General features: G+C 43.0%; 4 protein-coding genes and 1 pseudogene across 5 annotated transcripts; 2 read left to right on the top strand and 3 right to left on the bottom strand.

Annotated features, from left to right (window-relative positions):
* Positions 1 to 14,277: 14,277 nt before the first annotated feature.
* On the top strand, positions 14,278 to 36,164 carry ifngr1 (interferon gamma receptor 1). Its single transcript, XM_056280794.1, has 7 exons — positions 14,278 to 14,429; positions 23,930 to 24,047; positions 25,018 to 25,199; positions 27,594 to 27,742; positions 29,625 to 29,799; positions 32,798 to 32,919; positions 33,950 to 36,164. Exons 1-7 carry the CDS (start codon positions 14,369 to 14,371, stop codon positions 34,313 to 34,315), a joined length of 1,173 nt encoding a protein of 390 aa, XP_056136769.1. The 5' UTR covers positions 14,278 to 14,368; the 3' UTR covers positions 34,316 to 36,164.
* A 2,005-nt stretch (positions 36,165 to 38,169) lies between these two features.
* Positions 38,170 to 60,755, bottom strand: ltv1 (LTV1 ribosome biogenesis factor). The gene is made up of 11 exons (XM_056280343.1): positions 60,606 to 60,755; positions 56,006 to 56,137; positions 55,224 to 55,424; positions 54,217 to 54,304; positions 52,622 to 52,754; positions 49,519 to 49,732; positions 49,026 to 49,153; positions 44,695 to 44,834; positions 42,066 to 42,118; positions 39,440 to 39,640; positions 38,170 to 39,004 (listed from the first exon to the last, which is right to left on the bottom strand). The coding sequence occupies exons 1-11, from the start codon at positions 60,606 to 60,608 to the stop codon at positions 38,891 to 38,893; spliced, it is 1,407 nt and encodes a 468-aa protein (XP_056136318.1). The 5' UTR covers positions 60,609 to 60,755; the 3' UTR covers positions 38,170 to 38,890.
* A 4,240-nt stretch (positions 60,756 to 64,995) lies between these two features.
* LOC130113126 (UTP--glucose-1-phosphate uridylyltransferase-like) lies at positions 64,996 to 93,883 on the bottom strand. 2 transcript variants are annotated; one of them, XM_056280648.1, is made up of 10 exons: positions 93,682 to 93,883; positions 90,470 to 90,585; positions 89,545 to 89,652; positions 74,225 to 74,410; positions 72,917 to 73,050; positions 72,541 to 72,838; positions 71,429 to 71,626; positions 68,425 to 68,667; positions 66,485 to 66,589; positions 64,996 to 65,511 (listed from the first exon to the last, which is right to left on the bottom strand). In XM_056280648.1, exons 2-10 carry the CDS (start codon positions 90,566 to 90,568, stop codon positions 65,404 to 65,406), a joined length of 1,479 nt encoding a protein of 492 aa, XP_056136623.1. In that variant the 5' UTR covers positions 90,569 to 90,585; positions 93,682 to 93,883; the 3' UTR covers positions 64,996 to 65,403. The 2 variants fall into 2 exon arrangements, with proteins under 2 accessions (XP_056136623.1, XP_056136622.1); XM_056280647.1 differs by lacking the exon at positions 93,682 to 93,883 and adding an exon at positions 92,623 to 92,961.
* Positions 93,884 to 95,293: 1,410 nt separating this feature from the next.
* Positions 95,294 to 108,833, bottom strand: LOC130112538 (malate dehydrogenase, cytoplasmic-like). Its single transcript, XM_056279953.1, has 9 exons — positions 108,754 to 108,833; positions 107,063 to 107,161; positions 106,199 to 106,295; positions 102,021 to 102,196; positions 100,686 to 100,808; positions 99,263 to 99,439; positions 97,962 to 98,075; positions 96,343 to 96,432; positions 95,294 to 95,592 (listed from the first exon to the last, which is right to left on the bottom strand). The coding sequence occupies exons 1-9, from the start codon at positions 108,754 to 108,756 to the stop codon at positions 95,470 to 95,472; spliced, it is 1,002 nt and encodes a 333-aa protein (XP_056135928.1). The 5' UTR covers positions 108,757 to 108,833; the 3' UTR covers positions 95,294 to 95,469.
* A 5,198-nt stretch (positions 108,834 to 114,031) lies between these two features.
* Positions 114,032 to 116,504, top strand: LOC130112892 (piwi-like protein 1; annotated as a pseudogene).
* The last annotated feature ends 10,832 nt before the right edge of the window (positions 116,505 to 127,336 follow it).

Genomic DNA, 127,336 nt, shown 5'->3' with positions numbered 1-127,336 from the left:
AGTCTACACTTGCAGACTTACCTTTTGTTTCCATTCTGTTTGGGGATCACTCACATCAGGACATTTAACTGGCTCCACTCCAGGGACACGAATGTGTTATTAAGATCCAGAGACCACTCTTCAATTCTGACACATTTGTTTTTAACCTCTTTACCTCTCCATATTTGAAAAGAACTTTCCCAGGGATCCATGTGGACCACAAAAAAATTAGTAAAAGCTGTATTACCATTGTTTCTGTTAAAATTGTGATTTCTTTGTCCCCCTTTTCAAACTGATTGCAAAATAGTGAATGTGAGTGGCAGTGTATGGTCAGGATAAGAAAAAGTAGGTGAACGTTTGGAATTACCTGGTTTTCTGCATTTGTTAATCATAAACTGTGATCTGATCATCTAAGTCACAAGTATAGACAAACATAAGAAGAAGAAAGCCACTTTATTTTGTCATCGTACAGGTTACAATGAAATTTGTTCTCTGTATTTAACACATCCTATTGTATAGGAGCAGTGGGCAGCTGCAGCAACCAGGGACCAAATCCAGTTCTTCTTTTCATTGCCTTGCTCAGGGGCACAGACAGGAGTATTAACCCTAACATGCATGTCTTTTTGATGGTGGGGGAAACCGGAGCACCTGGAGGAAACCCACGTAGACACGGGGAGAACATGCAAACTCCACATAGAAAGGACTTGGGATGACCTGGGGTTTGAACCCAGGACCTTCTTGCTGTGAATCAACAGTGCTAACCACTGGGCCACCGTGTTTAAGCTAGTAACATACAATTATAATATTCCATGTCTTTATTAAACACACCCATTCAGCATTCACTGGTGGTGAAGAAATTAAGTGAACTCGTGGATTTAATAACTAGTCGAACCTTCTTTGTAGCAATAACCTCAAACAAACACTTAGCTGCAGCTCATACCCGCACAGTGTTCGGGAGGAATTTTGGACTATTCTTCCTTACAGAACTGCTTCAGCTCAGTCATATTCTTAGGATGTTTGGTGTGAACAGCGCTCTTAAAGTCATTCCACAGGATCTCTATTGGGTTAAGGTCTGGGCTCTGGGCCACTCCAATAGGCAGATTCCCCCCCCCCTTTTTTTCTCCCCAATTGTACCTGGTAAATTACCCCGCTCTTCCGAGCCATCCCGGTAGCTGCTCCACCCCCTCTGCTAATCCAGGGAGGGCTGCAGACTACCACATGCCTCCTCCGATTAATGTGGAGTCGCCAGCTGCTTCTTTTCATTTGACAGTGAGGGATTTTGCCAGGGGGGACGTAGCGCATGGGAGGATCACGCTATTCCCCCCAGTTCCCCCTCCCCCCTGAACAGGCGCCCCGACCGACCAGAGGAGGTGCTAGTACAGCGACCAGGACACACACCCACATCCGGCTTCCCACCCACAGACACGGCCAATCGTGTCTGTAGGGATGCCCGACCAAGCCGGAGGTAACACAGGGATTCGAACCGCCGATCCCCATGTAGGTAGGGGATTTTCTTTTTTAAGCCATCCTGTAGCAGATTTACTTTGTCATTCTCCTGCTGCATCAGCCAACTTCTGAGCTTCAGCTAGCACACAGCTACCCTGGCATTATCCTGTAGGATACCTTGATAAACTTGAAAATTCATTTTCCCCTCCATGATGGCAAGCTGTCCTGCCCCAAAGCAGCAAAGCAGCCCCAGATCATGATGCTCCCTCCATTGCACTTCACTGTTTTCATGCTGGTATGCCGTTCTCGTTTTATGCCATACGAGGCCGTGTGTGTTCTTCCTGAACAGTTCAATCTTAGTCAGCAGTTCTTTATCGTAGGTCTTCTGAGATCTCTTTTCTTCGTGACGCATGGTTCATATTAGCAGATTATTGTGAATAGCAAACTCAAAATGTTTGAGTGTTTTTTGTATAAATCAAAGTAGCTATAACCCACACCTCCAGTCTCATTTCATTGATTGGACTCCAGGTTTGCTAACTCCTGACTCCAGTTAGCTTTTGTTGAAGTCATCAGCCTGGGGCTTCACATGCTTTTTCCAACTTGCACTGTCAATGTTTGAATGATGTATTAAGTATGGACAATAACAATACAATAACATTGTTTTTTCATTATTGTAAATTAGATACAACTCATACCTTTTTTATTTTGCCCCTTTTTCTCCCCAGTTGTACCCGGCCAATTACCCCACTCTTCCGAGCCATCCCGGTCACTTTTCCACCCCCTCTGCCAATCCAGGGAGGGCTGCAGACTACCACAAGCGTCCTCCGATACATGTGGAGTCGCCAGCTGCTTCTTTTCACCTGACAGTGGGGAGTTTCACCAAGGGGGACGTAGCGCATGGGAGGATCATTCTATTCCCCCCAGTTCCCCCTCCCCTCTGAACAGGTGCCCTGACGACCAGAGGAGGCGCTAGTGCAGTGACCAGGACACATACCCACATCCGGTTCCCCACCCGCAGACACAGCCAATTGTCTGTAGGGATGCCCGACCAAGCCAGAGGTAACTCGGGGATTCGAACCGGCGATCCCGGTGTTGGTAGGCAACGGAGTAGACCGCCATGCCACCCGGCTGCCCCAGCTCAGGCCATATTTAAGACAAATTGATTCATAAAAGCTGGTAATTCCAAAGGGTTCACTTACCTTTACTTACTACTGTAGGTGGTGGGTGGCTATTCATGAACATGGGATAATTTTTTTGTGTGAAAAAAAAAAAAGTGGTCTTCCAAAATCTTTTTTTTTTTGCCTGATGTCCCCAGAATGACGGGGAGTAATTCTTACCATTAATAACCACCATGTCTGGAACATTTTTTTCATCTGCTTAGTCCACCTCCCTTCTTATAGTACTTCCTAAAAGCCATGAACCATACTCAAAAATGTTGTGGTTAATCTTGGACAATATTACCACCATCTATCTGACCAATAGTATTTTTTTTGTGTGTCTGTCATTGTCCACACTGACATGTCCCTGTTGACAATTAAAATTAATTAATTTGGACTTCCATTCAATTAGATTTCTAATTCTTAGAATGTCACTTTTGTCCACCTAAGTTGTATTAGAGAATTGCTCATGTATAATGATCAGAAGTAATGGCAAGACACATTTTTGATGGCAGGAATGAGTTGGACAAGAAGTTAAAGGAACCACTTAGAGGATTTTGGACATCAGCCTGGCACCACTTTATTGGTTTGTACTACATTATTCTACGCAAGTGAACTTATTTTGACAAGATTTTGCTTTAAATCCAGTGATTTCAAATATATGTGCCAAATCATAGTGAAAACCCAATGCTGTATTTTCCTCTAATAGGCCCTCTCATAGCAGCCCTGTCTTTTAAAAAAAAAAAAAATCAGCCTTAAATGACAAATCTTGACTCTTCTTTTGCGAAAGAAATCTTATATTTGTGGTCTATCGTAGTATTGGGTCGCCACAGTGGATCATCCGTTTCCATCTCTTCCTGTCCTCTGCATCTTCCTCTGTCACACCAGCCACCTGCATGTCCCATAACCCTCCTCAGAGGAAGGCCAACGAGGAGGTTTACGGATGATCCGCTGTGGCGACCCCCACCTGGAGCGGCCGAAAATACTAGTAGTAGTAGTAGTAGTAGTAGTTGTTGTGTGGTCTATCATAGTATTGACATCAATAAAGACATTCCCATGTGCACCTTTCCATGACAGTTATTTTTAGCTCATCAGATGCACAGAATGTTTTTTCCCCCCACCGGCACTTGAAACATTTGCTACATTTAAAACAAAACCTTTTTCTGAATTATCTTGCTACACAATAATGGCAAAAAACACAATTGTTCCAGATAAGCTGGGCCTAGTGTGATGTTCTTGTTCAAGAAAAGTTGAAGTATGCAGTGGCTGGGTGCAAAAAAACAAAAAAAAGTAAAAAACAAAAATGTTGGCAGCGTGGAACTAAAGCAAAGGAGCTAAATAACATTGACCATGTGTTCAGTCTGCATAATCACTGGTGTGAGAAGACGATCACTAGCTGGTCATGTCAACATCTGGGTCTCGCAATAACCCTTGGAGCCAAGTGCAAGACCCCCCCCCCCCCCCAAAAAAAGTTCACTCAACACTTTACACGTTGAAACCTGAAGAGTAAGAGGTCCCTTGTTTAAATCCTTTGGTCTCAAGGATTGTAAAAATTGTAAAAGTGTAAAAATAAATAAAAGGGTGTATGTGTAGCTGTAATGCTGGAAGAAATTGGCATTAGTGGTAGGGTTCACAGCAGAAACATTGCCTTTTAGTATTTGTTGAATGCATATTGTTAAAATGTCTGGTTATCATTAAAACATGAAACATTTGCATTTCATGTCACTCTTTGTGGGTATCTCATCTGTTGCATGATCTCTCATAGGAAGGAGGAACTGACGTAAATGTTCTGGGTCACAATTTGGGGAAAAACACACACAGACACAATTGGCCGTGTCTGCGAGTGGGAAGCCGGATGTGGGTATGTGTCCTGGTCACTGCACTAGCGTCTCCTCTGGTCGATCGGGTCGCCTGTTCAGGGGGGAGGGGAAACTGGGGGGAATAGCGTGATCCTCCCACACGCTACGTCCCCCTGGCAAAACTTCTCACTGTCAGGTGAAAAGAAGTGGCTGGCGACTCCACATGTATCGGAGGTGGCATGTGGTAGTTTGCAGCCTTCCCCGGATCGGGGGGGGGGGGGTGGAGCAGCGACCGGGACGGCTCGGAAGAGTGGGAACAGTTGGCCAAGTACAACTGGGGAGAAAAAGGAGAGAAAACAGACACACACACACACACACACACACATACACACACACACACACACACACACACACACACACACACACACACACACACACACACACACACACACACACACACACACACACAGTGATAAATATGTCTGGCCTGTGGATGTTCTGTTGCAAACAGCTTTTAAGACACTCGGGTTTTACAGAGAAAGGCACCATTTGACAAGAGTGTATACACGCTGGTCCTGAATTGTGTGCTCATCTTGTCGTCAGATTATTGACATTCCATTTTTATTTGCCACTTTTCAAGGGCAATATTTTGTCATAAAAGTAACCATGCTATGTAAGTGTATTGTACACGTGACCCCCCCATTAGAGTTGGTCTTGGGTAAACCAGAGGGACCTTTTTATCTGTAAGGCTACACTTCAGTACAAGGCTTAGCTTATTTACAGTTAGGATTATTACACCTTGTTAACAGAAATCTTTTTCTCTTTTTCAGTTTCAGTTATTTGTCAATATGTTATTTCCAAGAAGTCCATATTTTAACTTCTTTTACCAGTTTTTACCTTCAGTAAGTGTGTAAATTAAACCAGAAATAAAAAAAAGACATTTTTGGGTTTTTTTTTTCATGATTTGTCCATTGCAGGCATCAAACCGTTTTGTCTCAGTTCAGCATTTCTACTATCTCTAATTCAGATGATAAGATGATGGTGTATGAAAGGCAAGACAAGTTTATTTGTATAGCACCTTATCATCGCACAGGTCATTCAAAGTGCTTTACAAGCAAAAGATAAGGGGGAAAAAGCATTATAAAAGCATAAAATAAGATAAAAGTACTGACATTTTTTATAAAAGTACAGACAAGTTTAAAACTGAGTTAGTAAAATAAATAAAACTTCCATAAAAACTGCTTAATTAAAAGTAACAATTGGAGCAGAATAAAAAGAGCAAAATATACAAAACACACACACACCAAGAACTTAGCCGTAGGCTGTTTCGAAAAGTAAAGTTTTTAACGTGTCCAGTGTGGGGGGTCTCTCTCAGGTCCTCAGGTATGGCGTTCCATCTACTTGGGGCATAAATACAAAATGCAGCATCCCCTGCTCTAGAGCTAGCATGACGGATGGTTACAAGACCACTGCCATTAGACCTGAGAGTTCTTGCTGGTTTGTAAGTAATTAGCACTTCTTTTATATAGTGTGGTGCAAGGCCGTTTAGTGCTTTGTATACACTTTGTGGAATTTTAAAATCTAGTTTTGATAGGGAGCCAATGCAGAGATCTAAGAACAGGTGTAATGTGTTCATACTTTGGATTGATTTCTCAGTCTGGTTTTGATAGAAAGCCCCTTAGTTTTGAAATGTTTTTAAGATGGTAGAAGGCTGATCTTGTGAGATGATTGATGTGGCTCTCAAAATTCAGATCAGTGTCTATGATTACACCGAGATTTCTAGCTTCACTTCTGCACTCCAGAGACAGAGCTGAGATGAGCTGCATTCTGTGTCTCTGAGTCTTGCACCAAAAATAAGTATTTCTGTCTGGTCTTTGTTCAATTGTAAAAAGTTCTCCGACATTGTTAGAAGTGATAGGGGTTATAGCTGCCTTTTCCTTCTTCTTTTCTTACTTACTTGGACTGGTTTTCATTGAGAAATGATTGGAGGTGTGGTTAAGCAGGGTTTATAAGAGGACGTCACTGCGACGTGCGTCTGCGTCTCCTGGGGTTTGTTAATGGCGGGAGGTTGCATAAACGCCTCAGGATACGCCACTTTGAAAACGCGGTACAGGTTCACACCATTCCAGCTTTGAAGGACTTTGAAGAAAACCAAGTTTCTTTTATTTTTGAGGATCCATCCTCTATCAACCTAAACTGAACTACCAAGACAGTGTCCGCCGCTTACGGAAGCCGAGACCCACACAGTCAAGGCCTTGTCGGAGGGCCCTCTTAACTGTTAGCCTGCTACCTCGGTAAGCTAGCCCACCTCAGCTATTTCTCTCGTCTTGGAAATCGGTCCCTCTTGTTTTTGCCCTCGTTTCCATCTTTTCTACACACTCCAGGTTAGGACTAGTATTGCGTGTTTAACCCTTAACCCCTAGACCCAACTAGTCCGTAACAGACATCCATAGATTAATATCATCAATACACTGAGTTAGGGAATGTATGAGATCAAGGTCATCAGGAGATAGGGATATGTACAGTTGTGAATCATTTGCATAATTATGGTAATTCACTTTGTGTTTCTCAGCCTATGCCAGAGAACCCATGGCAGACTGTAACCACAGACACATTTTCCTGGAATTCTAAAAACTACATTGTCATATGTGAGTACCTCAGCAGGTACTTTGAAATTGACCACCTGCACAACAACGGACCATGTTACAGCTCACGCGAATTCCAACAGTTTGCACAGTCATGGGGCTTTCAGTGTGTTACTTCGAGCCCTCATTACCCCCAGAGCAACGGTCTAGCTGAAAAGACTATCCAGACAGACCGCAAAGCAGATCCTCACAAAGGCCAAAGAGGACAAGAAAGACCCATACCTTAGCCTGCTGGAGTATAGGAATACACCAGTCGACGGCCTCATCTCCAGCACAGATCCTGATGAGCCGCAGGCTGCGCTCTATCTTACCCACAACAGCAGTGCAGCTACAACCTCAAGTAACCTCTCAGACCACAGTGCAAGCAAGGAGTGAGAAATGCCAGCGGCGCCAGCAACAGCACTACAACAGGTCTGCTAGACCTCTGTTGACACTGCACACCGGAACGCCCGTCCGCTTCCAGCAGGAGGATGGTAGGTGGAAACCAGCAGCAGTCATCCAAGCTGCAGAAACTCCACGGTGCTACCACATCAAAACCAGCGAGTACACACCCAACACAGCAGCCTGAGATCAACGAAGACGATCAGGTCACTGGACAAGAGGATCAGGAACCTCACCATTGTTCCATGTGCGAAACAAATTACTCTGAGCCTCGTCTCCACACGAGGTATGGCCATGTCATTAAGCCAAGGCAAGTCCTTCACTTATAATTGACTGAATAGGGTGTAGGCGGATCGCTGCCCTATAAGAAAAAAGTGTCGTGTGAAAAAAAAAGTGTAAAACTACCTGTTATGTGAGGTTTACTCAGCTTATTACTGTATCCTGACATGAAAAAAGTTTATTTGTTATATCGGCTACTGTTCACTTAAGTTCAGGACGCAGGTGATGTTACAAGACTGTTGGGTTATGTGCCTTTTATATAGTTGTCTCTTTATATATTTGTGCCTTTTGTGTATTTGTGCCTTATATATTTGTGCCGTTTGTGTATTTGCACACTCGTTTTTTTTTTTTGAAGGGAGATGTAACGTTTTGTACTGCCAGATGAAGGGGCGACTACTATATTACCCATAACGCACTAACTGGATGTAGCGGAAGTCGTTAATCTAACGGGACCTTGCGGTCTACCACGAGTGTATAACTAGCAAGACGACATAAACGAGCAGAAGAATCAAACTCCCTGACAACTGAGTGTACCTGGCATTATTTTTTATTAGACAGACAGTCACAACACTGTGTATTCAGGAGGCTATACATCACCAGGTGGAAACACTCTGCTACAGCACCATAATATTGTTAGGCCTATACCTGGGGATTTTATGAGTTTGGGAAACTGGCCTAGTTTGGGGATTGGTGGTAGTTTTGGAATTGATGATGGATGGAACTGCATGCTGTTCACCACTTTGCTTAAAAAAAAAAGGTGAGTCTAATGTAGTGTATGCTACTACTACTTTCAGCTGCTCCCGTTTGGGGTCACCATAGAGCAGCGTTTCTCAAACCTCTCCTGGAGGACCACTTGTCCTGCATGTTTTAGATCTCTCCCTGCTCCAACACAGCTGATTCAAATGATCAACTCGTTATGAGCTCCCGAAGCTGCCTAATAACAAAACTGATCATTTAAATCAGCTGTGTTGGAGCACGGGGAGATCTAAAACATGCAGGACAAGCGGTCCTCCAGGAGAGGTTTGAGAAACGCTGCCATAGAGGATCATCTGTTTCCATTTTTTCCCTTCTTCTGCATCTTCCTCTGTCACACCAGCCACCTGCATGTCTTCCCTCACCACATCCATAAACCTCCTCTTTGGCCTTCCTCTTTTCCTCTCCCCTGGCAGCTCCATATTCAGCATCCTTCTCCCAATATACCCAGCATCTCTCCTCCACACATGTCCAAACCATCTCAAGCTTGCCTCTTTTGCTTTGTCTCCAAACCGTCCAACTTGAGCTGTCCCTCTAATATAATCATTCCTGATCCTGTCCTTCTTCGTCACTCCCAATTAAAATCTTAGCATCTTCAGCTCTGCCACCTCCAGCTCCGCCTCCTGTCTTTTCATCAGTGCCACTGTCTCCAAACCATATAACATAGCTGTTTTCACAACCATCTTATAAACCTCCCCTTTAACTCTTGCTGGTACCCTTCTGTTGCAAATCACTCCTGACACTCTTCTCCACCCACTCCACCCTGCCTGCACTCGCTTCTTCACCTCTCTTCTGCACTCCCCATTACTTTGACCCCAAGTATTTAAACTCGTACGCCTTCTTCACCTGTACTCCTTGCATCCTCACCATTCCGCTGTCCTCCCTGTCATTCACGCATATGTATTCTGTCTTGCTCCTACTGACTTTCATTCTTCTCTCCAGTGCATACCTCCACCTCTCCAGGCTCTCCTCAACCTGCACCCTACTCTTGCTATCACAGTAAAATCCTGAGTGTTAATTTAACTTCCTGAGTGTTAATTTAACTCAGAGTGTACAAATGGACAACTGGTTCTTGTAGGGGTTGAAGTGATTGCAGATGGGGAACAGCTGAGATGATTGTAGATGGGGCATAGCTGAGGGAATGAGTGACCGGGGAAGTACAGAGTCGTGCTGCCAGTCTGCCAGCAGATGGCATCAGAGGCGCCGTAGGGCGCGCCATGCCCGTTGGGAGGTGCTGGGGACCTCAGGGTCTGAGTCCGGTGAAGGCGAACGTGAACGCGCCCCCGCTCTGGTGGTGAGGAGTGGGTACTCAGGCGAAGCCAAGCGCCGTGGAGGCTCAGAGGGAACGGAAGAGGTAGGTTGCGGGGGTTGTGAGGGTGGAACCGTAACACCTTCCACCCTCTCAAAACACTCTCCTCGCTTGTCAGCACGTTTCCATCTCTATCCTTGGATCACCCTGACTTGCTGCACATCCTTCCAGCTCGGTCCCCATGTCTAGCCAATCGGTACAAGTCCTCTTCTCCTTCCTTAGTGTCTAACCTGTCATACAACTCACCATACGCCTTTTCCTTTGCCTTTGCCACCTCTCTCTTCGCTTTACGCTGCATCTCCTTGTACTTCTGTCTACTTTCTTCATCTCTCTGACTATCCCATTTCTTCTATGCCAACCTCTTCCTTTGTATAATTTACTGTACTTCCTCATTCCACCACCAAGTCTCCTTGTCTTCCTTCCTCTGTCCTGATGACACACCAGGTACCTTCCTAGCTGTCTCCCTCACTGTTTCTGCAGTGCCTGCCCAGCCATACAGCAACTCTTCACAACCACCCAGCACCTGTCTTAACTCCTCCCTGAACTCCACACAACAGTCTTCCTTCTTTACCTTCCACTATTTGATCTTCGGCTGTGCCTTCACTCGCTTCCTCTACTTGGTCTTCAAAGTCATCCTACAGACCACCATCTGATGCTGCCTAGCTACGTTCTCCCCTGTCACCACCTTGCAGTCTCCAATCCTTTTAGATGGCGCCTTCTACATAAGGTATAGTCCACCTGTGTGCACTTTCCTCCACTCTTGTACACCACCCTGTGTTCCTCCCTCTTCTTGAAATATGTATTCACCGCAGCCATTTCCATCCTTTTCACAAAATCCACCACCATCTGCCCTTCCACATTTCTCTCCTTCCTTGACACCATACCTACCCATCACCTCTTCATCACCCCTGTTCCATTCACCAACATGTCCATTGAAGGCCGCTCCAATCACCACTCTCTCCTCCTTGGGTACCCTCTCCACCACGTCATCCAACTCACTCCAGAATTCTTCTTTCTCTTCCATTTCACACCCAACTTGCGGGGCATATGCGCTGATAACATTCAGCAATACACCTTCGATTTCCAGCTTCATACTCATCACTGTCTGACACACTCTTCACCTCCAGCACAGTAATGTATGCTAATATAAACACACTAAATATATCAGACGTTGGGCTACCAGTCCAGAGGAAAATGAGCCAGCCCCGAGTTATATGCCTTCCTGAAAGTTGACAACGGATTCCATCAGCTTTCTTGTGTCATGATATTTAAGGTCATAATTTGACACCAGCCTCGATCTCATAACCGTACAAACAATTCAACTTTCTACTTGAGACATATGACAAAAGTAGAAATAAACAACATCTTTGTTCAACTTATATTTTTCTATATTATTTCTTTTTCTGTCCTTTGTGTACATGTGGCCTAAAAGAACCGGTTAAACGACAAGGTCTTTCCTTTGATTTGATGAAGCAAAACTTGTTTTCCTTCAATAACGGATGGTAAAAGCAGTCTTGGACATGTCCACCAACAAAAAAATCGTAAGCTTCTAAAGACTTGTGCCTTCGTTGGTTATAAATATACTTGGTGTGTCTATGAGGTCTTCAGTCACATCCCTCCAGCCGATGTTTGGCAACTTCGTGATGTCACTTGTCCACTGAGCTTCAGCAAGCTTAAACGGATCGGGAAGTTTTTCTCCAGTGCTTAGCGTAAGTTTCGACTAGTAATGCTTTCTTTCTTCCTTGCTTAGACCTTCAACATATTCTGAGATTTCCATTTTCCCAAATTTCCAACTTTTCTCCATTTAATTTTAAGTTAGCCTCGTGACTTTTGGTTTTGTCAGAGCCCCTTTGGCCCTTGTATTGCTGGCTGGCTCGCCATACTTGCGTCACCCGGTCCGTGCCACGTGGAGGAGGGGTTTAACTTCTACGGACATTATTATTATTAATATTATTAACCATCCATTATCCGAACCGCTTATCCTGCTCTCAGGGTCGCGGGGATGCTGCAGCCTATCCCAGCAGTCATTGGGCGGCAGGCGGGGAGACACCCTGGACAGACCGCCAGGCCTTATTATTATTATTATTATTATCATTATCATTATTATTAGGACCCTGTGATGGACTGGCGGTCTGTCCAGGGTGTCTCCCCGCCTGCCGCCCAGTGATTGCTGGGATAGGCTCCAGCATCCCAGCGACCCCGATTGGGACAAGCGTCTTGGATAATGGATGAATGGATGGATGGATAGGCGCTTTCATCTGTGAGTTTCACGCACGTCGTTTCGCGGCCATGTTTTGCCACACGTTCTGCGCGCACATCTTGTTTACACCGCAGCTTTTACGTCACGCAACAAGGGTATTCAGTCTAGACTGACTGCCGGTGTCCCCACCCTTATAAACAATACAGTCGCATAACGACCGAAAGCAACGATCACTTGAGACTGAAGAGGTCAATTAGATGAGTGATGAAACGTTTTTCTCTCAATAAACGTTGTGCCCAGATGAACTGATTCAACTTTCTGTGACATGGCTATATATATATATATATATATATATATATATATATATATATATATATATATATATATATACACTCACCGGCCACTTTATTAGGCACACCTGTCCAACTGCTCGTTAACGCAAATCTCTAATCAGCCAATCACATGGCAGCAACTCAATGCATTTAGGCATGTAGACATGGTCAAGACGATCGGCTGCAGTTCAAACCGAGCATCAGAATGGGGAAGAAAGGTGATTTAAGTGACTTTGAACGTGGCATGGTTGTTGGTGCCAGACGGGCTGGTCTGAGTATTTCAGAAACTGCTGATCTACTGGGATTTTCACGCACAGCCATCTCTAGGGTTTACAGAGAATGGTCCGAAAAAGAGAAAATATCCAGTGAGCGGCAGTTCTGTGGGCGAAAATGCCTTGTTAATGCCAGAGGTCAGAGGAGAATGGCCAGACTGGTTCGAGCTGACAGAAAGGCAACAGTAACTCAAATAACCACTCATTACAACCGAGGTATGCAGAAGAGCATCTCTGAACGCACAACACGTCGAACCTTGAGGCAGATGGGCTACAGCAGCAGAAGACCACACCGGGTGCCACTCCTGTCAGCTAAGAACAGGAAGCTGAGGCTACAATTCGCACAGGCTCACCAAAATTGGACAATAGAAGATTGGAAAAACGTTGCCTGGTCTGATGAGTCTCGATTTCTGCTGCGACATTCGGATGGTAGGGTCAGAATTTGGCGTCAACACCATGAAAGCATGGATCCATCCTGCCTTGTATCAACGGTTCAGGCTGGTGGTGGTGGTGTAATGGTGTGGGGGATATTTTCTTGGCACACTTTGGGCCCCTTAGTACCAATTGAGCATCGTGTCAACGCCACAGCCTACCTGAGTATTGTTGCTGACCATGTCCATCCCTTTATGACCACAGTGTTCCCATCTTCTGATGGCTACTTCCAGCAGGATAACGCGCCATGTCATAGAGCTCGAATCATCTCAGACTGGTTTCTTGAACATGACAATGAGTTCACCTTACTCAAATGGCCTCCACAGTCACCAGATCTCAATCCAATAGAGCACCTTTGAGATGTGGTGGACCGGGAGATTCGCATCATGGATGTGCAGCCGACAAATCTGCAGCAACTGTGTGATGCTATCATGTCAATATGGACCAAACTCTCTGAGGAATGTTTCCAGTACCTCGTTGAATCTATGCCACGAAGGATTAAGGCAGTTCTGAAGGCAAAAGGGGGTCCAACCCGGTACTAGCAAGGTGTACCTAATAAAGTGGCCAGGGAGTGTATATATATATATACATAAAATTAAGAAATATGGGAAAATAAATAATAAATATGCAAGTTAATCAGTAACTAAAATCCACAAAATACATGAAAATAAATATAGAATTATATACGGAAATTGATAAATAAACAGGTGTGAAAAAAAATCTGAAAACGAATAAAAGGAAATAAAAGACACCTAAACTTAACTGCACGTAGCTCTATAACTGTTAGTTTTCGATGTGTGTTTATTTCGTTCTGCGTTTACGTCGCTTGATAATTTCATTCATCTATTTTTAGATTTCCAAGTGTTTTTATTCTTTGTTTCACTTGTGGGTTCGTTTACCTTTCGTGTATTCATTTGTTTTACCTGGCACACTCTGGACGTTCCACACAAGCGACGTACATCTCATTGAGAATTACTGCTGTATAGAAATAGCATTTTTGATCCTCCAGACTGAAAGTATTTGCTATTCAGAAAGCCAGCTGTGAGGGGCGACTCAGGCCTCTTGTTTTGACAAGGTGTTGTCACCTGAAGTGACGTGACGCCGGCTGAGGGCGGGGATTCAAACGAGCGAGGAATATGATGCTGAGACGCCGTACTCATCACTCATTAGCTGCGTCTCCTCTGACGTGAGGCTACGCGCACCTGTACAAGTGGGCGATGGCTCAGATGTGATACGAAACTTGTTTTCATGTTTGTCACAGAAAATGGCCTGCGCTAGTAGAAACGGGGAGAACCGGTATGCTGGGTGCTAAACCAACAACTTTCACGTGAACGTAAATCTCGGTTCACCTGTCGCCAGCACAGCCTTCGCTTAGGTCTGCGGCATGTCGGCGGGCACGTTCGCTGCGTTCTCGCTCTTACTGCTTACGGCAACCTCCGCAACTGGTGAGTAGAAATGTTTGCGTTTCTTATCAGGCTGACTGAAGTTGGTCATGTCGCTTAGCTGGATATTCTTCTCAACAACCAGTAGACTTGGTGGTACAATTATGAATGTGAGTGTGTAAGAATGTGTCACAAATCAACAGGTCAGTAGCCTGCGTAATCCATTGAGAGAAGAATGGCTTCCATCAGTACTACATGAGGGTTTAAGCCGTGTTTAGTCTTGTAGCCTGTAGGGGTTGAGTTGCCCTCCGAGGAAAAGAAACCTAGATTCTGGTTTGGAAAAAGTTTGACAAGTGTGAACAACTCGGGTGGTAATTAAGCACTGGGTATTTCCTGGTTTGTTGCAACATATGAACATGACCTGTCAGCAGCAGTTCAGGTCCAACCGACATGACTCACGGCCAGCATAACATATCATGTCTTTTACCCTACTTGTCAATACGCCACGTTGAAGATGGGTCCAAGTATTTTCTATCGTTAACAATTTGGTTCATTTGATTTTGGCAGGTGTGTCGAGTTTGTATGAGAGGATCAAATAATGATAACTGCCTTATTCTCCCTGTCGTGTCCTCTTGAACTTCTCTCACATTTACCGACGGAAGTTCCCACTGACTTGGTATCTCATAATTACCTGGGTTTAAACGAAAGGCCATTTACATCAACAGGACTTGAATAACTCAATTTTGATTAAAGTGCCCCATTCCCAGTTTAGGGTTTAGCCAACATTGTTTATCCTAACAAAGGGTCGTATGGAAAATCGTTGGAACTCCTGACCTGTCTATCAGCAACAATTCAGTTTGGACTGTTGCTGATACAGACAGAGGCAGCACCATAATGTATACCGAGGCTTTACCCTACGAGTTGACAGGCCACAATAACACTATTAACCATGCTGATGGATATTTTTGACAAAATATAAATTAAAGGATATTTTAAAATGAGCAATTTAAATCGGCTCTGGTTCTGTTCTGGGGTGGGGGGCTAGGGTGGGTAAGCCCACACAGACGATGAGGTAGCCCACCCCACAAAGTTTCCATGGGGGGATATAGCTCGGTGGAAACACACAAACAGGGATGATACATTTTTTTAGACCAGCTTTAAACATCATTTCACGTTATCTATCCCACAATACCCATTCTTGTTCTCAGAATTTTCTCAGGCATTACCTGTCTGGTCCTCTTGTGAGTTTTCTCTGAGTAATTTTTAATGATCACATTTTTAACTGACAGTAGGAGGACTGGATCATCCAGACTCACTTCCCTTTCTGTTACTGACCATCCGGTCTTCCTTGTGGCAAGTCATCTGGTAATATATAATACACCTATCTGCAGGGAGCTCATATGGGTTTGATGGTAAAGGGGGGCCACCAATCAAAGCTGCCCTATTTTATGGTTGTTATCCTGCCCTTTCCCACCAAGGCTTTCACACAAGTGCTTCCTTTCAACCTACAATGTAGGGCAGATTCATGTTTATTATGGATTTTTGAAGTTATTAATGTATGAGAACTAACATTTTGGAGAGAAATTTGGAAGATGTTAGGGTGCTGTACTAGTCTTTTCTTTGTATGATTTACCATGTTCAGGATCTAGCATCCAGTCTTTAAATTTTTATTGTGAGTCGAGCGCGTTGCTTCTTATTTTATATGAAGGTGTTGCATTAAAATGATCTTCAGCTTCTTCAAATGCATTTTATCTTAGCCCACACCCAGCTCTATATTGGTCGCAACAATGACAATTTAAATCCTAATTTGTTTATTAAGTCCAAAGACTGAAGTACACTACCAAATAAAACCGCTGAAAAGTGCATACTGTGTAATTTGTATGTCAGCAGTGGTGTAATATTCCATCATCATATACAGACTGAAGCATTGATAAGGTTTCATACATAGTGTGATAAAGTCAAATAGGAGACCTTATCTATGATTTTTTTTTAATTTGGATGTTAAATGTGGGAAAAAAAATTTAAAAGGAGAAGGGAATGCTTCTCTGGGTCCGAAAAAAATCTTACAATACTTGTAAAAATGCCAGGTGCTCATCGGATTAGGCCTCTACGGAATATTAATTGTCTTCGCCCGCCGTCACTTACACCTAACAGCACTGCCATACTCATTCACACCCTGGTTACATCCCCTATTGACTACTGCAGTTCTATCCTCTTTGGTCTTCCCTTCAAGTGTCTTCATAAACTTCAATTGGTCCAGAATTCAGCTGCCCGTATCATCACCAGAACTCCTTCCATAGATCATATCACTCCTGTTCTTCAGCAACTCCATTCTGTTAAATACCGTATTGACTTCAAGATACTGCTTCTCTTCTTTAAGGCCTTTAATAACCTAGCTCCTTCATATCTTTCTGAACTCCTTCATATCCACACATCCTCCCGCACTCTCACATCCTCTTCTGGTCTCCAACTCACTACACCATTGGCCCGCTTGACTACCATGGGGACTAGAGCCTTCAGTCATTCTGCCCCCCGCCTATAGAACTCTCTCCTACAAGACATTTGAACATTGACTCTCTTTCAACCTTCAAATCCCATCTCAAAACGTAGCTTTTAAAACTGGCATATTCAGTCTGATCCATGTTGTTGGTGAAGGGAACAGAGGTGATGAGGAGGTGATGGGAAAGTATGGAGTCAAGAAGAGAAATGTGGAAGGACAGATGGTGGTCGATTTTGTGAAAAGGATGGAAATGGCTGTGGTGAATACATATTTCAAGAAGAGGGAGGAACACAGGGTGATGTACAAGAGTGGAGGAAAGTGCACACAGGTGGACTATATCTTATGTAGAAGGCACCATCTAAAAGGGATTGGAGACTGCAAGGTGGTGACAGGGGAGAGCGTAGCCAGGCAGCATCGGATGGTGGTCTGTAGGATGACTTTGGAGACCAAGAAGAGGAAGCGAGTGAAGACACAGCCGAAGATCAAATGGTGGAAGTTGAAGAAGGAAGACTGTTGTGTGGAGTTCAGGCAGGAGTTAAGACAGGCACTGGGTGGTAGTGAAGAGTTGCCAGATGGCTGGAAAACCACTGCAGAAATAGTGAGGGAGACAGCTAGGAAGGTACTTGGTGTGTCATCAGGACAGAGGAAGGAAGACAAGGTGACTTGGTGGTGGAATGAGGAAGTACAGCAAATTATACAGAGGAAAAGGTTGGCAAAGAAGAAGTGGGATAGGCAGAGAGATGAAGAAAGTAGACAGGAGTACAAGGAGATGCAGCGTAAAGCAAAGAGAGAGGTGGCAAAGGCAAAGGAAAAGGCGTATGGTGAGTTGTATGACAGGTTAGACACTAAGGAAGGAGAAAAGGACTTGTACCGATTGGCTAGACAGAGGGACCGAGCTGCAAAGGATGTGCAGCAAGTTAGGGCGATCAAGGATAGAGATGGAAATGTGCTGACAAGCGAGGAGAGTGTGCTAAGAAGGTGGAAGGAATACTTTGAGGGGCTGATGAATGAAGAAAATGAGAGAGAGAGAAGGTTGGATGATGTAGGGATAGTGAATCAGGAAGTTCAGCGGATTAGCAAGGAGGAAGTGAGGGCAGCTATGAAGAGGATGAAGAGTGGAAAGGCAGTTGGTCCTGATGACATACCTGCGGAGGCATAGAGATGTTTAGGAGAGATGGCAGTGGAGTTTTTAACTAGATTGTTTAACACAATCCTGGAAAGTGAGAGGATGCCTGAGGAGTGGAGAAGAAGCATACTGGTACCGATTTTCAAGAACAAGGGCGATGTGCAGAACTGTAACAACTACAGAGGTATAAAGTTGATCAGCCACAGCATGAAGATTTGGGAAAGAGTAATAGAAGCTAGGTTAAGAGGAGAGGTGACGATCAGCGAGCAGCAGTATGGTTTCATGCCACGAAAGAGCACCACAGATGCGATGTTTGCTTTGAGAATGTTGATTGAGAAGTATAGAGAAGGCCAGAAAGAGTTGCATTGTGTCTTTGTAGATTTAGAGAAAGCTTATGACAGAGTGCCGAGAGAGGAGGTGTGGTATTGTATGAGGAAGTCAGGAGTTGCAGAGAAGTATGTAGGAGTGGTGCAGGATACGTATGAGGGAAGTGTGACAATGGTGAGGTGTGCGGTTGGAATGACAGATGGGTTCAAGGTGGAGGTGGGATTACATCAAGGATCGGCTCTTAGCCCTTTCTTGTTTGCAATGGTGATGGACAGGTTGACGGACAAGATCAGGCAGGAGTCTCCATGGACGATGATGTTCGCGGATGACATTGTGATCTGTAGCGAGAGTAGGGTGCAGGTTGAGGAGAGCCTGGAGAGGTGGAGGTATGCACTGGAGAGAAGAGGAATGAAAGTCAGTAGGAGCAAGACGGAATACCTATGCGTGAATGAGAGAGAGGACAGTGGAATGGTCAGGATGCAAGGAGTGGAGGTGACAAAGGCATCTGAGTTTAAATAATTGGGGTCAACTGTCCAAAGTAACGGGGAGTGCAGTAGAGAGGTGAAAAAGAGAGTGCAGGCAGGTTGGAGTGGGTGGAGAAGTGTGTCAGGAGTGATTTGCGACAGAAGGGTACCAGCAAGAGTTAACGGGAAAGTTTACAAGATGGCTGTGAGACCAGCTATGTTATAAGGTTTGGAGACAGTGGCACTGACGAAAAGACAGGAGGTGGAGCTGGAGGTGGCAGAGTTGAAGATGCTAAGATTTTCACTGGGAGTGATGAAGAAGGACAGGATTAGGAACGATTATATTAGAGGGACCGCTCAGGTTGGACAGTTTGGAGACAAAGCAAGAGAGGCAAGATTGAGATGGCTTGGACATGTGTGGAGGAGAGATGCTGAGTATATTGGGAGAAGGATGCTGAATATGGAGCTGCCAGGGAAGAGGAGAAGAGGAAGGCCAAAGAGGAGGTTTATGGATGTGGTGAGGGAAGACATGCAGGTGGCTGGTGTGACAGAGGAAGACGCAGAAGACAGGAAGAAATGGAAACGGATGATCCGCTGTGGCGACCCCTAACGGGAGCAGCCAAAAGTAGTAGTAGATATTCAGTCTGATCCATGCTTCATTGAGTTTTGTGCAGATGATGATTTTATACTTATCTGTTGTGTTAACTTTATTGTCTACCCTGCTTTGTTTGGATTTTATGCTGTCTGATAGTGTTGCTTGTTTTTGTTTTTTTAACTGTGTTCTGTAAGGTGTCCTTGAGTGTGCCGAAAGGTGCCCACAAATAAAACGTATTATTTGAATAAAAAGAAAACCTGGGGCACTTCCTGCAGTAAGTATAAAAAGCTTTTGTTAAACACTGGCTACATGCCTATGTATTTGGATGGCAAAGTCTTCATGAGGGCATGCCAAAAAAGTTTGGCACACCTGTGTCTGCAGGTAGACCGACAGATGAAAGCAGTCTCATGACTTGGTCCCCACCACTCAAGTGCTACAAAATAAGAGTCTGTGCTCAAAAAACCCCAACAATTCACATGACCAATTATACATAGGGTAATAGGAAGGAGTACAATAAAAAAAAGTGAGATTGCTAGGGATATATATATATATATATATATATATATATATTTAACTCTTGGACAGTAAAAAAAATTTTTTTTGGTATGTTGGATATGTGTTTTTGTAGTTTTTGTAATTTTTTTGTAGTTTGGATATAGGTATTCTTGTAGTTTGGATGTGTGTTTTTGCCTTTGTGTTGCACTGCTGTGGGCTGGGAGAAAAAATATTTAATTTTATTTACACAAGTGCATGAAATTAAATGACAAATAAATGTTCTTGATTCCTGATATACAGGAATAGTAATTGCAAAACACTGTACAGTGAACTGGTCAGCTTACATACATGCACACACCAAACACACTCCACTAAACACAGACTTTGTGATAGACTGGCAGAGCACAAAAAATGCCATAAGAACTGAAAACCCTAACTTACCCTATGGCTCAGCATTTTAAAAAGGCAGTCCACACCAAGCCAAACTCCTTGAGAGTGATGGCCATCAAAGTTATCTCAAAAAATAAATATAAGAGGGGGGAGAGGGGTAGGCTCAGGTGTTTTCTTCAAAGGGAGACCTGGTGGATTATTAAAAGCCACCACATTTGTAGGCCTTAATGAGGATGTGGACTCTTCACCTTTTTTTAGATTCAAGGTGTGTCACCGCTGCGTGCTATGACACATGCCTACACAAGTCTTTTGTCTGTGTATGTTCATGAATGCATTTGTCGCTCGTCTCATGCGTAGCTTTATGTAAGCTTACCGGTTCTCTGTATAGTGTTTTTGCAGTTACTATTCTTGTATTTATAATTGGTGTAGCAATATTATTTTTCTTATTGTACTCCTTCCCATTGTTCTGTGTATAATTGGTCATGTGAATTATGTTTTGTTTTGTTTTTTGAGCATGGACTCTTATTTCGTACGACTTGAGTGGTGGGGACTTTAATTCGTTAAACTATTAAAAAAAAAACTTGCCCATCAATGACCATAGATCAGTTGCAGCCGCTATCCCAGCAGCGCCAAGACTATATCTCAAAATGTTCAGTTTCAACTTGGGTTTAAGAGAAAGTTGTCCCAAAACACCTAGAAGATTTTTATGGATCAGAACAAAAGTTGCTGAATTTCAGTGTGGTTTTCCAGCCGTGCATAGCAGGAAGACTCCTTTTGTTGAAGTAATATGTGACCCTTTTAGCAGCAAGTCCAATTGACTGTTAATCCTTTAAATTCCTGGTGTTGCCTTGGACCTGTTAGACCATGCATTAAATTGACAGCCTCGAATTCTGGGCTGATATCAAGGTTACAGTGCTAAGTTGGTTTGGCCCTTGGCTGTCACAGTTGAAAACTCCTTCTCTTCCTCAGGTTCACATGTGGAACTTCTCAAAGTTCGTCTTTGGATTCCAACTTGTATTTTCAAGAACATACTCCTAAATGGCCATTATCTGTTGCTTCACTGACAACACAACAGATATGTCTGTCTGTGAAAGGTAGTGATTTAAATGGCTTATTTACTTGGAGCTAAATGAGAACAGTCATTCTGGGCTGTACCCCAAAAATGTTGGGCCAGCTGGAGCCATAACCTTTGACCTAACAACTTTCTTTTGACAGCATTTTTGTCACGGGACTTTAGAGATGACACCTGCCCACATTTGTGAGTATCAGATCAATGGTCTGGGAGGAGTTTGGAATAAAAATAGGTTTTTTTCATACAATTCAAAATGACAGAAAATACCATCATGGCGGAAAAGGAAGACCCAGCTGAGAAATGGTTGGACCTGACCTAAGGATTTATAGACCAAGCCGTTTTTATGTTGGAGACCGAAACAGAAACGAGCCTGTAACAGTCCCGCCAATCAGGATAGTTTTTATTGCCCGAGTGGTGGGGAAGATTTGAAACTTACCTTGCCGACTTTAGTCACTCTAGGGCCAGCATTGCCCTTGTGTAATGTGTCTTTGGCTGTGACAGTTTCATGTCTGTCTACCACGCCCAAAATCAAAGTGCCCCCTGAGGATTAATAAAGTTGTATTGAATTGCATCTCTTTTTTCCCCTTTCCCTCCCCAATTGAATTTTTAGCTAACTACCCCACTTTTCCAAGCCGTCCCGGTCACTGCTCCACCCCCTCTGCTGATCCGGGGAGGGCTGCAGACTACCACATGCCTCCTCCGATACGTGTGGAGTCGCCAGCCACTTCTTTTCGCCTGACAGTGAGGAGTTTCGCCAGGCGGACGTAGCACGTGGAAGGATCACGCTACCCCCCCCCCCGAAAAGGGTGCCCCGATTAGTTTGGCAGGCTATAGTTTTTCCAGTTGCCAGCCGCTGTCACGATACGCCACTTGGCAGACGAAAATTACACATTCACTGCCAGTCCACCTATACTAAAACGACCAGGAACAGACGCAGGTGTTTTTCATACCCCCCCCCCCCCCCCGAACAGGTGCCCCGATCGACCAGAGGAGGCACTAGTGCAGCGACCAGGACACATACCCACATCCGGCTTCCCACCCGCAGACACGGCCAATTGTGTCTGTAGGGACACCCGACCAAGCCGGAGGTAACACAGGGATTTGAACCAGCGATCCCCATGTTGGCAGGCAATGGAACAGACCGCTACGCTACCCGGATGCCTGAATTTAATCATTAAATAAATTGTTCGAACGTTTTTTATTCTTGTTTTATTTATCTAATGGACTATTTCAGTTTTGTCAGTAAAGCACAACAGAAAATGTTTTCCGAAATAGCTAAACGAATCTAGTTTATCACAAAAGTCTACTACACTGTCCGCATGATACACAGTACTCGAGGTTAATTGTACGGTTTCATCAATATGTAATGTGGTTGCAATGACATAGCAAAGATAACAAAACCTTTATTTGTATAACACGTTCCTAAGAACGATATGTTACACAACGCATCACAAATGACACTAAGAGAAGAGCGGAGATTGTGTCAAAGAAATACTCACAAGGGTGAAATCTGGTGCTATAAACAACACATATGGTCATGATAAGAGTCCAAAAACGTGTTTCTATGAGTGTACGCTGAAGTATGACCCTACAATATGGTAACGTCAAGCCACAGTACCATAATGTGAGTTTGACTGATCTGAGTGTGTAACAGTATGGGATGGGATTCAACATTGTGGCTGTGGATGTCTTTAAATAACAGAAAATATGCAGTGCTCCACAAAACGATTGTCGTGGTTGTGTGGTGTGGGCCATCAAGGCTCACCTGTTCCCCATCCCCTGATTGGTATTTCGGTTCACCTGCGCCCCATTTGCCTGAGTAACTCTGATTGCCCCTGCGGCACTCGCCTCTTACCCTTTCTCTGATTGGCTGTTCTGTGCCTGCATACCTGCGCCCAATCTCCCTGATTGGCTCCCCTACGTGTATATTCCCCCTGGTTGCCCTGGCTCCTTGTCGGATCGTCACACACAGATATACACACACCCATAAGGACTCATGGTTGCTGGATGCGCCACGTCCTGTTTCGAGCCTTCCCTGCTGTCTGTACCTGCTGTCTTTAAGTTTCTTTTTCTTATTAAATCCTTGTTCTAGCCCAGTCTGTCTGAGTCATGCATTTGGGGCCTCCATTCATGCCTCTGGCGTGAAAATGATAAAGAGGAAAATCAGGAAAGAATAGACATTTGGGTAAGAGCTGTTGACAGAGAAAGCAGTTCTATAAAAATGGTTTTTTTAGGCATAAAAACTGAAGCTTACTCTAAGGGTATTCCCCCTGTTGCTGCCTCTTTAGATAAAGCCCTAAAGGTAGAACTGTTAAATGCTTATTTGGGTGCCGCTGATAGATTTGTCTCTAAAACCGGCTGCCTAACATCTGGGGCAGGTAACCAAATCGTTGGAGAGTGCTCCTCCAAAAGTCAGTCAGGTTGATAAAATTGAAGACCGCAGGTCAGCTCTGTAAATGTCGGACCATTGAGGCTCGTTGACAAGTTCACCTCCTGCCCTGACTTTTACAGCTGCAAGCAGGTCCTTTTTTTTGTACATGGGATTTTGGGGTTAAAATTGCTTGTTGTTTTTGTTGTTTTTTCCCCCATTACAGTTCCACCTCCAGAGAATGTTACTGTGGACTGCCAAAATTTTCAGCCGGTTGTCTACTGGAACTACAGTCAACAGCTCCCACAAACTGTCTTCGCTGTAAACATCAGTGGATCTGCAGGGTATGCCTCCCTTTCTGCCACAAAACATAACCGCTAGAGGCGGGAATGTCACCACAGACACATTCGTATTTCTCCATGTTACTGCAAATGCAAAGGGCTTTTATCAGTGACTGATAGGTCTAATCATCATTGTGTCACTTTGTTTGGAGGAAGATGGTAACGTAACAGACATTTATTTGAGCACCAGACCTAGGCTGAACGCAACAGACAATGTGCTCTTTTCTGCACCTTTATCCAGTACAGTATGTTGTTATACCCCACTAACTTATGTTGACAAGTTATTACCTTCAAAGATGTTAGGAAAATCTTAATTTTTGATATTTAGAAGGCTACAGTGTTTACATTGTGAGGCTCCATTGCTTACATGCAGATTTAAGTGCAGCAACATGGACAGGGAGTTCCTGCCCCTTCGTTTTATTGACACTCTGACTTGCAGGCATGGCCAACGTGGTTCCTTTCCCTCTTAAGTAGGGTAAAGGTTGGGTTTCCCCCACTACCCACAATGTTAATAAGCGAACTTTCTGTTAACTTTGATTGTGTCTGTGATAAGTTATTTTGTGTTTCCTCACAGCATATATCACAATACAGCTGTTGCCATTGACCTTTGTTTCTTTTGTCAGATGGGCACACAACTATAAAGTAATTTGATTGAGTTACAAAATGCTAACAGCCCTGGTGCTATCATTTACCTTGGTTAGCCAGATTAAATTTTATTAGCCAGTTACCAACTTCCTCTTTACACCTCCATGCTTGTGGCGTGCATGTAAGTCCTCGTGCACATGCTTAAAAATCATGTGACGTTAGCGTTTTTATTATTGCACAGGAACCACCTTCGCTCAGTAGCACTACTTGTGGTCAAAAACTCCACAGTTCATCTTGAATGCAAATGATTTCTTAAAACAATGTATCTTGCTGTTATTGGTCTCTGATTTGTTTAAGCAAAATTTACTGCAATTTGTTTTTCTTATAGATTTAATGTTAGCACGACTACAGAACATCAGCATGACCTTACCAACTTCCTCTGGAAATCCGAGCAGCATTACCTGGACTTTCACGTTGTGAACGTAACAGCTGTACAAGGAGCCAGTAGGTCCAAATCGGTTGAATCGGAGACGTTCACGTATAATCATTACAAAGAAGCTAAAGTAAAATGTAAGTGCTGTGAATTTTATTTTTATTTATTTTTGCCCCATTTTTCCCCAAATTTGCCTAGCTAGTTCCCTGTTATTTTACCATTGCATGACCCCTACAGCTGTTGAGGAGGGTTTGGACTACCATGTGCATACTTCAATGCACATGGAGTTATGAACTTCTTCTACTTACAAAGGAGGCTGACACGGTGTACAAGGAAGCGTCACTCAAGTAGTGAACATTTGTAAAAGAAAGAAATACTGTAGTTTCCAGAGTTTTTTTTTCTTCAAACATACAATTTCAGTGTGAAATTATATTGATTACCAAATTTCTCATTGCATGTATTATCCACTTACATGGTGCCTCAGGTGTCAGCCTAGTTTGTGTTTACTCCTCACCTGGAGCGAACATGGTGGCAGTTGATCATGCGGAGCAAATTGAAATGTGATGGATTGAAATGAATATTCTTTTAAAAAAATACATTTGTAGATTGGAGTACATGAGCTCACTACTACGTCGCTCAAAAATCTGTAAAAAAAAAAAAAGAGCCAATCCACATCTGATTTGATAAACACAAAAGCAGATTCAAAAATTAAAATACAGTGTAAAGATATTACTTGTAGAGTGGTATAATCTACTACTATTACTTTCGGCTGCTCCCGTTAGGGGTCACCACAGTGGATCATCCATTTCCATCTCTTCCTGTCCTCTGCATCTTCCTTCCTCTGTCACACCAGCCACCTGCATGTCCTCCCTCACCACATCCATAAACCTCCTCTTTGGCCTTCCTCTTTTCCTCTTCCCTGGCAGCTCCATATTCAGCATCCTTCCCCCAATAAACCCAGCATCTCTCCTCCACACATGTCCAAACCATCTCAATCTTGCCTCTCATGCTTTGTCTCCAAACTGTCCAACTTGAGCTGTCTCTCTAATATGCTCATTCTTAATCCTGTCAATGAAAATCTTAGAATCTTCAGCTCTGCCACCTCCAGCTCCGCCTCCTGTCTTTTCATGAGTGCCACTGTCTCCAAACCATATAACATAGCTGGTCTCACAACCGTCTTGTAAACCTTCCCTTTAACTCTTGCTGGTACCCTTCTGTCACAAATCACTCCTGACACTCTTCTCCACCCACTCCACCCTGCCTGCACTCTCTTCTTCACCTCTCTCCTGCACTCCCCGTTACTTTGAACTGCTGACCCCAAGTACTTAAACTCATACACCTTTGTCACCTCCACTCCTTGCATCCTGACCATTCCACTGTCCTCCTTCTCATTCACGCATAGGTATTCCGTCTTGCTCCTACTGACTTTCATTCCTCTTTTCTCCAGTGCATACCTCCACCTCTCCAGGCTCTCCTCAACCTGCACCCTACTCTCACTACAGATCACAATGTCATCCGCAAACATCATAGTCCATGGAGACTCCTGCCTGATCTTGTCCGTCAACCTGTCCATCACCATTGCAAACAAGAAAGGGCTCAGAGCCGATCCTTGATGTAATCCCACCTCCACCTTGAACCCATCTGTCATTCCAACCGCACACCTCACCGCTGTCACACTTCCCTCATACATATCCTGCACCACTCCTACATACTTCTCTGCAACTCCCGACTTCCTCATACAATACCACACCTCCTCCCTCGGCACCCTGTCGTATGCTTTCTCTAAATCCACAAAGACACAATGCAACTCTTTCTGACCTTCTCTATACTTCTCAATCAACATTCTCAAAGCAAACATCACATCTGTGGTGCTCTTTCGTGGCATGAAACCATACTGCTGCTCGCTGATCATCACCTCTCCTCTTAACCTAGCTTCTATTACTCTTTCCCAAATCTTCATGCTGTGGCTGATCAACTTTATACCTCTGTAGTTGTTACAGTTCTGCACATCACCCTTGTTCTTTAAAATCGGTACCGGTATGCTTCTTCTCCACTCCGCGGGCATCCTCTCACTTTCCAAGATTGTTTTAAACAATCTAGTTAAAAAGAGAGTGGTACAATACATTTAGAAATATGCTTGTGGGATTTGTGTCTAAGAAGACATTTGTGATAGACTGTACTTGTTTGTAAGCAAGATGTGAATGTGTGTTAATCACATTCTCTGCATTTATTCATTTTGAGACAAATCTGATTCAACTTGACTACAAAATGGATTTATGCAAGTGTATTTAATGGATTCACATAACAGTGGGCAGGATCAGGCTTACCTGTTCATGTGCAATTAACTAAAATCAGCACCTAAATGAAGACAATGTTAGGTGTCCATGTTGGACAAAAGGAGTGGGTACAAAGTAGGGCTAGTTTAGATGTTTTGTTGATTTAGGAATAGAAACAAAACAATTAGTGTTATTATCTGTTACTTTTAGGTTGTTGTTTTTTTTTCTTTAGTTCTAAAGACTATTCTACTCTAGGTATGTTGGATTTTCCTCAAGTGGAGCTGTCCGTCAAGGATTTGGAGGCCACTGTGAGCTTTCTCAACCCCTGTCACTTGAACAACCCGCTGAAATGCTCAGGCCTGAAGGATGTCTCTGTCTTTTATTTCAGCGTTCTTTGTGAGGATGTGAGTATATCATGGTTCAAACATTACCGTGGTGAGGGATTTCAAGCTCTTGGACATGAGACCATGAATGCCTTGATGTAAAGTACTTTAAAGGGAAACAATCACAATTTTTGACATTCTCTCTCCATATATGTTGTATGGATAATGTTCCATTAGTAGCCATAATACTGGCAGTCTTCTGTGCGTCTCTGAAACACAAAGAAATAAGAGAAAAAAATATTAGCACTACAATGTGCAGCTGTATAATTAAGCGTTGATATTCACATTTTCAGTAATATCTATATATCTATATATATCTATATATATATCTATATATCTATATCTATATCTATCTATCTATCTATCTATCTATCTATATATATATATATATATATATATATATATATATGCATTGTATAATAAATCATTTAATTATACAATGCAGCCGATCTGCGAACCAGAAAGCAATTTTCAACACGCACGGATTGTCCGCCAGTGATGTCACTGGTGGACACAATTTTGGAGGCGTTTCGGGGACACACTACAGAAGACTGCTCGGTAATATTGGCTGCTAATGGAATGTTATCCCTACAACGTGTATGGAGGGATAATGTTGAAAATCCTGATGGTTCCTGGCAGTTTTAGTGCCATGCTTCACCCTTTAAAGTACACAGATCTTGATTCTACCTTTGGAGTTTGGTTCTCAAAGGGAATCAAGTCACTTTCTAATTTATACGTTGATGGAGCATTTGGTCCATTTACACAACTTTCCCAAATGTACGGTCTGCCAAAATCTCACTTTTTTAGATATCTCCAGAGCTGACGCTGCCCAGAAAAACATTACTTCTTTTCCAAATTTGCCAACAAACAATGCAATTGATCACATTTTTTCTTTATCCCCATACTGCAAAGGCTTAGTAACAGTTCTTTATGACAGAAAAAGTAATATTTCTCCTCATTCACTGCAAATTGTTTGGAGACTTTGGGAAGAGGACCTTGGAGGGGAAATGACGGGTGATGTCTGAGAGGCTGCACTCGGCGTAATACATACCTCCTCAGTCCTCACCAAGACGCAGCTTAATACAACTAAAGGTTGTTTTGAGAGCACATTTGACCAATGCTAGACTGGCCAAATTTTTTTTCCTAATGTAGACCCTTTCTGTCCTCGCTGTAAAAGTCAACCAGCAGATCACACACAAATGTTCTGGTCATGCCCTAACCTTAACACATTTTGGACCAGTATTTTTAACGCCTATAGCAAGATGTTTCAGACATTCCTCCTAACCCCATATGTGCTCTATTTGGTTTTGCACCAGAAACTCGTACCCTTAAAGGTAAAGCACATGTAATTATAGCATCTACCTCCTTGCTTGCTGGATGTCTCATTGTTCTGTCATGGAAGCAACAAGCACCTCCTAATTTTTCCAGATGGATTAAAGACGTTATGCAGTTTTTGAAAGTTGAGAAAATTAGATATACCCATCAAGGCTGTATACAAAAATTTATGGAGATTTGGACCCCCTTTTTCGAGTATCACAAAAGCTTACAAATCCCATTCAATAAGGAAGATTAGAGTTGGCTTGAGGTGGCAGAGAACCCCCCCCCCTTTTTTTGTGTCAGTTTTCCTTTTTCTAGTTTCTATGTGTGTATTATGAGTAATATATATGGCAAGGTATATGTGCAATCTGTGTACTAATCTATGTATATGGTTTCGGTATAATGCATTTACGGGATATGTAGTTGCATATATATTCGTGTGTATGTGCATGTAAAAAAATTGGGAAAAAAAAGTTCTGTAAAGTAAAAGTACACAGATGAAGTGCTTTGTTTCTTGTTGTCTTTTGAACAATGAAGAAACAAATAGGATTGTGATTCAACGCTGTCCTTTTTCTCCAACTCTCAGGTGGAGCTCAGTAGTTGGACGTGTACAACGAATCAGAAGTTCTGCAAACGTAATTTCTCACTGCAGAAGAAGTGCTGTGTTCGGCTAAGAGGACGGCTGTATGACAGCAGCAGCATAGAAAGCATTTTGTTTAAAGAGACAAGTCCTATCTGCGCCCGCGAGACAAGTGCTCTAGGTAAGCTTCAACAAGGAGATTTTTTATTTAAAAAAAAACAAAAAGCATATTGTTGTTTCCTCATTGTCAGAGTGGTCATCAGGAGTGGCGGGGGGCTGGTTGTGTTTTCAGACTGCTTATCGTTGCTGTAGGCTAACAATATTAACTTTATAAAACTGTCTGGCCAGCCTGAACAACACACTCGCAGGTGCCGACTTCCTCGTTTATTTTTTCGTGGGCAACACACCAAACTCGCAGCGCAAGTAACTGCTACAATGAGGAGCGGCAGCTACTAGGTGCAGTTTGCATTGTTGTGTTTACTAGACCGAGATAAGTTGTCTGGTTTTGATGGCTTTATCTTATAACTATACAGATAATAGTCCGGGAACAAGTTTGGAAACATTCTCAGAACTGCAGAGAGGCAAAAGAAAACATAAAAAACAGTTGACGTAGAAAAGTCAAGAAATAAAAAGAAGAAAAAACATTGGAGGAGGATGCGGCCAAATACTCAGTAATAACAATAAACTTTTTATATAGCACTTTTCTTAACAACGTTACAAAGTGCTTTACAAAACAAACAAAACCAGACCAGGCAAAAATGAGAATAAGACCAAAGGACATGAGCACACAGGAGGTAAAGACAATAAATGGATAAGACCAAATAAATAGCAATAGAAACAAAACCGGTACAAATAAATAAAAGCAAATATCAAGCAATTTCCAAAAGCGTTCACAAAGAGAAGTTTTAAGAGGAGATTTTTAAGGCCTTAAAAGTTGGCAATAAAAGTAGCCGATCTATTCGGACTATCGAGTAAATAAAGACATTTACGTCAGCAGAGAAAGAGATGCTGATGGGGCGATAAATAAGGTTGCAGTGGCCTACTGCCAAGACTGTTCATGATTTACAAGGGGACGGTCTGTAGTTGTGAAGATACAGACGGTATGATGGAGTGCATTTTAGCTACAAACCTGCTGGTTCATTCTGGCGTAAACACTGAGGAAGAACAGCTAGCGCATGTCCACTCTTTACCTCGCCTGAACTTCAGCCTATCCGCTGCATACACGGCGACTATTTCAAAAATGTCCTCTGCTGACTGAGAAAAACTTGAGAAGTTAAAGCTCATTCAAGGACATTCTTCAGAAAAGATAACTTTTACCAGTGTACTTGGTAATAATTTACCATACTGCTATAAAGTAATGCTTTTAAAGCAGCAAGATGGTCCAATTATATGAGGGCGTGGGGTTGAGGCGAGTTGGCGTGCACGTGTGTGTGTGTGTGTGTGTGTGTGTGTGTGTGCGCACACGCACACGTGTGAGATTGTTTGGGTGGTTCTTTCAAAAGGCCGTAAACAATTAAACAGGCATTATTGTACAGAAGTGTACTAAATCTCTCCAGTTTATTTATTTATTGAAATGATTTTTTTTATTGGTGAAAATACAGGCGGAGCACAGTTGTTCTGTATTTAACCTTTTTCAGCAATACCGATTGAAACAAACTACACATGACGATGAGACAAAATAAAAATAAAAAAAACAAACATACAATGCGCACTCCTTTAAAATAACAATGGCAGCACAAATTCCCAAACCCCAAACAAAATCATAAAAGAATTTAAAACATTGGTTTGAAAGTATGTTAGGTTGGAAAGTAAAATTAGGTCCAGATGGAAGTTAAGTAGCCCTAAAGGCGGTCCGGGTGGCGTGGTGGTCTATTCTGTTGCCTACCAACACAGGGATCGCCGGTTCAAATCTCCGTGTTGCCTTCAGCTTGGTCGGGCATCGCTGCAGACACAATTGGCCGTGTCTGCGTGTGGGAAGCAGGATGTGGGTATGTGGCACTCGTGCCTCCTCTGGTCGGTCGGGGCGCCTGTTCCAGGGGGAAGGGGGAACTGGAGGGAATAGCGTGATCCTCCCACGCGCTGCGTCCCCCAGGTGAAACTCCTCACTGTCAGGTGAAAAGAAGCGGCTGACGACTCCACATGTATCCGAGGAGGCATGTGGTAGTCTGCAGCCCTCTCAATGACCGGGACAGCTCGGAAGAGTGGGGTGATTGGCCAAGCACAATTGGGGAGAAGGGGGGGGGCAGCAATAGAATATCAGTCGAGGTAGGGCATCTATGAAGTGCTCCCCAGATCTTCATGAACAGTGTGGGTCTTATTGCAGAGTACAGTATGACTTTAACTCACTGATCCAGCGTCTTTGTGAGGGAGGGAGGTCGGAGTTCCAGTTTATTTAAATGCAGTTTTTTCCAGCTGTACTGGCAATTAAAATGAAGTGCTTAACAGAATTATTTGTTAATGGGTTCAAGTCTCCTAGGATCCACGCTTTAGGATGCTGTGGAATATTATTTACCATAATTTCTGAAGTAGTTTTAGTAATGTAATTTTCAAAACTCCACAATCTTTGGGCAGTGCCAGAACATATGTAAAAGATCTGCATTTGTAATTTTAAATTTCTGGCAAATGGGTGAGATGTTGTTAAATTTGTGCAGCTTAACAGGTGTATAGTATGTTCTGTGCAAGATATTGAATTAGTCTGTGCTTAGCAGAGATCAGAAACTTTTGAGCTTGTTCCAGAAGTTTCTGCTTGCCGGCATCATCATATGAGCAATTTAGATCCAACTCGGCTGATGATGAATGAATGAATGAACATTAGAAAATGTATTAATTGCATCGCCCAGAACAAAACGTAATGCATTTTCTATGTCCAAGTGGTCATTTTAGAGAAATCCATCTCCACTGTCACATTGCATTAAAAAGTGAGGGTTAGGTTTCTAAAGAGTGACTCTATTACCAATAATCTCATATAAGCAACCTTCCACTCAATTTTGTACACGCAAATTTTCCTACATATAGACCTACAATCAGTTAACAACATGTGTGATATAAAGTGTTTAAAACAATTCAGGAGATATTAGTTTGTACTTTAGGGCAATATATGTCAGTGTAACCCTTAAACGTGAGAAATTTAGAACTACTAATTCCTCAAAAAAATAGTTTTTCTTTTTTTGCTATTACAGACAACCCTATGATGGTCTTGGTTATTGTGGTGTCGGTCCTTGGCTTTGCAATCCCCATGATACTTGTCATCTACAAGGTGTGGGGGTATTTAAAGCCCCGTCTTGATCTACCAAAGAATTTGGTAAGTTGTCATATCAGGTGGTGAGTAGTTGGGTAAGAGACAGTCATCTAATATAAATTAGGAGACTGTCTGTTTACTGTTGGGCAATAATTTGTATTCATTTGTCAAACCCTGTAAGAGTCCCTGAATGAAGGTAAAGTTCTGAAGCACATGATTAATTCTATCAATTTCTTAAAAGGTACAAACAATGAACAAATATTTTGACATGGGTCGTGTTCATCAGCGGTAAAGAAATTATGGCTCTCAAAGTATTTAAATAACTGCCACCAAAAAGGTGAACATAATCTCAGGCTATAAGGTTATGGTGCTTAATTTAGCACAACCAATGTCATGATGCCATAACACATGAACGTACCATGATGACACAAGTAGGCTATGAATAAAATGAAATTTCAGAAGAAACAACTAATTTCTTGATTACGACCAGGAAGACTCCACAGTATTCCAAGTAAAAATCCAGTAAGCTTCCCTGTGTAGGAGCTTACTTACCATGTCTATATGATGGAGAAACAGATACCAATACCGGCATTGGATATCAGGGGGATTCCAGGCTAAAATGAAGGATAGGTATGAACAGATTTTAACCAAGACTCAGGTGTCATACCAAAAGCCATGAGTAATATAAATAAAAGCAAAAAGGCTTGATTTATGGCAGTTTTGGAACTTGGAGGTCTGTTTCTTTGATGGTGGAAAAAACTGTTATTTTCCAGAGATTTTGCTCATTGACCCCAAACTAATGGCCTGCACTATTTGGCAAAATGACGGGTTGGATCAGTTCTTGTATCGGCCGATATTTAAAAGATTCATACTCTGAATTGGCATCAGCAGGGAAAAAGTGACATGGATGCCTTCTTACCCAAACTTGCAGAGAAGCATCAGATCCATGTTTCACTTTGCACAATAACCAAACTGTTTAGTGAGGATAGCGTACTTGTGTTCAGCAATTCTTAAGTTTGTTTTTGTTTTTTTAACCTGTAAGAGTCCCTTTTTAAACTCCAGGCCTATACTGTGTCTTTATTTGCCTCTACAGACCTCATGGTTTTCATGCTCGCAGTTGAATATCCCCGTGCTCGTTGAGGTTGTGCCTCACGCCAGCACGGGGAAACTGGTGGCCAAGGAGCCCTACAGCAGCCTCATGCTCTTCAACAAGGAGGATGATGCCAACGATACTCCAACCGACAGCAGCGCATCAGATTTCTCATCCACCCCCAGCCCCGGTTTTATGTACTGGGAAGGCAGCCTAATAGGAAGGACATTACAGGATGACGACATGGAGGTTCAGCTGGGAAGGGAGATGGAAGAGGGGGAGGAAGCTGCGACATTTGGCTATGAGCGGCGGGTGAGAATTGTGGATATGGGCCACAATAATATGGTAAAGTGCTACGGGTCAAGCTGAGCATCAGCCCCAGACCCCATTCCTTTGCCGGTGGTTTGAAAAAAGAAAAACACTAAGGGTTCATACTCACACATTAAACATTAATACCCTAGAGCTGGGCTACTTGCTTCTATTGAACCCCTATATTCAATTCACACAGGCCTGTTTTCCATCCCCCACACCAGCCTGTGGACTTTTGGGGATAGTGTGGCAGCCCCCACCCTTTGGAACTCTATTCCAGCAGAGCCGTAACGCTGCTTCTTAGGGCAGTTTTAAAAGACTACTGAAAACCCACTTTTTACTCAGGCCTATGGTCTGTAGTCTTTTAATCTTTGTTTTAATTTTCTTTTTGTGGGGGGGGGGGGGTCCTTGAAAGGCGCTATACAAAAGTTTGTATATTGGGCATCCGGGTGGCGTAGCGGTCTATTCCGTTGCCTACTAACCCGGGGATCGCCGGATCAAATCCCCGTGTTACCTCCAGTTCGGTCGGGCATCCCTACAGACACAATTGGCCTCATCTGCGGGTGGGAAACCGGATGTGTGTGTGTCCTGGTCGCTGAACTAGCGCCTCCTCTGGTCAGTGGGGCGCCTGTGGGGGGGGGGGGACTGGGGGAGAATAGCTTGATCCTCCCACGCACTCCGTCCCCCTGGCAAAACTCCTCAGTCGGGTGAAAAGAAGCGGCTGGCGGCTCCACATGTATCAGGGGAGGCATGTGGTAGTCTGCAGCCCTCCCCGGATTGGCAGAGGGGATTGGCACAGCCACCAGGACAGCTCGGAAAAGTGGGATAGTTGGCCAAGTACAATTGGGGGGCAAAATCCCCCCCCCCCAAAAAAACATTGTATGTTATTATATTATTATTGTCAGTTGACACCTATGTCCTATTGGACTTGAACCTAGTTTTTTGGCACTTTCCTGCATTGATGTCTCCTGACTAGATCCTTGCTTGTGTTGTATGTATGTCTCTTTGGATAAAAGCGTCTGCTAAATGAAATTGTAACATTGTTGTTATTGTCATTGTTGTCATCCACTGAGAGGCTCTGCTGGGATAATTAGGGCTGGGTGCCTCAGCATTAGACATCTGGGTACTCCAGTATTTTTTTTTTTTTTTTAAGGCATTCAAACTAGGGCTGGGTGGTCCATCGACTTTTTATGTTTTATCGATATATTTTCAAACAAGCTGTAGGATGAGAGAATACTGTTTATATCGATATAGTTTGATATTGCGTTAAAATACATAACCCGCACTGGAACGACCGGGATTTCACTCCCACCTAAAACGACCAAGGGCGGTCAAATTGACAGCCGGCCAGTTTTTAAACTCTATATTCTGTCAAGATAAATACCCAATTGAGATATTAATGCATTGCATATGTTAGTATGTCTGTTAAGAAACTGACACCAAAATGAACATTTTAACAACTTTTAATACTATTTTTCAAACATTTTAAAATGGCCGCCTGTAAATACTGCAACGCCTCGGTGGTAGTCGTCTGAAATGGCGCCTGTAACCAGACATGTTGGCAATAATCAAAAATCAAATTTAGATTATTTCTCTGCACTGGAGAACGCTAGTGTGTTTCTAGGACAGAGCAATGAACTTCACGAAGGAAATGATGTGACCAAAACACGTCATAATTAGTGACATGACACGCACAATCACACGCAAATTACGAGACGGTCATTTTGACCGTATATGGTCGTTTTAGGTAGATCTTATAACTCTTTTGTGCAATTGATCTAAAACTCAATTTAAATACAAATACATGCAATTTTAGGAGAATTCATGGAGCGGCAGGTCTGTATCTCTTTTTTCTCACGAAGTTATTAAACTTTGAAAATTCTCAGAGATAGGCCTATTTTTATTTAATATAGGCTATTGCATTTTTTTAATTTACATCAGGTGAAGGCCATGTGAATGAACTAATGACGACAGAGTATTTTGGAGCAGATGTAGGACTGTGTTGTGTTTTGAGATGGAGATTGTCTTAGTGCCTTGCTGTGCTGTATAACTGCTATTTATTCAGTGACGTGGACAAGTCCCCAATTTGTAGTTGTTTTTTTTAACAATTTCGCAATCATCAAATGGGCTGGGACCATAAGCGTAATTTGACAAAAAGCCATTTTTTGAACAGAGTAAGAAATTAAAGTGAATTTTCCAACAGTCAATATTTTGACCTGCTACCTGCACTTTCATGTAATCCCAGCAGAGTAACGCTGTATGTTCCTTCCCTGTTGTAGTCAGGACTAATCAACAGGCCTCCTGCCCCCACTGACACTTACTTTTTGCTGCTTTTATTTTGTTTCTAGATTTGTTTTATGTGTACAGGGGAGACTGGTAGCCTGGGAACCAGACGACTTCATGAATGCTAATTATTATCACTATTCAATATTTGATATTATTATTATTATATGCCAGAGTAAATGTAAAACATGAGCTCACAGATTCACATGGTTCCCAGGCTAGGAGCCTGGGGATGGTTGTAACCTATATCACTTTCACCCAGAAGGGATGATCTAAGAGTCATGTGATCAGTTTCATGTATAACCACTTCTTTCCTGACCTTGCATGTGAAATTGCATAGCTGTGTGGAGAAGTATGCAGATTTTACAGCCAAAACACAGATTTTCAGGTAAGAATGGCTTTTTTTTTTGAACAAAGTTTACATTTTGATTAATACTGATACTGTTGAAGTCAGAACTATGTAAATTATATTAAAGAGCTGTCTGAGGCAATTCATCTATGCTAATTTCAAACCACAATGCTGCTACAGCTAACTAAACAATGGCTGGCAGGGGTGGGGATGGTTGTAACACCTTCTTAAAAATTGTTGAGCATGGATTATTGAGCATGCATGAGGACCTTTTTTTCCCCCTAATTGTTACAGCTAAACCCGTAATGACAACCAAACACGTTTTCTCTATCCTACCCCTTTTTTCAGCATGCCAAGACAGTAGGTGAGAAAAACTGGTAGGGGTGTGCCTGTACTTAAATCTGCATCAGATGAGTTGAGGCAGGGGAAGTAAGGCCTATCGCCAAAGCATACTCTATGCCATGTGATGTTAAGCAGATACCGCAAGAAATTACAAAACCTCAAAGAACGAGGATATGTTACTTCACTCCTGGCAGACCTACATACATCTATCACACTGCGAATCTGATTAAATTGAGAACACACTTTTTTGTTCACTGCATAGGTGATTAATAAGAAAGCTCTTCTGAAGTTAAAGGATCAGCACCACTGTCAGAGGCAAATAAACGCAATGACAACTGTTCTTAATTTAGCCTAGTGCATCTGTTCTACCAGAAAGTTCCTTCAAAGTATCAGCAACAGCTCATTACTGTGGATTACAATCATTCTTAAATCGATTTCAAAGCCTTGTTCTTCATTAACCACAGGAAGCTAAAGTGTTAGCACACGTGCAGTAAACTAATTTAGATGCATATTTTGTGGCATGGTCTCAATTTTTAATTCTTAACTCTTGTTGGCAGCACGGTGACCCAGTGGTTAGCACTGTTGCCTCACAACAAGAAGGTCCTAGGTTCGAACCCCAGGCCATCCCAGGTCCTTTGTTTGTGGAGTTTTGCATGTTCTCCCTGTGTCTGCGTGGGTTTCCTCCGGGTGCTCCAGTTTCTTCCCACCATCAAAAAGACATACATGTTAGGGTTAATACTCTTCCTGTCTGCCCCTGAGCAAGGCAATGGAAAGAACTGGAGTTAGTCCCCAGGCACTGCAGCTGCTCACTGCTCCTATACTTATTTTACTTTATTTTCTTATTTTATTCTCCGTACCAAAAAGGCCAAGCTTAATTCCTAGTGCACGTAATGCACATGGCAGTAACAGAATTTCTGATTCTGATGTCACAATAGCGTTTTTTACACAGATTCAACCCGTTATGTTTAATCAGTTCAGTTGCGTTTAATAAAGATTTTCAGGGACATAAATATTGATCCCATTTTTCTTTCATGCTCTTCTGAAGCTAACATTGTTCTACATTGCAATATGTTTAAAATATCACATGAAACGGCATTTAGGGCATCGTGAGCTTTTGCAATGCGACACATTTCCGTTGGGGTGGGATTTAAAAAGGGACAGGCAGTCAATTTGATTGACCTTCTAACATTCTGCAGTTTCTTTCAAAGCCCATCATGATCGGTAAATAGCTGGTAAGTGTGGTTAGTTGGTAATCAGCATTGTCCACACTAAAATGTGGGTTGCACAGGCACGAATTTTCAAAAATGCTTCCCTCCCTGATGTGAATGAACTCAAACACTTTTTGGAGCCACGGCATTTAGGGAAAAGAAAAGAGTACAAAACACAGTGATATGAATGCCATATGGCTTATTTAATAAAGTCACCAATGTGCAATACCCACTTTGTCCTGGAGTACTTGTATTAAGAGGATTTTGGAAAACTCGGCCCTGATCGAGTTGACAAACTGAAATGTCTTAGCACCTGAGTTCTAGTCTTTTCACTTGGGCTGCACGGAGGTGGTGACTTGCAACCAAGTATTGGCTGCTACTGGTGAAGCCATCAACAGGCAAAAAAAAAAAGAAAGACAGTCAGTTTGAGCAGGTAGCTTTTGATTAAGTCCGCTATGACAGCTTCAGACCCTGAACATTAGTTCGCAGGTTCAACATCTGCTTCTCCTGTCGGGTTTTCTCCTGCTTGAATGCCACCTTGTTAGCCTTCTTCTCTGTTCTCCTCTCCTGTTGGTGCAACACAGAATTTACTTATTTGTTCATGAAAATACATGTCCTGTGCACACATACACTCTCTCTCTCTCTCAAGGAGGAGGAAAAGATTTGTACGGCAGTCACTCTGCTCCCAAGTCAATAAGTCAGACACTGAAAAAGGCATGGCTTGACAGACGGTTGCAGCAAAGATTGGATACTTTAAAGGTGGCTCAATAAGAGGCATTGTCATTACATGTTATTTTTCCTTATGTGTGCCATAGTGTGTGCCAAATGTTCTCAAGGATGAAGCTTCTGAAAAATCAGACGAGTGATTAAAATCACTCCCAATGAATTGGAAGTCCGAACCAATCTCACACAAGACCAATATGACTACTTGGTGACTCTGGTGTGGCTCCTGAGGCTACATTGAACATCCCTCCCCTTGCTGTTATGCGGCGTGGGACCAACCTTGCGCTCCTCTTTTATGGTCTGTTTCCTGGCTTTCCTTTCCTCCTTGCTCTCCTCCTTGTTGCGGGGCTGGGTGCAAACACGGGGTAAGTCTGAGTCGTTGATCCTTTCCATGCGCTCAGCTTGCTTGGCGGTTGGACCCCTACTAGGGAGTACGTCCAGCGGTATGCCTGTCTTGTTGGACACTCTGATGGGCTTCAGCTGAGAAGATAAAGGGTTTGTTCAGTTCAGGTCAAAGTTGTATGTAAAAAAGGCAACTGGATACCACCCCCTCATCCCCCGTTGAGATTCTTAATTTTTACAGGACAATTTTTGCTTATGGTTTTCTGCATGTGCAGTCAGTATTGATGGGTAATGTAGTTGACTGATGATCCAAATCCTCACTGCGTAATATATTGACAGAGAAATTGGTGTTCTCCTGCTCACGGAGCCTCTCCGACGGTGCCTACATGTACCAGAATACATTTCACACAAAATCGTCGTTCATAAAATCCTCTGTGCTAACATTGTGGGATGTCATTTCTACCACTGAAAATGTAGCTGAGCTGAGATAAAGAGGCTGTATTAAATAAGAGTGGAGATTTGAAAACTAAGCTAAATTAGGCTATAGTTTTTCCAGTCGCCAGCCGCTGTCACGATACGCCACTTGGCAGACGAAAATTACACATTCACTGCCAGTCCACCTATACTAAAACGACCAGGAACAGACGCAGGTGTTTTTCATACCCTGATCCTGTTGCAGATAAGATACAGATGAGGTTGAAAGCTGACATTTAGATTCAGTAGTCAAATAATAACTGGCTCCAAGCCCATCACATTCTCAAATAATCATGCATGCATACTGGGAACAGCTGTCAATGCAGTTGAAACACTCCCTTAAACCTCAAAATCTGAAGACACTTGGTCCAAGTTTTTGAATGGAATATCTTCTCTGTTTACTGCTGGACCTTAAACTTTATAACTATATTAATGAGTTTGCGTTTGCGTATACTGCCATTACAGTGACACTATCAGGTGGTACCAATACCTTTGGAAATGTGTTTGTCTTGTACATATGAAGATATCCATCCATCCATTATCTGAACCGCTTATCCTGCTCTCAGGGTCGCGGGGATGCTGGAGCCTATTCCAGCAGCCACTGGGCGGGGCAGGCGGGGAGACACCCTGGACAGGCCGCCAGGCCATCACAGCCCCCCCCCACACACACACACACACCTAGTCATACCTAGGGACAATTTTAGTACGGCCAATTCACCTGACCTACATGTCTTTGGACTGTGGGAGGAAACCGGAGCCCCCGGTGGAAACCCACGCAGACATGGGGAGAACATGCAAACTCCACACAGAGGACGACCCGGGATGACCCACCAAGGCTGGACTACCCCGGGGCTCAAACCCAGCATCTTCTTGCTGTGAGGCGACCGCGCTAGCCACTGCACCTTATCAACATAATGCTGATAAAACCACATTTCCCCACACAGACCTTGCAAGTGAAACATTATCAGATCTGAGTCATAGTCAGGTGTCCCAGTGAGGTGCAGCTCCTCGCACACAGAATCAGTGTTAGCTTTAGTGATTAAAAAAAAAAAAGTCAAATAATGTTCACCAACCACTGCTTCATTATGCCAAAAGACTATCAAAATCAAAATTCACTTTGTTAAATGTAATAAAAGGTAATTACATTTGGGTATAAAGGTAAAATTTTAGCTAATTTTTTTTTCTCGTCAAGCGGCTTACCAATATAAATCATTGTAATTTTCGTCAGAATTAGCGAGCTGGGTTACTACGTCGTTCTAAAAGCTAGTTCTCTCAGGCCGGCCTGACAGTCAATTTTCTTAAATCCCAGTTTGAACAAATTAAATTATTGGCTCATTTTTCACCATGGAAAAAAAGACTTGTATTTTTTTATATCATAGCCTTTATTTTTCCACAAACAAAATTCACAGTAATTTTTTTTCTATCCCCCCCCCCTTTTCTCACCAATTGTATTCAGCCAATTATCCCACTCTTCCGAGCCATCCCGGTCGCTGCTCCACTCCCTCCGCCGATCCGGGGATCCCAGTTCCCCCTCCCCCCTGACCAACCAGAGGAAGCGCTAGTGTAGCGACCAGGACACAAACCCACAGACACGGTCAGTTGTGTCTGTAGGGACGCCCGACCAAGCCGGAGGTAACACGGGGATTCGAACCGACAATCCCGTTGGTAGGCAATGGAATAGACTGCTACGCTACCTGGATGCCCTCATTCATAGTGATTTAAAGTTCTCAAGAATTTTAGAATTTGTGCAAAATAGATACACATGGGTACATACAACAGCTTACACTGAGGATGGGTTTCAGAAAAAAGGCAATTATCAGTACCCAGAAATCCTTACATGACTAATACTAAAAAATGGGCCAACAGAGACTGGAGGACAGAGACTTTCATTCCAGCCAACGTGTACATCAGCCTATTTCACAACAGCTCTAAGCAGGATGGGGTAAACCGATGAACAATCAACCAGTGTGGCGTTGGAATGGGATAAAAACCTGTATATTCTTGTCCTTAAAACTAAACACTGGTTGGGAACCACAGCCACACAAAACCGCCATCTTAAAGTCATAAAAAGCATGTATGCTTAACGTACCTTTGGCGGCTCTTCAATGACTTTGGGTCGGTTATATAGGTTTGAGTATGTGCCTAGAGAGAACAACAAACAAGAATAAACAATAAGAAATTATTGCTCAAATGCCTTAATAACATTTGTATCTACAACGTCAGTTCAGCTTTTCTTTTAACACCGCCACTTCACTAGAATTAAATGTAAACTGGACTGAAAGAATCTGAATAATTTATGAATCCAATTTTGATAGAATACTTGTAATTAGGCAATAATATTTGTATAGCAGATTTCATATACAACGGCAATTCAAAGTGGTTTACATCAGGCATAAATCCATTAAATAAGAGATGCAGAATAAAACAAAAGTAAATTACAAATTAAATGAAAAGGAATTTTTAAGAGAAGAAATTTAAGAGTAAAAACATAAAGGAATAAAACAGCCTGAACTGGTAAAAAAAAAAAAAAAGTTAATAGGATGGAGTTAGTCTCCCATTAAAACTCACTGAAATTCAATTCACAGCACTTCTAGAATGAAAGAACACTTTAATTTCTTGCAGATTGTTGGTCTGCATAACTAAGTAGCTAACCAGTTTCACCTGGGATTAGACTATTTTAGATTATTAGGTTATTTTAATGTTATTAGGTTATTTTAATTAGGTTCTTTCTAATGTGAGAGTCATTCAGGAACGTATTATCTCTGCTAGGCGGTAGCCTGGAGAGGATTATGGGTTTGATCGTGTGTGTACTTTGTGTTCACAGCTAATCTCGCAAACTACTGGACCTGTCAGTCTACATTTTTTGTGTAAAGTTGTGAATGTATGATGAAGAAACTCTCGTGGTTGCGGTGATTCAAAACCTTCGAAAAACATTTGTTCTCGCTCTCGCCGCTCCCTCTCCTCATTCATTCTAGCTCGCTCGACCAACGGTGCTCTCCGTCGCCGCCCGCTCTGAGCCAACAATGCACATGCGTGACTCACATCTACGGTTGAGTCGGATCAGTCAGCGACAGTGTCAAAACCAAAACATTATCTATTTGGGTATGAGTCTAGAGAGTAAACAAGAAGTTGATCATATTTGCAAGCCAGCAAATCAGCTGATCTCAGCACAGGAGATCTGAAGGAACACTGGATGAACCGATTTAGTTTTTCCATATGGATGCTGCGCAAAAGTCTTATACTGTCAGGATAAACTTGGTTTTCTGTGCGTGTATTTCCCTTTACCCAATAGATGAAAAAAGGGGTGGTTTGTCGCCAAGTTCGAACACCGGAGAAGGGCAGATACGTACGACTGGAGGAGATGCACTCCCCTAGTTGAAGAGAGAGAAGAGATTTTCTTTTTTTTTTGGTGGGGATCCCCCCCAATTGTATCCGGCCAATTACCTCACTCTTCCGAGCCGTCCCGGCTGCTGCTCCACCCCCTCTGCCAATCCGTGGAGTCGTCAGCCACTTCTTTTCACCTGACAGTGAGGAGTTTCGCCAGGGGGACGTAGTGCGTGGGAGGCTCATGCTATTCCCCCCAGTCGTCGCCCCCCCCCAGGGAGGCGCTAGTGCAGTGACCAGGACACATACCCACATCCGGCTTCTCACCCGCAGACATGGCCAATTGTGTCTGTAGGGACACCCGACCAAGCCGGAGGTAACACGGGAATTCAAACCGGCGATCCCCATGTTGATAGGTAACGGAATAGGCCACCCGGATGCCCCAGAGAAGAGATTTTCTTGTGATATATATAACAAACAAATGTTATATTCCAAACCTTTAAAAAAAAAATTAAAACCCTTTTAAAAATATATTTTTGTATTCCACTGAATATTTTTCTAATAGGGATCACAGTGTATCTGTTAAATCTAGTGCTAAAACGATCCATCATTTAGTCGATGGATAGGAAATTAATTGAATATAATTTTGATAATCAATTACGTCATTATTTTAGTCATTTATCAATTAAAATACCAAACGTGGGGGGGGGGTCGCAGGAGCAGCAACAAACGTTGGCAAATGTCTAAAGTTTGGGAGTATTTTTGAGCTGTAACTAAATAATGTGCTGTAGGACTCATTATTTAAATGCATTTTGGCCATGCATGTTTTATGCGATACGGCAATCTGAAAGTAGGCTACAGAATATTTTTCAACATATACACCACCAGTTAAATTCAATATTGGCTCCATTATCCAGTCTGGAAATGACTTAAATTGTTTTTGGGTGGACCTGCCCTACCTTAGGTAACGGTACAGAGTGCCGACAGAAGGGAACATATTTTAGTAGGCCTGGAGTAAATTCCCATTCTATTTAGTCATTTCAATAATTCATCTACAAGTCTATGCCTATTTTTTTCTCCTGTAATATACTTAATTAAACATCAGAATATTTGTCAGAATACTCAGTTATCAAAATAATCAATAGTTGTAGCCCTAATTAACAATTAAACATGTTACACAACAATTAACAACAAAAACGATTAAACACAAAGCACACAACAGTCAGTTCTATACACTGTCTCACTGTGCTGACTTCTAGTAAATGAAAATGCAGTTCTATGATGTATTTTGCTGGGGAGCTCCTCGACTAAATCTCAGACACCTTGGTGTCCTCATGCTACAGTTCTGGAACCATTAGCCTAATTTATTAAGGGTTTGAAGCAATCTAACTTACTGATAATGGTTTCACAGTCCCACTTCTCCTCTGGGGCCTTGATGATCATAGTCTCCATGGCCTGCTCTTCCTCTTCATCTTCCTCCTCTTCTTTTAAAGCAGGTAGTTCTTTAGGACCAAGGTCATCAGGCTTCAGGCATCTAAACCAACATCATCACTGGGATTTTTTTTATGTCTTTCTCAATGAAACAATTCTCCAAATAATGAATAATAAATCTATTTCTTCTCATTAAGGAAACTCTTGTCTGTCATTTACGCAGTATACAAACTAGAAGGATAATCCATATGTGGTGTTCAATGCATACAGAATATATGATTTTTAAATTAAACCTCATTTAATGGTCCCATTCATCCCAAGGCTTAAAAATATTTCTTTAGACCATCTTCTGTCCTTCCACTGACATTTTCCCTTCATTCCTGAAGTCTTTTGCTGTATCAAGAAATTTGGCTTGATTGTAAACTTATTTAATTTACAGTCACTAATTTGCAACAGTTTAGGTTCCAGTCTTTGTCTCCTTTGCTTTTTAAGGTTTGTCAGGGGGGAGATAATAACATCAGTCGATCATTGAATATCTCATGATAGCTGTCTTTATGCATGCTCAGTAATCCAGGTAAGGAAATCACAGAAAGTTGAATCAGTTCATCTGGACACATCGTTTATTGAGAGAAATGTGTCATCACTCATCTAAGTGACCTCTTCAGTCTCAACTGACTGCAGGTATCCCCACCCTTGTAAACAATACAGTTGCCTAACAACTGCAAACCAACGATCAGTTTCATATGCAAATAAGGGTGTGACCATTAAGTACAGTTACAATGGCCATGCGTACTATTCTCAGAGGATTTGGGAACGTTTGCAATCACAGCATTTTAAGATGGCGACAGATGTACTTTTAGCCCCCCCACCCCCCTCGGTTCAGGGATGGTCGTTCCCTCTTCACATAGATGGCCTCTTTGACTTCCCATTCAAACCAGTGTTCCTCCCTATCAAGGATGTGCACATCCTCATCCTTGAAAGAGTAATCGAGCGAGCTAGAATGAGTCATTTCCAGCATTTTAAGATGGCGACAGATGTACTTTTAGCCCCCCCACCCCCCTCGGTTCAGGGATGGTCGTTCCCTCTTCACATAGATGGCCTCTTTGACTTCCCATTCAAACCAGTGTTCCTCCCTATCAAGGATGTGCACATCCTCATCCTTGAAAGAGTGGCCACTGGCCTGTAGATGGGTATAGACTGAGGTAGCGCTCCTGTGTAGTGCCATCCTCTTGGCCAGCGTCTGTTTAGTTTCCCTCATACCTCCAGGCCAGGATGAAAATTCTGGTCTACAGAGCAGTAGTGTTGCCCACCCTACTGTATGGATCAGAATCCTGGACCACATACAGCAGGCACCTGAAGGCACTAGAGGCACGTCATCAGAGGTGCCTCTGAAAAATCCTCAAGATCACCTGGGAAGATAGACACACCAACACCAGCATCCTGGAGGAGGCTAACATTCCCGCAATCACTGCTGCCATTGCCCAACACCAGCTCAGATGGACTGGCCATTTCATCCGTATGCCTGACTCTTGCCTTCCAAAACAAGTCCTGTACTCCCAGCTTCTCACAGGACAACGTGCCCCAGGAGGTCAAAAGAAAAGGTATAAAGATAACATCCAATCAAAAAATACCACATAGACCCTAAGACCTGGGAGGGCACAGCAACCAACAGGGCGACCTGGAGAAAACTTGTCCGGGAAGGAGCTGCACTATACTATAATAAAGATCTCCACCGTACTGCAGAAGACAAGCGCAGACTCAGAGAGGAGGGAATTCCACCAAAAAGGCCCAAACCAATCCCACGACTACCACCACCCACCCCTGCCCACGCTGCACCAAAATATGTGGCTCCAGAATCGGCCTCTTTGCCCACCTGAAGACCCACAAGGACCAAGAAGGGAGGAGGGTGGACAATCATACTCGACCCCGAGTGACTGCCGATGGTAATGATGAGTTTCCCTCATGTACAAGTCACGGTAATCGTCCTGGCACTTAACAACATATACTATGTTGCTCTGTTTATGCCAGAGGACCTGATCCTTGGGATGGACCAATTTCTGGCACAGCGTATTCTGGGGTTTGAATGCAACTGAGACGCAATGTTAGGAAAATATGCGTCTCAACTATTCTGACACTCACCGCCACATACGGAATCTAGGGGTCCGGGGACACCTGCAGTCAGTTGACTGAAGAAGTCACTTAGATGAGTGATGAAATGTTTCTCCCAATAAACACTGCGTCCAGATAAACTGATTCAACTTTCTGTGATCTCATGATAGCTGTAAGAAACATCATTGTCACTAATCCTGCAGAAACAACGTCATGGATGTGAACATTCCCAACAAGTCAAACCGGTTAACCTCTTCTAGTTGGAGCAAAGGACAGACATCCCTTTCTTTCTCCTAATCTGATGTGATGTAACCGCAGCATATTTATTAACAGGACAGATCAAGGCACGTCCTGTCCAGTGAGTTATGCAGGCGCATATCATGAATGCTCAGGCATGGTCATAGCATCCTGGGTTCAAATTCAGCCACAAAAACTTTGCTGCATGTTTTCCCTTACTCTCTTCTCCCCGCGTTTTCTGTCTGTTTTTACCATCCTGTCAGATAACGGGTACAAATGTAAAAATAAATAAATAAATAAATAAATAATCTTAACAAGTGACATCAATTGCAGATCAAGACCTTAATCCACCAAAGCATTATCATTCATGTAAGGGTCTTCATACTTTGCAAGCAAAACTAATTCAAAGCTCTGTCTTCTTTCTGCAGATGATTTCTTTTACAGGTGGCAGAGATTAATTTATCTTTGTTTGCTTTGTGTGGATCAATGGGTAGAGAATAGCGCACACACTGCTAAGGTTAGGAGCTCTACTTACTCTGGGCCAGTCATAATGAAAGATGTACGCACAGATTGCCCTGATTCATCGGAGCCCCATACAACCAAATCTGACTGTATAACATTCATCCATTATCCAAGCCGCTTATCCCAATCGGGGTTGTGGGATGCTGGAGCCTATCCCAGCAGTCACTGGGTGGCAGGCGGGGAGACACCCTAGACAGGCCAGATTTTTCACTAAGTGTTCTTATTGTGTTTAGATATAGCAGCTGGTTATTTTTTTTTGTAAATTCGGTGAAACCTGGTCATCATTAGCAAGCCTAACCAAATTAAAAATGAAATGAGTCATATTTGCTAACATCTATTTTTAACAACATTAATTTGTTTAGTGTAGTAGCCTATTCTATTATAAGACAGACTCGATGTTAGAGCCATCCTTGATTTACCCTTTTAAATAATTTATTTACCTTTTTCTGTTGTTGCCATCCTCTTGTTTACCAAAGGCTCTAACTGGGCAAGCTCTAGCATCTCGCAATTAATGAGTACTTGATATTAATGTAGACACTCAAGAATTGACGTAACTGCTCGAGAACTCGAATGCTCGGGTACTCTGTGGAAATGCTTTGGTGGACACAGGCCCTAACTTGACCATTGTGCAACATGCAGCAAAGTTGTCCTGGCTAAATATATTAGAAAGATTATAATTTGTTTTCTCTTTGTGAGAAAGAGAAAACAAATTCATAGTAATTTCAACAAATTCTGGCCGTTAGAAAGATAGACTAACTTTGGTTAAGGTTAGACTACTAATTTTTCATGCATTTACTCAGCAGGGCAAGTGAATTTTATCATTTTTTCCAACACTAAATATGTTTGGCATCTAATTTCTGTATAGTTAACTTAAAGTCTGTTTTTCAGGTCAAAACTGACCTGAGAAACAGTCTGAAAGGGGGGCACTTGGCTGCATGTCTGCGAATATTGATGAATTGGCCAGCACCAGAGGCGTTCCCATATGAACAGGCATTGAAAGATTAAGTGGTCTGACAAACAGTGCAATCTTTTCTACATGTTAAAAAGTGCTTTACCCTTGTTTTTTTTTTTTAAACTTTTGTCTAACTCTTCCCATGTTGGTAGATGTAGAGAAGGGTCGGGGGGGTGGATCTATGAAATACATTATGTGAATATAAATAATAATAATAATACAGTTGAAGCAGATTCATCATTTACGGTTAAATCACCGTTCATTTTGCTGCTGTATGACAGTTTCTTGAATCAGACAAGTTGCATGTACGTCATCCTTGGCACTCAAACCTGCGCTGGTTTCTATGGAGGATTGAGGAATAAAAGGCCACTGTACAGTGTATTTCTTTGAATAAAAGCATTCAGAGGTCATATGCGTTGTGTGGTTTGATTCTAGTCTACATGATTAAACAAGTGTAAAGTCACATTCACTCACTCTTTCTGTTTTTGTGTGAAGTAGTCTTTGATGATCTCTTGCAAACGAGCGCTGTCCGGTTCAATGAAGCCCTCCAGCTCCGCATTGTCCAGGGCCCCAATTTCGTCATCGTCAAATTGCTCATAAAACTAAAACAACACGATAACCAAACCATTTAAAAGGATAAATCAACAGGAAACACTCAGCAGAAGATGCTGGCACTCATGGCTACAGAACAACATCTACAATAAAATGTATCTTTCTTCTAAAATCGAAACATTTAGATTGAGTTTGTTTTTTTTCAGATGTAAAACTTATCAAATAAACTTAGCCTATTGATTTCACAACACTTTGATGCTTACACACGCATCACACATTTCAGATAAACAACCGAGAACTAAAAAAAAAAACAGAAAACAGTTTAAAAGTGAAATAATCAAGGAAGCAAAATAATAACAGCAGTAATGATGATGAATGAAACAAATAAAAATAAATGTAGTGATGGTGTACTCACCTTTTCAAAGCGGTCATCAAGCAGGGTGAGTTGTTCATTCCTCCTCATGACTGAAGAGGTCAGGGAGTACTCCGTGAAGCGACTCTTTGTTTCTTCATCCATGAACATGAACTCTCGTCCACTTCCCTCCTCACCAGAAAAACCTCCCTCAGAGTCAAAGTCTTCATCCTCGCTGCACTCCTCGTCTGTATCCTCCCACTCCTCATCATCACTTCTGAAACAAGTCACACACCCATGGAGATCCTTTCTATAGATAGTGTATTTAAGACAATAATAACATGTTTCTTGATGCTAATTCCAATAATGGGTAGTACTTTCCTTGTAAAAATAACATGGTACATACAGGGTCCGAAACTAACCCCCACCAACTGCCAAATATTGGTAAAAATGGACTTGATCATATGATTTAATGGGAGTCATCCATCAACTGGCTAGAAACTACCTCTGAGACTTTAACTTATAAATGCTTGGCTTAAATGCCATGTGTTTTCTAGGCATGATGATGGCTGGCATTCACACTGACTGACTGTGGACGAATCAAAGGGGAAAAAAAAACAGCAAACACTTATACAGGCTTATGACAGGTTGCTATACAGAGCAATGTCCTTCACCATACTGTCCATTTCTTTGTTGTTCTTGCCACTATACAAGTTGAAAAATTAGAAAAGAATAAACGTTGCTGTCCACACATATATGGGGTGACAAGACTGCTGCCATTAACTGGCAAAAATAAATAATTATATAAAGACAAAAACCAAGAAGAAAATGGAAGAGATTGCTGTCAGAATTGATGATTTAATGATAATGGAGCCTCAAGACACTGGCCGCAATACAATGTCACAGATGACCCTGGCCTGCGCGATGTGCTACCACCATTCAAATACATTATTTGGTCAGTAAAATTATTTCTGGCCAGTAAATCTTTCCTCTTTACCAGTTCTTGGCAGATGATCCAAAAAGCTAATTTCAGACCCTGGGTTCATAGTTTTTGCTTCGTCACCATGGCAGCCAAAATTGGAAGAATAAAGCCGCCATTAACTTGAAAAAGAAACAAAGTTGATGTTGCTGACAAGCAGATTTGGCAGACAGGCTTTTTGAGACCTTAACCAACACAAACTCCCACATCAATAGCCAAAATCCAGGTTACATCATATTTTTTTCATTCAGCAGTGGGGAAGGTGTAGCCTTGAAAAGCCAAACAAAATCTCACGAGCTCAGCTCAGTTCGTTACCAGATGGTAATCTGGAAAGCATCCACTGAGAATCAATTGTGTCCGGCAGCTGGAAGCCGGACCAATCAGTGAACTACGGTGAGCGGCTTAGATGATGACAACAATGAGCAGGGCTGGATTTCGAAAATGACAATGGCTGCACGAGGAGAGGTTAGCGTTGATGCTGTTACAGAATTTGTTTTAACAAAGACTGCAAGAATCGTGTACAGGCAAAATTTCTAGCTATACTGACTGACCTGCCAGGGATAGTGGTGTTTAGCAGCAGACTATTGTGTTTGGAAATGTGGTGCTTCGGTTATACATCATGCGGTTTCTGGCTCTGACTGATTAAAGACTGATCCGATCGCCTGCAAAATAATTTTGGTCCCCACTCACTTATGACATCCCTAAAACAAACAAATGCCAACGGAGCCTTATCAGACCACAATGAGCAAAGTGAAATTTGTTGGTTGGGAAAGTGGCAAAATAACTACAAATAAAACTCTCTTTCATTCTGAATGGAATGTGATTTAGAGCAGTCAAACACCACTGAAATTACCACATTCCACTATGAGTGTTAGTAAGTTAAACAAAAATGACAATATTCAGATTGTAGCTGTAATGTGTGAGCTTTAATGTCTTTGTTTACTCATGTTAAGTGCTCTGAATTGCCCATGTGAATGAAATGTGCTACACAAACAAACTTGCCTTGCTGAATGTCTTTTGTTTACAACATTAGAATGTGAGAGTCACAATTGGCCTTGGGAACATTTGTGGGAGTTAAAAATATTCCATATATTCACTCAAGATGTCAAAGTTTTCAAGACTGATAATGGTAATATATAATCATAACCACCATCTAGCATGATATAAATAATTATCTTAGCCACAATCATGCAGCCATGACATCAATCCATCCGTATAAAAGAGTGTACAGGTTATAAGCGATCTGGTCATTATGGAAGTATATAGAAAGTGAAAAATAAATATTTGGCTTAGGAGAAAGAAAAAAAAGCAATAATTTCCAATTATGTTCCAATATCTGCTTCCGGTGTGGGAAGATGGCGGCGCAAATCCATGTTTGCGGGGGCCTCACCCAGTACCGTCCATGCAATGTCTTTGTCCACGTCTGCATCTTAAGTTGTTTCTTCGTTTGTTGGCTGAGAGAACTGGCACTGGATCGGCTGGGAGAGCTCGGTCTGCTGCGTCCTGTGGGTCCAAGGACCATGGCCCTACCCAGAGCTGCGCCCGAAGAGGTAACACCAAGGGCAGTCTGACAGGATGTGGAAGCGGGGCAGGCTAAGCCAACTGTTAGCCCATGCAGACCAGCAGTTCCGATAACACCGAGGGTGGTCTGGTGGGGACCTCGCCTAACGTTGACTGCGTTTTTAGTGTTATCGCGTGGAGTGTGGGGAGGTCTGTCAAAGGTATCTGGCTCGAAGAGCTAGCACTGGATCAGCTCAGGGAGCTTGGTCTGCTGCGTCCGGTGGGCCCAAGGACCACGGCCCTGCCCGGAGCTGTGGCCAAAGAGGAAACACCGCGGGCGGTCTGACAGGATGCAGAAGCAGGGCCGGCTAAGCTAACTGCTAGCCCATGCAGACCGGAAGTTCAGACAGTCATCCTGGCTGGCGTTCGTTTTCTTGGACAGTGATTTTTTTGTCGTTGTTTAGTGTGGATATGTGTGTTAGTTTGGATTTATGTGTGTTCTTGTAGTTTTTGGATATGTGTTTTTGCTGTGTTGCACTGCTGTGAGCTGGGGGAAACGATTCATTTCATTTACGCAAGTACATGAAATAAAATGACAAATAAAGTGCTCCTGATTCCTGATTCCCAAATATTATTATTATAATCTTGTAAGAAACACACAAGGTTGAAGATAATTCTGGGTCTTACTCTTTCTCCACTGCTGAATTCAAATCGTTGGCCTTGATGATGAAGTCGTCCTCCAGAATGTTGTCTGGGTCATCATAGTCAAAGTCCTCATCGAGAGCAGCCACAATGTCAGGGTCCATGTCCAGCCTGGGTCCTGTATGAAAACGTGGTATATGAAACTTCACAAAGAGCTAGACCATAACATTCAAACCCAGAGGGCAGAAATCCCCCTTTAAAAGCCTGAAGAAAAAAACAAGTGAATTTCAGGTTTGAAGTTATTATCATTTATTTAAGTATTTCACATTGGCTGTGTATTAATAATCACTCATTAATGTACCCCTTGGTTTGTCCCAACTACTGACCTGTGGTCACCACAGAAAAATATTTATACCAGAAACATTAAGATTCCATGCAATCTAAAGCCCTGGTTAACATTCTAAATTAGATATATTTGCACCTAAGAGCTGCCCAGTATAACCAGACTGTTAAGTTTGTTAAGTTAACTTTTGTTGGTGCCTATAATACAGTTAATACGGTAGCCTGTTTTGTTAGTCACTTCTACTGCAGTCTTTATGGTAACCCTGCTGTTAGGAAGAAGGCGCGCAGCTAGTAAAAGGCACTTGTTGAAATGTTTGGCAGGCTGTGGCCACTTGCTGTTGAGAGTGCAAATAAAACTCAGTTAAATAAGTACAGTTGTCTTATTTGAAACTAACACAGACTTCTACAGCTTGCCACTGGGCAAATTGGGGTCTAAGTGCATTGCTCGTGGCACCTTCACTACAAATCTATCACCCACTGGGGGAGATTCCCCAATTGCTGCTAAAATTTTATTCAGTTGGTCCAGAGGGTGGAATTGATGACACAAGACAACTTCTACAAGTTCAGAGTTATTGCCATTCCAGTTTTCAGAATGGTTTTATAAGGCGGTGCTTAGTGACTCAACCTGTTAAGCGTAAACTGTTTTGATTCAGGGCTAGCACATAATCACCGGTTTTTAAGTCCAGCCCAAGACATTTGTTGCATTTCTTCGCCCTCTACATTCTCTGCACTTTCCTATCAAATAAAAGCAAAACTGCCCAAAAAAATAAAAGATAAAAAAATATATATGTATGTATGTATGTATGTATTTATAAACATCACTGTAAATTTCCAAATCCAACACTGACTTAGCTCCGTAATGATAACAAAAAGCCTCAATTTTATCTAGACATTCAGCCAAACACTGTACATCCCAACAAAGTCAGTCTTCTAAGAAGTGACCGCAGGCTGGATGCAGGTATTTATTCTGGCTCTTGGAGCTGTTTGTTCATAAATACTGATTAGGCTGCTCTTGGCAACTAAGACTTCATATGCCCATCTTTAAAGTTATGTGGAATTCTGGCCTTGAGAACCCAGACCAATCTCCCAAGTCGATGACTTCGATCTTTGTCTCAATACAAGATGTGGCCTCCCTTTGATAGAGAACAATTTTGGACAGGCCCACTGTTTTGAAATATCTTTCAATGAAAAGGAGGCCAAACCCAATCACCTAAAAAAAAATCACCAATGTGATTGACTAATAAGGACTGGCTCACAAGGCTAATGAAAGCTCTGTATAATTCAGACATGCCGGCTACCTGAGATGGGAGCAGCTTTGTTCAGAAGTCCCACGTCCTCTTCAAAATCTGAAGCAAACACTGAGGAGGGTAGGTTGATGCTGGCCACCTGGTCATGAAAAACAAAAGGAAAATTCTTTTATTCATTAAAGACGTTCTGTCATGTTTGTTTATTGAATTTCATAACTTCCACATGACTCATCTATAAACAGACATTTCCATGAGCAAAACTTTCGAAAGTTATTCCTTTGCTTACTTACAGATTTAAAAATTTAAATTCTTGTGTTGATGAAGCTATAACTATTAATTGAGAATTTATCAGAGCAACCTGAGGCCAAATCTGAAACTAAACACTTATTCAGCTGGAAAAACAAAAATCGAGTAAAAATGTACATGACATTTCCAAACTCTTTCAGACATTTATAACTTTTCCTTACTTTTTCAGGCCTGACAAACTTTTTTTTTTCCCCCAAATGTATTTGGCCAATTACCCCACTCTTCTGAGCCCTCCCCATCTCTGCTCCACCCCTTCTGCTGAGCCGGGAAGGGCTGCAGACTACCACATGCCTCCTCCGACACATGTGGAGTCGCCAGCCGTTTCTTTTCACCTGACAGTGAGGAGTTTTGCCAGGGGGACATAGCGTGTGGGTGGATCATGCTATTCCCCTTCCCCCCCAAACAGCTGCTCCAACCGACCACAGGAGGTGCTAGTGCAGCGACCAGGACACATACCCACATCCGGCTTCCCACTCGCAGACACGGCCAATTGTGTCTGTAGGGATGCCCAACCAAGCCGAAGGTAGCACGGGGATTTGAACCGGCGATCCCCGTGTTGGTAGGCAACGGAATAGACCGCCACGCCACTCGGATGCCCCCAAACATTTTTTTTTATTCCACAATCTTTCCAAGATTTCCATGATTATTAAAACAGTACCCCAGTGCATGACAATGCGTGGGGCCAGGATATAGAGATTATTATATTATTCCCCACTCTGGTAATAAACTGAACTGATCCCTTCAAAACTTACAGGAGTGTCATGGTCCACTTCGCCCTCATCCTCTTCCCCTTCATCACAGAGGTCAAAAAGTCGTTTGTCTGATTTCAGGGGACCGGCTGCCACCAACTCTGAGGGCCTGGAGGCCTCCTTCAGATGCTGCAGGTAGTTGTAGTCATCATCAAAGAACACACCAAAGCTTCTCTGTTCCTCCCATCTCTTTTCTGCCTCCAACTGGGAAATTACAACAGATATCAATATTCAGTAGTTATGGACCACAAACTACAAACCAAACTCATGACTGAAGGTAAGTCAAATGTTTTGTTTGCCTGGTAAGTTTTCACGTGAATTAAACTTGGTGTGATACTTACATGAAAAACATTGGGGATATTATGCAACAAAAAAAGCAGAGATAGTACTACGAGTATGTAAGAAACTCTAGAGGAGTATCAAAGAGTATCTGTGTATCTACAGATATCTTTGTACAGAGCTCAAAATTAAAAAAAAAACTCATGCATGAAAATCTTTAAAGTGGAAAACACATTTAAAAATAATATATGCTTTAAAAACTTACAAATAAAACCATTAAAAGTGAACTGATGGTATCAGAACTGTGTTCTTTTGTCAATTTAATTTTTTTTTTTTTTGGTTTTATTTGTTCATTATCCCACTACAACCATTACTAATATTTCCGAGTCATACTATGCTTTGGAGAAGCTAAAATTTTACACACAGCACCTTTAATTCAGTCCACTGTGTTCTCACCTATGAGTGACCACGCCATAGAGATTGTACAGCACAGGTTCCATTCATACCTTACTGGTGGGTACAAGAACATGTTGTGGGGCTTTCTCATCTGCAGCAAGGGGATCCCTCTGACTTCTGTGGACCAGGTGAAACGTCACAGCCTTCTTCTTCTCAATGAATGATTTTTTCTTTCGGTGAGGCTGGAGAAGGTCAGGAATAAACAGCATTTAACAGATATACAACTAAGACTAGCGATATGCAATATTAATTACATGCAGTTGTGCAGTGAATGGTAAATCAAAAGGTGAGTATATCATATAGCCCAAAACAATGATAGCCACTTAACCATGAGGCAATTTTGAAACTAACCTTTTAACAGACGACCCTTGATAATGCTAAGCCTTTTTTTTTTTACTTAAAAAAATCATCTTTGATTATCCAAATAATAACTTCTGGTATTCTTTTTCAAATCTTGATGTTTATTACAGGATGTAGTCTACTGTATGGTTGATACATTTGTTTATGGTAAATGGACTGCATTTATAGAGTGCTTTTCTAGTCTACCGACCGCTCAAAGTGCTTTACAGTGGATGCCTCACATTCACCCATTCACACACACATTTATACGCTCATGGAGGAGGCCAACCTGCTCATCAGGAGCAGTTAGGGGTTTAGAGTTTTGCTCAAGGACACTTCATCATGCTCTCTGGAGGAGCCGGGGATCGACCAGCAACCTTCTGATTATTAGACGACCCGCTCTACCTCCTGAGCCATGCTGCCCTGGTATAACTTCTTTTCAATAGTTATTTCTCTTGATATTTACTGAAGGTGTTCATAAACATTTTATTGATCACATGAAGCCATATAAAATCATCATGGTGTAAAGGGATTATTTTAAAGTGTACTTATCTGGATATAGTAAAATGTGTTGATCTATATGATGTCCATGCCCTAAGATGAGATGTTCTGCATGTATTTGGTAAGCTATTTAATTGTCTTACTACATGAATGAGTGAGATGAATCAACATTCACATAGTTAATTTTCTATGCTTGCAGAACAAATAATGCAATAAAATAATGAAATCTCAAAGTTCACATAAGAAGGTTAGAAATAAAAGACTAGCACTATTTACTGGCCGGCGACCTTTGACTGTCAATAAAATAATAAAAAGTTATGTCACCAGATATAGGAACAGTTTTCTCCCACAGACCATCTTTCTCATGAACACTTAACAGCATGGTGCAGGAATAGACACCTATTACGTAAATATGACACTTTGTAAATGGCCCCCCTCTGACCAAGAGTTCTCACCTACATAACTATGATGTGCACTACCTCTTTTTAACACAAATATTTTTGCAATACAAATGTACAATTGTAAATACACATACAACTTCCGTATATCCATCCATCCATTATCCAAGCTGCTTATCCAATCAGGGTGGTGGGATAAGGGACAACGGCTGTATACTGGTTACAAATTATTGCGGTTACTCTTTTGGTTGTAATATAGATATATAATATAGTATGTTGTTGTGTGGTGAATGGTAGGTGAATATATAGTTTATACTTTTGGTACATAAGATAATATAGTGTAATATAGAGGGAGCATATAGCATTGTATATGGGCATGACCGGCTGTGAACTTGTGGGATTGATATATGGTACACTGTATGGGCAATATAGTATATAATTGATATGGTATATATGGGCATAGTTTGATTATTCAACCATAACAAAACTCTGTATAGTAGCGACATGTCTGTTGTGCATACATGATTGCCTCCAATGTCCCGTTGTTCCATTTATTTCTTCTATTATTTTTTCTTTCCCCCCCTTTTTTTGTGTGAGTGATGTCTGCAAGTTCTAGAAGTTACTGTGAAAAGGGAGTCAAATTCCTCATGTGCATGGGCAAACTTAGCCTATAAAGTTGATTCTGATTCCTAATACAGATGTTGACTATTGTCAGAACACTTCTACAAGCCCCCCACAAAACAGTTCATTTATGTCTTTTTGCATGCTCAATAATCCAGGTAAGAAAATCAAAGAAAGTTGAATCAATTCATCTGGACACGTTTATTGAGAAATGTTTCATCACTCATCTACACGACCTCATCAGTCTCAGCTGACTGCAGGTATCTCCACCCTTATAAACAATACAGCTGCATAACAACTGCAAACAACGATGGGTTTCCTATGCAAATTGCTGTGAGCATTAACTAGAGTTTCAATGGCAATGTGTACTATTCAGAGGATTTGGGAATGGTTCCAATCACAGCATTGTAAAATATATTAGAATAGAATACTCTTTATTAGTCATGGCAACAGATATACTCTTAGGTACACCCCTCGGCTCAGGGATGGTCATTCCCTCCCTGGTCTTTTTGACTCCCCGTTCAAACCAGCGTTCTTCACTATCAAGGACATCCTCATCTTTGAAAGAGTGGCTACTGGCATGTAGATGGGTGTAGACTGTGGAGTCCTGGCCTGACGCGTTAGCTCTTCTGTTGTGCCATCCTCTTGGCCAGCGTCTGTTTGGTTTCCCCAATGTACAATTCACGGCAAACATCCTGGCACTTAACAGCACACACTATATTGCTCTGTTTGAATGTGACAGGCATGGGCGCAAGGCCATGAATTCTGGGATGGCATACAGTGCTTTACCCATGCCCCCATCCATAGGGCTGGTAGAGGTTGTTTTCAGGAAGGGTATCAGATGTAAAATTTTGCCAAATCAGTATGCGGATTGACAAAACCAAACAATAATATCGATCGAGGGTCGATCAAGGCCTGGGTTAACAACGGCCACCATTGGTGCTATGCCCTCACATGGTACCGATGGAAACTGTAAAATCCACTGTGGCAACCGCTGAAAAAAGGAGAACAAGCCAAAAGAAGAACAAGTAGAAGACTATATTGATCTGTTTGTGCTGGGGGACCCGATACTTGGGGTGCACCAGTTTCTGGCGCAGCGTGTTTTGGGGTTTGAAAGCAACCGAGACGCGATGTTTGGAAAATATGCGTCTTAACTGTTCCAACAGCCCTGCCACATACGGAATCACCACTGGTTTATGCTTAGGCAGCTGTTGTCCTTCTCTTCTCTTCAATCGGCTGGCGCAGTTTGGGCATCTTCCTGGCTTTGACAAATGCCTAGTGAGGATAACCACACTTAACCAGGGACTGTTTAATGTGGGATTTCTCCCCTTCCCCGGCCGCTGGGTCGGTGGGGACGTTGTCAGCTTGGTGGTACAGCATCCTGATGACTCCTAGTTTGTGCTCCAGTGGATGATGAGAGTCAAACCTTAAGTACTGATCAGTGTATGTTGGTTTACGGTAAACTTCAACATCAACTGTCCCCCATCACCAATTGCAATTTCACAATCTAAGAAGTCTAACCTGTCATTTTTCACATCTGTCCTGCTGAACTTGATGTCGTTGTCCACAGAGTTAATGTGGTTGGTAAAATGTGGTACATACTGAGATTCAATTTTAACCCAGGTGTCGTCCACAAATCTCAACCAATGGCTAGGTGGTATCCCTGGATAGGACATCAGAGCCCTCTTTTCCACTTCCTCCATATACAAGTTGGACTCTATAGGTGAAACTGGGGAACCCATAGCACACCCATGCTTATAGTACTGCTTAACCACTGCCTATAGTACTGCCCCTTGTATGCGAAGTACGTGGACTGAAGACAAAACTTCAGGAGCAGACACGCCCCTTTTCCGCTACATGGTACCGGCTCAAATCGACTCGCCTTTTTCGTTTTCCATTACCGGAAAACACTGACATTTTGGTAACTGTTACCACTTTTCTGATACCACCTTTGTCGAGGTTAAAAAAAACTGGAGCAGGTGCCAAAACCAATGCAGACCAGCTACAATGAGGAATTACTGTCACGGTAATGGAAAACGACACTGCGAGTCGAGTCGAGTTGAACCGGTACCGTGTAGGGGAAAAGGGGCATTAGTCAGTGTTAATTAAGGGTGGGGTCATTTTCTAATTTCATACGGACTACCGCCACTGCTTCATCAACAGGAACGCATGTGAAGAGAGACTTAACACCATCCATCCATCAATTATCCAAGCTGCTTATCCTAATTAGGGTCGCGGGACGCTGGAGCGACTTAAGCCTGAGAGACCATAGTTTCATCCCCCTCCATAATGATGTCCCTCAATGCTTGAATTGCAACCATTCCAAAATCCTCTGAATAGCACACATTGCCTTTGAAACTCTAGTTAATGCTCAAGGCAATTTGTATACGAAACCGATACTGTTTCGGTCGTTATGCCACTGTATACTTTATCGGAGTGGGGATACCCGCAGCCAGTTGAGACTGCCGAGGTCACTTGGACGAGCGATGAAATGTTTCTCCCACTAAACGTTGTGTCCAGATGAATTGATTCAACATTCTGTGGCAGTTCGTTTAAGTTATCGACAAAGTACAGATAACAGTGGCTGTCCAGAAAATTGCAAACTATTAATTTGTGAGTCATTCATACTTTGATAAATGAGTCAACCACGTTCTCCGCGTAACTTTTGAGGCCAAGTTGGATGAAAGGTGAAAATATGGCCACAATCCCTGCCTGATATGGCTGCTAACGTTAGTTTTCGCTAGGCTAGGTGGGTTAGCAATTTGCCGTGGCATTAAATTCCCAAGCTTACCATTCTTTTACGATTGTCTCGTTCAACACGTCAGCAGTAGTAGTAACCAAATCCTCTACGTTAACAGCTGCTGGAGAAATTACCGACGCATTAAATCCATAAACTGTCAATGTTGTTTTTACACGTTTGGTCCTTCACCACCATGCTGCAAACGACCCTTTCTAGAAAGAACCACTTTCCTGTACAGTATGGGGGTTCATACGTACTCAAACCAGATTTAGTGGTTTGTTTTGGATATCATATGGATATAACGTAAACCAGATCGTTCGAGTCTTATTCTTAGACAGGTTAACTGTCGTGTATATATGAGTGAGTATATATGTGGAGTAGAAAAACATGTATTTACTTTTGTTGTCCTCTCTATTCGACATTATTGGTATAGTCCAAAAACACTCTTAACTAATCGATCAACGATGTGATCATCGTTCGGCTCGGAAAAGCTTGTGAAGACATTGTAATGTAGTCTAGTAGTGCATCCTCGTTTTGTTGTATTCTTTATTCCAAAATTTTCAAATTTAGATACAATTAATTTTTTTGTATACTTTCACGGTCCACCAAATATGTACTTATTAGAGTCAAACTGCGCAAGAGCCATAGGACTCACTTTCAGCATATCAGTAGTCTCCCGTGACTTTTTTCTTTTCTCGATTACTTTTGCCTATTCTCTTTATTGACAGAAATAAATTGTTATAACAGATGTGAAGCATTGTCCCCTTTTAGTGCGTGGATCATTTGGGTCCCCTTTTACTATGTGGGTGATTTGGGTGGGTGAGAATTATTCCCCTTATTGATCCCAGGGGCACAACATTTGCAGCCTGGTCTGCTTGAAAGAGGTGGACTCAGAGCTCTTCCAAGTAAAAAAAAAAAGAAGGAGTCAGTGAATCTGGTTTGGATGAAGGGGAAAGACAGTCTGCTGATGCCCATATCGTCATCACCCAAAAGGAAAAACAAGAGGGGCCACGTAATATGTGATACAATTAGTCAGTGACACAGAAAAGGTTCTTGCAACTTAAACATTGCTAACGACTATCCTCACATCTGTCACTCACCAAAATGACTGTTACACTATTTTGCTATTCTATTGACTTTGATTTTTGCAATAATAAATCTTGCCCCAACCCTTGAAATCATTATTTATATATTGAATTTTTGGCAGATAACTGCTGTGCCCTCCACTAATATTGGCACCTTTGATAAATATGAGCAAAAGCGGCTATGAAAAATTTTCTTTATTGTTTATCGTCTAGATCTTTCGCTCAAAATATTAACAAAAATCGAACCTTTAATTGGAGAAAAACAATTAACAGGAAAAATAAATTCTTATCATAAAACAAATATTTTTCTGAAAAAATGTGTGCCACAATTATTGGCACCCCTTCATTTGATATTTTGCGCAGCCTCCCTTTGCCAAGATAACAGCTCCGAGTCCTCTCCTATAATGCATAATGAGATTGGAGAAGACTTGGCAAGGCATCTGAGACCATTCCTCCATACAGAATCTTTCCAGACCCTTCAGATTCCTAGGTCCTCGCTTGTGGACTCGCCTCTTGAGCTCATCCCACAGGTTTTCTACAGGGTTTAGGTCAGGGGACTAGGATGGCCATGGCAAAACCTTGATTATGTGGTCGGTGAACTATTTTTGTATTGATTTTGGGGTATGCTTTGGATTATTGTCCTGCTGGATGAGCCAACCACGGCCCAGTTTAAGCATCCTGGCAGAAGCAGTCAGGTTTCAATTTAATATCTGGTGGTCCTTGATGGAGTCCATGACTCCATGTATCCTAACAAGCTGTGCTGGGCCTTTGGAAGAAAAACAGCCCCACAACATCAAAGATCTACTATCATACTACACAGTCGGGATGAGGTTTTTTTCTGCTTGGCTATCTTTCGGTATACGTTAAATCCACCTCTGGTGTTTGTTGTCAAAAAGCTCTATTTTGGTCCCATCTGACTACAGAACCTGGTCCCACTGAAAGCTCAATTAACATTTGGTAGACTGCCTGGACTTGAGTTTGTTGTTTAATGACAGCAGAGGCTTTTTCTGGCAACCCTCCCAAACATCTTGTGGTTACGTAGGTGGTGTATGGTCATAGTTTTGGAGACTTTCTGACGCAAACACACAACTAGCATCTACATTTCACCAACTATGATCCTTGGAGATTCTTTGGCCACTCAAACCATCCTCTTCAGTCGATGAAGTCAGGTGCATCTTCCAGCGTATCAACTCAATGAAAGCCCTTGGTCGTGACTCAAGAAGTGTTCTTGTTTTAAAATCCTTTGCCAGGGAATTGGCTCCTGTCAACCTATCTTTCAACTGTCCATTGACACTCTTGACACTCCTACCATCCCACTAACTTGGAAGATGTCTAATTTTAAACCTCTCCCAAAAAAATAATGTCCTAAAGAGTGCAATGACTTCCGGCCAAAAGCACTTACATCTGTTATTATGAAATCATTGGAAAAGGTTATGGTCCAACATGTCAGCAGAGCAATAGGTATCACACGGGATCCTTTTCAAATTGCCTACAAGCAAGGTCGCAACACGAAAGATAAAGCTGTCCCACTTGTGTATCTCATCTCCAAACACCTCGACAAACCTGAAACATATGCCAGAACTCTTTTCCTGGACTTTTCATCTGTATTTAATACAATTCAGCCTGATCTATTCCTGTCCAAAATGATTCAGTTACAGTTAAAGCCAAAGGTTATTTACTGGTACAACTCTTTTCTTACTAACAGAATACAGCTAGTAAAGGTAAATGATTACCACGTTCCCCTCCAGTCAGGACTAATGTTGGAGCTCCTCAAGGCTGCACTAGCTCACCTGTGTTGTTCACATTGTACACTGCAAATTGCACCATCTGTGTGCCCAACCAGTTTCTTTTAAAATACTCTGATGATGCCGCCTTACTGTCTCTACTGACTGACAGCAATAATCCCATACTGTATCAGTGTAATGTTGACTGGCTAATTGAATGGTGCGATAAAAATGCTCTTAATCTCAACACTAATAAGACAGAGAAAATTATTTTTGGCCTTCCCCCTAATTGTCGGCTGCCTCCAGTGAAAATTCACTACTTAGAAATTAAACAAGTCTCTTCATACAAATACCTGGGTGTCATGGTAGATGCCATCCTATCATGGACTTCTCATGTGAATTTATATGTAAGAAGATACAGCATTGCATTAACTTTCTTCATAGACTCAGATCTTTTGGAGCCAGTAGCCAGATTTTTTTTGTTTTGTTTGTTTTGGGTTTTTTTTCAATCAGTCATTCAGAGTGTCATGCTGTACCGCAGTATGGCCTGCAAGCCTATCTGTGAAACTTAAAACTAAACTATATATAATCAAATCCAAATTTGTGCAAAGATTATCGGTCAACCTGTGGCACACTCCTTTCAAGTAACCCATAAGAGCATACTCAGACGTGCTAGCACTCTCTTCTGACACCTCGCATGTTTGAAACTGAGAATAGCAACTTCTGCCCTCTAACAGGCCATTTAGAGTCCCTCAATTTAAATGCAACACGCTGAAGCATTCTTGTATGCATCAGTCTATCCTGTTGCTAAACCAAAATCAGTGTGCTGCCAACTGAGATCTGAATAGCCATTTCCTGATTCCTGAGATGGGAGCAGTTCAATAAACTTTTGTCGCACGCAACTACTGTATGGGTCTTTCCCATAGTGATGGATGACTGTGGGGGAATTTAGCCTTTGTGTCACTTAATATTTATATGCCGGTGAAACAGGAAGTCACGAGTTACCATTTAAGTGCACCTAATCACTCAGGTGAACTTAAAGATACAAAATATGAATGGGAATATACTTCAGTTACTTTACTCATAAGAATTTGGGGGAGTGCCAATAATTGTGGCACATGTTTTTGAGAAAAATATTTATTTTATAATAAGAATATTTTTTCTTTCAATAGTTTTACTTCAATTACAGGTTAGAATAGAACAACCTATTCTGAAAGGTTACTCAAAGGGGTTTTAGAAGTTTATCCAGTGTTGTGAAGAGCCTCCAGCAGCCATCGTTTTACCAGTTTACAGCAAAGAAGCTAATATTACCAAAGGAAGGGCTAGTGAAGTGTATTAACAGAAAGCAGAATGGACGTGTTTCATAAATAAACTCTGGCAAAAGTTAATATTTTGCAATATTGCAATCAATTTTCAAATTTTTCAAATGTTAATTTACTCTGAGAATATGAAACCAATAAGCATTTCATGGGCCAACATTTTATATCTTGTTTTTTTTGGATTTTTTTTCTCTTTCAGTCTTTATTTTACAAGACAGACAGCAAGTAAGGAGTAAAGGAAAGGGGAGGCATCCCATCTTCGTGAAGGGTTTTTATCTGGACCAAGAAATTAGAAACAACTCACAAATAAATCCACATTGCACTTTTATTAACATAAAATAAAGAGATCCGATGTTGGCTCAGACATAGGTAGGGTCATTTCATTTCGCTAACATGAAGTTTTTTGGATGGGGCTCATAGCTAATGTGTTGGTGTTATGTGCCCAACCAATACATGGCTTTTCAGGCGGGAAATCCCACTGAGAACATTGAACTTGACCCTTGACCTTTTAAGGGTGACATTCATGCTCCTGCTGTGGTGAAGCGACTTGAAAAATGGATGGATGGATGGATAAGTGAACATGAAGATGGTGCAAACATATTAAAACCGTTTTTTTTCCTCTCAGTAACTGTCCTGTCAAATATTGGTGAAGAGGAACAGCTTTGTTTTTGACCAGGAGTCTCTTTAAGGTGCAAATGGCTTTTTTTCTCCTCGGCAGATGTCAGTGGTCCAGGATGCGAAGATTCCCTGACACAACCTTGTTCTCCAGGACAGCCCCGGCAGGAATGTCGATCCTGTCGCCGTGGTTGGCTATTATGATGACTGTTCCCTGGTAAGAACAGTGGGATAAAACGAGATTAAAAAAAAAAACAACAACTGCAAAGCATTTTAAGCTGCTATGTTTACCTTTAAGCAAAAAAAAAAAAATACTGTTCATTTAAGACTGAGTTATAAGTGAAAATTGGGGGAAAATGAAAGATTCCAAGAGAAAAACGAGATCCCAGGAACCCTACAGTGAGGCATTCACTGACCTACACCATCTATTTTATTAGCAATACTTAACAAACTCTAGGGTTACTTTTAAAGGCAATTAGTACTCTTTGAAATAAGCAGCAAGTATTTGATGCTTCTTTAGCAAAACTGACTCACAGTAGTAAGATAATAAAAAACGATGGCAAAGTTAAACTAAATGAAGATACAGTCTAAATCTCAGCAGGCAACTTAAGCCCTTGGTAATGACTGTTTTACAAAATGTAAATTAAATGGAAAATAAAACCATTGTGAAAACAGTTGTGATAACTTAACGATTCATGTTAATGATTATAGATAAAGAGTTCATACAATTTAGATATTCATCTCCTAAAATCAATTTTTAAGCAGAATTTAGGATTTCGTGGGCCCTGCCATTAAACCTTTTTTTTAACCGCTCGGGAATCCCTGTGACGTCACGTTGGCTCAGCACACAATGGGTAAGATTTAACTAAATGTGACCGCAGGCTATTTAAACTATACTGTGCCAAAAGACACTGTCTAATTTGTATTTGCTGTTTTCCGTTTCACTTTCTCTCATCTTGTCTGTGAATGTTGATTTCAGTTTACACGATTCTTCTGTACTTAACAGAAGACATAGACGGAGTCTCCCCCTAGAGGCAGTAAAGCAGCAGTACAAAATCGCTCTCAAGGTTCTCATAAGTGGTCAAATATACCTAAAATCTCTAATTAAGATTGATATTCACGTTGTTGTTGTTTTTTTTCCAACAAAATTAAAGGACAATATTTTGGTCAACTGAGAGTGAGTGTACCTTTAGTGATACGTTCTTTCCGAAGGTGACGTCACCTGACACGGTGAGGTGGTCCAGTTCCAATATGTCTGGTATGCTGTCGAACCTCGTCAGGTAGTCTTGGACCTTTAAGAGAACGAACAGATCACAGTCTCAACACCACAAAAAAAAAAAACATCCATTGGGGAAAAAAGTAACATAAAACAACAGAAGCAGTGCTGTAACCATACAATATTTAAAAAAAAATGTTATGTAGAGGCTGGTCAATGTATGACCTCCATTAAGAACAATGTAGGGGTGGGTCTGTACTGGGGATGCTCACTTCAAAGATTTTTTTCCATCAGTATTAACACAAATAATAGGTATTTGCAGAGCTAGACTAGCCTTGGACACCAGATGATTCGTGTTGAGTTTGTGAGAGCTTTAGCTTGCTGGGACAGGCTCAGGCTAATTCAATTTACTCAAGAAAACTTGATTTACCCCATTGTTATGGCAGTTGATCAAATTTAATTTATGCCCATTGCTAAATAAATCACATCCTTGTTTAACTTCATGTTAACTGTATATATTGCCTGATGTTTGCTTAAATTAAAAGTTTTACTTTGATATTATATATATATATCCATCCATCCATCCATTATCTTAACCGCTTATCAGGCTCTCAGGGTCACGGGGATGCTGGAGCCTATTCCAGCAGCCATTGGGTGGCAGGCGGGGAGACACCCTGGACAGGCCGCCAATCCATCACAGGGCCGACACACACACACACACACACACACACACACACATTCACACCTAGCGACAATTTAGTACGGCCGATTCACCTGACCTACATGTCTTTGGACTGTGAGAGGAATCCGGGGCACGCGGAGGAAACCCACGCAGACATGGGGAGAACATGCAAACACCACACAGAGAACGACCTACGGTAATCCCCAAGGTTGGACAACCCCGGGGTTCAAACCCAGGACCTTCTTGCTGTAAGGTGAACGTGCTAACTAACCACTGCACCACTGTGCCGCCCCCTAATCCTTCATACCAAAAAAATTATATTTATCATTCAAGTCAATGCATAAAAAAGTACAATAAGCCAAGTGGTCATTTTCGTATGCTATGCTTTCCTGTGCTTGCTATACACATGACAATGAATTCACTCTGAAACTGCATAATGTGGTGCGATCTAGGTGATGAAACCCTTTGATTTGAAGTTTAGCAAGCGGGATTATTGAAATTGATCTCTGTGGACTACAACATTGTTGTTTGTTTGCCTGCCCAGGGACTGCAGATGCAAATTAGCTGCCAGCTAACTCTGGTGCAATTGTAAAATTGTGCGTTGTCCCTGTCAAATAAACAATAAACTAAACTAAACAAAACAACAGAAGACAAGATTTAATTTGGGGAGAGAGCGACTCAGCAATAGAAACTGGCTGAGGGAGAAACACTATGCATACCTAGAGTTTATGAGAATACACAATACGCAAGAGAAAGTCCGGGCACTCACAAGCACCAAATAAAGAAGTGCCGGTACTGCCCACTTCACACACTAATTGTTATATAAACTGTAGTGTAGAATAACACTGATATGATCTGGTTACCTGTCATAGCCATTATTGCCTAGCCAATATCAATAAATATCACAATCAACTTGTAACAAAATGAGTTCGGTCATGTTTCATGGAAATCACTCCAAGCTGCTATCAATCTTCACAATCCTGCAGCTTTACATCTTAGCTACATAAGCCCCATTGGATCAGCCTTAAGAGACTTGAAAGCTGTGATTGGATGGTACACTTTTGAACAGGTTCACCTTCTTGAAATCACTCGCGGTGAGAGGGAAACCAGATCCAATCTACCAAAAGATCAACTTGTTCACAGTTTTGCAACGTCATATCTCAACTACTTGGCCTCTTGGATCAGTCTCTAAAGGACTTGAACTGATGAAGCCTTTTTGATCTCCCTACCTTGGTAAAAGATCTCCCTAGTTTGACGTGAGGCGTGGTGAGGAATTCTCTCTCCCTGCTCATGGTGAGTGATCCAGCATCCAAGCTGTACAGGTTGGACATGACCAACACCAGGTCGGAGGTTGTCTTGACGGGCAGGAAGCGGCTGCGCGGGACGTTGATGCCCAGGACGTTGTCGAAGCTCTTGATGGCCGCACCCACGGCCGTCTCCAACTGAATCACATTCAGCCCTCCTTCCAGTGTCTGGTTTTGGAGAGAAACTGTCAGAGGTGCAGGGTGGGAAATCATCCACAGTCACTTAATAAATGATGGTACTCAACCAGTCATTTAAACAGGTATTTGACTTATGTCGGTGGTATCAGTTTTACATTGGTGTTGCTCTCTTAGTGGGGGTCAGTGGCTGTCTTTATTTTGTATAGTAACTCCTCCTCCATCATGTTGCACAATAACCTTTAAAGTTTGAGGACACCCCCGTTCAGGTTAGAGCTGGGCAATGTATCGATTTAATATTGCAATATAATATTGATATGGTGATATGAAACCAGATATTGTCTGGGATTTTGGTTAACATAACATGGTGATATAACTTAAACATTGTAATTCCATGGTCTTAAAGGATGCATTACAGTAAATTGACATAATTTCCTGAATTTATCAGCCCGTTTTAGCCAAATGAAATGAACAATGAATGTCTCTAACTGCTTGGTCATCTTATCCACATTACTAATGATCGTTTCTCAACATTTTCTTGTGTGGAAATATCTTATGAAAGCACCAATAGACATTACCAAAATACTGTCACAGAGGTATTCAGTCAAAAATATCAAGGTATTTGATTTTGTCAGTGTTGCACAGCCCTAGTTCAGGTGAGACTGTCGGTGATCTGAGATTTCGCTAAAATTTAATACCAGCAAGCTATGTCAAGTTGCTGGAAAGTGACACCAGTTCTTATAGACTGCTACTGATTAGTGATGAGCAAATTTTGTTGTATTGTTTTATTAAGTCAACAAGGTCCACAGCTCCGCGGCAGTACCATGTACATTCAGTTTATTGTAACAAAATACTGGTTTTAATGGCAATGGTAATAATAGTAGTGAGTTAATAGTACCGGTGTTGTTCTGATACCGTATATCCATGGAAAAACCAGCTAACCTGACAAACCTAGCAGGTATCCAACATAATCCAGGTAGTCCTTCCTGTGGCTGCTAAGAGCTGAAGTGATGGAATATTTCAATTTAAATATTTACATTTGCAGCCACTGAAGCTGGCAGACAAGGTCATTTGTCCCTAATTTGAATAAGGGCATTCAGTAACAACCTAATCATATACCATGTAAAATGCAAATTTCTCATATCCTAGTTATCCTGCCTAGTTATTCTTACAACACTTTGCTCATGTTTCCATTGCTGAAGTGTGTGTATATGTACTGTGTGACAGCTGACACATTACAGTTTAGATTCTGCCTCTCTAAATGAGTAGAATCACAGACTTGTAATCTCTGACTCAGCACTTGAAAAGTTAGCTGAGTGTTAAGTGTGATTTAACCCTAAACCACACTGCACTGTACTGTTCACAGACATGAGATATAACTAATGTTTTATTATACAACTTTGTTCACAACTGTACTTGAGTCTTTTCCCTGGAATTGATCCATTTACACTTCCTTAGTTCAAGCGAATACATTTTCGGGCTAATCATGAGTTTATTTATTAAAAATCATGATGTGTTTTGCCATTTTTATGCTGATAACACTCGGTTATACATGCCACTAAAACCCACAGATCCTGGCAGCCTAGCAAATCTCACAACTTGCCTCTCTGATATTAAATCCTTGATGTCCCAAAATGTTCTTAAATTTAATGCTGATAAGTCTGAGGTCATTCTGTTCGGTCCACCAAATTCCATCAGCCCTTTTGGTACTAATCTTGGTGGTTTGTCAAACAGTATTAAGCAGGTTGCTAGGAATCTAGGGTTAATATTCAATGCTAACCTCCATTTTGATAATCAAGTCAAAAGTATTGTTCTGTCCTGTTTCTTCCAGCTCAAGCGAAAATTGGGTGATTTTTTTATCAATTGCTGATCTACAAAAAGTTGTACATACTTTTATCTATTCTCGGCTTGATTATGGCAACACACTTTACTCAGGTATCAGCCAGGGCTCCATCCACCATCCCCAGTTGGTACAAAATGCTGCTGCTTGACTCATTATCAGGACAAAGAGGCATGATCACATCACTCCTGTGCTTGCCTCCCTACACTGGCTCCCTGTGAGATTTCGAATTGATTTTAAATTTTTATTGCTCACTTTTAAGGCCTTAAACAGTCTTGCTCCTACATACATTTCTGATTTATTGGCCTGGTATACACCCTCTCGACCATTAAGATCTGCAGATGGAGCCCTGCTGGGTATTCCCAGGTCTTGGTTTGTTACAAAGGGTGATCAGCCTTTTGCTGTTAGCGCCCCCACACTATGGGCCTCTCTTCCTGTTGAACTAAAACAAACCAAGTATCTAGCGTCTTTTAAATCTCTTCTTAAAACTTTTCTTTGTGAAATCTTTTGGAGATGTTTGATATTTGTTTTTATTTATTTATACTGTTTTTATTTTTGTTCCTATTTACTTGGTCTTATACATTTATTGTCTCTGTGCTCATGTCCTTTGGTCTTATTCTCATTTTTGCCTTGTCTGGTTTTATTTCTTTTGTAAAGCACTTTGTAAAATTGTCAAGAAAAGTGCTATGTGAATAAAGTTTTTTATTATATTATTATTCATTTTCTCTGTCTATAACTAAATCAGTTAGTCTTGTCTGCCTGAGTGTTTTTAACTGTAGTTGTTTTTCAAAATTCTTCATAAGAGTCCACAAGAATCTACAGTTAGTATTTAATTTTTTTTTCGACATTCCATAGATCATCAAGGACGTCCTAACTCCATCTGACTAACCCTTAAGGATGAGAACCACGGCAGCCTACATGTGGACTGAATTGGGGACACATTTCCTCAGTCACCTTTGGGTTGACGATGATTTCCAGGTCCATGGCGTTCTTCTCGTGCACTCTCTTGATAGCAGGGAGAGAGATCCACAGGTTGTTGGTGTTGAAGATCTTAAATTTGGTGACCGACTTGAACTCATCCACGTGGGCCTTGGGCACCTGGGCAATCTCCAGGAGTCGCAGATGGTTATCATACTGGATCAGGGTGCCACCCTGTAAAAGGATAAAGGGCCGCAAAGCAGGAAATGGACTGGTGCATCCAGGAAAATCCTACACATCTATTTCCTTCATATCAAAACGTGTATGTGTATTTTTATGGTTGTTGAACATTTAGTGATTCACTTCATTTCAGTGTGGTAAACAAGAACGTAACTATGCATACAGCAATGAGAGCATACAGGGATACAAAATGATGAGTTAATGATAAATACTGGACAAATTAATGAACAAAGTTTGAATTTAAAAAACAATTAAGCAATACTCCTGCAAACAAACGTCCTTTTTAATACATTCGGTTGTTTATTTAAACAATTGCTGATCCATGAATACCCAAATCAAGTGTTCTTTGGTAGTTGGTCATTTCAATTGTTATAGTTTGTATCAGACTTTCTTGGAAGAAATTATACAACTCATAATTGTTTGGTTTTTTTTTTTAAAGATTATTTTTGGCATTTTCCACCTTTATTTGATAGCAATAGTAGAGAGAGACAGCAAAGAGAGAGGGGATGACATGCAGCAAAGGGCCCAGGCCAGATTCGAACCCAGGCCACTGCGGGAAGGACTCAGCCTTATGTGATGTACGCTCTACCAGGTGAGCCACCGGGACACCCCATAACTCCTAGTTTTGCGTCATCACAGCAGCCGAATGAGGTCAAACAAGGCAGGCAACAATGAGTGGTAGAAGTTGTTGTGTCTAACAAGCAGGTATGACAGAACATGCTCACAGAGGACTTACCAACAGTTACTACAACATCAGGTAAAATCAGGTTAAACATGGAGAGGGATTTTGAGTGGTCAAACACTAATGTACCACCATAGGTGTAAATAAATTAAACCAAATTGGCTATCTTAACAATTATAGCTTCAGACTCAGTGACAGTAGGAGGAAAAAAACAAAACTCTCTGACCTTGACATCAGCCCTGGTCTTGTCTGTGACCTCCATGATGAACTCACAGCGCCTGTCGGGTGGCTGGGACATGAGGTGGTTGAGGATGAAAAGGTCCACGGTGGCCCCCAGATTGTCAATGTTGGAGATGAAGATGTACTCTTTGCCCTCTGCAATGAGTTTGTCCAGGAGACCCGAGTTGTAGAAGCTGGCATAGGTGTCACCGTGACCCGGAGGGTACCAGGCCTCAGCGTTCTCCCCAGTCATCCCAAGATCTTTGCCAATGGGTAGGAGTGATTCCTTGTTGATCCGTGGGTACCTGGAGGAGGGAAGGCAGGGTTACATGATCAGTTCAGAAATACAATCACAAATGTGCCTTGCTCAGCATGTGTGTTACCTGCTCTGGTTGAAGGTGTGTATTTTGACACGGTGGTGAGCGTATTTCTTCAGGATCTTCTTGGTGTCCTCATCTGTGTTGAAGGAGTTCATCAGCACGAGTGGCACGTTGGTTTTAAAGCACTTATTCAGGTGCTGAAGATGACCACAAAGAGAGGAGTGGGGAATTTATACCAATTTAATGGTAATGTATAGCTCACCAAGTAAAGCATGGTGCTAACACTGCATTAGTTTGCCATCATGTTACATAATGAATCTCAAGAGTTTAGGATGTCAAATATTATGTCAAACACAACCGGTCATGAAAATTTCATTTGTAAACTTTGGAAGCGTTCATGTAATATAGTGAAACAATGTGTATCAAATGGTTTACTGTCACATATAAGCACGCTTCCCAGATTAACGTAACGTTAACTTTTTATCATAAGACTGGTATTTAGGCTTCAAAATCTGTAAAGCCAGAGTTCATTTGTGAAGATTATCTCAAAGAACAAAACAGCTGAATCTCCTAAACTTGTGCTGACCTCAGACCTTATTTCAGGCATTAAAACTAAAACTCAATTCATTTGTCCCATAGAGACAGAGCCAAAAGAGCCCATGGAGGAGGTCAAGCAACATCGCATGGCTTTTAACGTCACAGTAACTCTTTTACACTGTTCAGTCATTAACACATAAGACATTGCTGCACACACTTAGTCAAACGTTTTTGTCAAACATCTGCGGTGGAACAATAATATTTACTTTTACATTGTAATAATAAATACCAGTACTGACTGTGATGAGTTTTTACCACTAGTGTTGTTGTGAAACTGCATACCGCAAGGAAAACCATCCACAATGACAAGCCTAATTCCAGCTACCACTTCAAGGAATCTTAGGGACAATGTTTTCAGGGCTAGAACCAGGAAAAGGGAAGGGATGTAGGAACAAAACCAAAGTTTACCCCAAGAATCACTCCATATATTCTCGTCTACTGTATATCGTAATATACTGAGCTTCATATAAAAAAACTACAACGTTCTTAACAAAAGTGCCATGAAATTAAGAGTATATTCTTTTTTTGTTACCTCTTTAAGTTCTAGAAATTCGCCAAAAATCATTTGATTTTGTGTTTATGAGAAGGTTTTTCTTCGACTTTTATTGGCAAATTCCACCCAACTGTGCTGTTTAATTTGGATATACATAAAATCGCAGATGTTTGCAGTGCTCTAACAGTTGTTTCAAGGGACCTTTAATGAAAAAAAAACCCCACCAAATTCTTATCAGGGTCTCTAAACTGCATATCAGTAAAGCGATGTGTGTTCTCTACCTCTATCTGCTGAACAGTCAGGTCCAGAAATGTATTCTCGTTGCGGACGCTGATGAGGCTCTTGGGGCCCTTGCAGCCCATGCTGGTCCCGAGACCCCCGTTCAGTTTGACTACCACCAGCTTGTTGAGGCTGGCAGCAATGTCATCAGGGAGACCCCTGGCCTTGATCTTCTCATAGGGCTGGATCTGATGGAGGAAGAAGACACCGATAGTCAGTGTGGACAAAATCCAGTTTTCACTTCTTAGCTTGTACTTATGCAAATGAATCCACTGTAAACAACAGCTTGTCACTACCACAGAACATTTTTCTACATCGTGAAAAATAGTACAGAAGATAAGTTACAACTCCACTGGAGCTGGCCAATATCTACTACTACTACTACTACTACTTTCAGCTGCTGCTGTTAGGGGTCGCCACAGCGGATCAGCCGTTTCCATCTCTTCCTGTCCTCTGCATCTTCTTCCGTCACACCAGCCACCTGCATGTCCTCTCTCACCACATCCATAACCCTCCTCTTTGGCCTTCCTCTTTTCCTCTTGCCTGGCAGCTCCACATTCAGCATCCTTCCCCCAATATACCTAGCATCTCTCCTCCACACATGTCCAAGCCATCTCAGTCTTGCCTCTCTTGCTTTGTCTCAAAACCATCCAACCTGAGTGGTCCTTCTAATATACTCGTTCCTAATCCTGTCCTTCTTCATCACTCCCAATGAAAATCTCATCATCTTCAACTCTGCCACCACCAGCACCGCCTCCTGTCTTTTCGGGAGTGCCACTGTCTCCAAAACATATAACATAGCTGGTCTCACATCCATCGGAGCTGGCCAATATATGAATATAATATTGATATTGTAATATGAGACTAGACATCATATGACATTTTGGTTATTGTAATATGGTTATATAACTTAAAGCTGCAGCAGGTAACATCCATCCATTATCCAAGCCACTTATCCTACTAGGGTCCTAATAAGGTCCCACGACCCTAGGAGCCCATCCCAGCAGTCATTGGACAGCAGGCGGGGACACAGCCTGGACAGGCCACCAGCCCATCACAGGGCCGACACATTCACATCTAGGGACAATTTAGTACGGCAGACCAGGTACAACCCTTCATAGCAACGGTATTCCCTGATGGCAGTGGCCTCTTTCAGCAAAAATTGTTCAGGAATGGTTTGAGGAACATGGCAAAAAGTTCAAGGTGTTGCCTTGGCCTCCAAATTCCCCAGATCTCAATCCAATCGAGCGTCTGTGGGATGTGCTAGAAAATAAGACTTATTTATGGAGGCCCCACCTCACAACTTACAGGACTTAAAGGCTCTGTTGCTAACGTCTTGGTCTCAGATACCAGAAGACACCTTCAGAGGTCTTGTGGAGTCCATGCCTCGACAGGTCGGAGCCGTTTTGGTGGCACAGAGGGGACCTACACAATTATTAGGCATGTGGTTCTAATGTTTTGTCTGATTGGTGTATATAAATATATAATTTAAATACAATAAAAGAGTTATCAGAAACATCTATGTCGCCTTGACAGTGGTATACTTCATTTTCATCAGATTGTGGCGGACACTAGGGGCTATGCCTCTCACCCAGCAGGACTGTGAGCTGGGGGCGTGGTTTACGTTCCCGGGCTTGCTGGTGCAGGGTTGTTCCTGCTGTAGTTTGGTTTTGAAGCTGAGGAATAAACAGCAAACTCGCCTTCGTCTCCTGTGATTTTTCCTCATCCTGCCACATTGGTGACCCCGAATTGAACATGTTTGGAGCAGAAGATGAGTGTGAATCCACTTCGGTCACGCCGCCCCAACTCTCACAGCCGGCCGTTCTCGCCGCGGCTGTGAAACTCCCAGAGTTCTGGCAGAGCGACCCGGCTTCGTGGTTCCAGCATGTCGAGGCGCTGTTCCACCTGCGTGGAATCTCCGCGGACGACTCCAGATATTATTTGGTCGTCGCTGCGCTGGACCAGCAGTCCACACGCCGGGCCATGCAGCTGTTGCGCGCCCCTCCGCAACACGATAAATACGTCGCCCTCAAACATCTTCTGCTCCGGAGGTACAGCCTATCTGCCGCAGAGAGGGCAGATAGAATCCTTTCCCTATCCGGTTTGGGCGACGGGACGGCTGTGGATCTCATGGACAATACGCTGTCGCTGCTAGGCTCAGACGAAGGTGGATTCCTTTTCCCGCACGTTTTCCTGCGCCAGCTTCCTTCTGTACGCGCGGCTTTGGCTAACTCCCCGTGTCTGGCCGCTGGTGACTGCCGAGGTTTGGCTGAGGAGGCCGATCGGGTCCTGCTGGCTACCAGACGGGTCTCTGTGCGGAGTGTGGCATCTGAGCCTCTGCAGCCGGCGTCGGAGGACGCGGGCCCGGCAGTGGTGGCTGTCCGAGGCGAGGCGTTGCGTCCCTCCGTGCACGTTTGAGACGGCGGGAAACTCCAGGGCCAGCGCTCAGTAGCAGCTGTGGGCGCTGGCGGACGTAGTGAGCTGCTCTTCATTAAGGACACCATGTCAGCGAGACGGTTTCTGGTGGACTCAGGCTCGCAAAAGAGCCTACTCCCTCCTGCTTAGACAGACAGGTCGACCGAAGGCGGCGGCCCACAGTTAAGTGCAGCTAACGGTTCGTCCATTGCGACGTTTGGCACAAGGTTGGTGACTGTTTGTTTCCACGGGCGCCATTTTGAGTGGGACTTTGTAGTGGCCGCGATTACTGTTCCTATTATCGGCGCGGATTTTCTGTGTGCTAATGGTCTGCTGGTTGATGTTGCAAACCGCCGTTTAATTGATGCGAGACAGGGGGAGCCGGGCCGTTAACACACGCTAACTTTTTAGCATTAGGGGATGTTTTTCAGCGTTTGCTGGCGGATTTACCATCGGTGACTACGCCGGCCTTTTCCACCGTGGTTACTGAACACGGGGTACAACATTTCATTCCCACTCTGGGACCGCCAGTTTTTGCGCGCGTGCGGCGCCTCGACACGGTAAAATTGGCTACAGCTAAGGAGGAGTTCGCCATCATGGAGCGTCTGGGTATAGTGAGGCGTTCCAACAGCCCGTGGGCCTCGCCGCTTCACATGGTGCCCGAGGCGGATGGGTCGTGGCAGCCTTGCGGCGACTTTCGCCGCCAGAACAACGTCACCGCCAATGACCGCTATCCCATCCCACACATACAGGACTTTTCTATACGCGTGGCGGGTACCACTATTTTCTCTAAGGTGGACCTGGTGCGCGGCTATCATCAGGTTCCCGTGCGCGCAGAGGACGTGCCCAAGACCGCAGTGATCACCCCATTTGGGCTTTTTGAGTTCATGCGCATGCCTTTTGGCTTGAAGGGGGCTGCGCAAACCTTTCAGAGGCTGATGGACTCGGTGTTGCGTGACCTTGATTTCGTGTTCGTTTATCTCGACGACATATTAGTGGCCAGTCCGTCAGCTGAAGAGCACCTGGCGCACCTGAAACAGGTTTTCCGTTGTTTGGACGAACACGGCCTGATAGTCAACCCGGCCAAGTGTCAGTTTGGACTGCCGGTGATTGACTTCTTGGGTCACCGCATTTCGCCGCAAGGCGCGGTCCCGTTGCCTTCTAAGGTGCAAGCGGTGGCGGAATTTCCCCGCCCAGTCTCTGTTAAGGCATTGCAGGAATTCTTGGGCATGGTGAATTTCTATAACCGTTTCCTCCCTCGCGCTGCCCACCTCCTTCAGCCACTTTACGAAGCCCTGCGGCTTAAGAAGGCTAACGACCCTGTCGACTGGACTCCCGAACGGGTCCAGGCCTTTGACGAAGCTAAGTGCGCCCTGGCTAACGCTGCCCTCCTCGCCCATCCCACACCCACGGCGTCCATAGCTTTAACAACCGATGCGTCTGACATAGCCGTGGGGGCTGTGGTTGAACAGCGTGTGGCGAATGCGTGGCAGCCACTCGCATTTTTAAGCCGCAAACTGCGGGATAGCGAGCGCAAGTACAGCGTTTTTGACCGGGAGTTGCTGGCACTGCACCTTGCAACCCGGCATTTCCGCTTCCTGCTGGAGGGTCGCCCATTCACGGCTTATGTGGATCATAAACCGCTGACTTTCGCCATGTCCAAGGTGACTGAGCCGTGGTCTGCTCGTCAGCAGCGCCACCTAGCGGCAATCTCCGAGTTCACAACGGACATTCAACATGTGGCCGGGAAGTCCAACCCTGTTGCTGATTGTCTGTCGCGTGTGCTTGTGTGTCCTGTGCACCTCGGTGTGGATTTCTCCACTATGGCTGCCGACCAGCCCAGCGACCCGGACGTCCTTGCCCTTAGGTCAACGCGTACCGGCCTCAAGCTGGAGGACGCTGTGATGTAGGAAGGCAGTCCTGCCCTCCTCTGCGATGTCTCCACCGGCCGTCCCCGCCCCGTTGTTCCAGTGGCCTGGCGCCGTCGAGTTTTTGATTCGATTCACTCCCTCTCGCACCCTGGAGTTCGGGCGTCGGTGAAGTTGGTCGGTTCCAAGTTCGTCTGGCCTGGCCTCCGCAAGGACGTAAAGGGGTGGGCTGCTGCATGTGTAGCGTGCCAGCGCGCTAAGGTCCACCAGCACACTAAGTCGCCCCTCGAACCGTTTCCGATCCCGGCCAGACGTTTCAACCACGTGCATGTGGACCTGGTGGGCCCTCTACCTTCTTCACAGGGTTTTACGCACCTGCTCACAATGGTGGATCGGACCACCAGGTGGCCAGAGGCTGTCCCTCTGTCCTCCACAACATCCTCGGATGTTGTACGCGCTTTTCTTTCCTCCTGGGTCGCCCGTTTCGGCGCTCCGTCAGATATCACCTCAGACAGGGGCCCCCAGTTCGTGTCAGAGCTCTGGTCGGCACTTGCGCGATCCTTGGGTGTGCAGGTACACCGCACTACTGCGTACCACCCTCAGGCTAACGGCGTGTATGAACGTTTTCACCGGTTGCTCAAGGCAGCACTGCGCTCTCGGATGGTAACTAGGTGGATTGTTTACCTTGGGTTATGCTCGGGTTGCGTTTGGCCCCTAAGGAGGACCTCGACGCTTCGCCCGCTGAGCTGGTGCTCGGTCAGCCGCTCCGTGTCCCTGGGGAATTTTTGCCTGGGAGTTCCGCTCCTCGACCCCGTCCGGCCGTTTATCCTTTTTTGTCCGACAGCACTCGAGTTCCAGGCCCCGTTCACCACTGTTTTCCGCGGTCATTCGTGCCTGCGGAGCTCATGTCGGCTCGTTTTGTTTTTGTACGGCATGATGCTCACCGCTCGCCCCTCCAACCCCCATACGATGGCCCATTTCGGATTCTTGAGACGGGTCCTAAGGGTTTTGTGCAGGATATGGGTGGGCGTAGGGAGCGTGTCACGCTTGATAGGCTTAAACCGGCGCACAGGGTGGCAGGCGAAGTTGTGTTTCCGGCCCAGGTTCCCCGTCGGGGTCGTCCTCCTTCCAGGACCCCGGCAGTGTCTTCCCGGGTTCAGCGTTCTGCTTCTCAGCCGACTTTGGACAGTGTTTCACCTACTGTTTCGGCTGAGGGACGGCGCAGCCGTTATGGCAGGCTGCTTAAGCCTCCAGTGAGACACTAAGTTTCTTTCCAGGAGTCCCTTCTGGGTGTTCGGGGGGGGGGGGCTGTGTGGCGGACACTAGGGGCTATGCCTCTCACCCAGCAGGACTGTGAGCTGGGGGCGTGGTTTACGTTCCCGGGTTTGCTGGTGCAGGGTTGTTGCTGCTGTAGTTTGGTTTTGGAGCTGAGGAATAAACAGCAAACTCGCCTTCGTCTCCTGTGTTTTTTCCTCATCCTGCCACAAGATAATGTTAATTCATTTTCAACCCCTTTCCAGAATTTCTATACATGCACAGGAAGCCAGAGGGTGCCAGAGTCTAGGAGCCGGGAGGAGTATGATGACTTTCTTCTTCAATAAGTAGCTATTATACAAAGATAGATGCAACTGAAGCCACAGACACTGTAGTCCAAACCAGACAACAGTGAACAGCTGCTATATCGACCTCAGGATCCTGTCCATACAATGGACGACTAATACTATGAGTATTACATGAGCTGCTGATCCAAGATAGTTGCAGCATTATTCATGTAGATTTGTCTGGCTGCAGGGGCGGATCTACAGGGTAGCAAGGGGTGGCAGCTGCCATCTCTGGGACACAGTCTTGCCACCCCTGTTGCCACCCCATTTATAAATCAGATAATATGTTTTTAAAGTATATTTTATGTACATGCATGGTGAAGGTCTATGAGACCCGCACCAAACTCATCTCAAACAGAAGTCGCCGATTTAGAATCCCCCTCCCCCTCACAGGCGCGGATCTACAGGGTGGCAAGGGGTGGCAGCTGCCACCTCTGGGACACAGTCTTGCCACCCCTTTGCCACCCCAGGAAAAAATCTCTAGATCCACTACTGTCTGGCTGTGATCTACTTTAATATATTCACACAAATTTGGAACTAGGAATGAGTATTTGAGGTTATTTCAAGGATGAATTATTCACCATTCAAATCTTCTCAAAAAAGAAATGATAATCACAGGTTATATGGAGGGGGGAAAAAGTCAGCCAACACAGGGCACAAAGATTTAAGCGACTTTGATTATTCCATTATTCACACATTTGATTGATTAGCAATACACATTCCAATAAGTAAATGGTGAAATGCAGAAAGAAGAATATTAGCATAACTCTTTTCTGACTGTGACATTAATTACACTGTAAGAGTTTGTTAACAAAGCTAATTAACAGTCAAGTAAATTTACACATATTATGAGTTTGTCTTGGTGGGATGCTCAGACACAAGGACATGAAAACAACATTTTAAAGTAAGAAAAAAAAGAAATTTCACATTCTCTTTGAAAATGTATATATGCAACTAAGATAATGAAATATCTAATTTGCAACCAAGTAAGAAATTAGGGAGTGACGGGAGCGATGCCGACTGTAGTTCAAAGGTCACCGCTGGGCAGATAGAAGGCCCAGGTCAAGGCAGTTGTCATGCAGCAGGTAAACACATGTCAGTTTGTTTAAAAGAGGTTTACCGAAGGACATGAGAGCAATTACACAACCAGTACCCCTTAACTCAACCCCCCCCCACACACACACACACACACCCATCCCCACAGGCTTTGGTTAAACTGGAAAAGACATCCAACCGTTTCCATTTTCACCAATAAGATAAGACAGCAGAGAGCTTATTTTCAAAATAACACATATATCCTTTTTAGGGAAAAAAGGAAAAAAAAGCAGTTTGAAATGTAATATTTTGACAATCTGGGCAATCCAGATTGTAAAACAGAGTTTAATGTGCTACCTTTCAAAGAAAAATCTATTTCAGTGCTCTGAAGGGACTGTACTTTGTGTCCTCCTATTTCAAAAAGAGTTCACTACAACTATGACTGCCAGGAAAACAGCTTTAGGCTTCCTGGTGAGTGTTTGTGTGTGTGTGTTTGTGTGTGCGTGGATCTCTGGGTAATGAGAGTGAAGAGAATACATTATCAAAAAAAGCTCACAAGCGTCCTGATCCCTGAATAAACAGCTGATCCATATCCACCCATAACCCCCCTGCCCCCTCCTAAATACCTGCAGCTTGCTAAAATGTGACGTGATGTGGAAAGTGGGCGGAGCCTGTGAGGCGAGCCCTCCAGAACACATATCTGTCAGGGCAACAGGGGCCAGGGCATTTAACTGTGTGTGTGTGTGTGTGTGTGTGTGTGTGTGTGTGTGTGGTGTGCTGCAGTCCTTGCATAACAGTGCGTACTACATACCGCAGCACGCAACATGCTGAAATGGTCTCCGTGCTGCAATTCCATCTCAGTATGCTATGTTTGAACTGATTTTTTTTTTAATGGGATTTCTTGTATTCAAGTAAGATAAACTGCTTGCATCTGACTACAACAGGACATTCACAGCCCAATCTAACCATCAACCATTAGAAACTTTGATCTTTGAGTTGCCCTCCGTTTAAGTGACACCAAGTGCATGAGCTGTAAATATTACAAAAGACAGTAAACAAAACCCAAGGATAAATCATCGATAACCCTTATGTGTCAGCTCTGGAGGCAAACCGCAATCTGTTAAACATCTAGGTTTTCAAGTGTGGTGTTCATTGAGTCCTGTTGAGGTTTCTTTTTCTTTTCTTTTTTTAAGCAGAACCAGGATTTGGTCAGACTCAGAACTGTGACCCTGGGGGTCACAGTTCAGGAATAAGAATAACAGCAAGAGTAAGAAACTATTTATAGAGCACTTCATGATGAAAAAATAAAGTAGAAACAGCACCAGAAAGGAATAAGAATTAGCAGCCATGTGGAAGCATAGGAAGCACGAGCGTTCGAACCCATCAAAAAGGCTAACATACTGAAATGCTAATCAATGAGAATAAGTGTCTTGAAATCCAAAGTATCTAGCAGCCCTGACAGCGAAGGCACCACCATGTCTGGTCATTGTTGGAGATTCCGTTTCCTTATTCCAGAAATTTCTGTGTCTCAAGTCTTGGGACTCAAGTCCAAGTCAAGTCCCTAATAAAAACAGGCAAGTCCAAAGTCAAGTCCAAGTCAAGACTAACAAATCCCAAGCCAAGTCCCAACTCCTAAACTTTTGAGTTTCAAGTCCTAAACAAGTCATCATGTACTCTTCATCAAATTAAATGCCATTAAAAAAAACAACAACAGTAATAGTCAGTATACTAACTTCATGTGAATCATGAATGCAAAGCGGAGCTGCAGTTATGGAAATGAAGCGGTGATTGGCTGGGAGCTGGGTTTGGAGAGGGTATCAAGACTTTCAAGTCAAAAGGCTCAAGTCCAATTGAAGTCAAGGGTCAGTGGTGTTAAATTCTAAGTGGCAGGTCTTTTTCAACTTTGTCAAGCCAAGTGTAGAGTCACCAAATTTATGACTTGAGTCTGATTCAAGTCCAAGTCATTTTACTCCAGTCCACACCTATGCATTTTTGCTAAACTTACTGACACCTATGGTTCTACCTGATAACTGTTGTGGTATGTGAGCACTTAAAGAGCCCCGTCCCCACAGCCAAATATAGAAAAACATGGTATAGCCGGAGATTTACTTACTGGTGTTTTACTATCTGTTGGTAAAGGTTTTCTACAAGCTTCTTCCACAATATCTACTTGTTACACACCACAACACTTCTATTTGTAACTTCACTACCTTCCTTCTTCCTTGCGCATTTGACAGATATGCTGAAGATGTGAAACACACCATGGTGGGCTGTCATTTTCCCTGAGCAAGACCTCTCTGATGATAGTTTTTGAAACGAGCAACTATAAAAGATGTGGCTATTTATGGATTAGTTATTGACTAGAGGAAGGTCCACACTATTCATTAACTTCATTCATTCATCTTCAGCCACTTCTCCGAGGTCGGGTCATGGTGACAGTAAGCTATGGAGGGCTCTCCAGACGTCCCTCTCCCCAGCAATGCCCTCCAGCTCCTCCTGGGGGATCCCAAGGCGTTCCCAGGCCAGATTGGACATGTAGTCCCTCTGGATCTACCCCAGGGTCTCCTCCCAGTTGGCCGTGCCCGCTAAACCTCCAATGGAAGGTGCCCAGGAGGTGTCCTAATCAGATGCCCGAACCACCTCAACTGGCTCCTTTCAACGCAAAGAAGCAGCGGCTCTACTCCAAGCTCCCTCCGGATGTCCAAGCTCCTCATCCTATCTCTAAGGCTGAGCCCAGACACCCTACGGAGGATGTTCATTTCAGCCGCTTGTATCCACGATCTCACCCTTTTGGTCACTACCCAAAGCTCATGACCATAGGTGAGAATTGGAACGAAGATTGGCTGGTAAATTGAGAGCTTTGCCTTCCAGCTCAGCTCGCTCTTCATCACAACGGTCCAGTACAATGTCCACATTACTGCTGATGCTGCACCAGTCCGCCTGTCAATCTCCTGCTCCATCCTACCCTCACTCGTGAACAAGACCCCGAGATACTTGAACTCCTTCACTTGAGGCAACAACTCATCCCCAACCCGGAGGGAGCAATCCACCATTTTCCGGTAGAGAACCATGGTCTCTGACTTGGAGGTGCTGACTCTCATCCCGGCCATTTCACACTCAGCTGCAAACCATCCCAGTGCACACTGGAGGTCGCGTTCTGATGAAGCCAACAAAACCACATCATCTGCAAAGAGCAGAGATGAATTCTGAGTTCCCAAAACAGACACACTCCTCACCTTGGCTGCGCCTTGAGATCCTGTCCATGAATATCACAAACAGAATCGGAGACAAAGGACAACCTTGGTGGAGTCCGACACCCACCGAAAACGTCCACACTGACATAGATAAATTAGAAAATGCATCTTTTTCTCTCCCTTTTGGCCTTCCATCCACACTGAGCTGGCATGTTTGACCACATAAAATGGAGCTGTTCAAAAAAGCTCTCCAAAGTGGATAAATATGAAAACACCGGTTTCATGTTGTAGTGTGGATGACAAAAACTGAGCTTTTTTAAAACACTGATGTATGATTGTCATGTGATCAGTGCAAAGCTGCCGGCTCAAGTGGGCATGGGCAACACCGCATGGCCAATGGAGGAGACTTGTAAGCGTTTTTCTACTGTTTTGGTGTTTCAATGTGGATGCTGAACTTTTAGAGAATGGTCGAAAATGTAGGAGTGGACAGAAAACGTTCTCCTCGTTTCCGCCATGAAAATGGCGTTTACCAGTGGTGGCTATAAATGTATAACAAAAACCCTGTGCACTTGTCATGCCACAGATCATCCTAAGGATGGCGTTATTATAAGCTGTTCCTGATCATTAATAAAGATTGCCTTTGCAGGGGGAGAATCTGAACTCCACTTGCAGATCTTGCAGATTAACTGTCTAGGACACACTGGCATACAAATTCCCTGTGTTGTACTCCAAGCCTGCTGACAGCACAGGGTTAAAAAAGAAAGAAAACTGTGTGTGCAAATTTATCCGCCTGAATTTGGACCTGCTCTTAACACCTGACCAATCAAATTGTCACAATGCACCATTTTAACACTCTGACATTTATGAGAGCGACTCTGGACCATGTGACCAAACACACGAGATCCTCAGCAGACAGAGAACCAAACAAAATCAAAAACAGGTGGGGGGGGGGGGCAAATGACTCCCTGCAATCGCCAGCGATTCCTGGAGACACAAATGTCACACTGCAGTGCTAACCTCGCTATCCCTCAAGAAAGATTTACGAATGCTGGAGAGGTCAAACTATTCTTAGACTTAACCTTCTGTCTGCCCAGCTATTCTGGTGTGTGTGTGTGTGTGTGTGTGTGTGTGTGTGTGTATCATGTTGGGGAGATAGTGAAATGTCATCATGATGATACAAGATTGGCCCACTCCTGTCTCTCTCTCTCTCTCCTTCTCCCCACATTCTCTCTCTCTCTCCTTCTCTCCACACTCCCTCTCTCCTTCTCCCCACAAAATCTCTCTCTCTTGCTCTCTCCTTCTCCCTTTATACTCTCTCGCTTGCTCTCTCTCTCTCTCTCTCTCTCTCTCTCTCTCTCTCTCTCTCTCTCTCTCTCTCTCTCTCGCACTCGCTCTCTCCCTGGCCAATCTAGTAACCTTGGCTTGGTTCAGACAGAATGCAGTTCGTCTGCTTCCTGGTGTACAACTAAATAGGATCAGAGCTCACTTTAAGGCTCTGTCACACCTACTTTGTTTTCAGTGCAATTCTTTTGGGCTTTGCAGCGACATCCGTCTTAAGCCGCTTTCGATTGAGTTTCCTGGCACTGCCGGTCCTGTTCCCCGCTCACACATACAGCTTCTACTTGTAAGATTTATGGATAGAGTTCGATCAAAGGATGATTACACTGTACAATTACAAATGTCTTATCTTATTCTATTTTTTATGGATTTCCCCCCCTTTTCTCCCCAATTATACCCAGCCAATTACCCCACTCTACCGAGCCGTCCCGGTCACTACTCCACCCCCTCTGCCCATTCGGGGAGGGCTGCAGACAACCACATGCTTCCTCCGATACATGTGGCATTGCCAGCCGCTTCTTTTCACCTGACAGTGAGGAGTTTCGCTAGGGGGATGTGGCGCGTGAGAGGATCACCCCCCCGTTCCCCCTCCCCCCTGAACAGGCACCCTGACCGACCAGAGGAGGCACTAGTGCAGTGACCAGGAAACATAACCACATCCGGCTTCCCACCCAGCCAATTGTGTGTGTAGAGATGCACGACCAAGCCAGAGGAAACATGGGGATTCGAACCACCGAGCCCCGTGTTGGTAGGCAACGGAATAGACCGCTACATCACCCATCCATCCACTATCCAAACCGCTTATCCAACTCAGGGTGGCAGGATGCTGGAGCCTATCCCAGCAGTCATTGGGCGGCAGGCGGGGAGACACCCTGGACAGGCCGCCAGACCATCACAGTGCCCATATTTCATATTTTTCATAGTATTTCATGGTATTTTCATATTTCATAATAGTTCAAGCAAGTGAAAATCCTTTGCTCAGGATGCCTGCTTCTTTTCAGAAACTGCCAGAGAAGGTTTGGAAACATGGGGCCTATGTTGTCTCTTCATGAGTGGCAGAACTACAACAGCAGGAATCACCAGCGCTTTGCCAAAGTCCCAAAGGTTTTTGAGAGGAGTCCTCCACCTTAGAAATATAGCTCAATATCACAAATAAGAAGACATTTTGTTACATGTCATCACTTATGCCCTCTTGACTACTGTGTGAATGTATGACTACTGCATTTCTTTCTTTTTAGCACTTGCACTTTTGACTTGCAACTTTTAGTGTGAGTTAAAAGCAAGCTTTAGCCTACTTCGCCATTACCCTCGAGTGTTTGTGTTATTATTTTGCAGTGTCACGGTTGGTTTTTTTATGTGGGCATCTTTTTCAAGCTGTCTTGATGCATGCTCAATCTTTTTCAAGTTTTTCATTGAGTGTGGAATTTGATGTGTGCCTCAAATGTCTCATATTGTGGCATTTAGGTCCAGTTGATGGCAAGGTGTCTTTTTCAAGTCTACGCCAAGTTTTCAAGGTTACGTCACCCGGACACCCCAAATGTCTTATTCTATAGTAAACTACGGCATCTGTAACTCGTATTTATCATTTCATCACTCTTGATTTTTCGTATAGCTGTACCACACAGCTGACGATTGATTTAATTCTCTGCCATGTGTGGAAAGATGCGATCTTATATCTTGTTTATAGGTATAGCCACTTTTTAGACATTTGTAAATTTGCTCTTACTTTTGCTGGTTTGCAAATAAATGTCTCACCTCATGCAAACGCCTGCCGCGAACAAGTCTCGGGTCATTCCTCGTGATTGGTCCACTCGCTTTTTTAAGACGCTCTATTAAGACGAAAAAGCATCTTAATACAGCGACAGCACAGTTTTTTTCAAACAGACTCTTTAGACCTCAAAATATTTTTCAATGTATTTTACCTGTTGCCTTTTTAGTCTTTGAGGTTTTAATAAACTGGGTGGTGAGGCCTCTTTAAACATCATCAGTGCCGGATAATCCCAGCAGAGACGAGCCTTGCTGCAATAAGCAAATTAAGTCCCCCCCCCCCCCACGTATGCAGAGTTGTCAGTTCTGAACCTGAAAATCTCCTCGTCTCCCCCAGAAACCCCTCTGCAAGTTTGTCCAATCACCTTTAAATGCTTTCCATCACATCACTCCCAGTGAAGCAGCTCAAGTCTACCTACCTATCTATCTATCTATCTATCTATCTATCTATCTATCTATCTATCTATCTATCTATCTATCTATCTATCTATCTATCTATCTATCTATCTATCTATCTATCTATCTATCTATCTATCTATCTATCTATCTATCTATGTCTGTCTGTCTGTCTGATCACACCGAACCATGTTGAGATTTTAGTGATTCTGTGAGATCCCAGAAAAAAACAGAAGTAATCATCTAATATTTTCAGTGGCAGTAATACTCATTCACGTGCCTCAGAGGGTCATGTGCATGCAGATGTTTTCCAACACAAGACAAGACAAGACAAGACAAGACAAGACAAGACAAGACAAGACAAGACAAGACAAGACAAGACAAGACAAGACAAGACAAGACAAGACAACACAACACAACACAACACAACACAGCACAACACAACACTAGCTGGCTGGCAAATTATGGGCTTGTCAGCTAAAATGTACACCAGACATTGGGGGGACAAACCAACAAATTACACCTCTGCCAAGTGTTCCAGTTAGTGGTGCAGCAGTCCCACCAGAGGAAACCTAATACACTGCACTGTGTTCCAGTCTGGACACAACCCCCCCCCCCCCGCCCCCGCCAGCATTCCCCAAACCACACACAGACACACACATGACTTCCCTCAAGGGCGAATGGTCAGTTCAGAGACACTGCGAGACATCAGCACTACTATGGGGCTGGGAACAAGATTAACAAAGGTTTGATATTAGCAATTCCCTTTGTAAAACCATGCTCTCCTTGTGGAAGACCACCTTGTGACTTTGCTTTACAAATGAAGTTATTATTCTGATCTGCACTAGTGTGTAAAACCAACCTGTCCTGTTACAAGGGTTGAGAAACCTGCCCCTGAAGGGATATTGTCATTACTACAACAGACCATATTCTGTGTATACAAGGCTCCTATGCAAACATAATATATTGAAAGGGTTTACGGCAAAAGCGTTAAACATCCTTTGCAATATGAAATAAGTATGTTTTCTTAAGCAACTTTTAATGCGTTCAGTTACATCTAACTAATCTATCTAGTTCGTTAAAGTCGGGAACACACCAGATGATTTCAAGGCCGATTTTGACCCTGATTAGGCAATGACAACTGATTTTCGAGATTGTGGAGAGTCTGCACCAATCTGTGCAAAATAGAGCAGGTCATCATGGACAGGCAGAACATGTTATCTTGTAGTGTGTGTGTGTGTGTGTGGGGGGGGGGGTTGGTTTAAGACTCAAATCCCTCACCTCCCGATCAAGCCTTCGACCAGTTGTGGCTGCCATGATTGTATCAAACATTTGTGATTTTTATGACTGGAATATGGACACGTTTGAGCTTCTCGGCAAGAGTGTGCACCTCTGCGACTACGGTCATAACCAGTGTGCTACTCTACGACTGTAATACCCATAAGTCCCGGTGGTGCTACACATTTGCGGTGGTTGAGGTGAGTTACCCCCCTTCAATGTGAAGTGCTTTGGGTATCTAGAAAAGCGCTATATAAATGTAATGATGATGATGATGATGATAAATCAGTCATTAAATGTGTGATGCCAAGTCTTTTAGCAGTCAATTAGGAATTTAAAAGTCTTCTAGTGTGTTTCTGGCTTAGGTGGTTTGTTAGCAGTGACAGAGGTCCTACTGATGCAACCTGGAAAGTTATACTACTATACTTACCGAATCTTCAGGGGGCCTAAGGATCTTGGCCCAGTCTACTGAGGGACCTTCCTTCAGAAGGAATCTGTGAAAGAGCTTCTTAAAACCCTCAAAATCCTTTCTGGCGATCTGAAAGGGCAAAACGTCAGCCATCAGTAAACCAGATGAAAACAGTCAAAACACAATATATATGTGGAATGGGGCACAAATTAGTTTTTCACATTTGTTTCTCATGCATTTTATAAAGACGGACAACAACTCGAGGTTAGGATGACCTATAATATGAAGTCAATATCATTGCAGGATTGTTTGCAATATGTGATGACTGTTTCTGATGAATACAGTCTTCCCCTGTTTTACTATTTACAAGCAGAGCTACAGCTGGACTGAAAATTCTTCAGTGATGTGTAACTCCAGCTTGTCTTCCGTCAAACTGGTGTTTCAGAAAGATGGACGGATGAATGGATGGATAGCTGGACAGATGGATGGATGTGGATGGGTTGATGGATGAATGGATGAGTGGGTGAATGGAAGCATGATGGATGGATGAGTGGGTGGGTGAATAGATGAATGGACGAATCAAAAGAGATAAGGGATTAACAAAGTATATCTTCTTCTTAGATGGGTAGGTGGGTAGTTAAATAGACAGAGAGATGACAGTAGATCAAGTATTTAGTGTGACAGTTTGAACTAGCGTTGGGTGATATGGAAAATATTATCACCATGATAATCATAGGGGATTTTACATTATAATGACTATATCGTGATATTTGCTTACATATGCAAAAACACAATGTTTAAGAATCCCACTGAGGTTCATCACATTGAACTATTTGATAATGGTAAGTATTATTATAATTATTCTCCCTCAAACATTTCCAACCTCGTTTTGTGAGAAACTAGTTAATATTCTTGTTCGAACACACCGAAAATGCAACCAGCCCACCTCCGCCTCCGTTCCCTGGACTGTGCTCAGCAGCGTCTCCAGCTCCCTGTGCATGGACAGCTCATGCTGCTGACGGAGCTCCTCCTGAAACTCTGTCATCTTCCCTTGAGACAGGTCTGGGAGAGAAAGGGACAGAGGATCCAAGAGACACACATAAAGAGAGAGCGAGAGACCAAAAGAGAGACGAAGAGGTACAGAGAGATGTGCAGATGGTCTATTAATGCAAATTTCCTAGTGATATTTGTTAATTTTTTTTAATTTCTGCACTCTGTATAAAGGTATTTTTACAGCCCCATTACTTCCTAACCTGCTTGGTACTCCTGGATATACAAGACTCTTTTGTACTCTTTTCTAATTATTCTGACTCCGAGTCCTTCCGCTTCAGTATACTGCGTTGCATCCCTTGTGTCTTTTACATTAGCCTCGAACCGAGTCGTTTCCCTTGTATGCGTGAATTTACTTGGTGAGCAATAAAACCGGAACCAATTATCTAAGTAGCGAGGCAGAGAAGGTCTAGACTCAGTCGCTGTTTTCCTTTCAAGTTTTGTTCGGCAAATTTCTTAGAACAGATATGACTCATAAATACTACCGGCTATCAGCAACTTTTCCAATGTTCACTGTCAACAAACCACAACAACAGACTGGCTTGTGACATTACGGTGGAGGCTACTTTGCTCAGCTAAAGCTGTGATCCAAAACAAGGGCATCCTTAAGGTCCCAGGAGACCTCCAAAATAAAAAAATAAATCACTGCATTAATTAAGTGTAATTCAATAGATATAGCTAGATAAATAGACAGAAAAATTACTAATCCAATTTTTGTATTGACTTGATATTCTCATTTTACTATTTCATCATATTTGATTCTTTTTGACATCTAGCAGACATTCTTATCCAGAGCACCTGACAGTGACTGGCCACATAACGGCTCTGTGTCTTACTCAAGAGCACTTCAACAGGACATGTTTTAAATGGCCTTTTCAGGGGATTGTATGGGCGATGCTTTAATTACAGGACAGTCTGACTCTCTACCAGATAACCGCAACCACCCATGACCCTAACTCTGCATGATATTCTCTATTTAACCTCATTTTGCTCTGGCAGAGGTCGCCGGCCTCCGTGCTCCTGCCTCAAGACCTAATGAAAAAGCATCTCAGTGAAAAAACCCTCGAACACAGTCCCTCAAAACTAAACTGTTACTAATCATCATCTTCAAGCCGGAGTTAAAGGTGCATCTGCATTGAAACTCTCTTGAAAATCTTGTATAAATGCTTGTATAAGTCAATCCTTGTGTATATAGCTGAAGATTGTTGTGCTGTAGTGTTGTTATTCTATGTTAAGTACACTGAGAGAGCCGCGAAACTGGAGTCAAATTCCATGTATGGGCAAACCTACATGGCCAATAAACATGATTTTGATTCTGAGAAGGATACCAAACCTCCATGTCTGATACAACAAAGATTTATTGTATATTTCATATGCAACATATATTAAGAAGTTGTCACCCATTATATGTGCTTATTAAAAATGTGTTGAAAAAGTGAGAAAACTGTGTATTGTCCAAACCTGGACCGTAAAGTGCATAGGTCCTGAGGTGATGGGAGGGGACACGTATCACCCAACATTCAAAGAAAGTAAATTTGTTCTATTAACACTGATTTGATTGATTTTCAATTCAACCCAGTATCTGGTCAATTCAACGGGCATAAATACATTTTCCCTGCCTGAGTAGCAAACTGAAGAATCTTGTCTACATCTCCAATTCATTCCAGTTCTGTTGGGTGAAAATGCCCATGTCCAAGAAAATTAATTCCATTCTTTCCCCCTGCCATGTTTGTATTTTCTATTTACGTGCCGAGTCAAAATGGTGAACTGGGAGACATAAAAGGCGTCTACTGAACCCATGAGAAGATTGTGACATTTAACACAATCACTGCACTGAAATAAAGCTTTACCAAAGATGCATGTTTCCACTTCACTGACAAATGTATTAAAAAGAGCAAATCGGTTAATCTCCAGGTGGAGATGTCGACCTGCTCTGAACATCTATATACTTCTGCACCCCCCCCTAAAAAAACATGTAAAAACTCTTCAAATGCAAAGTTATTAAAGTAGGTGTTAATTACATCGCTGTCAACACAGATGGAAACTTACCAGTTACAGTTAGTGACATTTTAAAACAAATTTAAAACACTATAACGGGGGGAAAAAGTGCCCAGTGGCAAATGAGTGAGATTGTAGGTTATTTCCAATATCCTCTCAGCAGCAGAAACCCGAGGTCAGAGTCGGTGCATTTGGTTGAATCTGAAACGTGGTGCTCCTTAAACAATGTGCCCAAACTCTCACAAAGACATCTTCATCTGTCCAGACGGAATGTGGTGCAGCGGGACACTTCCTGTGTCTCTAGCAGACAAAATGAGACCAAGACTCCAAAATTCTGGACCGAGGAGCCTGTTATAAAGTGCTGGACAAGTGATCCGCAGTTGGGATGACTTTCTGTGGCAGCTCAGAAAAAGAGAGAGACTGAAAGATGGAAAGGACTTTATTATGAGTGAAGTGGCACGCACCCCCCACCGCCACCCCCACCCACATGTCAAGATTACCCTAAAAGCAAATAGGTTATGGCTCACAGTCAAAACACTGTAAATTGCCCTTCCCTCCAATGATCACGTACGGAAACTATACAACCCCCCCTCCCCCTATTCTCACACTAAGCGTGGGTGGTGTCCGTAGCGCGCCCGTAAAGACGTTCGTCTTCTTGATTTATTAAAAAAAAATCAATCAAAACTCATTTGGCACTGTACACAAAAAACAGGCTAATATCAATACACTGAAAACATGTTACACACGTATATTAATCATATTCTATCGCGCTTTCACACACACACACACACACACACACACACACACACTTGATGACGATGTACACACAGGTGTCTTGTTTTGACCACCTCTTCTCTCCTGCGTACATGCACGCGTCAAGAGAGCGTCAATGTGTGTTAATTAAAGCTGCGCTGACAACCGTGGCAGCTTGTATTGTAAGGCAGGGCGCAATGGGCAGGGGCTAACAACTTATAACGGTGCAGCTTTAGCAAGTGATGCTAGCAGGCGAGGCCAGACGATGCTTTGGCGTCACACATACGCCTATTTGCAAGCAACACGTTTTGACAAACTTCACAACAGGCACAGGTCCCTCGAAGCTAAGCTACCCACCTTATGATAATAGCAGTAACCTGGACAGCCTCAATGAAATCCTGGGGGAAACTTGCTTGACCAGGACTAGATATATATACTGTGTATAAATCTGAAAATCTGCTGATAAACAAACTGACTAGTTATGGTTTCTCCGTCAACTTTCTGTTCCGTTTTTCTATCGTGTCAGGTTGCCCACGAAACAACCACGCGAGCCAGCCCAGCCCCCTGAAGGAGAGCAAGTGCAAGCGGAAATGACGTAGTCCCGTGTTACTTTTAGAAAGGACGTTGATTGGTGCATGACATTAGCCAATTAGATCATGCTAAGACGTCTCTCCCATCATCCAGGTTCTGTTCAGGTTCTGTTATGTTCAAGTTCGGACGCTGGTCTGTTTTTATTTATAACGTCGTTGACAGGAACAATTATGTCGTTCTGTACGCAAAAAGTATAATTTTAATAGATTGGATTCTAGTTCAACGCGTATTGACCCTCTTCTGTCACGTCTGGCGACTCAAATGTGTTGGAAGTGAAAAACTATTTGTGTGACAAAGCATGCGGAAGTGCTGCTCTCGTGCGGTAACGATGAACCAACGCACTGATCTCAAATTAAAGGCGAAGTAGTTCAGTCTCATCAGCAGTCCTCTCCGGAGGCAACCAGATACCTCGCTATGAGATCATTACAGTATGTGGGACGTTAAGTAACACACAACGCGACATTTCTTCTGGACAGTGTAGAAAACTTTTACGTAACCAAGTCGATTGGTGGTCCGTCTCTTTAGTTGGTTCCTCCGGTTAGGCCCCCCCCCCTTCTTTTTGTTAGACTGTTGTTTATGTACTTGTGTGTTCCTCACGTTAAGCATCCCAAAACTTGAACCACTCTCTATACTTCTTTTTTTGTTTTTTGGTCAAGTTTATCATTTTGAAAACATAGATTCCTGCAAACTGTTCTTGCAAAATATCACCTTTACTCACTGCTGTTGGCCATGCTACCCCATCATTAGTTTCGACTGTTCTGCAAGAGCAGTAGTATGCCGGAATCCATTTCTCAAAACTTAATTTCTGTCTGACACACCTCTACAAGATAGAAAATGTATTTGCACTGCCAAAGCTAAGTTGAACAGCTAATTAACCATTGTTTTGAGTTTCTTTCATACTCAAAATCAATTGAAAATGAGTAACTGTTTAAGGGGCTGGTAGGTGAAACTCACAAGCCAGTTTTCAGTGTATAAACAACAACAATAATAATAATAAAAACACATGCTATCCATCCTATTAAAAAAAACATTGTTTCAGGAAAAACAAGATCATTATTTCAGTATAGTATAAACCTCTTTGACCATAAAATAACTAGATTTACTTTAAATTGATCAAACAAAGAGAGGAACTTCCCAAACATTATAGAGGCATCATTCAAAAACAAGGAGGAGGTATTGAATAAGTTGGTTAGTTTCCTTTGTTGTTTTTATTGTTGAATAACCATGTTCTGTTACAGTTTCTGGGACAGCTAGTGTGCGTTATCATCTACCAACACATACATTCTCCCGGTGTCTTCCAAACAAAGGCCAGGTTTGTGGTCATAATGTAGGTTTTCTTAAAACCTTATGAGGTGGCCAAGTGACTCACATGTGTACACACACACACACACACACACACACACACACAAACAAACAAACATACATACATATACACACAAAGAGAAGTTAAAACGCCAATAGGACGTTCAGAGTGGAGGGATGTCCTCACAGCCGTGAGCTGGGAGCATTTTGGGGATCTAAGAGCTGTTGCTGTGAGCCAGTAGATGTCAACAGTCACTGGGACAGGAAGGCCAGAGCGGTGTCTCTCTCCTCCACCAGCTCGGCGGCTGTGGCGTCCATCTTGGCCCGGGAGAAGTCATTGATGGGAAGGCCATCAAACACTTTCCAGGTCTTGTTCTGTTGAAGAGAAGACATGAACTGGTTTGCACAGGTAGAGCAAGCCACTGCCAGGAGTTAAGGAAGAGGGGAAAATGACAATCAGTTCTGTTTTCTTTTTTTTGGGGGGGGGGGTGAGACACTGCTCTATTGAGACACTGCTCAATAGAGAACAGGCTTGAGTTGTGAAAATTATTTTCTAAAATACCATACACTGAATTCTTAACTAAGCACATTTGAGACAACAACTCAGCAGTTTGGTATCAGCAGTTCAGAGCTGGATGCAAATAACTGAAATAGTGGACATTCCAGTTTGAGATGGAACTTTAATAACAAGAAAGGTAGAAAAGCATTGTCATCACAGAAACACCATCCACTACAAACATGGTCAATGCTTGTTATCAACCTAGATGTCCTGCGAGTATGAGCTGCGACGGGCTGAGAGAGCCTTAAATAAGCTACATCAGATAACTATCAGTGTAATGAAGATGAGATGGTGTGACTAGTAGCATTGAGGAGGGGTTGTTTTTGAGAATGGCAAGTTTCAAATATCCTGCCTTCTGGAGATGTTCTGAGTCTTACTCAAACAATCATCTATGATGGGAAGGGTCAAGTTGGTAATCCTGGTACCATACCTGCCCCCTTGTTAGCGTCAACATCCACACAAGGTCTCCTTATAGATGCTTGGGCAACTTTTAAACTCACTGACCTGATATTGTTACATTGGCTGTTCATTGGGTATTAAAATGTCATCTGGTTTGAAAGACCCACCTTGATTTGAACCGGGAATGAGTAGATGAGGTCCTCTGGGATTCCATAGGAGTTGCCGCCAGCATACACACCCATGGAGATGAACTCTCCCTACCAAGTACACAATGAGATACCGTTCACCGTCTCATCCCCTGCAACTGCCACAGTTGGATTCATATACAGTTTTGGTAATCAATATTAACTGTGGCGACCCCTGAGAAACAGGGAACAAGCCGAAAGAAGGAAGAGGAGGTACCCTGAGAAACAGGGAACAAGCCGAAAGGAGGAGGAGGAGGTAATCAATATTAAAAGATGAACTGCAGTTAGTAGTGCTACTGAGCAAGGTAAGGAAATCTCAGAAAGTTGAACCAGTTCATCTGGACACAAAGTTTAGTGGGAGAAACATTTTATCACTCATATACGTATGTGACCTTGTGAAGTGAAATTATGAATGTAAACATGGAAAACTCTGCAGCTCATCTTTAAGGGCCTGATGCTGCCAATGCTACATTTGTTTGTTGTACAGGTGAAATGAAAGTAGCATGTGGTATTTTTACATCACTGATGCCACCGCCTAGGAATCTTGTTGTCAGAAACTCTGTTATTAGGTTTTATTTTTTCAGATGCAAGTCACCTCATGGACCTGGCTTCTACTCACACACTTACTCACAGCAGGCTGAAGATACACCACAAAGGGCAGCTGACCACATGCACAACTCGAGGACTGCTAGGTAAGACTAGTGCTTTGCATCAATGACACCATGTCCTTGTTTCTTTGGCAGTAACAGTATCTACGACCAGTCAAAGTGGACTTTACACATTATGAATGAAACAAATAACAGCTGAAATGACCTTGTTGTAAATTTTAAATCTCTTAAAGAGTCAACTCCAAAGCTTTGAATTGACACCGTTTGGCTTTGTCGCTAAACATTTTTTAATACAAACTAAGTTTTGCATCTTCTGATTGAACTGAGGTTCTCTAAAATGTCTTAAATTCCAGTGTTTCCCTCCAGGAGCACGAGAGCCTAGATTTGCAAAAATCACTGGCATGGAACTACCACAACTTTACAATATTTACACCACTTGCTGCAAAAGGAAAGCCAAAACATCATTAAGGACACCAGCCACCCCACTCATGTGCTGTTTTTGCTCCTTCCATCTAAAAAAAAAAAAAAAAAACATTACCGGAGCATTAAATCATACACCACCCATCTCAGTAATAGTTTCTTTCCACAGGCAGTCAGGTTGCTGATCTGCTGACGCATTCATTTGCACCTTACAATGTTGCGTTATGGTGTAATTCTCTACATTGTGTATATAATGTATGAATTTATGTGTATATAATCTATTGCAGGTTTGCAGTGTTTTTTTGTTTTTTTTGGGGGGGGGGGTCCTTGGGTCCATTGTGTTAAGGCAGAGAGCCAGAACACTTGAATTTCTTTCTTTTTTTTTCACAGCAGTATATATTAAAATTTTTATATCAAAACAAAAACAGTTTAATTTTCCTCTGCCGTTCAGGGACAACACTGGAATTTCATTCGACATATGACAAAGTTGAACTTGATTTGTGTTCTGCCATCTCCCTCGGGTTCAAAAAGTACAAATGGGATTCGTCCCTTTTCCTCCATTTACAAACTGACCTCTTTGGTGCCAAACCAGATGTCTCTCATGTGGTCACAGATGGCCTTAGCGGCAGACATGGCGCTGGACAACTTCCTGGCCTTGATGACAGCAGCACCACGCTGCTGAACAGTCTACAAAGAGAGAGAGAGAGAAACAGAGAAGGGACAGTTTAAAAGAATTAGAGGATGTGATGAGGCTCTTCATAGCAGCTCATTCAGGGAGACCTTCAAGTCAATTTTATTTGTATAGCCCAATATCACAAATTACAAATTTGCCTCAAGGGGCTTTACAGCAACACAACATCCTGTCCTTAGACCCCCTCATCGGATAAGGAACAACTCCCTCTTGGCTTGCTTTCCTTTCCAGTCACTGGCAGTTACCTGTTCTACACCATGGTATACCACTGGTATAGTTAAACTAGTACAGTAACATTACGCTACCATATTTGGTACTGTCCAGCTTTCAAAAGTGGATTTGTAGGAGTTTCATCAATATACTAGTAACATACAAACACACCTGTTCGATGTGACGAAGGTAAACCAAAGAGTACTAATACTTTGACATAGCCATAGTAGGCTTAAATTGGATACAGCAGCACACTGATGTGGTACCATAGCCCCAGTAGGCCAAGAATGGATATAGCACAGTACTGATACAGTGCTCTCGCCCTAGTAGGCCAGGAATGGGTATTGGACAGTATTGACACAGTACTATAGCCCTAGTATGTCAAGAATGGGTATAGTACAGTACTGATACAGTACCATATCCCTAGTAGAGCTGATATGGTTATCTGCACCTTCCCTTATCTACTCAATAATCATTTAGAAAGAATGAAACCCGCTTTATTATGTCATTGTACAGTTGTTCAGTTACAATGAAATTTGTTTTCTGCATTTAACCCATCCTATTGTATAGAAGCAGTGGGGCAGCTGCAATGCCTGGGACCAATTCCAGTTCTTTTTCCGATTGCTTTGGTCAGAGGCACAGGCAGGAGTATTAACCCTAACATTCATGTCTTTTTGATGGTGGGAGGAAACCGAAGCACCCGGAGGAAACCCTTGCAGACACAGGGAGAACATGCAAACTCCACACAGAAAGGACCTGGGAGCTTTTTACTGTGAGGTAACAGTGCTAACCGCTGGGCCACCGTGCCAATGTACCAAGTGTGTAATCTGTTTAAAAGTCAACGCAGGTCATCATGTTTTATTTGGGATCTCAGTAAATCAGGTCACAAGAGTAGGATTCAAAACAACTTCCAGGATATACTGACGAATAAATATTAATAAAGAGTCCAAGTGATTAACTGTTGTTAACTCACTGAGATGAAATCTCCTTTGAGCCAGGCCTCATCCTTGACTGCGTCGAAAGCCTTCATCTCATTGCCGTGAACCTTGACCTTCGCGTGGTGGACGTCGGGGTACTGGGTGGAGGAGTGGTTACCCCAGATGATGACGTTCTTCACATGCTCAGCAGACACTGCGCAACGCATTGCCACCTACAGGTTAGAGATGGGAAATGCAGACATAATGCCAGAAATCTTTTGAAATTTTGTAGTAGTCAGTGTTGCGCAAGTTTAATTTGAATTCCGTGCTTTGGTTCAAGTTGCCCGTTTTTCTTGTTGTAGCACTACTGCTGTTTATGTCTTGGTGCTTGATTTCTCAAAGTACCAAATATAATCTTAAGCATTAGAAAGACAATGTAGCAGTATGTAGTAATATCCCATCGCCGTGCACAAGAGTTATGCCTTGAAGAAATGGAATAAAAAGGATGACAGGATAATAGTAAAATAAAATGTATTATAATATTATTGTTGATGTTGGGTTTATTTTTTCGATTTCATACACCTCACGATAGGTTTGAATGTCTCAACATTGCTATCTTCTGGCCAGGCAGAGGCTGCAAACAAGCCATTCAGCCTTGCATTGTATGCTAGCCTGTGTAAGGCACAAAACAGGCACAGTCCTGCTCTGCCTTTGTGTGTCATATTATCGTAAGGATGCGTGTTCGCACATGTACAATCAGTTCCCACATAGTTTGATATTCACGTAAAAAGGCAGATCACTATGCTGCTTTTAAAAGTCACTGTAGTCTGCCAGTGCTGCACTTCTACGTCCACGGTGCTGTTGTGAATTGACACGTACACCCTCCAGCGACTTTGTACATCCAGCAAGTTCAAGTGGGCTCACATGACACTGCTACCTTCTAATAATAGCCTTCTGAGTGCCATTTCCATTGTTGTTGCTTCAGTTTGAGTGTCGTGGATTTTTATGTTTTGTAGGTGTATTGTTATGGGATGACAGTGGCGGTCATTGTGAAATATTGTACATGGTCAAAAATCGCGATCTTGTTTTACACGTAAAGTTCATTGAATTGAATTGCCTTATGGCAATTGAATTATGGGGAAGAGATATTGCACAATTTGGATATCTGTGCAGCCTATTGTGCATAAATAAACCTATTTGTTGTGAGGTTTTTGCTCTTTCTCCATCTGTCTCTCTTACACAAACAAATGCACTGCAGTGTTATGAGGTGTAGCCTATTGGGAGAGTGTAATGGGGACTATTATGGAGTAATTGCTTAAGTTTGGTAATGGTATTTTTAGATCTTGAATTTGAAGGATTGTGCACTTGCCTGCTAATGCATATGAAATAATCATTGGTGTGTGCGTCCTGATCTGAGACTGCCTACCTGGCCCTAGATCTCACAGTACGTTACTGGTGTGTGTACGTGTGTGTTCTTACTTGGGAGGAAGCTCTGTTGTGGTCCAGTCTGGTCAGACAGGAGAAGTTCTCCTTAGGAATGGAGGGAGCGGACTTGGATGCGATGAGGCAATTGGTGTTTGCGGGGTTTCCCACCACCAGGACCTGTGACACGAGATGGCATCAATTTAAATCTATTTGTTGCCCCCTATATTTTTATTCCAAATTGAGATATGAAAATAATACCCTTACTGTAAGTAATGATATCAACATAGCAAATGAGAAAGCAAATCTCGTGCTAGCTAATGAAGAATAACTCATAATTTTAAACTACTGCAAAATTTAGTCATTTTGAACCCTTTTACTTTGGAAATAACATTTAAATAGGATGTAATAATGACTCATGCGTTCAGCTAGTATTACTAAAAACAGTTTTGAGCTCTGAATTTTAAGATAAATAAATATCTCGACTCTGGGAGGGAACCTTGAGATACTGCTTTGTTGAATGGAAACACACATCTTCATATTCCTTACAACCATTATCTCAGCTTCATTTATTTGAATCTCTGTAAAGAAACCTGTGCATGAACTGAGCATAAACTTAAAAATCCTACATATTGAAGCTTTGTGATGCTTTTCAGTACATCACACGCATATGATAGCTTTATCATACAAACTGTTAACACTTTTTGATACTGAATTCTAGATATTGCATTGAGACATTTGGTAAGATGCAGTGGAAACAGGGTTCCCAGGCATGTGATATTGACATTTGCTCCCCTAGCGAAAAATATACAGCGATGTGGTGGCTAAAAAGACAAAATGTCTGTGTCAAAGTGGAATACAGGTTCAAAGACCCAACTGTTCTCTATAGTCTACACAATCCCCATATATGAAACACATTAACCTTGGCCAAAGATGAGGTCAGGTTGATTTTGTCATCCTAATGTTTGTGTCGAGGACTTTGGCCATCAGGGGCCCTCATGACGTTGCTGACTTTCATGTGTACACACTACAATGTATGCCCTACACACAGCACTGAAGGACCTTCATCCATTAGCTTCTGAATCCTGTCACGAGGCATCGGCATGTTTCACCGAGAAGACATTTTGAGATCGTTTTAAATGTCTGCGTAAAAACAACTTTAGTCGTACCAGAAAACAGGTGGCTTGGTTTCTCACCTCAAAGCAAGTGTGGAAAGCAAAATAAAAATGTATGACTTCCAAAACTGAATTATAGACTAAAGGAATATATCAGTATTTATCAGTTTTTAGAGACGAAAACCTGTGAAAACAGTTTTGATTCCTGTTGCAGTGAAGCAACGGACCCGAATGCAGGCCAATAGACAAGACAGATGAAGGACAGGGCACCAGTTACCTTGACGGTTTTCTTGGCGTACTTGTCCAAGGCAGTTCCCTGGGTCTTAAAGATGGCGACGTTGGCCTTGAGGAGGTCCTTCCTCTCCATGCCCTCCTTTCTAGGCATGGAGCCCACCAAGATGGCAGCATCCAGGTCCTTGAAGCCCACCTCCACCTTGTCGGTGGGGATGACCTCTGAGAAGGAAGAGAGGAGAATCAGCTCATCTTATCTCATCAGAATAGTTTGATTAAAGAGGTACAGTACCTGCTGTTGGAACTTTACTGGAAAACTACGGTTAGCAGGTCAGAGCTTACCTTACCGAATATTAGCTTACATAATAAAGGTTTGTGAAAATTTCTCGCAATATGTTTAGCTCCTTTTAATTCGCAACCAATGGTAACACTTTAAACAAATAAAAGCATGGTGATTATCATAATTGGTAGTAGCCATAGTAATATTATCATTAAGCTCAAAATACACAGAAATTATTTCCATCGTTTCTCCATGTTATAGGGCCTACCTAGTGGTTGGTTTAGTGGTTCTGGTCTTTTGTAAAATGTCAAAGAATGCATCAGTTGTGTACATTTGGCCTCAGCGTGCTCACGTCAGAGGATATCTTCACTGTAATTTACCACGAACATAAGCAAAGCTAAGCATCCCTTGGGAAGACCGTAAACCTTTATTCGCTGCTCAGCAGACAAACACGACACATTTCTTAGACATTGGTTTTCAATCAGACGGTCTGGTTTTCAAATCCTTTCTTTGGGTGTAGCTGGAGATGTCAACCAGATTACTAAAATGTCTGGTATATTTTTGTCCAAGACCAACAGTGCGTAAGCTGCCCAGCTACAAATCGTTTAAAGTAGCGTTTGTTTCCATACAAGCAAGGAGCAATTTTATTATTTTATTTATTATTAGCGCAGGGATTAACGTCTGATTTCTCCAGTCACGGATGGCAACTAGGAGAAAGAAAAAAAAAAAACACACACACACACACATTCTCATTAGCCTATACGTGTGCATTCATGGAACATGGCGTTGTTTCCTCTGTAATGAATTTATCTTATTTTCTTAAGTGGTGGTTGGTTGCTAATGTTTGGTTCTAGTTAAAAGTCAGTAAATTAAATAGCTCTAATTGTGAGCGTAGCAATTATAACACAACATGCAACGTACCTCCTGACTTGAGTTCCCCCTTCACACACGCACACAAAGTACAAGTACACACATCAGGGGGCATCACGTCATAAGTCTCATGTGACAAGGGGCATTCCTGCTCGGCTGTGCTCCTTGACTAATAGCTATGGGTATCATTCAGATTTTAATGGTACTACTACTCTTACCGATACTGCTGAACAGTAGGTGCTTTTATCGGTTATTTTTGTTATTTTTTTTACAAGAAAAAACAAAACAAAACAAATAAGAACAGAATCAACATTGCTTTATTTTCTCATGTCTGGACAGAGCATTACTTTTAATCATCAACCCATGTTTGTATAATTTAATTAACTCCGTGTGGGCTCCAGGCTGCTAGCACACATAACATACCTGAGGTGGATGGGGCAACGAGATGAACTACAAGCTAGGCAGTCAAAAACTGCATTTCTCCGTCTGTATTTGATGCACTTTCGCTAGCTGTTCCAAATTAATTAATTAATTAACTTTCCTTTATTAATCCCTTTGGGGAAACTCAGTCACTGCAAATTAACCCATCCTAGCTGTGATCTGTGTAGCTAGGAGCAGTGGGCTCCCGTCTTCATGCTGCAGTGGGGGACCAACGCCAGTTCTTTTCCCATTGCCTTGCTCAGGGGCACAGACAGGAGTATAAACCCTAACATGCATGTTCTCTTTTGATGGTGGGGGAAACCGGAGGACCTGGAGAAAACCCACCGCAGACAAGGACAACATGCACACTCCACACAGAAGATGACCTGGGATGACACCGAAGGTTGGACAACCCCGGGGTTTAAACCCAGGACCTTCTTGCTGAGGTGACAGCGCTAACCACTGGGCCATCATGCCGCCCGATTGCTTGTGTTTCCGCCCTTACGTGCAAAACTTGTTGCACTTGTGGCAAAGAGCATTGTCAGCATCGACTTTAGTGAAGTAATACCAGACTTTTGACTGTTTAGTTCTCTCTCCGCCATTGTCACTACGAGCAGGCTGTGTGTGTATGTGCACTCACGTGCGTGCGCCTGAGAGAGAGAGAGAGAGAGAGAGAGAGAGAGAGAGAGAGAGAGAGAGAGAGAGAGAGAGAGAGAGAGAGAGAGAGAGAGAGAGAGAGAGAGAGAGAGAGAGAGAGAGAGAGAGAGCTGGCCCCGCCCCTCGGCACACATATGACAGGCTTCGAGACAGAGATCCCTCTTCTGGATTGGGAATAGTGAAAATGCATCATAGACAAATATGTTAATCTATATGTTTATCGCAAATTAGAATTGGAGTTGGTGAGATAAAAAGTGCAAGATAAAGTTTATTAAGCCTTAATAAATAGAAATGTATCTTCTTAATTTCTCAAATACTGATATCAGAACCGTTAACGGCAGAGCCTTTCAATAATTTAATCATTTAAATACTAATTTTAATAATCTTTAACAATTTAGTCTTTAATAATTTAGCACCGGTGCCTGTTTAATACCAGGTTTCGGTACCCATCCCTATTGACTAATGACTAAAATACAGCAAAAATTCAATTTTAGATGAAAACCATTCCATAAAGTAACCGTAAACCTAAGAAAACATATCTTATGGTATCGGAGCAGAATTTGACTAAAGTGGGCCTTTTAATGATTGTGAAATGGCTGATATAGCCTTATCTCAACAGGTCATTATCCACAGCCATCCCTGCCCTATCAGTTATTTAATTAAACTGAGTGAGCCCCTCTTACAGATAAAAACATGTACCGTACTCTGAAATCTTGCCAAAGCAGCTGATGGTGGTGATAAAAAGAACAGTTTCGTCTCTGGCCAGTAGTGATGAAAGCCAGCAATATCAGAATGGACTTCAGTCAGAATATGATAGTGCATCAATACCCCCCCCCCCCAAAACACCCACCCACTTCTATTGTTTTCCCTCCACAATCACAACTGGCTGGAGTCTCTCATAGGGTGTCAAGAACCAACCAATAAGAAGCTTTGTGGCCGACTCACTCCCCACTCCCCACTCGCACATTGCACTCCAGTTTGGGAGAGTTTACAGTGAGGTCACATTGGATAAAAGCAGAAAAACATGCAAACACACTACTTACCCACAATGTTATGTCTTTTAACATTAACATATTTTTACTATCTTCACTTACACATACAAATAAGTAGACACGACACATATTAGCACTTGACGCATGCACACACACTGTTCTATCATGTGCTCACTCATTAACAAACACAAAAACATGTATACATACAAACACACACTTGAAAGAGATGGATGCACACACATACACGAAAACCCCATTTCTCAAATATTTTCCAGATGTAAGCAAGGTTGCATGACTCAATACATTAGGTACCACGTGCTCTGTGCTCAGTACACTAGGTACTTGTGTTTATGTTCACATCTACAGCAAAATTCCAATATTAGCCTGATTTAAAGGTAATAGTTTGAATGAGTTATGGCCATGTAAACAGGTTTTTTTTTTGTTTTTTATTTCCCTAGTCGGAAGATCTTAGCAAGTTTGTACGCATTTTTTTTTAACACGGAATAATGCATTATTAGCTGGGCTATTATAAAAGGTTGTTTAGGGCTTAATTGTATGGAAACACCTTATTTGTATTTTTTCCAAAATTTTCACTTGCTGCCATCTGATGAGCGGCAACAGCCTAACAGACTGACAGCACTCATTTGTTGTTACACAAGCTGTTGATTACATACAAAAATAAGTGAAATAAAAAAGTCTAATCATTTTTGGGGCAAGTCAAGTCAATTCGTGTTTAAATATTTTGACCAAAATTGATATGGCTGGAACAGAAACCTTGATCATGGCTTTAAAAATGAAAGGGAAAATTTTCATGTGGGGAGCAAGTTAAAGCCATACCACAGAATGTTTGATTAATCTTCATTCAGTGTTACACTTCACTTCAAGTAAACTAGAATATGAAAAATGTTTTTTGGACAACTTGTGTTAACAGTTTATACAGACTGTTATCTTACTCGGAATAAGGATCTTAATGGAGCACATAGTATAGAGGCTTGCACTGCTCACCTCTCAGCAGCGGGAGAGCACAGTCCTGCAGCTCCATAACTACCCCTTCCAGCACTGGCAACATGGGCGGGATGTCCAGCAGGACCAAGATGATTGGCTGATGATGGTAAGACGGGCACAAATATTAGCAAAGAATAATCAGTGAGTTGTTCCACAGAGCACAATAACGGGGCAAACTAGGGCAGGGCAATAATTCAACATTATCCTTTATCATCTTTCAGTCGTATTGTATCAGGATGAAATTTGATATTGTCATAGCATGGAACACAACTTTGTTGTCCAAACTGACGAATGAGAATCTTTTAATTCAACATTCTAACAAAATGAGGTTTGAAATATTTGAAGGAATACATTTGAAATCTAGTTTTGGTTTGATATTATACTTTACATTACCTAACAGTTTAACATGATGAACCTCAGTTGGATTATCAAATATTGTATTTTTGCATATGTAAGCAGACAGTGACATATCGATATAATGTGAAATTATCGATGATTTTCACATGACTTTTCATACCACCTAGCATTTGGACAAAAAAGAACTTGTCTCTGTGATTATGGGATAGAGCCATATAGCAAACACCACAGTCAGTGCAAAGGCAAGACACACAGCAGATATACTACACATAATCACCCCATGAATAGAAAATCCTGGACTGGAAAACTAAAGTTCCACAGCTGAAATGAGATTATAGTTTTTACCCAAAATCCCACACATTATTCATGTGTTCTTATGCAACAGTCATAACCTGCATACTATAATACCTAACTGCTTGTTCTGTGAACCCAAGCTAATTTAGAAAGGGATGGGAATGCTGCTGCTATCTATGTAATTCTATGTAATCCATAACGGCAGTCTTTTACCTGGTCCTTCCCAAAGACATCTCCCTTGGCAATGCTGTACAGCAGAGAATAGGCAATCTGTCCAGCAGCGCCAGTCACCAGAACACGGATTGGTTCGGCCTAGAAAAAATACAAAGGAATATTAATGATAATCATAATAATAATCATAAAAACAACCACAATAAGAAGACGATGATGAAGAAGAACAAGAAGTGGTGCTGGGCAATTATTAATTTATACGGTTTATAGTCTCTCGAAGGTATTGTATCTGGATGAAAATTGGATACTGTCATATTGTGATACACAACGTTGTTGTCTAAATTAATAACAACAGAAATCTGTCACACAAAATCTCACAAAATGGGGTCTGAAATGTTTGAGGGACAATTTGAAAATGAGTTTTGGTTTGATACTCGACAGTTCAATGTGATGAACCTCTGTTGGATTCTTAAATATGGTATTTTGGGATGCATAATCAGATATCTTGATATAATATTGATATAGAAGTAATTTATTGATCCCCATGGGGAAACTGATCCTCTGTATTTGACCCATCCTATACAGACTAGGAGCAGTGGGCAGCCGCAGTGCAGCGGGGGGCCTGGGGACCAACTCCAGTTCTTTTGCCATTGCCTTGGTCAGGGGTATTGGTACAGGAGTATTAACACTAACATAGACATTTGATGGTGGGAGAAAACCGGAGCACACTGCAGAACCCCCTTGCAGACACAGGGAGAACATGCAAATTCCACACAAAGGACCTGGGACGACCTGGGTTCCAACCCAGGACCTTCTTGCTGTGAGGCAGCGGTGTTAAACACTAGGTTGCATGCTACCGAAGTTCCCAAGGTTCATCGTTATATTTTTTTCCATATTGCCCAGCACTAATAATAACCAATAACCGTCAACGGCGGATTTAACTACAAACAATATGATGCAAATATGGCATGCAAAGCCGTCTGAGTGCATCATTGGTTTTGAATTGATGGCTACACAATGTTTGAATAAAACGCAGCCCGTCATTTGTATTGCAACAGGATCTGCCTGCAACTTGTGCATGCTGAACCTGTTTCCTAAAGCAGTCGGCAGGTCACGCCTTATCTGTATGTCATCCAACTGTTCTCATATAATACATCACTTTGAGTGGCCGCTGCAGGTAGAAAGGCACTATATAAACGCTGTCCAGCCATCCACTGCGTCAACGTGATTAAATGAATATAAGGGCGATTATGCATTTCTCCGCGATGCCACGCCACAAAGCCTGACGCTGCAGAAAATGGTGGGGGAAGCGGGGACGGACGCTTTAACCGCGCAAGCGGAGAAAAAGAACGGAAGCGATGTGCTTCTGCTACCCCGTCACCATCGTCTTAGCGTCCCGTTTTCTTTTTTTCGCTGTCATTCGGTTTCATATCGGAGATAAAACTGTGCAACCCGGTGCGAAATGCAAGCCCTTTTTCTGAAAGCACGGATACTGAATATGCAGGAAAAAACCCTCCAACTAACAACCACAGCAATTATCTAACGTCTTAAACGGTCAACCGAAGAGAATCAGATTGAAAATGATGCTGTTGGCCCTCCGGTCAATGTCAGTCACTGAACAACCACGTAACGCTAGCGCACATTTTAACGAATTCCACTTTTGAGAAGGATGGTGCATTCAGAAGATGCACCCTATTTTTATCTGCCGGTGGAAAATTAAGCATTTCGCTTACCATTTCGACAGCGTTCGACGACCTTGTTATGTGTGCAAAGACCGCTCTCCCTGTTCGGACTGGACGGAGGGTCACCTCTATGGTTGTAATGAAATGTCACGCTATGCGTGTCTCTGGGCCAATATGATGACGGGATATGTAGTTTTATTTCTACCCAATGAGGGTCGTTTTAAACAGCCAATGGGAGGGGAAAAAACACAATCCCCCATGAGGGAGAGCGCCGGCGTTCAGTCAAACCCCGCCTACTTCTCCATATTTGGCAGACGTTACTAAAAAAGGCTCAGTTGGAGTCCTGAGGAATTTGCTCTCTTTACCGACACTTGCCGGCGGATATCAGCCCTGCACGTCAGGATGATCTATGTACACGTACCACCCATGGATGTACCACCACTAACAGCAATAGAATAATGTGGCCACACAATTACTGTCATTTTGATTGTTATGCACTCTGTAAAAGAAGTAGACGCAGTGTTAGTTTATTTTCATAATAATAATAATAATATTAATAACAAATTAAACTTATATAGCGCTTTTCTAACACGCAAATTCGCTTCACAATAAACGGGGTGAAACAAGACAACAGATAAACATAACACAGACATACAGAGTTGGATGGGAAGGGGGGCTACGAGAGGGAGAAACGGCAGCCACACACGACGCCAGCAGTACTCTCCAACTTGAAGAGATACAAAAGGGGAAGAAAAACAAACATCATAAATCACATAAATCACAGATGAAAGCAAGTCTGAAGAGGTGAGTCTTGATTAATGACTTAAATGTGGGCAGATCACAGCAGTGTCTGATGCGCTTGGGGAGGGAGTTCCAAGAGGAAGGTGCAGCAGGTCGAGTGCTTGGTCCTTAGACTGCCTCAGATTAGGGGGGGATGAGAGTGAGAGGGCAGGGAGAGGGGGGCAGGAGAAGGCAATGGAGAAGTGTGTATTGAGACGGGATTGGAAGAGTGGGAGGGATTCTGAGTATCTAATGATTTGGGGGAGTGAGTTCCAGAGCCTGGGAGCTGCCCTGGAGAAGGCTCGGTTACCAAAGCTGCGGAGGTTGGACCTGGGGGTAGAGAGAAGGGAGGCTGAGGTGGATCTGAGGGACCAAGAGGGTTGGTAGGGGGAGATGAGGTCGGTGAGGTATGGGGCAGCCAGTTTGTGAAGGGCATTATATGTAAGAACCAAGATTTTGTAATTGATCCAGTGGGAGATGGGTAGCCAGTGAGGGGTCTTTTAAGACTGGGGTGATGTGGTGCCAAGATTTGGTGAAAGTTAAAAGTTGGGTGATGCGTTGGGCCAGTTGGAGTCTCTTGATAGAGCTAGCACTGATGCCATAGAGGAGTGAGTTGCAGTAATCAAGGCGGGAGGAGATGAAGGCATGGATCAGTGTCTCAGCAGCAGGGCGTGTGAGAGAGGGTCTTATTTTCGCGATGTTGCAAAGGTGGCAGAAGGAGGATTTGACCATTTGGCGGATATGGGACTCAAGGGGGAGGGTGGGATCAAGGATCATACCAAGGTTGCATGCCTGGGAGGAAGGGGCAACAGTAGTGCCATCAATTGTGAGTGCGAGGTTGCTGATTTGGTTGAGAGTGGACTTAGAGCCAATGAAGAGTTCAGTTTTATCACTGTTGTTTGAGGAGGTTTTGCTGCATCCAGACTTTAATTGCAGACAGACAGGAGTCGATGTGTGAGAGGAGTGGATTGTGAGGGGATTTGGTGCTGAAGTATATCTGGGTGTCATCAGCATAACAGTGGAAGTCCAGGTTGAAATGGTGGAGAATCTGACCAAGAGGGAAGGTGTAGATGGTGAAAAGGAGTGAGCCGAGTACAGAACCTTAAGGAACACCTTGTGTGACTGTCGACGGAACAGAGGAGTGGTTGTGAAGTGAGATGAAGTGTGACCTGTTGGAGAGGTAGGACTGGAGCCAGCTGAGTATGGTGTCTTTAATACTGACATCTTTCAATCTGGTGAGCAGAATGTTGTGGCTCACATTATCAAAGGCTGCACTCAGGTCGAGGAGGATGAGGGTGTTAAGGGCTCCAGTATCAGCAGAGGTAAGGAGGTCATTTAGTACTTTAAGGAGTGCAGTTTCAGTTCTGTGGAGTGGCCGAAAACCAGACTGGAGGGGTTCGAGTGGGTTGTTGGAGTGTAGGTAGGTTTGGAGTTGTGTGGCAACAATGCATTCCAGGGTTTTTGAGAGGAAGGGGAGGTTGGAGATTAGCCAGTAGTGGTTGAGGCAGGATGGCTCAAGACTGGGTTTCTTGAGAATTGGGGTGACAGCGGCAGTTTTGAAGGCAGAGGAGACAATTCCATGGGATAGTGAGGAATTGAAAAGGTTGGTGAGGTAGGGGCATAGGGCAGGGAGGCATTTCTTCAGTAGGGGGGTAGGGAGGGGATCAAGGGAGCAGGTTGTGGATTTTGATGAGCTGATGAGTTCAGGGATAGTGGCAGGGGCAACTGGAACAAACCAGGAGAGGTGGCAATCAGAGGGAGGGGTAGGGAGGTCGAGAGGGATGGGGGGAAGAGGGGCCGGAGTAGGGGCTACCGAGTCAGAGGCAGTGATTTGTTGATAGTGATTTTGTCTGCAAAAAAATTGAGAAATTAGTTGCATTGTTCAGGAGTAAAGTTGGAGAGGGCATCGGCACAAGGCTTGAGGAGATTGTTCACAGTGGAGAAGAGGGTGCGGGGGGTTACGGTTGGAATCATTAATGATGGTGGAAAAATAGGCAGATTTGACGGCGGACTGAAATACAAATTATGATTTGTGTTTCAGTCCGCAAAATCCAGCAGGGACCATCTTGAAATCTTAGCTGGTTTGTAAAGTTGCAATACACGTGGACTTATCTTGACTTGGACTTAAGTTGCTCTCGGATATAACAATTTTCCAAGACCGATCGAGTACTGGACTTAAATTTAATTTTTATTTATTTATTTATGAAGTGAATATCAAGCTTCCCCCTGAGAGAATTAGTAAATAGTGAGGTTTCTTTTTGATTGTTATTAATATATGTCTTTGAAACACTGGAAAATGGAAATCTGAATCATTCTTTACTTGGTGGAAAAAAAAGAAGCCTACATATTACAGCGTAGGGAAATGTTGACTTTATATGATGGTAAACTATAACAGTTAACAATCATGGTATTTAATAGTTGCAATGTTCTGGAGCCAGTTCAAGCATACATTTAAGCTCCACTGGTGTCGAGTTGGACTAACTGCCTTAGAGTGTTGGACGTGACTTGGACTTGAGCTTCAGTTTCGAACTTGACTTGTACTTGCACCCCTGGAGACATGGTCTTGTCTACAGAGCTACTGGTGTGAGCTGGTCAAGCTGGTTGTAAACTTGCTTGACTTGCTTGGCCAAGTTGGTTGAACTAGCAATGAATTGGTTGACCAGTATATCTTGAAATATGCTTTGAAAAAGCTGCTCAACTGGTAGCTGGTTACCAGGTGGACCAGTGGCTCCAAAATACAACTGGTGAGGCCAAACTAGTGATCAGCTACTAGCTTAAACCAGATTTTACAGCAGGGGGTGAGCAGCAACAATACAAGCTCTTGAGAAGGAATTGAGCATAGCCTACACACCTGTAAGATCAACAAGGTCAACTATACGTTTTTTGCCCACCTCAGTTTCACCTTCTCATAACAAATCTTGCTTGATGCTTTTCTTTTTGTACTCTGAACCAACTGCCTCCTGCAAAGTGAATGCAGGCTGTACATTTGTCCAATGGTGGTCCCAATGGCAATCAAAACTGTCACCCACGGTAATGCTGTGACCTGTCCATCACTACCACCTCCTGTGGACATGGCAAAGCTTTGGTTCCTCTGTCACCCACTTTCAAAAAATATATTACTGCTTAAAGAGACCAAGAGAAGTTTGGTAGGCCCAAAACGGAGTTGCTTACTATATATGTTATGCAAGCATGCACGAGTAGGCAACTGAACAAATGTATAAAACGAAACAAATTAAAAATGCTGTGTGTTGATCTACCACCATTTGTGGTTTTGATTTTTGTTTCTACTGTAAATTTCTAATGTAAATTAAATGTACTATACAAGTAAATTTGCCTTGCCCAGTCTTGGGGTGGATTTTGCTATAATTAAGTAGTGCCACTTTCATGCTTTCACGACACTGGAGCAACCTCAGCTCAAGTGGCTGCAGCAGTGGGTACCTGTAATATACTGGGATAACGCCTAATTTAGGATACATTACGGGGACTGAGACAACAGTGCATGTCGTGCAGTTCTTTAATCCATATACACTCAACAGCGCATGCGTACAACACAGCAGAGAGCACACCCAGCACCCGTAGAGGGAGCTCCAACACTGCTATCTCAATGCCAATACATTACACTCTTTCCCCTTCAAATAAAAAACCTCCAATATAGACTCTTCAAAGTCAACCAATCAACTGAACAAGTAACATTCAAACCACTGTTGTTGTTGTTTCTTAGCTAGTTAGCTCAAGGAACTTTTTTTTCATTAGTACAATAACAACAACAATGAATGTCTTTTTTTTTTTTAACTAAACAAGGGAGAGGTAGACTATTCTACCCTTGTAGCCACGTCCAAGGGGTTATTCTGCCCTTGCGGTAGATTTGGTTCCTATACTACCATACCAGTCTTTCAGGTTTGGTGCGCAACCGTTGGGGGAAACGGCGCACTGCAGGGCTGTTGGTTTTAACAGGCGTAGGCTGAGTGTCTCTCGGTTGAGCTGGGCTCTGCACAGCCAGGGCAGGGTTGTCACTGGCAGGGGACCTTGAAGTGTGAGTGAGTTCAGGAATGGACCCACTGGTTCCCTGAGCCTCCAGAACTCTGCTCGACTCGGCTGACAGCTCGGTGTAGTCCGTTAACGGGTTTGGGATGTCAGCCGAGTGTTGAAAGGTCGCCATCTTGCCAGCTTCCGTAGTCACGTAGCCGTAGTTTAGCTTGCTAGCTAGCTGTCGTCAGCATACCACTTTCTGTTAGCCTTTTCTTACGCTACAAAGTTCTGGTCTGTGATCTACTTTTCGCAAAGTTGTATCTCTTTGTTGGATTTTTCTCATCCCATCCTCGTCACCAAATTGTAATATACTGGGATAACGTCTAATTTAAGATACTTTACGGAGACCGAGATAACGGCGTATGTCGCGCAGTTCTTCAATCCATAAACACTCAACAGCGCATGCCTACAACACAGCAGAGAGCACACCCAACCAACACCCGTAGAGGGAGCTCCAACACCGCTATCTCAATGCCAATACATTACAGCACGGGTGGCTAACCATACGCCACGGAGAGCCATGTGTATGCAGGTTTTCATCCCAGCCGAACTCCACATCAGGTGATTTCACAGCCGCTGTGAAATCCTTATTGTCCTCACAAAGTATAACAACAAAACCTACATGACTGATGATATCGCGTGGGACCATACTCCCAACAACACATTTACGAGGGGAGAAGAGAAGATTTCCTTCAAAAACTACTACAAGATTCAATATGGCCTGGACATCACTGACGGGAGTCAGGTGTTACGGCTGGTCAGCCGTTTCAAAAGGATGCGTCCTTCTGGGCATCCTCCTCCTGGTCCAGCCATGCTTGATCCAGAGTTCTGCTTCCTTACAGGACTGTGATGGCCGCACTCGCAGCCACACATTTGTAGTTCATTTTGTTTTCAATTTTCGGTTGTTGAGTTACCAGCGCTGCTGGTTGCCGCTGCTGGTTGCCACTGCTGGGGGGACATCTTGTCAAGGCTGAGCAAAACATGCGCTCTACAGAGCTCTTAAATAGAGGGTGGCTAATTGGGCTCTACCAACTACCCGCCATGTCATAAGGGGGAATGTTATTCTTAATTGAGATATTTTGTTTGTTTGTTTAGAATATGTTAGGTTTTGGTTCTTTTGCTTTGGTTACTATTGAAATGGGTAAACTTGTTGAAGAATTTTCCTGTTTTTTTTTACATTTTTTTTTAATTTGTCGTTTAGTTGGTAGTGTTGTTTGTGTGTAACCCCTTTTGTTTCAAAAATGGTCTGACCAGCCAGTATATATTGTAGCGAATTCGGGGGGACAACGTAACCACAGGAACTGCCGCGGCCGGGAAGCGAACCTGTATCGCCCGCACCGCAGGAGGCATCGCTAACCGCTAGACTAAAAGGTCAGACCCGCCAAGCGGCCAGCGTGTCTTCTTATCCATGCACGTTACAATATGTTCCCCATTGTGTTCAGTTTGTTAGGTCAGTTCGGTATGTTGAGTTTGTTATGTTCAGTTTCTTACTTTTGCGTGATATGAGTTAAGTTCTGTTTAGTTGATCTCTTTTATGGGCCCTGAGCTTTTTGTTATCACGGGGGAATTGTTTTGGGTAGATAAAAACGTCTTTTTTGAAAAAACGACCTGTAATTCCTTTTGCTTACCGGTTCGGTCCCTTGCAAGGACTGACAGATTTGGTTGTCTACACCAGACTGACCCCAGAGCAGAAGTAGGGACAGCTCATCGGATTTGCCAATATCTTGAAAAAGAATCCCGAAGCTCAGGCAGAGCTGAAGACCTGGGGACTGTCCTTTGACATGAGTCTCCTGAACCTGGCAGGCAGGGTCTTTCCAAGGATCAAAAATGTTTGTACAATCGATGGACAGCTGACTGGAGTAAGGAGATACGTGGGGTGCCTTTGATAAGCTCTCCTCCGCCAAACCACTGGCTGATGCTTTACACTCACCGCAATGCCAGTGAAGCTCAGTCCCTTTTTCATACCCTCCAGAAGGTCACATCTATATGGAGAATGTTATCATGGTGGAGTACGTGGATCAACAGGAGTTCTCATGAGGGCGCTGCAGCAGAATGTTAGTCCAGACATTCAGATGGTGGTAGTGATCCTACCCAGTAATAGAAAAGACAAGTATGACAGCATTAAGAAGTTTCTTTGTGTGGACTGCCCCATCCCCAGCCAGTGTGTGTTGTCTCGCACCCTCAACAAGCCCCAGACTCTCATGACTGTGGTTACCAAACTTACTCTGCAGATGGCCTGCAAGATGGGGGGCGCTGTGGACTGGAAATCCCTCTGAAGGAGCTTATGATTATAGGCATTGACTGTTACCACGATACTCTCTCTGGAAAGAGGTCCGTTGGAGCTGTGGTGGCAAGCCTCAACCAGGGCATGACTAGGTGGTTCTCAAAGTATGTGCTGCAGACCAAAGGGCAGGAAATCACGGATGAACTGAAGATGACCCTGATTGGTGCACTGAAACACTGCTACAGGTTCAACCAACGCTTTACTTCACTTATTATCGTGTACAGAGATGGAGTGGGAGATGGCATGCTTAAGTGAGATTGCTCAGATCTTGCAATTCATCCAGACGTTTGAAAAGGATTATATGCCCAAGTTAACTGTCGTGGTGGTGAAGAAGCATGGAAGTTGCAGATTCTTTGCGGATACAGATGGTAAAGCGTCCAACCCTCCCCCTGGAAAAGTCATCGATGCAGAGGTCACATGGCCAGAATGGTATAACTTCTACATCATGAGCCAGGCTGTTCGCATGGCAAGTGTCTCCCCGACCCACTACAATGTGGTGTATGACAACAGCGGACTAAAGCCTGGTCATGTGCAGAGGTTAACCTACAAACTCTCCCACATGTATTACAACTGGCAGGAGATCATCAGCATTCCTGCACCCTGTCAGTATGCCCATAAATTGGCCTTCCTTGTGGGTCAGCACATTCACAAGGAGCCCAACATGGAGCTGGATGACTATCTCTTCTACCTATGTGGGAGGGAAGACTGAGAGCAAGAAGATGGACATGGAGAACTTATGCCAGGAGAAAAGCACTCTAGCATTAATTTTGTTATATTCTGTTCAGTTTGTCCAATTTTAATCTGGTTTCCTGTGTAAAATTAAAAAAAAGAAAAGAAAGAAAAGGGTTGAGTAGCCAAGGTAAAAAAAAAAAAGAAGCCAGTCTTTTACACGTTAGTGCATGTGAGGTAGCTAGCGTTAGCAGGATAGCTAGCAAACTAACAATTACGTTAGATGGATTTAGGTCATTCGGCAGATCATGCGTATTTCTACATATTTTTATACGTTACTAATGTAACAAAATAACTCTATAGTGTAATAATAAATATTCCAATCGAACCAAACTGAACAAAATAATAGCCAAAACGTGAAGGGTGTGTAATGTTCTGTTATGTAATAAATCAAGCTGAAAAGCAAATCTTGTCTTTGTATTTAATCACGTCTTGTATGCTTTATGACTGTAACATGTTCTGACCCTACTGCCACCTACTGTCCTGGTGGGCACATATCATTACAGCCTCCTTCCTTTGAAGTTAATACAAAGAATAAGAATACAAGGTAAGTATAAAGTCTAGAGACTGTTAAGCTGTAACCAAACTTGGTCATCTAAACATTACACAACATTTTTAACACTTTCCCTTTCAGGTAAAATACCAAACAGGTGGGTCACATTAAGCTATTACCACACCTAGTTATTTAAACATTAAACAATATGTGTTAACACTTTTCTTTTCAACGAAGGTATACTGTATAACAACAAACATGTAAGTCACATTATTTCCTTTTCAGGTATCACAACTCAATACTCAATGTAACCTTCTGATAAGAGTTTTCAAATAACGCCACACTCCGATGTCTTGTAGGATATCTCTAACCAAACTCAGTCTCTTGTTGCCTTTTTAAAAAAAATCTTTTTATCCCACAAGTTCATTATAACTTTCTGTTTTCTAGGCCTGTGCATGACTGGTGTTTCAGTCGTTGGGGTAGGTGGAGGAAACTCAGACGAGTGCTCATCAGGAGGATGCTCGACAGGAGGTGTCCCTTCAGCACCTGCCTATTCCTGAAATGTCTCCTGAGTCTTTAGCAGACTTCTTCGGTTTCTCCGCAGTACCTGTTCATCTTCAGTCCTAATGGTATATGACCTTGGACTTATTTCTTTCAGGACCATTGACTTTCTGTTCCATGCAGAGGGCTCTTCGATTCTGACCACATCATTTTCTGTAAGAGGTTTCAGATTCCTGGCAGCCTTGCCGTGGTTCTTTTTCTGTTCCCACTTGAGCTGCATGTGTTTCTGTGTCAGTTCCCTTTTTTCCTTTCTCACAGGCATGCATGGCGGTGTGTTGCACAGTTTACGGTTCATGAGGAGCTCCACAGGTGATGCTCCACATGCCAGAGGTGAGGATCGATAGGTCAACAATGCCAGGTAAGGGTCTGAGTTGGTTTCAATGGCCTTTTTCAGGAGTCTTTTGAAAATTTCCACTCCTTTCTCTGCCTTCCCATTTGCCTGTGGATGGAGAGGGCTTGATGTGGTGTGTTGGAACCCATACTGTTCTGCAAACATCTGAAACTCCCAGCAGCTATACTGGGGGGCATTGTCACTCTGCAATGAGGAATTCTGTGTTTGGCAAAGATGCTTTTCAGGTGAGGAATAACACTGCTTGCAGATGTGCTGTTTAGCTGTGCAATTTCAGGATAGTTCAGGCTCACTGGCTCTATAATTTTCTCCTGTAAAAGCCTCTCTATCTCCTGCCCTACTTTATTTTTCATAGCAAAAGGCACTGACCTTGGTTTATAGAAGCAGGGTGTGGCATCACTCGCTACATGTATTTTTGCTGTGAAGCCTTTCAAAAGCCCTAGCTCATCCTTACAACACTGTTTCGTGTCTCGACAGCACCTCCCGTAGAACATCTTCTGTGTCCTCTATCTTATGTACAGGTTGCCAGTCTACTTTGAGCGCTTTAATCCATCCTCATCCCAGTAGACTTGTCCCTGAACGTTTGACAACCACTACTGCTAACATCTTAGCAATGCCTTTGTGTTCCACTTTGACCTTTAACACTCCTAATACCAGTTCAGGCTCAGCTGGCATGTCTTGAATCAGCATTGGCTTTTTGGTTTGCTTGTAATGGGGACTTTGACATGTGTCACATTTACTAATCAGTGTCTCAATGTCTCTATTGATACCTGACCAATAAACAGCTTCCCTAGCCCTTCTTTTTCACTTTTCAATGCCAAGGTGACCCTCGTGGATCCGGCTGAGCATCTCTTGGCGCATAGACTCTGTAATGATAAACCTGTTTTGACTCAGCAGTAGGGCGTTGACCATGCTCAGCTCTGCCCTGATAGCATAGAATTGTGAGAGTTTACCTTTTGTCCACTCATGTTGGAGGTTGGCCATCACTGTCTGCAAAGTCACGTCGTTTTCTGTTTCTAGTGCAATCTTGTACATCATGTCTGACACTGGGAGGGAGGAAACAATCAAGTTAACATTCATTTCCATATCCACCAAAGACGGTGCTGACCTGTGTCTTTGTGACTGGTGCCCGGGATGGTGCATCAGCCAGAATTATGTATTTACCTGGCGTGTAGACTAGATCCATATCATATCTTTGCAGCCTCATCATCATCTGCTGGATCCGGGGAGACATGTCGTTCAGGTTTTTTCTGAAGATTGAAATGAGCGGTTGGTGATCTGTTTCTGCTGTAAAGGTGGGCATTCCATAGAGATAGCCATGAAACTTCTCACATCCAAACACTAACCCTAGGGTCTCCTTTTCAATTTGGGCATATTGTGTTTCAGTCTCGGTCATTGCTCACGCATATGCCACCAGTCTCCAAATGTCGTCGTCGTCAGCCTGGAGAAGCACGGTGCCCAATCCGTCTTTGGATGCATCCGTGGAGATTTTTGTTCTGCATGAGGGATCGAAAAAGGTAAGCACCGGCTCTGTGGTAAGTGTCTCTATAAGCTTTTTCTGTTCTCTGTCATGCCTGGCAGTCCACTTGAACACTTTGACTTTGTGCAGCAGATCTCTGATACAGAGCGTTTTTTCAGAGAGATTCGAGATGAACTTGCCTAGGAAGTTTACCACACCCATGGCTCACAGTACACCCTTCTTGTCTGTAGGTGGAGGGCATGTTCAGAATGGCCTGTACTTTGGAGCGGTCTGGTTCCACTCCTTCTCCAGACAGCTTGACACCTAAGAAAGTGATCTCTGTTGCCCCGAACTGACATTTATTTTTGTTCAATTTCAGACCACTCAACTGGATTCTCTGTAGGAGGTTCAACAGTCTCTCGTTGTATTGTTGTAGTGTAGAGCCCCACACAACTAAGTCATCAATGTAAACCCGGGTACATTCTAGACCCTCAATGACCGTTTCCATTGCTCTATCATAGATTTCGGGAGCTGATTTGATTCCAAATGGAAGTCTAAGAACAGTACCTGTCAAACGGTGTATTGAACGCGCAGCACTTGCTGCTCTCATCATCCAATTTCAGTTGCCAGAAACCATGAGATGCATCTAGTTTACTGAGGAATTTGGCCCCTGACATTTCACTAGCGATTTCTTCCCGTTTATCTGGTAGTGCTCTCTTTCAATGTTCTCATTAAGGTCTTTGGGTCTAGGCACACCCTTAACTCACCATTGGGTTTCTTTACATGTTATGGAGTTCACCCTGTCTGTCGGTTGTTCAATACGTTGTATGACTCCCAGTTTCACCATCCCAGTTCCACCAGTTGTTTCTTTAAACCGGCTCTAAGTGGTGCTGACACTCTCCGTGGGGTGTGCACGGCTGGCTTGGCATCACTTTTCAGCTCTATTCTGTAGGTGAATGGCGTAATATTCTCTAGAATATAATAGCCCGTTTGGCTATAAGGTTGATGTGATACAAGCACTCCTATTGGCTGTTAAGTTAGCTGCAAGCTGATTGGTCCATCTGACGCATGACGACGCAGGGGAACCACATAATCGTCAGTCTATGTTTAGCACTCAGACGAGTCACTACTGCGGAGCTAGCTACTGTATGATTGCAACCGTCACCGTTGAAATAAAGACACTGAACTATAAAGTCGTCGCCGGATTCCTCCATATAGACAGAAAGTCAGACATGGTGTCAGAGTAAAAGCGTGAAAAGGAGAAGAAAGAAGAAACAGAAAAGTCAGAATGGACGTCGCTGGATTTCCTGCACCCCGCATGGACTGGGAAGCTAGCAGTCTGCCCGAAGCATGGCGCAAGTTTAAACTGCACGTCGAGTTGATGTTTTCTGGACCTTTAAAGAGGAAATCGGAGGAAGAAAAATGCAGCTACCTACTGATTTGGGTAGGAGAAAATGGACGGGACATTTACAACACATGGACGCTCTCAGAAGCGGAAGGAAAGTTGTTGGAAACATACTACGGTCGTTTTGAACGGTATGTAAAACCCAAAGCAAATGTGATCTTCGCGCGCTATAAGTTCCATGGAAGGGCACAGGCAGCTAGCGAACCTTTCCAACAGTTTGTGACTGATTTGAGACTGCTTGTGAAGGACTGTAATTATAGAGAGAGTGAAGAGGAGATCAGAGGCCGTATCGTTTTCGGAGTTCATTCACCAAAGGTGAGAGAGAAACTACTGAACATCGGTTCCGAGCTAACATTGGAAAAAGCAATAGACGTTGCTAGGTCTCATGAACTATCACAAGCACAGCTCAAAACCATTGCTAGCACCAGCACGGGAACGCGCGAACAGGCTGTGCATGCAATCGGTCGGAATGCAACAAAGAAGAAGCACTGGAAAAGGCGCGAGGACGACACAAAAGGGCGCGCAGCGTCAGACAATGCGTAATGGAGAGAGGGAGACAGCAACAGCAGTAAAGGATGCAAATACTGTGGGAACAAGACTCACAGTGGAAACGAAACCTGCCCAGCAAAAGGCAAGCAATGCAAAAGCTGCACGAAGGACAACACATCAGACTCCAGGAGCACGGCTGTTGGAAACCAGCAGTTGTCATCCTGCCAGCGGATACCAACAGATCCTACCACGTCCGCACAGCTGAAGGACAGGAGTACAGACGAAACAGACGTCACCTCCTGAACACAAAAGAAACACACACTGACACTCATACCAACACAGGCACTGACGAGAACTACGGTCAACTCACAATTCACAACACACCACACGTCTCACATGCAGCGGCTGAGACAGCCTCAGAGACTGTCCCCTACCAGACAAGGTATGGACGAGCAGTGAAGTCCAGAGAGGTTCTGGACATGTAATGTACAAGGTTGTAGGCAGATCGCTGCCCTTATCTAAAAAAAAGAAAAGATTATTGTTAAATGTTCTTGGGATTTGTATTACCTCTTAAGTGTTTGATTACTTACCGTAGTTTAATATGCAAACAGTAATATTGAATGAATGATATTACCTGTTTTATTAAGAGCATTGACTCTATCAGTGATTACTATAAAATGTGTTTTCTTTCGTCCTGATTGTTCATATGTTTGATATAGGACATGCGCTACTAATGTTGGGAGTCTAATGTTGATTTCAGTTTCTTAAGAAGGGGGATGTAATATTCTCTAGAATATAATAGCCCGTTTGGCTATAAGGTTGATGTGATACAAGCACTCCTATTGGCTGTTAAGTTAGCTGCAAGCTGATTGGTCCATCTGACGCATGAGGGCGCAGGGGAACCACATAATCGTCAGTCTATGTTTAGCACTCAGACGAGTCACTACTGCGGAGCAAGCTACTGTATGATTGTAACCGTCACCGTTGAAATAAAGACACTGAACTATAAAGTCGTCGCCGGATTCCTCCATATAGACAGAAAGTCAGACAAATGGCAACGTCCCTTGGCCTGTGAGGATATCAGGAAACTTTTTCACAATATCAGCTACTGTGTCGCTGTGAGTCTTAAGAACCACTGTTGATTTGGTAGACCCTCTTGACCAGCTCAAGGTCCCCACATGCTTTGTCTCCTAGCAGTGACTCATGATCACTGGGAACAACCATGAACATCAAGTTTTGTTGCTTCCCTTTCACGTTCACTTTCAGCCTGCACACCCCTTTGGTTTCTATTGGCTGTCCGTTATATGCCTTCAGTCCCACTGAAGGCATATAACTGTATTTGTGGCTTCTCTTTAAGTGCTTTAATGTCTTTTACACTAATCAGGTTGGCTTTTGCCCGTGTCTAATTTTAAGAACACCACTGTCCCATTAATTAACAGAGGTGCCGTCCATTTGTCTGTTCCCACTGCACTGACTTGATGTCCAGTGTCTACACTCTGTTGGCTGCACACTTTTTTCAGAGTCATAGGGAACCATGTTCACTAAAAATGAATCACTCTATGAATCATTGGCCTCATCAGTTTCATCCACTACATGTACCTTGCGTTCTTTCCTTTCTCTTGAAAAACACATTTTTGCATAGTGGTTTTGTCCCTTACACCTGGAGAACGTTTTACCAAATGCTGGGCATCGCCTGGGTTTGTGATTATCTCCACAACGTTTGCAGCTAAATGTGTCACTTTGCTTGCTTCGGGCGCCTCGGTATTTTCCGCGCCCATTTTCCTTGAATGAAACGGCATCTTCAGCCGCACTCGGCAGAGCTAAGGCTAGTCCCTCAGCGGCACCTTCAAACGTTTCCACATGCTGTTTAGCTAACTCGCTCTCCTGGCATATTTTCACAGCATTGTCCAAACTGAGTTCCGCTTCTCTTAACAACATTTCTCTGACTTTCTTGTCACATGTGCCGAACACAATTTGATCACGAATCACTGACTCTTACGGGTACTAAGGTCTGTGAGAACACTATCAAAAGTCTCTCCTTCGCGTTGCATCCGCGATCTAAACACATACCTCTCGTAAGTCTCATTCTATTTTGACAGGCAGTTTTCGTGGAATTTCTTGATGACTTCGTCCAGCTTGGTTTTTTTCCCCCCTCGTTTGCAAACGTGAATATGTTGTACGCCTCCAGCGCATCAGCTCCAGCGATGGTGAGTAGCATAGCGGTCCTTCGCTCATTTGACACACCTGTCACTTCTATAGCCGCGACATACAGCTTGAACTGCTTAAAATTTCTCTAGTTCGCGTCTACATTTCCAGTTAACTTTTAAGTCCCTGGTGGTTTTATCGCATCCATTTTCTGCCTGGTTCACTCATGGTACTATGTAATGTTCTGTTATGCCATAAACCAAGCTGAAAAGTAAATCTTGTCTCCGTGTATTTAATCACGTCCTGTCTGCTCCATGGCTGTTACAGAACGCAGAACGTGAACCTTAACCCTCTACAATAAACAAGATATGCCAATACTGCCACTTACTGGCCTGGTGGGCACATATTACGGGGGGGGGTATTTTGGTTTGGTCTGAGATGCTGGTGCTGAATATCGTATATAGCACCTTTGAATAACACCCCTGTTTCACCAGCTTTATTATAGTCCCAAGCACCATTTGAACAAGCCATTCAGATCTGTCCCTCAGACTGAGGTCAGACCAGGACAATCAACCCAGATATTGAATAAAGCCACTGTAGATAACCTTGTAGCGTAATGTTTGTACTGACCTGCATTCCGTACTTACAGAGTAGTCATGTGATCACACAGCTACATGCCTGCACACTGTACGTGAGTTCCCCTGCAATGATTATTAAATGTTAAGCCTAGACGCTAACACTGCCTCCATGCGAGTCATTCTACATGGTGTCAGAAGTGAAACCTGATACTTTCCCAACTCGAAATGTACATAGTTAGATCCGACACCTTGTTCGGCAAAGAGAGTTTAGTTAGCAGCGCTGGCTAACTAATGTAACGGGTTATTTTCTTGCCCGGTGCGGGATTCGATACGGGGTGTACTGCACCACAATAACCGCTCGACTAAAGGGTCACAACCGTTAGCTAGGAGCTAACGGGTCTTAGTAGTAGTTTACACTAACGTAGCCGTTCCCTCTGCACAGAACTCCACAAAGACGAAAGAAGAAAAGCTAGCTAGGAGGACGACAATGGCAGACGGATTTCGGCGACCGGACCCTCTTACCTCCGATGGCAATGTAGCCGAGAATTGGCGTATATTCGAGCAGGAATATGACAAATTCATCGCCGCAGTGCACAGTGACAAACCAGCCAAAACGCAAGCACACATACTGCTAAATTTAGCAGGAGCAGAGGCGATCGATCGAACGTGAACGCTCGCTCACGCATTTACCAGCGGTGCTCGCAGAAGACGGGGTCGTCATGAGGCGGACAGAGACACGAGAAGACCCGGAATGTTTGAAAAGAAAATTCAGGGAGATTTGCAACCCTCAGACAAACATCACCATGGAGAGGCATTCCTTCAACACCAGAAACCTGGGGAAACAGTGGTAGCATAAGTGAGTACACTCAGGATCAAATCTAAAAGCTGTAATTTCGGAGTCCTCCAGGAGGAGCTGATCAGAGACCGTTTAGTGTGTGGCATTACCAGTGACAGAGTGTCAGAAAAGCACTACTCAAGGAAAGTGAGCTAACTCTAGCTAAGGCTATTCGTATGTGTCAAATAAGTGAACCAGCTGAGCAACACAGCAAAACTCTGACCACGCCAATGCATGCCCCAGTCAGCGTGGATGCTGTCCAATATCCAAAAGCCTTTAGAAAAAAAGCAGAAGGGAGTCAGATCAATGCCATAGAGTGAACAAACTTCAACAACAGGGATCACCAACTGCAGAAATTGCAGTGGAAATCACCGCCACCATACGGGCAGCAGTACCACAACTGCAACAAATCTAACCATTTCAAAAGGTACTGCAGGTCCGTCAGACAAGCCCGTGCATACAAACCTGTCAATCATCTGGTCACAGCAGAGGTCTTAAACAGCAGTGATGGCTCATTTCATGTAGATGGGCTATCACTAGACACTCAACAGTCAACCTGGTGAACATAAAGAACAAAAAGGAGCTCTATTGCTCTGTCACAGTGAATGGCAAACCACTGGAACTAAAAGTAGACACTGGGGCCAAGTGTAATGTCATCTCCTCAGACACTTACAACTTCGTGAAACAGGCAGAGAAAATCGACAAGACACAGACAGCCAAACTAGTCGCATACGGTGGAACTGTGATCCACATAGAAGGCACTGCGCTGCTAAACTGTCAAATGAGGACACAGACACACTGCAGTTCCATGTGGTGAAAAACAATGTCCAACCACTACTTGGCCTACCAGACTGCCTAAACATGGACTTAATCACTCTAAACAATGACGTACATCAAGTTGACGTCAGCGAGGATTCAACATTCTCACACAAAATATTCTCTGAATATGCTGACCTGTTCAATGAGATTGGCTCACTACCAGTAACATACTCAATGAAAGTCGATCCAAATGTCACACCTGTCGTGAGGCCACCAAGGCGCATCCCCGTAGCAATGAAGGACAAAGTCAAAAAAGAGCTGGATCGGATGGTGACATTGGGAGTTCCTGTTCAGCGGGGAGGAGGAACTGGGAGGAATAGCGTGATCCTCCCATGTGCTATGTCCCCCTGGTGAAACTTATCACTGTCAGGTGAAAAGAAGCAGCTGGCGACTCCATGTGTATCAGAGGACACGTGGTAGTCTGCAGCCCTCCCCGGATCGGAAGAGGGGGTGGAGTGGCGACCGGCATGGCTCAAAAGAGTGGGGTAATTGGCCAAGTACAATTGGGGAGAAAAAGGAGGAAGGGAAAAAAAAGTAAACGGGGGAAAAAAATGTAGCATACGAAGTAGACACTGAATGTGGGTACACTATAATGTCAAAGAGGGCATTTCACAGGTTATTCAGTGACACCAACAAACCCAGTCTAGTCAAGTACAGGATAAAACTAAGAACATACAATGGCCATAGAGTGCTGGTATTAGGAGTGTTAAAGGTCAAAGTGGAACACAAAGGCATTGCTAAGATGTTAGCAGTAGTGGTTGTCAAAGGTTCAGGGACAAGTCTACTGGGACGAGGATGGATTAAAGTGCTCAAAGTAGACTGGCAACCTGTACATAAGATAGAGGACACAGAAGATGTTCTACAGGAGGTGCGGTCGAGACACGAAACAGTGTTTAAGGATGAGCTAGGGCTTTTGAAAGGCTTCACAGCAAAAATACATGTAGCGAGTGATGCCACACCCTGCTTCTATAAACCAAGGTCAGTGCCTTTTGCTATGAAAAAGAAAATAGGGCAGGAGATAGAGAGGCTTTTACAGGAGAAAATTCTAGAGCCAGTGAAATTCTCAGAATGGGCTGCACCCATTGTACCTGTCCTAAAACCAGACTCCAGAGCAAGAATTTGCGGGGACTATAAGCTCACAGTAAACAAAGTGTCCCCCATTGAACAGTACCCCATTCCAAAAATGGACGACATGATAGCATGTTTTACTGGAAGAGTGAAATACACTAAGTTAGATATGAGCCATGCATATCAACAGATTGTACTAGATGAAGAATCAAGAAAGTATGTCATAATGAACACACATAAGGGACTGTTCACATACACAAGGTTACCTTTTGGTGCGAGTTCCAGTCCAGCCATCTTTCAGCACACTATGGAGGGTGTGCTGCAAGGACTGGAAAATGTTGCAGTGCACCTTGATGATATCATTCTGACAGGAAAGGATGACAAAGATCACCTGCAAACACTGGATCAAGTACTGCAGCAACTGGAGGATGCAGGACTATGCTTAAAAAGGAGCAAGTGTGAGTTTATGGAGAACGAAGTTACATTCTTAGGACATCGAGTGGGCAAGACAGGGCTGAATCCTCTGCCAGCAAGGGTGAAAGCAGTGCAGGAGGCTCCAATAGCCACATCGGTGACTGAGCTTAAAGCTTACTTTCGGCTGTGGAACTTTT

This window comes from Lampris incognitus, chromosome 5 (genome assembly GCF_029633865.1).
Source record: "Lampris incognitus isolate fLamInc1 chromosome 5, fLamInc1.hap2, whole genome shotgun sequence".
Lineage (NCBI taxonomy): Eukaryota > Metazoa > Chordata > Actinopteri > Lampriformes > Lampridae > Lampris > Lampris incognitus.
The sequence above is the reverse complement of the archived record's forward strand: the minus strand, read 5'-3'. Positions and strand labels throughout refer to the sequence as shown.

Bases quoted from the DNA above. Each gene is read 5' to 3' on its own strand.
- ltv1 (XM_056280343.1), bottom strand. The intron at 55,425-56,005 runs GTATGAATGGAA...GTAATTTCCCAG, and splicing joins TTCTTGTACCCACCAGTAAG to TTGGAGGCAGAAAAGAGATG. The intron at 39,005-39,439 runs GTTGGTCCCACG...TTGCACCAACAG, and splicing joins CCATAAAAGAGGAGCGCAAG to GAGAGGAGAACAGAGAAGAA.
- LOC130112538 (XM_056279953.1), bottom strand. The intron at 106,296-107,062 runs GTAAAAGACTGC...TACCATCATCAG, and splicing joins ATGTCTTTGGGAAGGACCAG to CCAATCATCTTGGTCCTGCT. The intron at 95,593-96,342 runs GTGGGTCTTTCA...TCTCTTCAACAG, and splicing joins CATTCCCGGTTCAAATCAAG to AACAAGACCTGGAAAGTGTT.
- LOC130113126 (XM_056280647.1), bottom strand. The intron at 73,051-74,224 runs GTAGAGAACACA...GGTCATCTTCAG, and splicing joins TGACTGTTCAGCAGATAGAG to CACCTGAATAAGTGCTTTAA. The intron at 65,512-66,484 runs GTACACTCACTC...TGTTCTTACCAG, and splicing joins GAAAGAACGTATCACTAAAG to GGAACAGTCATCATAATAGC.
- ifngr1 (XM_056280794.1), top strand. From the start codon at position 14,369: ATGTCGGCGGGCACGTTCGCTGCGTTCTCGCTCTTACTGCTTACGGCA. The intron at 25,200-27,593 runs GTAAGTGCTGTG...ATTCTACTCTAG, and splicing joins CAAAGAAGCTAAAGTAAAAT to GTATGTTGGATTTTCCTCAA. The intron at 27,743-29,624 runs GTGAGTATATCA...TCCAACTCTCAG, and splicing joins TCAGCGTTCTTTGTGAGGAT to GTGGAGCTCAGTAGTTGGAC.